General features: G+C 41.7%; 3 protein-coding genes and 1 pseudogene across 3 annotated transcripts; 2 read left to right on the forward strand and 2 right to left on the reverse strand.

The window, feature by feature from the left end:
* Positions 1-18671: 18671 nt before the first annotated feature.
* LOC135547412 (cholecystokinin receptor-like) lies at positions 18672-73751 on the reverse strand. Its single transcript, XM_064976416.1, has 5 exons — positions 73286-73751; positions 34624-34872; positions 29962-30226; positions 24140-24267; positions 18672-21580 (listed from the first exon to the last, which is right to left on the reverse strand). Exons 1-5 carry the CDS (start codon positions 73446-73448, stop codon positions 21024-21026), a joined length of 1362 nt encoding a protein of 453 aa, XP_064832488.1. The 5' UTR covers positions 73449-73751; the 3' UTR covers positions 18672-21023.
* A 6450-nt stretch (positions 73752-80201) lies between these two features.
* LOC135547415 (Na(+)/H(+) exchange regulatory cofactor NHE-RF3-like) lies at positions 80202-86657 on the forward strand. The gene is made up of 10 exons (XM_064976422.1): positions 80202-80411; positions 80731-80953; positions 81579-81715; positions 82802-82997; positions 83245-83441; positions 84085-84288; positions 85641-85935; positions 86060-86096; positions 86129-86249; positions 86419-86657. Exons 1-10 carry the CDS (start codon positions 80205-80207, stop codon positions 86473-86475), a joined length of 1674 nt encoding a protein of 557 aa, XP_064832494.1. The 5' UTR covers positions 80202-80204; the 3' UTR covers positions 86476-86657.
* LOC135546833 (Golgi pH regulator-like) lies at positions 86642-99979 on the reverse strand (annotated as a pseudogene).
* Positions 99980-104134: 4155 nt separating this feature from the next.
* Positions 104135-106454, forward strand: LOC135546955 (uncharacterized). Its single transcript, XM_064975511.1, has 4 exons — positions 104135-104357; positions 104444-104812; positions 105737-105916; positions 106138-106454. Exons 1-4 carry the CDS (start codon positions 104306-104308, stop codon positions 106212-106214), a joined length of 678 nt encoding a protein of 225 aa, XP_064831583.1. The 5' UTR covers positions 104135-104305; the 3' UTR covers positions 106215-106454.
* The last annotated feature ends 13380 nt before the right edge of the window (positions 106455-119834 follow it).

Consider the following 119834-nt stretch of genomic DNA (forward strand, 5'->3'; position numbering starts at 1 on the left):
ATTAAAACCTTTTCTTGCTTTGTCATTATGGGGTATTGTGTGATTGAATTTAATCAAGGTTGTAACATAACAAATGTGGAAAAAGTCAAGGGGTTAGAATACTATTTTCTCTTTTCACTAAGGATCTCTCCGAGTGCACTGTAACTACCTCAACTTCCTCATACTCCTGCACATCGACATGCTACTGGTACCCGGTGTACATAGTCAAGTTATCTTTTTATTATATTTCAGTTTTTCTCTCCACCTCATTGGGAAGGGCCCATAAGTCTGCTTTTCATTGTTAGTCTACATCTGTTGTTTACGCCGCATGTGACAAATATCATTTTTATATGATTTACTCTGACTGAGTAGGGTGCAAATTGTTTATTTTCTTTCACAGTCACTGTACTAGTTGAACAGAAACAGAACCTGTTATGTAATTCGACATTCATCCTGATGGGATTGAAGTCACCTTATGTCTCTCATGACCTTAACCTCAGTGATGTTTTTATTATTTTTATGGTGGATATTTCCCCTCTTGTACCCAGCCAAGGGTTCAAATGTCAAAATTAGACTAAATGCTAAATTACTGTATTAGAGCGACCATTTTTCAAAATAGCATGGTAATGTGTTCAAAATAATGTTGTTGCCATTTTCTGACCCTCCCAAAGCTTCACTTGACCATAATTGAATTGACACTTTCTGCTATCTGTTTTGGCAAATCACCAGACATACACAAATTAAACCTAATTGGAAAGACAGATTGAGAAGTGACCCATAATTGGTTGAAGAGGGAGTACATTGATTTGACTGACTAATCAGCCTCTCCATCACAACATCACTACAGATGACAGCAATGACCCCTGCGTCATCCCCCAGTGTCAGTCGCAATAAGTAAGTCACAGAGGTTATCAGAGAGTGATTATGAATTTACATGGAAAAGTAGCAGATAGTCTTCACAGTCACACAGTGAAGTTAGTTAACATAAATCACAAATTTACACAGATGAGAAGAATGAACCTGAGAATTAAATTAGTACTCCTGTTGCTGCTTAGGTTTCCTCTCGGCTATTTCCTCCATACACCATCACTCTCAATTACATTACATAGCGCTATGACAACAAAACATAATCAGAGTGTGGAAAATAACATTTGACCGTCTACACCCAGTTTGTTATTTATATAATAAAAAATATAAAAAATAATTTTAATCAGAACTAATGTTTTGTTGCTAAGGATTCCACGATGCGGTTAGCCATTACGGCTGGAAATGCAAGTTTGTGTTCCATTTTTTTGTGTGGATTCCGCGAGTGCTAGCTGGCTGTACTACAGACACCTGTCGTCATCGTGGGAAAGACTCATTGTTATCTTTTCATAAAACAACTGGTTGCAGTAAAGAGCCAACCTGTATACTAAGGAGATCCTGAGGGATATCGTTGAGTACCAACAGCTTTACGCTATGGAGGAACAACATACTACATCATGGAAAGATCTGACTACTTCACAAAATAACTTTAACCCCCCCCCCAAAAAAAAAACAACAACATTAATTTACAGACACGGACGATTTACTTACGGTTGAAGTAGAGACGAGTGCTCTGGGTGGAATCCATGCAACACTGGAAAAGTTGTGTGAGGAGGTAGCAGAGCTGAGGGGTTTGGAGTGAAATGCTCACGCTCCAAGGAGAAATTAAGGCACTCAGAGCCAAGGTAAAAATACACGATTCCAACATGAATTATCTACTCAGGGAAAACAGGGTGATGAAGAAGTCGCTACTAGACAAAGTCGTAGCATGCGTGAAAATCATTTTTTTCTGGGATTCCTGAGGACGCATCCAATAACCCAGAGAGCGCGATCAGAGAATTCATGCAATCCACCTTGAAACTTCCTATAGAGACTGTAATTTTAAAAAACAAACATTTTATTTCACCTTTATTTAACCAGGTAGGCCAGTTGAGCACAAGTTCTCATATACAAATGTGTCCTGGCCAAGATAAAGCAAAGAAGTGTGAAAATAGTCAATCAAAAATAACAACACAGAGTTACACATGGGATAAACAAACGTACAGTCAATAACACAATACAAAAATCTATGTACAGTGTGTGCAAATGTAGTAAGATTAGAGAGGTATGGCAATAAATAGGCCATGGTGGCAAAATAATTTAAATGTAGCATCAACACTTGAGTGACAGATGTGCAGATGATGATGTGCAAGTAGAGATACTGGGGTGCAAAAGAGCAACAAATAACAATAAAACAATATGGGGATGAGGTAGTTGGTTGGCTATTTATATATGGGCTGTGTACAGGTGCAGTGATCGGTAAGCTGCTCTGACAGCTGATGCTTAAAGTTAGTGAGGGAGATATAAGTATCCAGCTTCAGTGATTTTGCACTTCGTTCCAGTCATTGGCAGCAGAGAACTGGAAAGAAAGGCGGCCAAAGGAGGTGTTGGCTTTGGGGAGGACCAGTGAAATATACCTGCTGGAGTGCGTGTAAAATAGTAAATAATGGTTGCTTCTCAGAAAGGTTTGAATTGTCAAGAGGACTTAAACAAGGGTGTCCGCTGTCACCATATCTGTTCGTTATGGCCATCAAAATGCTAGCTATTAAAATCAGATCCAACAACAACATTAGAAGATTAGAGGCTTAAAAACAAAGGTGTCCATGTATGCCGATGACTCAAGTTTTATATTAAGTCCGCAAGCTAGATCCCTGCAATGTCTCATTGGAGATCTAGATAACTTTTCTGTACTCTCTGGACTACTGATAAGGGTACCATATTACATATTGGATCTTTAAAAAAAATACAACTTTTACATTACCCATCAGTTTATCTAAATGGGCTGATGGTGAAGTAGACATACTTGGCATTCACAAAATATATAAATAAGCTCTCCACAATGAATTGAAAACTTGTAGAAATAAACAAGATCCTGCAACCATAGAGAGGTAAATACCTGTCTATTTATGGTAAAATTGCCCTGATTAACTCCTTAGTCATATCTCAGTTTACTCACTTACTTATGGCATTATCTACTCCTGATGATTAGTTTTTCAAATCATATGAGCAAAAAAATATTTTGCTTTATCTTGGACTCTAAACCAGACAAAATAAAGCATGCCTATCTACATAATGAATATTAATTGGGTGTGTTGAGATTATTACATATAAAAGCACTAACCCTCTCTCTAAAAGCTACACATTCAAAAGTTTTACTTGAACCCTAAATGGTTCTCAAGTAGATTACTAAGAAAAGCTCATCCATTGTTTAAAAATTGCCTTTGTGCAGATTGCCATGTCTCATTTTCGATTAGTTGAAAATGCTACTTTTTTCAAAGTATCTCTCTTTTTCAAACAAGCATTGCAGAGCTGTATACAATTTCAATTTCATCCCCCTGAAAAGATAGAACAAATATTACAACAAATATTATGGCTGAACTCAAATGTGTTGGGTGATTAAATACCTTTATTTTGGAGGAAGATCTTTGAAAAGGGTATTTTGTTATTAAATGATATTGTAAATTGGAACGGTAGAGTTATGTCCTTCATGGTGTTATCAGAATTTTACGGGAAGGTCTGCGGAGTTATCAGAATTGTACAGCAAGGTCTGCTCAATCCAAGAGTACCACCAGTTGATTACAGCACTTCCCCAAAAATGGAGGAGGCTGGCGGCAGTGGGATGAGATAGGGAACTCGTCTGTCTGCCCAATATAAAGGATCAAAACTGGCGGAGGAATAAAGATGGCATAAATAGGAAAGTATGCCAGTTTCATTTGGGGCCCAGGATGTTGACAATTGTGCCATACAGATTGCAAAATAGTTTTTAATGTACCGACTCCATGGTACAGGATATATGAGTTGATATATAAAATAACGCAAGATTCAAGACTTTGTGCTTTTCAGCTAAATGTATTATATATCATTCTTGTCACCAACAAAATGTTGAATATTTGGGGCATAAAATCATCAACGTTTTGCAGATTTTGTTGTGAGGATACAGAATCAATAGACCATTTATTTTGGCATTGCCCTCAGGGAGCCTGGTTCTGGTCTCAGGTTCAGGAATGGCTGAAAATGCATATCTTTGATCTATAATTGACCCTATAAATAGTACTGTTAGGAGATCTGGAGAGACTGGGTCAGTCAATTACTAATATACTAATACTCTTAGTAAAAGTATTTATCTTCAACTCACAATCAGTGGATTCTATTTGAGTAGATAAATTGAAATTGTATGTTAAACATCACAGCATAGTTGAAAGATATGTGTTGCGTAGATACCCAAAGAGGGTGGCCAGCAGAGATAGATGTGATGGACTGAGGGAAGCTGAGGGTTGGAATGTGGAATTAGAGACAAGTGGGAGTGGAGTTGCTGTGCGGGAGATAGAATGATGGTCAAAGATAAAAGTTTTTTTTAAAGTCTAAATAAAACATGATAAAAAGTATGTTTGAATGACAATGAGTGACAGTGTTTTTACAACAAATGCTGTTTTGCCTGAGGCTGATGCCATGCAGTTGTTTGCACACATGAATATACACACTCATTCAAATAAACACATACAAGAACACACACATACATGTAATAGTGCCAGACATGCACACAAACACATACAGTTGGCATTGCTGTCATGATATTCGTTGTTCTTGATGTCTTTAGTTGTTTTTATTTTTGTTTGTTTAGTTTTTTTGCTGTTTTCTTCTGTCTTTTTCTTTTTTCTCTTTAGTTCATTCTCTTGTTTGTTGGTGCATTGGGGGGTTCTTGGGGGTGAGGAATGGAATTAATTGTATTTTTTTATAAAAAAGTATTCTTGGTGGGTGGGGGGACTGTGGGAGGGGTCTCGAATGGGGACAGCTACTGGGGACCTGTGGGGGAATCTCGTAGGGTTCGGGTTTACGTTTTTTTGGTCTGGTGGGAGATCTGTCAACGTGCCCTTGAGCAGGGAAATGACCCTGGATGCTTTTGTGTGTCGCTCTGAATGGGAGTCTGTTGGATGACTTGTGTGGTGTAGTTGTTGAGCGGCTTCACTGCAAGTATATTGTATGTTTCGGATTTTCAATCAAAATAAATAATAATAATAAAAATAAATAGAAAATACATTACATAACATACATAATAACATACATAATAACATACATAATAATGGGGCTCAGCTGGGTCAATTATATTACAGTAAGTACAGTAAGTATGTTTCAAGCCCTGAGTTACCACTGCAACTCTGATGAGTGTTTTCTTCTTCTGTTTATTCACTAACTCAGCCATTCATCATGCTAGGATCTATTGAGTTCACTTCCTTTAAATAATGACACCTTGCTTATGGGCTGTATCTATTCAGATACATTCTAAATCCCTCAGCAGACAAGTGGCGTAAACACAATAACTCAGTCAAGTCCTCTGTGAGGTTTCTGAGACTTGTAATTATGTACCTCGGGTGGCCGGTAGCCAAGTGGTTAGGGGGTGGGCCAGTAACCAAAAGGTTGTTAGATCAAATCCCCGAGCTGACAAGGTAAAAATCTATCGTTGTGTCCCTGAGCAAGGCAGTTAACCCACTGTTCCTCGACCGTCATTGTCAATAAGAATTGTTATTAACTGACTTGCCTAGTAAAATAAAGACCTAGTTAGAGAAAGGCCAATGAACTATTGCAAATCTATTCAAAATGTTGTATCAGGACTGCCCAAATGTGCCTAATTGGTTTATTCATACATTTTCAAGTTCATAATTATGCACTCTCCTCAAACAATAGCATGGTATTATTTCACTGTAATAGCTACTGTATATTGGACAGTGCAGTCCGATTAACAAGAATTTAAGCTTTCTGCCCATATCAGATATGTCTGTGTCCTGGGAATTTCTTATGTTTCTTACAACCTCATACTAATCACATTAGCCTATGTTAGCTCAACCTTCCCGAGGACGGGACACTGATCCTGTAGAGTTTTTAAACACCAACCCCTGCTAGACACCGTACTCAGTGGTGAAAAAAGTACCCAATTGTCATATATGAGTAAGAGTAAAGATAACTTAATAGAAAATGACTCAAGTAAAAGTCACCCAGTAAAATATTACTTGAGTAAAAGTCTAAAAGAATTTGGTTTAACATATACTGAAGTGTCAAAAGTAAATGTAATTGCTAAAATATACTTAAGTATCAAAAGTAAAAGTATAAATCACTTCAAATTCCTTATATTAAGAAAACCAGACGGCACCATGTTCTTGTTTTTTAAATGTATGGATAGGCAGCGGCACACTCCAACACTCAGACATAATCTACAAACGAAGCATTTGTGTTTAGTGTTTAGTCAGATCAAAGGCAGTAGAGATGATAAGAGATGTTCTCTTGATACGTGTGTGAATATGACCATTTTCCTGCCTTGCTAAGCTTTCATAATGTAACTAGTGCTTTTGGGTGTCAGGGAAAATGAATGGAGTAAAAAGTACATTATTTTCTTTAGGAATGTAGTGTAGTGAAAGTAAAAGTTGTCCAAAATATAAATAGTAAAGTACAGATACCCCCCAAAAAGACTTAAGTAGTACTTTAAAGTACTTTTACTTAAGTACTTTGCAAGACTGACAAATATAGCTAGGACCTGACTGGTAGTTTGGCAGGTAGAGTAGGGAACTATGGAACATTCAGGGATGTGATGGTGTGAGCTTGAATACTGTTGAAGCTCCACTAATAGAAAATGGTTTATGTGAAACCACACTTTCTACGCTGTTGTTGTCACGTTGTTCGTAATAATGATGGTCGGACCAAGGCGCAGCGTATGTTGATTTCCACATATTTGAATGAAAGTGAAACTAAGCAATGACAAAAACAAATAAACAATAAACTAACCACAAACCGTGACTACAGATATGCTATGTGCACAAACTCAAAACACATACATTCAAACAGTACCCCATAACCCACAGGTGGAAAAATGCAAATGAAGTATGATCCCCAATTAGAGACAACAATTACTAGCTGCCTCTAATTGGGAATCATACACAAACCCCAACAAAGAAAAGAAACCTAGAACCCCACTGTCACGCCCTGGTCGAAATATATTATGTTTATTCTTAATTTATTCGGTCAGGCCAGGGTGTGACATGGGTTATTGTGGTGTGTTTTTGTCTTGGGGTTTTGTGGGGTGTCTAGCATAGTCTATGGCTGCCTGAGGCGGTTCTCAATCAGAGTCAGGTGATTATCGTTGTCTCTGATTGGGAACCATATTTAGGCAGCCATATTCTTTGAGTGTTTCGTGGGTGATTGCTCCTGTCTCTGTGTTTAGTTTCACTAGATCGGCTGTATAGTTTTTTCACGTTTCCGTCTGTTGTTTTTGTACATTTCGGTATTTTCATGTCAATTCATTTTCCATCATTAAACATGAGTAACCACCACGCTGCATTTTGGTCCGCTCCTCCTTCAACAGAAGAAAGTCGTTCCACCCACATAGAAATAATAAACTAGACTAAAACCCCTAGTCACATCCTGACCTACTCTAGCATAGAAAATATAGGCTTTCTATGGTCAGGACGTGACAGTTGTTATTTAGTATAATATACATTTCTGTTTTAAGCATCTTAAATGATGCCATAGATTTCGTATTTGAAAAAGAGTAAACTTGAAGGCAAAAAAGCTCTGAGCATGATGTTAACAACAAACCTGGCATTCCAACTGATTATAGGCTACTAAAGCCAAAAATTGTGGAGAAAAAATAGCCACAGACATGTGCTTTGGTTACTGGCCAACAAATCTATGTCCTTATATTCCTCAGGTCAATTTTTGAGGTAATTTTATATTTAATTTGAAATGACTCATTAAAACATTTGATAATTATGGGCACAGGTCACAGAGAGCTCTGCCAGCGTGCAGAGTAGAATAGATTGCAAAATTATAGTTCACTGATTAGCATTGGTGGGTTGAATAGCTTGGTACAATCAAATCCATGTTTACAATTCCTGTTATAGAGCCTTCTATGCTGAGATCAGTGCCAATCTGCAGTGATGAGGTTCTGAGGACAGACAGATCTTTTGATGGCAGGTTGGGTGTGATGCATACAGGTCAGCTCAATTGGAACCTGAGGTTGTTTGGATAGTGTACTCATCCAGTTAGTCACACTGTGACGTCAGAATATGTTTCATCTTCATTTTTCCACTGAATCGAGTGTGTTTGCATGTGTGTGTGTCATGGAAAATTATGGACCAATCCCATCAGAACTACTCTCTCTAAAAGCTTTCAAACTGCTCCCTGGTCTGCGACTCATTACACACAGCTTCCTGCTCTTTGAGGGCTAGTTTGACAGAGCTTCGTAACACGCGCGTGTGCGCACACATACGTTATGACACTGCCCAATTACCGGCTAGGTGATGATGAAAGGTCTATGCTGTTGAGAGGTTGACCACTAAGTGGAAAGTTCTCCCTCCACTCACTCAATACAGACCGACCTGGACTTTCCTACAGAGAGAGACAGAGAGACGCTGAGAGAAAGTAGTTGGTAAAGGAAAGAGAGGGAGAGGGGAGAGGGGAAGAGACCGGAAGGGAGGGACAGATGGAGAGGGAGAGTAGAATAAAGAGACAGAGGGAGAGGATATGGACAGAGGGAGAGCTTAGTGCTGACTCCTTTCTCTACCAATTGCAGCATAAAAATAGTGAATGGAAAATGGAGGGAGTGTTTTGGAAAACGACATAAATATAGCCGAGAGTGTGTTTATTACAGGAGGTAGATGATAGAGTACAGAGCTGATGGGGCTAGATCACTAAAGATGATTATGAGTCCCCATCATGACATGGCCTGTCCTGTCCCACTCAACACACAGACACACAGACACACACACACACACACTACTCACACACACACACACTCTAGGAGCTATTAAAGATCATATGAGGGTTGTGCTATTAATGTCCTTTCATTTTGTCCTGACATATCCTAAAAGCCTGTACATTGTTACTTTGGGATAAAATTGTGGTAATAGTTTTGAATGTCTGACAATTACAGTACCAATAATTACTGTACCATTTGAAAAGACTATTAGGATGAATCTATTTTTGGACTGTTAGATAGTAGGAAAGTGGAAAGCAGTCCTCTACCTAGCCTAGTGCAGCATAACCTTCTCACACTAGGCACATGCGGAGACAAATGGCTGGGTAGACACAACGTGTTCTCCCTTTACCTTGCCTCACATGGCCAGTGTAATTGTGGGACCCTCCATTGTTCTTTACAGTGCTTTTCTAAATCTCAAAGTTATTTACATCGACTGCATCTACACCGCACCGCATGTAAACATGAACCCCAAGTAATAATTCAAGACTAGAAAAGGAACATTTTCTGAAGTAAAACTGCTTGCTTCAGCTGTCTGTAAGAGACAGACCTATGACTGTAATAATTGTTGCTGAAGCAAGCACATTAATTAAATGTGGCGCCAGTGGCTCAAAAGACAGCTTGCTAGTAGCAAATGTGTATTACAGTCTACAGTGCCTTGCGAAAGTATTCGGCCCCCTTGAACTTTGCGACCTTTTGCCACATTTCAGGCTTCAAACATAAAGATATAAAACTGTATTTTTTTGTGAAGAATCAACAACAAGTGGGACACAATCATGAAGTGGAACGACATTTATTGGATATTTCAAACTTTTTTAACAAATCAAAAACTGAAAAATGATTCAGCCCCCTTAAGTTAATACTTTGTAGCGCCACCTTTTGCTGCGATTACAGCTGTAAGTTGCTTGGGGTATGTCTCTATCAGTTTTGCACATCGAGAGAATGCAGCGTTAAAAGAAGGAACAGCGTTTAATGGGGAAATGGACCTGGGAGGAGATATTAGATGGAGCTGGATCCTGGACACAGCCGGGGGAGTATCGCCGTCCTATGGAGGAGTTAGAGGCAGCGAAAGCAGAACAGCGATACTACGAGGATAAATACCGGAGAATAGAGGAACAGCGACGATATGAAGGTACACGGCTAGCACAGAAGCCCGAGAGGTATCCCCAAGTAATGTTATGGGGGGCACACGAGGAGATTGCATGAGTCAGGTAGGAGACCTGAGCCAAGTCCACGTGCTTACCGTGGGGAGCGTGTAACTGGTCAGGCACTGTGTTATGCAGAGATTTGCACTGTGTCTCCAGTGCCCTATTCTAGCCTGGTGCGCTCTATTCCAGCTCCTCGCATTTGCCGGGCTAGAATGGGCATCCAGCCAGGACGTATTGAGCCAGCACTATGTTCTGGATCTCCAATGCGTCTCCACGGTCCAGTATGCCCTGTTCCTCCTCCCCGCACTCGACCTAAGGTGCATGTCACCAGCCCGGTACCAGCAGTGCCAGCACCACGCACTAGGCCTACAGTGCGCCTCGGCAGTTCAGTACGCCCTGTTCCTCCTCCCCACACTCGCCCTGAGGTGCGTGTCCCCAGCCCGGTACCACCAGTGCCGGCACCACGCACCAGGCCTACAGTACCCAGTCCGGAGCGTCCGGCCACGGGCCACAGTCCGGAGCGATGGGCCACAGTCCGGAACCTCCAACAACGGTCCCAGCCCGGGGTCTCCAGCGACGGTCCCCAGTCCAGAAAATCCGGTGATGATCCACACAGCGAGGGTCCCCAGCCAAGGGGCCTACAGCGAGGATCCGCAGTCCAGAGCCTCCGACGATGATCCACGGGTCAGTGCTACAAGAGCGGAATCAATGTAAAGGTCGGTGGCGTCCAGAACCAGAGTTGCCACCGAGGTTAGATGCCCACCCAGACCCTCCCATATAGGTTTAGGTTTGCGGCTGGAAGTCCGCACCTTTGCGGGGGGGGGGCTTTAGTTATGACTTTAGTTATAACCCTGACTTTAGTTATAATTATCTTTGTTTTTGTTATTATTTTGGTTAGGTCAGGGTGTGACGAGGGTGGTATTACACCCCAGTGGTAACGGATTACAAAATGTCTCACAATTACATGCATCGTCCCACAGTGCGGCTCAATGAAACATAACTCAGGCTTGTAACACAGCCACTGCAGCCGTGTGCACCACATCTGGAGCTCATTGTTTCATTTTGACGTTTCATTTGGCCGCCGTTGGTTCAACTCGCTAGGCGTTAAGTCTTATATTATTACCCTGCGATAATGTGTTCCGGCGGAGTACTGATAGGCAGGTTGATGTTTATTGGGATGTATCTTGTCAGAGCAGAGCTGAGCGATTTATACTAGATGGACCAACTGTCAACAAGTCAAAGTTGGCTATATATTGTAAAAATGTATGAAATCCAAAATGTGCTTTTTTGTTTTAATTTAAGGTTAGGGTTAAGCATAAGGTTAGCAGCGTGGTTAAGGCTAGGGGGGGGGGGGGGGGGTAGGAGGGATGTGGGGAAGAGGACTTTACAGTAGATATTCTGCCCCCCCAAAAAAATACTCCCCTTCCCTACCTTTATTGATGTGCGTCGATCATTCTCTTGCCTTATTCACATTTGCAGGCTCTTTCTCTCTGTCTCTCCCTAGGGGAAATTGAAAATAAGCCCCTTCAAATAGATTGGTATACAAATCAGCATGTGCTGTACATACAGTGAAACTTTTTATTTAGTTTTTTGTAGAGCCCAAAACATAGCTAGCATTTTTTCCTAGTTCGCTCATTTTCTCAAGGTCAAAACACTCATAATTGAGGTCGTACCATTCAGACAGACAGGAATGTCATGATTGCATGCGTGTATGTGTTTGTGTGAGAGAGAGAGAGAGAGAGAGAGAGAGAGAGAGAGAGAGGAGAGAGAGATGTCTGCAAGCATGCCTTTGTACACACATTGCCTTGCTGATATAGGATGTGATTTGTTCCAAAGTTGGATGTCAGAGGTTATGTTTTCTCTATCATTAATCTTGGACAACTTTGCTTCCTGTGATCATTATACCATTCCCTCCCTGACTTCAGACAGAAATGTGTTTTTGATGCTTTCCCTCCTCTCTCCTCTGCTCTCTCCCCCATCCCTCTATCCTCTCTTCTTCTCTGCCCTCAGTTCAGAGGGGTTGTTATTAGCTGGTCATTACTAGATGTTCCTTCGAGACGTAAATGGCTGTTGTTGTGGTTGTTGTTGTGTGTGAGATGGCTTTGGCTTCCAGGGTCAGACTACTGAGTTTAGAGTCAGAGGGCACACAGAGGTCCCTCCTTTTTGATTTGTAGAGAGTTTGATTGGGTGATTTGGAGGGATCCAAATGGGAGAGAAAAATACATTTCTCTTTCTGACTGTCTTTTGGAGACAGTTTTTCTGACTGATGTTGGGATGCACCGAGAAGACAAAACTATTAGTGACTGCGTAACATTAAAAAATATGTTTACAGCACTAACATTTTGGAAAGATTGATACATGTTAAATGCATTTTGAATTCAGCCTGTAACATAATAAAGTGGAATAAGTAAAGGGTATGAATACTTTCTGAAAGCACCGTATTACAGCTAACGTATACAGTTGAACTCCTCTATATTCCTCTGAAAGACACCATTTCACAGAGAGAGTACAAACAGCAACGTTAGTTACAGTACAGGCTACTATAACTTGACATAAGTAGTCCAGTGACTTCTCATCGCACTCAGCATGCAATATGACAATGGTACTATAACATGAGGGGTTGTTAGATGGTAGACTAAGGAAGTATAGTAGACAGTTGGCAAAGAGAGGCTTTATTTTAATTCAATAACATTACACGTGAAAGCAAAAGTAGTTCCAGCTGGATGTGACCAGTTTCAAATACATATTTAAAAACTGTAAATGCAGCAGAAGCAGTCTCTGCAGTCACTAACACTGTTTACACCAATAGAGAGAGAGAAATACATTTTTCTTAAATTGTACAGCTAATTTCCTGCAATTCTACACATTTTGCCATAACCTATACCATTAATACGATATCTGAGTGAGAGGGGAAATCATTGGGGGCCCCCTGGAGGTCTACAAGTTTAGATAGCTGGCTAGACTGATTTACCAATCTAAAAAAGGTTAGCTGATGGCCGTCAGGCTAAAAAATGTAATATTTTTTTTATAGTCACTAGACTGTCAGTGACTGACATAACAAGAAAAAAACTGCTGATGCACAACCAAGTTTCAAAATTCTATTCTACTATTACTATTCCACTATTACTATTCTCCATTACTATTCTACATTACTATTCTACTATTACTATTCTAATATTACTATTCTACTATTACAATTCTAATATTACTATTCTACATTACTATTCTACATTACTATTCTACTATTACTATTCTACTATTACTATTCTAATATTACTATTCTACATTACTATTCTACATTACTATTCTACTATTACTATTCTACATTACTATTCTACTATTACTGTTCTACATTACTATTCTACTATTACTGTTCTACATTACTATTCTACTATTACTATTCTACATTACTATTCTACTATTACTATTATTTTATTACTATTCTACTATTACTATTCTACTATTACTATTCTACATTACTATTCTACTATTACTATTCTACTATTACTATTCTACTATTACTATTCTACTATTACTATTCTACTATTACTATCCTACATTACTATTCTACATTATTATTCTACTACGACAGTAAGTTGAGATCCAGACAGATTTCCTAAAAATGTTTTAGGTCGAGGCCCCTAGAGGCCGGGGACCCTAAGCGATCGCTTATGTTGCTTACGCCTAGGGCCGGCCCTGCACGCACACATGCACACAGAAAAACACACATACATTTAGAACATCTGCAAAAGCCTACATGCAAACCAGACAAACCTCAAGTGGAGCGATAGCACATCTTCTGTGTCTCTGCCAAGTCAGAAACATCGGGCAGTAGCTGTAACAACAATCATAATAGCTATATATCAGTGCTGGCACAGGAGAGAGAGAGAGGCAGAGCAGGTTGGGCCTCTCCCAACAGAGAGCTGTGTAGCCTAAGCCAGAACGGAAAACGAGACACTCTGAAGCGCATGTAAACATCCAGGGCCCTTTACCGCTGCAGAGCAACACAAACACACGCACTGCAGCACAGCAGCAGAAAAACACAACCACGACCACATGTCTGGCCGTGAGAGTCACAGCGTCTCACTGGTATGAAACACGCTCATACAGAGCAGTCTACTTACACAGCAGTCATACACACATAGAGACACACAAGCATGCACACACAAACACACACAAACAGCCCCCACACATTCTATGGTGGAGTTCCCACATGCCTTCATCTACCCCTCGCAACTCAACAAAAAAATAAGTAATAGAAAAAAACTCCCCTCGAACTGAATGAGTCAGAAACCCCCCCCCCCCCCACACACACACATGCCCCCTACCTACACACAAAGACACACATACCCATCCACCCTTCCACCCACAAACACACACACGCACACACGTGCACACACACACAATCACACACACACACACACACACACAAACACACACTTAAGGCAATGGTGGCCTTGAGACTGTGACCAATGGAGTAGATCTAAATATGCCCCCTTCTTTCTTCTGCTCATCTCCTCCCCCTTCTCCTCATCTCCTCCCCCTTCTCCTCATCTCCCCCTCTTCTCCTCCCCCTCTTCTCCTCATCTCCCCCTTCTCCTCATCTCATCTCCTCCCCCTCATCTCCTCCCCCTCATCTCCTCCCCCTCTTCTCCTCATCACTCCCCCTCTTCTCCTCCCCCTCTTCTTCTCATCTCCTCCCCCTCTTCTTCTCATCTCCTCCCCCTCTTCTTCTCATCTCCTCCCCCTCTTCTTCTCATCTCCTCCCCCTCTTCTCCTCATCTCCTCCCCCTTCTCCTCATCTCCCCCTCTTCTTCTCATCTCCTCCCCCTCTTATCCTCATCTCCTCATCTCCTCCCCCTCTTCTCCTCATCTCCCCCTCTTCTTCTCATCTCCTCCCCCTCTTATCCTCATCTCCTCATCTCCTCCCCCTCTTATCCTCATCTCCCCCTCTTCTTCTCATCTCCTCCCCCTCTTATCCTCATCTTCTCCCCTTCTTCTCCTCCTCCAACACTTCATCCTCTTAGCCTTGCCTGCAGTACAGCAGTCCATTCAGACTCTTAGACATACCCACAATGTTACACTCTACCCTACATCACTGAGACTTTAGACAGACACCTCCCAAATAGAATATGCCCAAACGTGTTTGAACGATTGTAAATTCTATTCTATTCTCATATGCACACACATGGACATCTACAATTCCATATATATAGTATGGTGCATTGACAGCCATTGTGCATTGTGTTTCTCCCTCAAACTGTATGACAACCAAATGACTAAAGCTTCTCCACTGCAACCGAGGTGGGATAGACATTACTGACACTCCCCTGGGTTCAGTTTTCTGTCCTGTTGGCATTATAGATTTACACACACCCCAGTTTCAATCCAAATATGTTTTGTTTTCTCAGAAGGCCATTAACTATCCAAACATGGATTCAGAAAACAGGCAATTTCATTGTCATTCTGTGCCAGCATACGTTGATTGGGAGGTACAATGAATCATCCTTCACAAAGCCAAGGAATCACCCCGTAAAAGCAGCAATTAGTGTATCTGCCCCATTATACAAAGGGACAACTGAGATTAGAATCTGTAAAGCGTTCTAACATGTCTCTGAGGGAACTCCTCCTTTAAAATAACCCTGATGATGAATGACATTCTACAGTGGAGCAGTGGCATCTCTAGCTCTCATTGATACTGACATAGACAATTAGACAAATTAAACACAAAATAGATGTAATATCTGTAGATTAAAACAAGGCTGTGTGTGTGTGTGTGTGCGTGTGTACATGCAAATGACTTTCGGTGTCATTTTCATTTCCTTTGTTCACTACTGAAAATAATAAAGGGCAAATTGTTTGTGAATCTGTCAAATCCCTGTGACAGTGGGTCTGACCGGACATATCCTGTGTTTTTGGTGCACTTGTTGAATGCCACTGTGAGGACCAAATGAATTGCGTCTTTTTTTGTGTGTGTGTCAGACACTGACCTTTTCTAAGGATATTATTCTAATAGCTTTCCCATATGAAATCAAGTCCTGCGTTATCACTAACCTTTAGAGGAATTCTACTGTGTTTTCTTCCTATTCGCTTCCTCAGGCTGTTCAGTCTACAGCACTTTGGAAGAGTTTATAATGTGTATAATGATCGGAGTATGTGGACAGCTGCTCGTCGAACATCTCATTCCAAAATCATGGGCATTAATATGGAGTTGGTCCCCTCTTTGCTGCTATAACAGCCTCCACTCTTCTGGAACGGCTTTCCACTAGATGTTGGAACATTGCTGCAGGGACTTGCTTCGATTCAGCCATGAGAGCATTAGTGAGGTCGGGCGTTGATGTTGGGCAATTAGGCCTGCAGTCGGCATTCCAATTAATCCCAAAGGTGTTTGATGGGGTTGAGGTCAGGGCTCTGTTTAGGCCTGTCAAGTTTTTTCACACTGATCTCAACAAACCATTTCTGTATGGACCTCGCTTTGTGCACGGTGCTATTGTCATGCTGAAACAGGAAAGGACCTTTCCCAAACTTTTGCCAAAAAGTAGGAAGCACGGAATCGTCTAGAATGTAAGGTTATGCTGTAGCATTAAGATTGCCCTTCACTGGAACAAAGGGGCATAGCCCAAACCATGAAAAACAGCCCCAGACCATTATTCCTCCACCAAACCTTACAGTTGGCACTATGCATTGGGGCAGGTAGCATTCTCCAGGCATCCGCCAAACCCAGATTTGTCCATTGGAATGCCAGATGGTAAAGCATGATTCATCACTCCAGGAAGGCATTTCCACTGCTCCAGAGTCCAATGGCGGCCAGCTTTACACGACTCCAGCTGACGCTTGGCGTTGCGCATTTTGATCTTATGCTTGTGTGTGGCCATGGAAACCCATTTCATTAAGCTCCTGACGAAAAGTTATTTTGCTGAAATTGCATCCAGAGGCAGTTTGGAATTCGGTAGTGAGTGTTGCAACCGAGGACAGATGATTTTTACGTACTACACGCTTCAACATATGGCAGTCCTGATCTGTGAGCTTGTGTGGCCTACCACTTCGTGGCTGAGCCGTTGTTGCTCCTAGACGTTTCCACTACACAATAACAGCACTTGCAGTTGACCTGTGCAACTCTAGCAGGGAAAAAAATTGACAAACTGACTTGTTGGAAAGGTGGCATCCAATAATTGTGCCACATTAAAAGTCGCTGAGCTCTTCAGTAGGGGACATTTTACTGCCAATGTTTGTCTATTGAGATTGCATAGCTGTGTGCTCAATTGTACACACCTGTCAGCAAAGGTGTGGCTGAAATAGCACTAGTTTGAAGGGGTGTCCACATACCTTTGTTTATGTACTGCAGTGTATTTTGTTTTGCTATCTTTGTGACGGGGGATAATATAGAAAAAAATAAAGAAAGGAGACAGTGTGAGTGTGTGTAGCAAAGTCATAACACTGAACATTCTCTCTGCCACCATTGTAAAATCAGCATCTCTTATCTGACGTTAAGGAGGGCTTTCCATTCCTGGACTACCGCCCCAATGCATTAAGCATTCTGTAGGCATACGCCACCAGCAGAGGCATTAATATCTCATGTCTTTTGTGTGTGTGGGTGGGTGTGTGTGGGTGGGTGTGAGAGAGAGAGATCCCACTCATTTACCTCTTTTTCAATCTGTTCCACAGAATGACGCTACCACTGGGATAGAGAGTAAGTAAGTCTGTGTTATTTGCCTTTGTTCTCATAAAAACATAATGGAAGGAGCTAGAGAGGTCATTGTAGTAGTGCATTGCTTTATCTTCCTACAAGATGTAATGCAAAGATGCACTCACAAAATTAAATCAAAAACAAGATCACAGTGTATAAATCAGAGCCACATCCCGCCAAGTTACTTTACACCTTTGCCTGAATCTGGTGAATGTTCCTCTCTCTCCCCCGCACACTCTCTCATGCTCCCCGGGCTCTGCTCTTACATCTGGGGGACATCTGCTAAAAGTACATTCTCTCTCCAGCCTGTATGTCTGTCTGAAAACCCTCTCTGCTCACTACTCTGCTCTCTGCTCTCTCATTCTGTCCCTGCATACACACTCCAGGCTGAAGCCTTCCCCACGACTCTGACATCTATGCCACAGTTAGCAGATGAAAGGGGAACAGAGAGAAACGGATGAGGCAGAGAAGGTCAGTGGGCAGATCTGAGTGCCTCCGGTGCGCTGAGGATGAGTAGTAATTAGTCAACCGTGTCCATTTGAGTAAAGATTTGGGAAGGCTTTGAGTGTGACTCCTCTCCCCCTCTCTCCCTGGAGGGGACGATTTTTAACACAACACACTCTGTTTTTTTGCTGGAGGAGGAGGAGCTTGAGCATCAGATGGTTGTTATTCAACAGCGATAATGTTGAGCCAAGGTGAGGAGATACTGAATAATTGTTTTTCAAAGAAAACCTGTCCTATACCCTACACTCAGCCTCAGAGATGAAGGATGAAGGCCCCATGCCATCTAATCACTGTCTCTTGACCCAGTCCCCTAGATTAAGGCAAAGTTCTGTTTCTACATGGTCTACTCACAACACAATATCAACAATGGAGATTAAAACAAATCATGAGAGATTTTAGATTCCATACATACATTTGGGGCAGCCATACAGAACAGGCCCTTGTCAATTTGAAAACGTCAGCCTCCAAATAGTACAATCTACAACATGATGTCATTTTTACACAGCTGCATAAGCAGGTGATTTGGGCTAAATCGACACTGTAACAAATTGCCGTAGGCGGAGATAGAATCTCATTAACATACTGTATTTTGAGGCGTGTCCCATTGGTGAGAATGCTATATCTCACAGAATACAGTACCCTATCATATTTTTTGTCTAAAAACTTGCGTAAAAACTAGATAAACAAGAACATACACACTGTGTACAAAGCATTAGGAACACCTGCTCTTTCCATGACATAGACTGACCAGGTGAATCCAGTTGAAAGCTATGATCCCTTCTCAATGTCACTTGTTAAATCTACTTCAATCAGTGTAGATGAAGGCGAGCCAATTGAGACATGGATTGTGTAGGTGTTCCATTCAGAGGGTGAATGGGTACGACAAAAGATTTAAGTGCCTTTGAACGGAGTATGGTAGTAAGTGTCAGGTGCACCGGTTTGTGTGTGTCAAGAACGGCAATGTGGCTTGTTTTTTCACCCTCAACAGTTTCCCATGTGTATCAAGAATGGTCCACCACCCAAAGGACATCCAGCCAACTTGGCACAACAGTGGGAAGCATTGGAGTCAACATGGGCCAGCATCCCTGTGGAACGCTTTTGACACCTTGTAGAGTCCATGCCCCGCCGAATGGAGTCTGTTCCTAGGGCAAAAGGGGCTGCAACTCCATATTAATGTTTTGTACACTCAATGTATATGTTTTATTGTCACATATACACTGTAGATTCTAGAAATACAGCATGTTTCTGTAGGCAGGTGTTCCAGTAATATGCTGTAAACTGGTATTTTAGTAAAGGTCCTGTAAATCGACAGGCTTCTGTGCTGCCAGTATGTTACAGTATGAAGGACATGTTTGACAGTTTAGATGATGCTGAAGCCAATCAGTAATGTCTGTAGAATCTTTCCCCTGCTCAGCTGAGTAACTTTACGCACCCTGTTAGCAGCAACACAAACACACACACCAACAGTGCAGTGGATACATGGACAACATGGTGCTTTAGATGGCAACAGAGCACATACACTGTACACAACAGGTCAATGATATGCAACACAAGTTGTTGTGTCGTCAGTTTTCTGCAGACACCGAGCTGTTTTTGAAAAAGCAAGGATGCATCTCTAAAAGAGACAAAGGCAGTCTACCATGATTACAAATGAGCTGGATCCAGACTAACAGCCGAAATATACAGTAAAAGTACCTCGCTAATACCCCACATTACTTACTTTCATTATCGCTGCTGTCTTCGGTAAGGTTGGGTTGGTTTGGTCACAGTTGAGTCTGGCCTCCAATCCACATCCAATCCAGTCTGGCTAAGACCATGATGTAGCAACACCGTATTTACAATGTCCGTCATGAAATACATAGTCCACAGCACAGCAAACAGATGATACTCGAAGAAAGATCAGCATTTACAGGCACGCACTTATAGTCCACAACAGACTTTCTCATCATCAGGACATTGACAACACTAATAATAAGAACATCATCGGCATTGTAAAAACCCAAAGCAACGTGAAAATAAGTAGAAACTTTGCAAATGGTATTACTAATACCTGTTCCTCAAGCTACTGCACTGCAACCCCATAGCGTATCATTCAGGAATACACCCCCCTACCAACACATAACCCTTTAATTCCACCCTGATTTTAGTTCCAATCCTATATCAAGGGTTCAACAGTAAAAATTAATGCAAGCTGTCCCAGATGATAACGAAATAACTACATAGGCTACATACCATTAAATTAAACATTGTTTTCCATCACTTGGGATAAATGCTAATGAAAAACAGTGCTATTATATTTCCATTATTTTCTTTAGTTTTTCAACTATTGAAAGGTCATGAGTATTTTCCCTTTTTTTAAAGGACTACAGGTTTGATCTACCCATCAACATACAGTAGGTTAGTTTAACTAGATAATACATCTCTGAGCCAATTGATCTTGACATTAGCATTACAGTCACGGTCTTGTGTTGACTTCCCTATAGACTGTGGGTGCATCTCCCCTAGCCTTGGGCGGTATACCGGGGGAATTGTGAAATTCAGACGGTATGATTTTGAATACCATAAATATATAAATGCTACGCCACTGCTTATAACTATATGTTAAATAAGTCAATCCCCTCCTGGATCCTGCCCAAATTTGTAAAAAAATAAGAATTGTTTAAATGTTTTGTTGGTGTTGTTTTTTGGTTTTGAAAATAAATAGCCCCCCTTGTGTGCAATGCCGGTAATAACTTGTACCCCGGTATGGTACAGGAATGGTAGGAAGGTTTGAAAATCTGGATACCGCCCAAACCTAATCTCCCCCATACTTAATGACCACAGGTTAATGGTTTCCCCTATAGAAATGACTAAACCGATCACATAACCACATATCTCTCTGGTCTCCCCTGTCCCCCAGTCAGTCAGTGGTCCCTCCCTCAGCACGCCCCATAGTGCTGACTGTGGTGTAACTAAACTTGGACATGGACACCCCCAAAGCCATTGCGTCCTCCTCTCCATCCCGCAGCCCTTGGCGTCGGCAGGGAGGGCGACAGCAGCAGGCAAAGGTGGCAAGCAGAGACTTGCGGAAGCGAGTGTTCATGAAGCAGTAGATGATGGGGTTAACGCAGGCCGAGGTGTAGGACAGTAGGTGGATGAAGGAGATGGGGGCACCAGAGAGGGCACGGCGGGCAGAGGCTGGGTGGAAAGCCTTCCAGGTGTTGGCGCAGTATAGTGGCATCCAGCACAGGAAGAACAGAGCCACGATCACCACCAGCATCCGGATCACACGCTTCTTGGCTAGGAGCTTGGCCTCTGAGGAGTTGCTGCGGGCATGCTCCACTTTGGATGTGCTCGCAGTAGATGATGTCAGAGTGGACATCTCCATGGAGTGTGGACGCTTGGAGACCTGGACGTAGCAACCATCGCCATCGTCGCTGCCGCAAGACACGGTGCCGGTCAGGCCATTCTTTAGACCTGTGAAGGGGCGAGCAAAGAAGAGGTTAAGTCGAGGTTCAAAACTGTGGTGAGGGGTCAGATCAATTACGTTCCGTAACTAATCATTTCAGAAGTTCACAAAAGTCTATGATCCATTTAACACCCCATACATCTGAATTGAGGCAAAACGAGCCACACTCACGCACACGCACACGCACACACACACACACACACACACACACACACACACACACACACACACACACACACACACACACACACACACACACACACACACACACACATCCCCTGCTTATCTCTACTTTCCACCTGTACCAGGTTTCTTCTCTTCCGTGTCTGATAAGTGGCACAATTAAAGATCCCAGTGGAAATTGTTTCTTTGAATCATGCCTCTTAAAAACAGTCGCTCACCTTAATTGACACGGCGATGAATCATCAAAAAACCTGCGTCATCTTACATCTGAGGGCTAATGTGCCTTCGCATTCTCTCTTTCTCTATATCACAACTCCCCTTGTCCCTCACTCTCTCATATTGGACCGACAGATGGTGAAGACGAGGCATACTGCCATCAGCCAGTTTCATCCCAGCTATTTCACTTAGGTTAAACATGCTTAAATGGAACATCATTTCCTTTTTATGCACCTTTCCCTCTATGCGTATTCTGACCTTGAACAGGTACGAGATTAGCATACTATTCACCCACTAGTTCAAAGAAGTTAAGGTGTGGCAGAGGTGCGTCTATAGATACGCCATATTTTGACCTTGACTTAATTCCCTATTAATTCCACCACCTTTGCCCACAGTGAAAATATGAATAAGGTCAAGCAACCTGTTGGTTCCAAGTGGAACAACATCTATTTTTTTATTCTTTTATGATAAAAATAACACCGTTCTCCATGCACTGTAATTTACAAATTGATAGTAGCTATTGATAAGAGCGAGGTAAATGAGTAAGCCATTTGGATAAGGGGATTGTAAATATAAATTGCAATTGTTTTAATCTATTTTATCTTATGATCGCTGGAGACAAATGTGAAACCAGCTACATGGCAGCAGACTGAAGCATATCAACATATCACCTTTTCCACAGTGAAGTTTATGAAATGCTGGCCTTATAACTTGCAGATATGAAATGTGGAAACCCAAGCTATAGGCTTCTGTAGTCATGTGCAAATGCCAGTATAGTGCCAACCTACCGAGTTGATTTATGATTTCTAGAATATTTTAATTATATTATATAATTATATTCCCAGACTTTTCACTGTATTTTTTACATTTTGTATTATGTATTACGTTAAATATTAGCCACTATCGGTAGCCACCATCATTTATACCAACATACATTAATAACTGTCACTTTAGTGTTAGTTTCCTTACATTTTGCATCATCCCATTACATTGTTAGTTTACCTTTCTTTCCTCACATTTGTGTGGTTGTTCCTGAAGATTTCTAACAAAGGTTTACAAGTTGTGCAATAATTTGGAACATGTAACCTTTTTGAATCCTTTTGGAACGTAGACCACACGTAGCAGTTTAAACCCTGGAGCCTGGTATATGGTTCCCTATGACTGAGCAGTTGTCATCACAGTTCTATGGTTAGTGAGGATTATTAAGGTAGATATATAGGAATACTGGTCAACCCCTATTGTACACTTTAATCACTTTACAATATTTAATGGAAAGAAACAATTAAATATAGCTACTTTCAGGATATATATTATGTTCATCAACATATTTTGTGTGTAAAAGCTCTCTAAACATTTTTTTTAAATTCATAAATACTTTCCTAACGCTAAATAATATACAAGATCAGAGTATCTACCAATTGGTACTGAAAAGGAGACAAATGTGCATGTTTAGATGGTTTCTTTCATTGATCCCTATTCTGAACCCGTTTTCTCAATATATATTCTAGTTTGTCTTCTAGAAAATTCTAACGTGAGAATTCAAGTTAATGGAACACCATATTTAAAGGAATGGCTTTAGATACAGTAAATGTACTGAAAACTCTATTGAATGAAAACTCCTTGAGAAAATCAGTTGGACAGAAAGTGAGAGTTTTCAGCAGTTGAATTAAATTAATTCAGCGCGTGCCATGGAGCCCCACCTGCAAAGCCTGTTAGGCACCTGCATATAGTAAGTCTGAATACAAACTTCTAAGAAGTGCTTAAATCAAAACGTGTAAAAAAGGATTTGATTTTGTAAATCTGAATTGAGCCCTTTCATACTGACTAAAGAGTATTTTGCTCACACCTGCAACACATTACCATGATTGTACTGCTAATAAAATGTTTATTTTGTGTGACCATAATTAGGATTATCATGCTGATAAATCAGAGAGAGAGAGAGAGAGAGAGAGAGGGTGCACTCAAATCCAAGATAATCTGGATCATAATTAAAACATCTGGGAAGCTCTAATGGGCAGAAACTAGAAGATACACAATATGTTCAGTACTAAAATTCTAACATTTGTTGTTCATGCCAATTCCGCATTCTAATGTCTTCTCACTTACCCAGCTGCTGAAAGAAGTGAATACATGTGTGTATAATTAAATAGCAGTAATGAAGGACTCACTGGGGGATGATGTCTTCTGACCCAGCTCAAACTGGATTCCCCGGTACAGCTCTCTGGAGATAAGTCCATAGGCTACGATCATCACCACACCCGGAACAACAAAGAGCGTAAGCAGCAACATCATATTCCTGGGACACACACAGGAACTGGGATTAACAAGTCAGTTGTACCTTACCCCTCTAATGATTAAGGTTAGGACTTTTGGAGGATAAGCTGATCCTAGATCTGTGCCTGAGGACAGCTTCCACAAGGAGTACTGATATTTTATTTTTTATTTAACCTTTATTTAACTAGGCAAGTCAGTAAAGAACAAATTATTATTTTCAATGACGGCCTACCCGGCCAAACCCTAACCTGGACAATGCTGGGCCAATTGTGCACTGCCCCATGGGACACCCAATCACAGCCAGGTTGTGATACAGCTTGGAATCTAACCAGGGTCGGTAGTGATGCCTCTAGCAGTAAGATGCAATGCCATAGACCACTGTGCCACTCGGGAGCCCATGATAGATGCATAAAAGAAGAGGGCTTGCTCACGGGAGACTTCCAAAAAGAGGTTAGGTAGAGGAAGTTCTTGAATATCTATGCTGGGATACAACCGGTGGAGACATGACATAATGGTTACTACCAATGTTTCCTCTAAGCTGTGCGAGTGTGCGGGCTTGCAGCTCCCCTTGGACTGCCATGCAGAAGAAACATCAGCCCGTGCTGAGAAGCACGAGATTGAACTCCACTCATCTTTCTAGTTTTCCACTTTAGTTAAGACTGTCAATGTTTCCCTCTACTGTGGGAATTGTCAATATTAGCCACTTTCAATGCAACATACCAAAACAAAACGCAATTTGCAAGACTTAGTATGCAAATCTATCTATGCAAGAGATTTTATTGTAGGGAGAATGCACCAGAGTAGTATTCTATTGCATTGACAGGCACAACTCAGCCCGTACTCTACAGACCGGTGCAGTATAACCAATCAGAGCTGCAGTACCCCTATTTGCAAATAGACCATTGCTATATATGGTCTGTGCCATTCACTTTGAACTGGACTGTGTTTACAGCATGAGTGGTCATGAGTAGATGCACTTGTTGTGAGATCAAAGCGAGAGCTGCATGTAGCCATGTGTGCACATTTGTTCATATTCTTTGCTAGTAAGGGAGTTATGAGCCGAGTTATAGCTAATTTCTAGTCAGCAATGGGGAGTAGTTGCTTCCTACAAGAGCACAATACGTATCCATTTCTAGCCATCTTTGAACAGCCAGGTAAAAGGTGCAGGGTTATATTTTGAGGCAGGCTTGAATAAACTAAGTAGCCAATAGACAGAGGGTAGCATAATTTGTCTGATTCTCTGTAATAAATGTATGGGAATAATAATGAGCTTTATTTTGTAAAGGGGTTTCTTGCATCAAACAACACATTTTCATCATGACTAAACAGGTATTTGTCAAGCCCTACATATCTTTTCATAAAGTTTCATGGAATGTAGGCCAACCACACATTGGCTGCTGGTGTAGGCTGAATTATAGAACAGCTGTTTCCATAAGTGTTGTGGGATGCATTTTCACCATTGTTTTTGATGGTAGGCCATTCTGATAGGCCTACATTGTTATCAAATAGCCACAGTAGCCTACTTCGCCACTGTTATTGGTAACTTAAAGTAGGTACAGCCTCAGTGTTCACAATAAACGCATGCCAGAAGTTGCACAGAATGTTCACAATGTTCGAGTTTATGCTCAGTAGATCTGAAATTTGCTCAGTGCTGAAAAAAAATACAAGGAATATTGGTTACTACTCTAACACTATAGAAGACACCCCGATGTTGTTTCTTATACTATCCATTCCAACCAGTTGTCATCATGAAGGACAGAATATCTGGAAAGAGGAACTCAAAATACATTCGTAAGCGTAATGTCTTGATTGTGAATATTCTATATATTATAGTCTCTTCTCCAGAGGACACGTGGGAATAAAATAACTCACAGGTTACAACAGATAAAGTATTTTGTCTTGTATTAGTTCTCCTTATAAGAACAGCCAAGAATCACATCGACATAATAGCTCCTTCTCCTTGACTCTGACACAAGCAGGTGGCTTCTGGGAATAATTAAGTGCTTCACGCTAAAAGCCTTAAACGGGTACAATCAATACTAGTGACTAAATACAATTTCAGAATAGAAGTAATAGTGCCAAAACCAAGGCTACGTCTTCATAGAAACATTGATCTGGTGAATTGAGAATGGGAATTGTTAGAATTTAACTACCGCTCTGGGGAAAGTCACATGAATGATAGCCTTAATAGCTCATTGAAAAAATGTTGGGTTTTCCTTTGAAGAGTTACCACGGCCATTATAATTATATTCCTCAATCATAAGAGAGCCGGTAGCAGTTTAGAATAATTTGATTTGCATGCATTTTCCGTTGCAATAATTATTCTTATATTTGGTTCGTAGTGTTCTAGACTTTGTAACTCACAATTAAACCCTGAGTGGAAGAAAAGGTAAAGAGGACGCTTTGTACATTTGATTCATCTCAATAGTGGTTTCAAATGGATGTCTGACAACCGAGAGGTTGGAGAGGAACCCCAGAGAGCCCTGTGAATGACAGCACTGGATGTTAACACACAGTGGAAGACAGAACACACTTAACAAGTTAACATTTACATGTACGGTTGATTTAGGTCAGAGTTCCTCAGAGAGCGGGGATGAGGGATGAAGGATGAGGAGATGAGGAATGAAGGGTTGAGAGAGACAGACGGACGGACAAACAGATGGAGAAGGGATGAGGAGGCAATAGAAAGAGTGCCATGAAGAAGAGGGAGAAGAAGAATTAGAGGGTTAGAGAGATCGTAAGATGTGAAAGAGAGTAAGGGGTTGAGAGGTTAGCGAGGCCGAGAGCGGAGTTAGTACTGGTGGAGATACTGCATAAACCGTGAGACACTAGGCTACCCCTGAGCCTGCTTTGGAGGGAAAGACCCAAACAAAACAAAACTGTTGAGGTGTGTTTCTCTCTTAATGCTCTCTTACTGACTATAACAATGGCAGTCGGTGCCATTTAAGATGAGGGAGGATGTTCATTTTTTTAATGAGCATGGCCTTATTTCTATTACAGCATATTGGATGACTGTTATTCACATTCCATTCACCTAGTTCAATGTAACATCATTGATACTCAACTTTCCCATATACCCATCATGAGGTTACTAGAACCTAGCCTAGGAATGAAAGTTTACAGCATAGGTGCACACATGTCGAGAGAAAGATTTGAGGTGACAGACATTGACAGACAGTACTGACAGTGCTATACTGCCTTGCACACTCTTGCCTGCATATAGCTGATCTAGGCTGTAATAATTAGTCCAACAGTTGCAAATGATCATTTCTATTGAAAAAAATTCAGGTATGTTTATCCCCGTTTCGTTACGTTTGCTTTCATTTAAGAAACATTTTTCAACAGAATCTACGGAATGAATACACCCCTGATCAAACGCAAATAGTTCACTTTCATAGCCACAGAAACAGCCTGTTGTATTCCTTCTCGCATCTACGTGGTCTCCTCCTCTCACCTTTCCCTTTGCCTGTGGACATCAATTTACAAAACATCGGCTGTCTGTGACCAGGCAAAAAAAAAACTTTCCAAAATCAAACCTTCATATCATAACCGCTACAGACAGCCTACATTGTTGTCACCACATTGGCTAAAATAACATAGCTAATAGAACTAATGCATTAGTAAACCCGCTACAATCATGCAGTACAGTGTAGACCGTAAGTAGTTTAACAGTTACACGGAGGGCAATAATTTAGTCAAACCAAAAGCTTACCTGGAAGAGTTCCAGTGTGGAATAGTCATAGCCAGCTTGCTAACATAGCATCCATCTGGATGAGCTGGGTGTTTGAGTTGGCAAAACCGGCTAGCTGCATTTGCTAGCTAAGTAAGTGAAAGTGAATAAAAGGACAAAAAAGGTGACTAACCCCATTCTGTACAAAGGCTGCAATGAAAACTAATGGGACTGTAGCGACTGTGTTAACATCGAAATCTGGGGTGTGAACTACGTTTCTATTCAAGCATTGATTGATATGGTAATGTATCAATAGTATTGGAGAAAAGTTGAAAAAACTGACCCCTCCAACGCTGTACATTAAATTGTGACGTGTCATGACGTAATGTACAGCACGCATAAAGCAACTCATTCTGTGTCTTACAGCCTCACTCCACCAGGTGTAGTGCTTCTCTCACTGTTTAAAAATAAGAAAGGGACGGGGTAAGGAGCAGCGACAGCCGCTATTTACTTCTGAAGGTAACTTTAGCACCGCCCTAAAAAACAGACTCATATTCGACACAAACCTTCAAATAGGTATGTAATCTCTTTATAGTGTTTTATTTACATTTTAGAGGTGATAATGTGATAAGTTGGACAGATTGGGTGAAAAAAAGCTGTTTCCCCACCCAAAATATCTCTCCCTTTCACTATCACGCAATAGAGTTCGCTTCCTCACCCACCGTTTTTAAAAAGACCCGACGGAGCTCATTGCCTTCTTGAATCATGCAGAGATGGGCATCATGAAGGCCTCGTCATTGATTTTGTTGGAAAGGGGAGATATTGTGCTTTACAATGGTCTTGATATTACAGTTGATCTGGAAGAATTATGTTTTTTGGGCTTTAAAAAAAATAAGGTCAATTATACAGACCAGCGCAATGTACGTGAGTTAGTTAACAATAGTTCTCTCTCTCGCTCCTCATTCATTTTTGAATACATTAATTTGTTCAAAACTGTTCAACTATTGTCTTTCTCTCCCTTTGAGTCTACTACTTACCACAGTTTATGCACTGCAGTGCTAGCTAGCTGTAGCGTATGCTTTCATTACTAGATTCATTATATGATCCTTTGATTGGGTGGACAACATGTCAGTTCATGCTGCAAGAGGTCTGATAGGTTGGAGGATGACCTCCGGAAATTGGCAGAATTACTTTGTAAGTCTATGGAATGGGGTGAGAACCATGAGCCTCTTAGATTTTGTATTGAAGTCAATGTACCAAGAGGAGGACGGAAGCTAGCTGTCCTCTGGTTACACCATGGTGCTACCCTACAGAGTGCTGCTGAGGCTAACGTAGACCTTCATTGCAAAACAGTGTGATTTAATCAATTATTTGGTGACGTGAATACTTTTTTGTATAGTTTTATGTAAAAAGCATAACTTTTTAAATGCTTCACTATTTTTATTTTTATGAAATTCACTGCGGAGGATAGTCCTCCCCTTCCTCCACTGAGGAGCCTCCACTGGACTATAGTTGTTCTTTTCTGTAGACTGGAAAGCCTCAAGTGTCTTTTTCTCACAGGACTCCACTCCACCAATAATGGGTTATGGCAGTAGGCTACCAATATAAAATAATAATGAGAGAGCAGCAGTACGTCTTGTACTGTACACAGGCTGTGTCTAATACCTCCTCCAGAGGAGCCCTACAGTCATCCACAATGCACCTGGTGACCTGGGATGCACTTCTACTACAATGACAAATGAATGGCTTCTCTGGTGGGAAATGGTCAGCTGGAGATCAAGTTTAAATTATTTTGCTGTTGAGAGCATTTTAGTGATCGTTTTATATTCTACTGTGTATACAAACACAATATTTCTGTATCATCAATTCATAAGTGTAGGAAGATGTTCCTTTCTTTGTAAATACAGTTCCACCCAAACCCCATAAAATGAAGTATTAGGAAAACAGTAGTAAGCAAAAAGTAAGATGAGTATGAGTATGTACCCATCCACACACACCCACACTCCCCACCCAAACACACCCACACACACACACACAGACACTCACCAGGTCTGCTCCACCTCCCTGTGGGGCCAGATATGGCGACACATGCGTGCGATGGTGATGTTGTCCTTCAGGGTGACATGGACCAGGTGGCTGAACACCGGGTAGGGACTCATGATCATGAAGGACAGCAGCCAGGTGGCAGTAATCACCCGGTAGGCATGGGAACGGGTCTGCCACGCCCGTGACTTTAGCGGGTTGCAGATGGCGCTGTAGCGCTCAATTGCTATGGCAACCAGGCTGAAGGTGGAGATACTCACGGAAACACCTGTTGGAAAATAAAGACAAATAAACAAGATAAAACTAAATTTAAGAGTTTAGATTATATACAGTTGAAGTCGGATGTTTACATACACCTTAGCCAAATACTTTTAAACTCAGTTTTTCACAATTCCTGACATTTAATCCTAGTAAAAATTCCCTGTTTTAGGTCAGTTAGGATGACCACTTTATTTTAAGAATGTGAAACGTCAGAATAATAGTAGAGAGGGATTTATTTCAGCTTTTATTTCTTTTATCACATTCCCAGTGGGTCAGAAGTTCACATACACTCAATTAGCATTTGGTAGAATGGCCTTTAAATTGATTAACTTGGGTCAAATGTATCGGGAAGCCTTCCACAAGCTTCCCACAATAAATTGGGTGAATTTCGGGCCCATTCCTCCTGGCAGAGCTGGTGTAAATGAGTCAGGTTTGTATGCCTCCTTGCTCGCACATTATATATTTGATTGAGGTCAGGGCTTTGTGATGACCGCTCCAATACCTTGACTTTGTTGTCATTAATCCATTTCACCACGACTTTGGAAGTATGCTTGGGGTAATTGTCCAATTGGAAGACCCATTTTCAACCAAGCTTTAACTTCCTGACTGATGTCTTGAGACGTTGCTTAACAATATCCACATAATTTTACTTCCCTCATGATGCTATCTATTTTGTGAAGTTCCCCAGTGTCTCCTACAGCAAAGTAACCCCACAAGATGATGCTGCCACCCCCGTGCTTCACGGTTGGGATGGTGTTCTTCAGCTTGCAAGCCTCCCCCTTTTTCCTCCAAACATAGCGATGGTCATTATGGTCAAACCGTTCTATTTTTGTTTCATCAGACTAGAGGACATTTCTCCAAAAGTATGATCTTTGTCCCCATGTGCAGTTGCAAACCGTAGTCTGGCTTTTTTATGGCGGTTTTGGAGCAGTGGCTTCTTCCTTGCTGAACAGCCTTTCAGGTTCTGTCGATATAAGACTCGTTTTACTTTGGATATAGATAGTTTGTACTTGTTTCCTCCAGCATCTTCACAAGGTCCTTTACTGTTGTTCTGGGATTGATTTGCTGTCATGCCCTGACCTTCGATATCTCTGTTTTCTATATATTTTGGTTAGGTCAGGGTGTGACTAGGGTGGGTACTCTAAGTTTTGTATGTCTAGGTTTTTTTGTGTCTATGGGTTTTGAATGTCTAGGGGTTATGTATGTCTATGTTGGCCTGATATGGTTCCCAATCAGAGACAGCTGTTTATCGTTGTCTCTGATAGGGGATCATATTTCCGGCAGGCCTTTTTCCCACTTTCTGGTGTGGGATCTTGACTATGTGTAGTTGCCTGTCAGCACTCTATTGTATAGCTTCACGTTTAGTTTCTTATTTTGTCAGTTTGTTTGGTGTTCATTATTTTAATAAAGAGAATGTACGCATACAACACTGCGCCTTGGTCTCCTTCATATGACGAACGTGACAGAAGATCCCACCAAAAATGGACCAAGCAGCATGTTCAGGAGGAATGGAAATAGGAGGAGATTCTGGAGGGAAAACGTCCCTGGACGCAGGCCGGGGAGTATCGCCGACCTAAGGAGGAGATAAGAGGCAGCAAAAGCGGAACGGTGACGATACGAGGAGATAGCTCAACGGAGCAAGCATGAGAGGCAACCCCAAGAAAATTTAGGGGGGAGAGCAGTCGGCGGATCCGAGGAGCAAACCAGAGCAAGTCAAGGAGTCGGATGAGGAGCTCGACGCAAGATTCCGGGGAGAGGAGCTTTGAGAGCGCTGCAGAGCGGGCGTGCTGAGGTGCATGTCATCAGCCCGGTGTCGCCTGTACCGGTCCCACGCATCAGGTCTCCAGTGCGCATTCATAGCCCAGTGCGTCCTGTGCTAGCTTCCCGCACTTGCCGGGCTGGAGTGAGCATCCAGTCAGGAAGGGTGGTGCCTCCACTCCGCACTCGCCCTGAGGTGCGTGTTATCAGCCCGGTGCCACCTGTACCGGTCCCACGCATCAGGTCTCCCTTGCGCCGCCACAGTCCAGTATGTCCTGTGCCTCCTCTCCGCACTCGCCCTGAGGTGCGTGTCATCAGCCCGGTGACACCTATACCGGTCCCACGCATCAGGTCTCCATTGCGCCTCCACAGTCCAGTATGTCCTGTGCCTCCTCTCCGCACTCGCCCTGAGGTGCGTGTCATCTGCCCGGTGCCACCTGTACCGGTCCCAAGCATCAGACCTCCAGTGCGCCTCCACAGTCCAGAGCTTCCGGCGACAGTTTCCAGTCCAGAGCTTCCGGCGACAGTTCCCAGTCCAGAGCTTCCGGCGACAGTTTCCAGTCCAGAGCTTCCGGCGACAGTTCCCAGTCCAGAGCTTTCGGCGACAGATTCCAGTCCAGAGCTTCCAACGACGGTCCACAATCCGGAACCTCCAACAACGGTCCCCAGTCCGGAACCTCTAACGTCGGTCCACAGTCCGGAACCTCCTGCGATGGTCCACAGTCCGGGGCCTCCAGCGACGGTCCCTAGTTCGGGACCTCCAGCGGTGGTCCCCAGTCTTGGGTCTCCATCGATAGTCCCCAGTCTGGGACCTCCATCGACAAGCTGCAGTCCAGAGTCTTCAACGAAGAGCTGCAGTCCAGATACTCCAGTTGTGGTTCCCAGTTCTGAGCCTCCGGCGATGTTCCACGGTCTGGTTCCTCCGACAACGATCCACGGTCTGGTTCCACAGAAGCGAAGGGATCAGTGTAGGGAGCGGGGACTGCATCCAGTACCGGAGCCGCCACCGAGGGTAGATGCCCACCTGGACCCTCCCCTATAGGTTCAGGTTTGTGGCCGGGAGTCCGCACTTTGGGGGGGGGGGTACTGTCACGCCCTGACCTTAGATATCTCTGTTTTCTATATATTTTGGTTAGGTCAGGGTGTGACTGGGTGGGTACTCTAGGTTTTTGTACGTCTAGGGTTTTGAATGTCTAGGGGTTATGTATGTCTATGTTGGCCTGATATGGTTCCCAATCAGAGACAGCTGTTTATCGTTGTCTCTGATTGGGGATCATATTTCAGGCAGGCCTTTTTCCCACTTTCTGGTGTGGGATCTTGACTATGTGTAGTTGCCTGTCAGCACTCTATTGTATAGTTTCACGTTTCATTTGCTATTTTGTTAGTTTGTTCGGTGATCATTCTTTTAATAAAGAAAATGTACACATACGACGCTGCACATTGGTCTCCTTCATACGACGAACGTGACATTTGCACTTTTCGCACCAAAGTACGTTCATCTCTAGGAGACAGAATGCGTCTCCTTCCTGAGCGGTATGACGGCTGCGTGGTCCCATGGTGTTTATACTTGCATACTATTGTTTGTATAGATGAATGTGGTACCTTCAGGCATTTGGAAATTGCTCCCAAGGATGAACCAGAGGAGGTCTACAATTATTTTTCTGAGATCTTCCCTGACTTCTTTTGACTTTCCCATGATGTCAAGCAAAGAAGCACTGAGTTTGAAGGTAGGCCTTGAAATACATCCACAGGTACACCTCCAATTGATTTAAATTATGTCAATTAGCCTATCAGAAGCTTCTAAAGCCATGTCATCATTTTCTGGAATTTTCCAAGCTGTTTCAAGGCACAGTCAACTTAGGGTATGTAAACTTCTGACCCACTGGAATTGTGATACAGTGAATTATAAGTGAAATAATCTGTCTGTAAACAATTGTTGGAATAATTACTTTGTGTCAAGTCCTAACTGACTTGCCTAAACTAAAGTTCACTAACAAGAAATTTGTGGAGTGGTGGAAAAATGAGTTTTAATAACTCCAACCTAAGTGTATGTAAACTTCCGACTTCAGCTGTATGTAAGTGTATGTATGTACAGTTCAAGTCGGAAGTTTACATGCACTTCGGTTGGAGCCATTTAAACTCATATTTCAATCACTCCACAAATTTCTTGTTAATAAACTATAGCTCTCGCAAGTCGGTTAGGACATCTACTTTGTGGATGACACAAGTCATTTTTTCAGCAATTGTTTAAGTCGTAAAGTTCAAACTTTTCAAACCATCAGGGATCAGATTAAATGTGACCCTAACTGCAGCTTGTGAAACAGAGATCAGTATGCACAGTGGACTTCTAAATTAAGATGTGTTTTTAAGGTTGTATGGATGTGTTTGTAAAACATGATTGGGAGATTTGGCTAGATAGAGTGGGTCAGAAAGTTAGACAGATATCCATCCTGTCTGTATCACTCTTGTTGTTCTCTCTCCATACCTCCATCACTCTCTCTTCCCATACCTCCTCTCTCTATATATATCTCTCTCTCTCTCTCTCTCTCTCTCTCTCTCTCTCTCTCTCTCTCAATAACCCAATATTTTCTCCAGCCTCGATATCTCCCACACGCACCCTCAACATTTCCAGTCCCCCATTCTTACCCATGAGGTAAGCCACTATCTTGCACATGGTGGGCCCGAAGATGAAGTCCTCCAGGAGGTTGGGTATGAGGGTGAAGGGCATGCAGAAGATGGCCATCATCAGGTCGCTGACCGCCAGGGACAGCAGGAAGGAGTTGGTGACCGTCCTCATGCGCTTGTTGACCGTCAGGACCACAATGATTAGCAGGTTGCCAAACACACTGAGGAGGAAGATTACAGAGTAGAGCAGGATACGCAGCGAGTCCACCTCTGGAGGGAGGAGGAGATGGAGGAGAGAGGAGGATAAAAAAGAGAGAGATAGAGAGGGGTATAAAAGAGGGGGGAGCATGAGAGAGAGGGGTTGACAAACAGAGGTGGAGATAAAATAACATGTTAGATTCAAAACCTGATTGAAGCAATAAAATCCCACCATTCACAATCCAACACAGTATTTGTGTTGTGTTCTTCAGCCACAGGTGGTTAGATACATCTTTATAGAAGCCCATCGAGCGAGAAAGTGAGTGAGGACAGGAGCCCTGGTCCAGTTTAACAGATTAATCAGCACTGTTGAACATACAGCTCAATACAATCACCCTGTTTCACTGTGTTTCTATTGATTTCTACATCTAACTGGCTTCTGGGTGTACCATAGTGGTGGGAGGGTGTGTGTGTGTGTGTGTGTGTGTGTGTGTGTGTGTGTGTGTGTGTGTGTGTGTGTGTGTGTGTGTGTGTGTGTGTGTGTGTGTGTGTGTGTGTGTGTGTGTGGAAGGAAGGAAGGAAGGAAGGAAGGAAGGAAGGAAGGAAGGAAGGAAGGTAAATGAAAAAGAGAAATAATTCCAGTCCTTATTGACTACCTTAAAGGTACTTCTTCTGGTCTGGAAAGCAACTTCTACTTTTTCTCCATGGGACACCATTCACTTACAGACCATGGCCTAATGCACGCAATGAATTACACAATTACATTTCCAAAGGGGTCGGATAGTGAAAGTAATTGTGAAGAGAAGAATGTTTCCCATAATGATTAATTAAAAGGGATAAGAAATGTTAATTGGAGAGAAGTGCTGATAGTGTACAGTAAAACACTATTTGAATGTCACAGAGTATGTTATCATGTATGTCTCTGACACAAACTCACTGTGGGCCAGATCAGATCTAGGTCAGCACAACTCAAATATTAATGGGAATATAACATACTTACATACAGTGCCTTGCGAAAGTATTCGGCCCCCTTGAACTTTGCGACCTTTTGCCACATTTCAGGCTTCAAACATAAAGATATAAAACTGTATTTTTTGTGAAGAATCAACAACAAGTGGGACACAATCATAATCAAAATTATTCAGCCCCTTTACTTTCAGTGCAGCAAACTCTCTCCAGAAGTTCAGTGAGGATCTCTGAATGATCCATGTTGACCTAAATGACTAATGATGATAAATATAATCCACCTGTGTGTAATCAAGTCTCCGTATAAATGCACCTGCACTGTGATAGTCTCAGAGGTCCGTTAAAAGCGCAGAGAGCATCATGAAGAACAAGGAACACACCAGGCAGGTACGAGATACTGTTGTGAAGAAGTTTAAAGCCGGATTTGGATACAAAAAGATTTCCCAAGCTTTAAACATCCCAAGGAGCACTGTGCAAGCGATAATATTGAAATGGAAGGAGTATCAGACCACTGCAAATCTACCAAGACCTGGCCGTCCCTATAAACTTTCAGCTCATACAAGGAGAAGACTGATCAGAGATGCAGCCAAGAGGCCCATGATCACTCTGGATGAACTGCAGAGATCTACAGCTGAGGTGGGAGACTCTTTCCATAGGACAACAATCAGTCGTATATTGCACAAATCTGGCCTTTATGGAAGAGTGGCAAGAAGAAAGCCATTTCTTAAAGATATCCATAAAAAGTGTAGATTAAAGTTTGCCACAAGCCACCTGGGAGACACACCAAACATGTGGAAGAAGGTGCTCTGGTCAGATGAAACCAAAATTGAACTTTTTGGCAACAATGCAAAACTTTATGTTTTGCGTAAAAGCAACACAGCTCATCACAATGAACACACCATCCCCACTGTCAAACATGGTGGTGGCAGCATCATGGTTTGGGCCTGCTTTTCTTCAGCAGGGACAGGGAAGATGGTTAAAATAGATGGGAAGATGGATGGAGCCAAATACAGGACCATTCTGGAAGAAAACCTGATGGAGCCTGCAAAAGACCTGAGACTGGGACGGAGATTTGTCTTCCAACAAGACAATGATCCAAAACATAAAGCAAAATCTACAATGGAATGGTTCAAAAATAAACATATCCAGGTGTTAGAATGGCCAAGTCAAAGTCCAGACCTGAATCCAATCGAGAATCTGTGGAAAGAACTGAAAACTGCTGTTCACAAATGCTCTCCATCCAACCTCACTGAGCTTGAGCTGTTTTGCAAGGAGGAATGGGAAAAAATGTCAGTCTCTCAATGTGCAAAACTGATAGAGACAGACCCCAAGCGACTTACAGCTGTAATCGCAGCAAAAGGTAGCGCTACAAAGTATTAAATTAAGGGGGCTGAATAATTTTGCACGCCCAATTTTTCAGTTTTTGATTTGTTAAAAAAGTTTGAAATATCCAATAAATGTCGTTCCACTTCATGATTGTGTCCCACTTGTTGTTGATTCTTCACAAAAAATACAGTTTTATATCTTTATGTTTGAAGCCTGAAATGTGGCAAAAGGTTGCAAAGTTCATGGGGGCCAAATACTTTCGCAAGGCACTGTATCTATGTAGAGTTTATGCAACCTCCTTTTTCAAACAAATGTCCTACCTACTGTATCAATGCTTTCTCTACCTTTCTGTTCCACTCAGACATACTCCCCACTGGGCACACACTGGTTGAATCAACGTTGTTTCCACATCATTTTAATGAAATTAAGTTGAACCAATGTGGAATAGATGTTGAATTGACGTCATTGCCCAGTGAGTATCTCCCTCCCCTCCACTGACTCTGGCAAAGAGTCCATGTTCTCTCCTCTTAGTATTTGGGTGGTCAAATTATAGGAGAGTCAGCATGAGCTCTGAAGATTAGGATCCCCAGTGGGTTGTATCCTGTTAGTGCCCCATCTTCCTCTGTATAAAAAACCTCCAGTCCGTTCCACCATGTTGCTTTCACCTGCAAAATTATCAGACCAGTGTAGGGGAGTCAATGAGGGAGGGAATAGATCAAAGCTGAAGGTGCAACTGTTTGAAATGAAATGTAGCTCAGGTTTAGAAGAGAAAGAGAGAAAGAGAAAGAGAAAGAGGTGTTTGGTTAGTCAGGTTTTAGAAGATGCAGCGACAGCAGCCCCAGGGTATTTTGGGCTCCAATGGGTCATATCCTGTTGAAGTCCCGTCTCTCTGCCTGTCACTCAAATCTCAGCCTGCCACCCCACCCGTCCCCCGCTGACACATAGACCATCTAAGCACGCTCCAAGGCAGCCATGACCAAGGGATAAGAGCCGCTCTGTATGTTCAACTACAAACACTCACCCTCCGGGCCTGGCAGCCTCAGGCCTGCGTGTTTATTCATGTGTGTGTGGGTGGGTGTGTGCATGTTTGTGTAAACGTGGCTTGTGTGTGTTTGTTGGTTGTGGTGCTAGTGAGCTGACGCACTGGTATTGCAGATAGGGTTTGGATTTACTCTTATGCAAGACTGCACCCCAATCAACAAACTGTCTCTGCTGCTCACTCTGATTGTCTTTCACACATACAGTACACTCTAGCTCTCATTCTCTGCATGCTATTATATCACAGGTCTTTCCTCTCCTTCTTTATTGCTCTCTCTCTCTCGCTCTCTCTCTCTCTCTCTCTCTTTCTCTCTCTCTGCATGCTGGGAGTGATTGGTGCATGCTGGGAATTGTTTGAGTGAAGGAGTGCGTGTGTTGTGGAGTGTTAGATATTCACAACTTTCTTTCGGTTTGCTATTTCTTGGTGGCATTTTTTGGTTTTCTTCTGTGCATGATTAAGGTTATTATTTTTGTTGTGGTAGAATTAAGTATTTTGTTTTTCGTATTGAAATTACCCTGATTTTGGCGGGGATGGGAGCCCGAAAGGGGATGCCGTCCCTGTCACTTCGGCACGGTTTTAGGTGTGTTACTGAAGCTGCTGTCACGGTGGAGGAGTTTCTGGTCGCCGTAGGAGAGAAGGTTGGCTATGAGAATATTGTTTATGCATCCCGGATGTATAAAGCTGTGGTGGTATTTCTTAAAGAAGAGTGTCTGGTTGATCGTATGGTTGAGCATGGCGTACTTCTTAAAGGAATGTTTATTCAAGTTACGCCGCTTTTTTCTCCGTCAACAAGGGTAACGATTTCAAATGTACCACCGTTTATTCCAAATAAACTATTGGAGCGCGAGTTATTGCGCTTTGGGAAGCTCGCCAGTTCAATTACGGTTGTCCCGTTGGGTTGCAAACACCCGGCGTTGTAACAGGTAATGTCATTTCGGCAACAGGTGTTTATGTTTTTGGACTCACCGGAGCAGACTTTAGAGTTATCGTTTAAAATCAAGTATGACAATAGAATGTATATGGTTTATGCTAGTACGGGTAGTCAACGGTGTTTTGAGTGTGGGGATGTTGGTCATAAGCGACATGCTTGCCCGAAAAGGGAGAAAGCAGAGGGAGGGGCGCAGGTGGTCATCGTAACGCCTGGGCCCGCTGATGTAGGGAGAGGTAGAGTGAAGGGTGCCTTGATTAGGTATTATTTCGCTTCCCTCAAGGATATGGATCCTCCTAGTGCTTTTTTTTAACCTAGGACAGTTGACATTTCAATGTAAACAGATGGTCTGCCTTCGTCTCCCTGATGGGAAGGTGACCACGAATGATATTGAAATGCATCAACATGCTGTGGATTTCTACTCCTCCCTTTATAAGGCGGAGGATTGTGACTCTCTGTGTACTGAACAGTTGTTACATGGTCTTCCGCAATTGGGACCTGAGCGGAGAGTCGCATTAGACGCTGACATTACACAGCAGGTGCTGTCCACAGCAGTTATGCAGCTCTCAACAGGCCGAGCCCCTGGCATCGATGGTTTACCATCTGAGTTTTATAAGCACTTTTGGGGGTCTATTGGGGAGTATTTTTATGAAGTGCTGTGTGAATCTTTTCATGAGGGTTCTCTTCCTGTATCCTGTCAACGTGCGGTGCTTTCACTGTTGCCAAAAAAAGGGGGATTTGGCTCTCATAAAAAATTGGAGACCTGTTGCTTTGCTGTGCGCAGAATACAAAATTGTTTCTAAATGTCTCTCAAACAGGTTGAAAGAGTATCTGGGATTGTTGGTCCACAAGGACCAGTCCTACTGTGTACCTGATCGCTCTATTGTTGACAACTTGTTTCTGATAAGAGATATTTTAGACATTTGTAAACTGTCTGATGTAAATGTGGGTTTACTGTCGTTGGATCAGGAGAAGGCTTTTGATCGTGTGGACCACCAGTACTTGTTTAAAACAATGAAAGCCTTTGGGTTTGGGGATGTTTTTCTGTCTTGGGTGAATTTACTGTATGCTGGAGCCTCGTGTATGGTGAAGGTGGGTGGTGGTTTAAGTTGCCCCATCCCTGTCGAAAGGGGCATCAGGCAGGGATGCCCAATTTCAGGGCAGTTATATAGTCTGGCGATTGAACCAATGCTTTGTTTTTTAAGAGCGAAGCTTACTTGTTTCTCTGTGCCAGGTGTAATGAAGGGTCCCACGATAGCACTGTCTGCGTATGCAGATGACATGATAGTTTTTATTACAGGGGGTGAGGATGTTAAGGTTCTCTCAAACACTTTAAAGGTGTATGAGGGGGCCTCTTCAGCTAGAGTCAATTGGGGAAAGAGTGAAGCGCTGTGGGCAGGTCAGCTTCAGATGGGGTCCACTCCAAGGTTACCAGGGGGGCTTCAGTGGGGCAGACATGGGATGAAGACTTTGGGGGTTTTTCTAGGCTCCGATGTCTTTCAGAAAAAGAACTGGGAGGGTGTAGCGGAGAAAGTGTGTGCCAGACTGTCAAGGTGGAAATGGGTGTTGCCCCAGCTGTCTTATAGGGGACGGGTCCTGGTAGCTAATAATCTTGCTGCTTCTACCCTGTGGCACAGACTAATGATTTTGCAGCCACCAAAGGGTCTGATACAAGAGCTTCAGAGGACCCTTGTCAATTTCTTCTGGTCTGGACAACACTGGATTAAAGCTGCAGCCCTGTACCTGCCACTGCACGAGGGTGGGCAAGGCCTGGTGGACATTTCCTCTAGGAACACGGCTTTCCGGCATTTGGGGGCATTTGGGGGCATTTGAAGAGGACGTGGGGATGCTGCTTTCCTTCGATACCCCGGAGCTGGGGGAGTTCAAGGAGGTGGGAAAGAAGGCCATGTACAGAATATGTGTAAAGGTGTCCCATGCCTCTTCCCTGGAAGGGGTAAAATCGACGAGGTGGGCGGATGTGCTTGGTCCAGGTGCCTCTCCAAAAGGCTGTTGGCAATCATTATACAAACTGCCTATTGATAAGAGGACAGCTGACCTCCAATGGAGGATAATACATGGAGCTATAGCCACCAACATGCATCTGGTACACCTGGATCCTACTGTTGGAGGGGTGTCCATTCTGTGCTGAGTCTGAATCTCTGGCACATCTGTTTTTACTGTGTCCCAGGTTGGTTGGGATGATTGAACTGATCACTGATTTGTTCTCAATGTTGGGAGAGGTTTTCTCTTCCCAACTGTATATATTTGGGCCAAAGTACAGGTTCAGTCAAAAGGGTGTAGTTGTGTTGCTTAATTTTGTGTTAGGGGCAGCAAAATTAGCGATATGGAAGACCTGAAAGAACAGCATTCGGGGACAGGGGTCTGTGGATGTGTAAGCACCAGCTGTCAGAGCAGCTCCCAGATCACTGCACCTGTACATAGCCTATCTGTTAATAGCCCAACTACCTCATCCCCATACTGTATTTATTAATTAATCTTACTCCTTTGCACCCCATTATCTCTACTTGCACATTCATCTTCTGCACATCTATCACTCCTGTATTTAATTGGTATATTGTAATTACTTCGCCACCATGTCTATTTATTGCCTTACCTCCCTTATCTTACCTCATTTGCACACACTATATATAGACTGTTTCTACTGTATTATTGACTGTATGTTTGTTTATTACATGTGTAACTCTGTGTTGTTCTGTGTGTCGAAATTCTTTGCTTTATCTTGGCAAGGTCGCAGTTGTAAATGAGAACTTGTTCTCAACTAGCCTACCTAAATAAAACATTTAAAAAATTGGTCGCATTGCCTTTAAATTGTTTAACGTGGGTCAAACGTTTCGGGAAGTCTTCCACAAGCTTCCTAAAATAAGTTGGGTGAATTTTCGCCCATTCCTCCTGACAGAGATGGTGTAACTGAGTCATGTTTGTAGGCCTCCTTGCGCGCACACACTTTTTCAGTTCTGCCCACAAATATTCAATAGGATTGAGGTCAGGGTTTTGTGATGGCCACTCCAATACCTTTTTGTGGTCCTATTTTGTGGCCATTTTTACCACAACTTTGGAAGTATGCTTGGGGTCATTGTCCATTTGGAAGACCATTTTGCAACCAAGCTTTAAATTCCTGACTGATGTCTTGAGATGTTACTTCAATATATCCACATAATTTTCCTACCTCATGATGGCATCTACTTGTGAAGTGCACCAGTCCCTCCTGCAGCAAAGCACCCCCACAACATGATGCTGCCATCCCCGTGCTTCACGGTTGGGATGGTGTTCTTCGGCTTGCAAGCCTCCCCTTTTTCCTCCGAACATTACGATGGTCATTATGGTCAAACAGTTCTATTTTTGTTTCATCAGACCAGAGGACATTTCTCCAAAAAGTACGATCTTTGTCCCCATGTGCAGTTGCAAACCGTAGTCTGGCTTTTTTATATACTGTTGAAGTTGGAAGTTTACACACACTTCGGTTGGAGTCATTTAAACTTGTTTTTCAATGACTCCACAAATGTCTTGTTAACAAACTATAGTTTTGGCATGTCGGTTAGGACATCTACTTTATGCATGACACAAGTAATTATTGCAACAATTGTTTACAGACAGATTATTTCAAGTATAATTCACTGCATCACAATTCAAAAGGGTCAGAAGTTTATATTCACTAAGTTGACTGTGACTTTAAACAGCCTGGAAAATTCCAGAAAATTATATCATGGCTGTTGAAGCTTCTGATTGACTAATTGACATCATTTGAGTCAATTGGAGATGTACCTGTGGATGTATTTCAAGGCCTACCTTCAAACTCAGTGCCTCTTTGCTTGACATCATGGGAAAATCAAAAGAAATCAGCCAAGACCTCAGAATGTTTTGTTGTTGACAAGTCTGATTCATCCCTGGGAGCAATTTCCAAACGCCTGAATGTACCACGTTAATCTGTACAAACAATAATACACAAGCATAAACAGCATGGGACCACGCAGCCTTCATATCGCTCAGGAATGAGACACGCTCTATCTCCTAGAGATGTAACGTACTTTGGTGCGAAAAGTACGAATAAACCCCAGAACAACAGCAAAGGACCTTGTGAAGATGCTGGAGGAAACAGGTACAAAAATATTTATCCACAGTAAAACGAGTCCTATATCAACATAACCTGAATGGCTGCTTAGCAAGGAAGAAGCCACTGCTCCAGAACCGCCATAAAAACAAATCTGAAAAGGATGATGTTTTTAATCTTGCATTGTTTTATATATCAACTCATACATCCTGTACCATGGAATCGGTACATCAAAAATATCTTCCCAACTATTTTGCAATCTGTATGGCACAGTTGTCAACATCCTGGTCCTCAAATTAAACTGGTATGCGTTCCTGTTTATGATATTTTTATTCCTCCGCCAGTTTTGATCCTTTATATTGGGCTGACAGACGAGTTCCCTAACTCCTCCCATTGCCACCTGCCTCCTCCATTGTTTGGGTAATGCTATAATCAATTGGTTGTACTCTTGGATTATGCAGACCTTCCCGTAAAATTCTGATCACTCCATGAAGGACATAACTCTACCATTCCAATGTACAATATAATTTAAGAACCAAATACCCATTTCAAAGATCTTTCCCAAAAATACAGGTATTTTATCAACCAGCACATTTGAGTTCAAATCATCAGGAGTAGGCATAAGTGAGTAAACTGAGATTTGACTAAGGAGTTAATCAGGGCATTTTCTCCATAAATAGACAGGTATTTACCTCTCCATGGCTGCAGGATCTTGCCTATTTTTACAAGTTTTCTATTGAAATTCATTGTGGGGAGCATATTTATATATTTTGTGATATGAATACTGAGTATGTCTACTTCACAATCAGACCATTTTATAGGTTAACTGCAGGACAATGTAACATTTTTAAAGATCCAATATGTAATATTGTACACATCATAATTAGGTTTTAGTCCAGAGAGTACAGAAAAGTTATCTAGAGACATTGCAGGGATCTAGCTTTCATATTTAATATAAAACTTGAGTCATCAGCATACATAGACAACTTTGTTTTTAAGCCTTGGATTTCTAATATTCTAATGTTGTTATTGGATCTGTGTAACGACTTTCGTCTGGTGGAAGAGAAGCAGACCAAAATGCAGCGTGGTGGTTATTCATGTTCTTTAATAAATTAACTCGACATGAAATAACTAAACAAAACAATAAATGTGTGAAAACCTATACAGCCTATCTGGTGACACTAAACACAGACAGGAACAATCACCCACAAACACACAGTGAAACCCAGGCTACCAAAATATGGTTCCCAATCAGAGACAATGACTAACACCTGCCTCTGATTGAGAACCATATCTAGCCAGACATAGAAATAGACAAACAAGACATCCAACATAGAATGCCCACTCAGATCACACCCTGACCAACCAAAACATAGAAACATACAAAGTAAACTATGGTCAGGGTGTGACAATCTGATTTTAATAGCTAGCAGTTTGATGGCCATGCCGAATAGATATGGTGACATTTTATAAGAGAATCACCGAAATTGAAAATATCCAGGCATTTATAAATAATATCCAGACTTACTTTATCAAATGCCTTTTCAAAACCGCTATAAATACCAGGCCTGGCTTCTTAAATGTTTCATGATGTTCTATTATTTCTAGTAGTTCTCATATACTATCTCTGTTGTATTGCCCATATAACAAAACCTGTCATATCAGGATGAACAATACCTGATAAAACCCTTTTAACTGAGTGCTATGCATTTCGCTACTATTTTTGCATAACAACATTGAAGTGTAAGGGGCTACCAGTTTTTTTTAGATAGACTGGGTCTTTATATTTGCCATCTGGGTCTTGTTTTAATAATAGAGAAATCAGGACTTCCTGTTGAGTCCCTGACAGACTACCATTTCTATAGGAGTAGTTAAAACAATCTAACAATGGAGCTTTTCGTATATCAAAAAGGCTTGATATACCTCTACAGGTATTGTCACGATTTTCTTCCGTCGAAGGAGAGGAGGACCAAACTGCAGCGTAGTTCGTGTTCAACATGTTTAATGAAAGACGATAACGTGAACACTACACAAATACAAAATAACAAACATGGCAGAACCGAAACAGTCCTATCTGGTGCAGAGAACACAAAGACAGGAAACATTCACCCACAAAGTACCCACAGAATATGGCTGCCTAAATATTATTCCCAATCAGAGACAACGATAGACAGCTGCCTCTAATTGAGAACCAATCTAGGCAACCATAGGCATACAATATACCTAGAAAGGAGACAGCCCCATAAACATACAAAACCCCTAGACAAGATTAAAAACACATACATCACCCATGTCACACCCTGACCTAACCAAAATAACAAGGAAAAGAAAGAATACTAAGGTCAGGGTGTGACAGGTATGCCATCAAGCCCTGGGGTTTATCCAGGCTGGAAGGATTTTACAGCCTCTAAAAGTTATTCCTCTGTAATTTCACCTTCACACTGATCTTTCAGTACATTTGTTAATTTTCTATTTTTTTCTATTATTTGGAAAAAATTCCTTACTGTAATCTTCATTCAGTGGAAGAGGATGAGACAGAAAAGAGAACATCTGTGTCACGCCCTGACCTTAGATATCTCTGTTTTCTTTATATTTTGGTTAGGTCAGGGTGTGACTAGGGTGGATACGCTAGTTTTTGTATTGTCTAGGTTGTTTTGTATGTCTAGTGTTTTAAAAATAAGTTGTCCTCCAGTAAACTTTAATTACATTTCCAATATCCTCATCCACGTGGAAAACCTGTAAGAGTTTTGTGAATGCCAATTAGATGATGATCCGATCGCATTCTGTCTACTATTAATAAAACTATTTTAACATTTGATGCAAGAGAGAAAGAGACAACAAAGGTGTCAAGACGACTGGCTTGATTAAGTCTCCTCCATGTATATCTCACTAGGTCAATGTGTCCATAATATTTGTGATTTCCTTAAGGGCACGGTGATGATAGTTTTTAGAGTAATTACCTTTACGGTCCATTGAGATACTTAACTCTGTCTTATAGTGTCCTACCGTAATGATTTGATCATTTGTTGCCTGTAAATTCAATAATTTAGAAAAATGTTTTCAAAGAAGTATGGATCATCCTGATTTGGATCATATAGATTAATGAGCCAAATCTCTTTTGTGTCCAATTTCATTTTCAAAAAGATCCACCTTCCTTGCAAATCATTCCTGACTATTTGCACATTCAGAATGACAGTTTTGTTAATTAATATCATCACACTTTTTGAGTTCCTTTGTCCAGGACAGAAAATTATTTCACCGCCCCATTTCTTTTTCCACACAACTTAATCCAAGGATGTAGAGTGAGTTTCCTGTAAACATTATATGTTATATTCCTTTTGTTTTAGCCATGTAAAGACTGATCTTATTTTTTTATTTTCTGCTAAACCATTACAATTATAACTGGCTAGACTTATTTCACCCTGTACTATATCTAGATCTTGCTAAATTGACCATAATTAGTGCTTGTAAAGTTACTGGTATTATGATGGTCAAAACTAGTTTTCAAATGACTGATATTTAGAATCCAACAAATAAGTTCTAGCACTATTTGTTTTTTCCCTTGCCTGTTTGCCTGTGAGCCAATTCCAGATATGTTAAAAAATTGAGACAAGATACTATGTGTGTAGTAAATCTGAGTAGGTTGATGTGTATGATATTGGATGTGATTTAGTGAGAGTGTGTACGATGTCTGTATAAGAATAAGACTATAATAGGTGATGTTCAAATATATAACTCCGCCAATTTGCATGGTTGAGTGTCTATGTGTGTAACATGTAGTGCGTATAGCTTTAATATTCATGATGATCATTGTAGTCCATCGTGTCACCGTCATAATTGCATCATAATTACCTTTAAAATCATTGAAAAACACATCCCAGCATTTACAGAGCAATTGACGTTTCACATGATCATTAAAAAGACCCTGCATTACTCTAGAGACGGCTTCACAACAGGACAAATGTATTATGTATGATATGTTATTATTCCCCAATGCCCCCATTTTGATATCTTCCCCTTGCTTGTTGTAAACATACATAAACTTGTAGACAAAAACATAAAAATAGACAAACAATAAACATATTAAATTATAAAACAGTTCTCGACAATAGAGAGAGAAGGAGAGAAGAGAAAATAGAGAAAGAGAGAGTGAGAGAAGAGAGCTAGATCAGGTGTGTGTGCATATGTGGAAGTCTGTATGTGTAAGGCGAGCACGTAATTGAGTATGTGTGTGTTCATATCCACTTCATAGTGTTCAGATATTTTTAAAGTTCCCATAATTAATTTTTTTCGTAACCTGAAGTCCCTGTAGAATTTAGTAAGGCCATGGTGTCATGGCACTGTCTATGAATAGCTGTCCATTTATAAAGAGTTTGTCCACAATGAGAAAGGCAGGCTTACCCTTCTCCTTTTTTACCTTTGTACCGGATACAGTCTTTTATGACGTTAATTTATGTCCCTTAGAAATTGGTAATTGAGACCGAATTTGGTCCCTTTATGCTCCCCTCCCCTGCATTTGATCAGCTCCTTTCGTTGGCAGTGTGCAAATTAGGCGGTGATCGGTCGGGGACCTTTGCTCTTGTTGCTCCGAGCTCCAAGTCTGTGTACTCGGTGGAAAGCTACCTTGTTTACACAGAGTTTGTATATCTAGTAGAGACTACTTCATCACCCTGTTTTCCCTGAGTAGACAATCCTTGTTGGAATCGTGGATTTTTACCTTGGCTATGTGCCTTGTTTTCTCCTTGGAGAGTGAGAATTTCACTCTAGCTAAATTCCAAACTCCCCCTCAGCCCTGCTACCTACACACACAACTTTTCCAGTGTTGCATGGATTCCAGCCAGAGCACTAGCCTCTACTTCAACGGTAAGTAAATCGTCCGTGTCTGTAGATGAATCTGTTTTTCTTTTTTGGGGTTTAACCTCTGGTATGTGGGACGCTAGCGTCCCACCTGGCCAACATCCAGTTAGATTGCAGAGTGCCAAATTCAAATAAAGAAATACTCATTATAAAAATTCAGAAAACAAAACATACTTTACATAGGTTTAAAGACTAACTTCTTGTGAATCCAACCACGGTGTCAGATTTAAAAAATGCTTCACAGCGAAAGCATACCTTATGATTATTTGAGAACATAGCCCAGCAGACAAATCATTACAAACAGTAACCAGCCAAGTAGAAGCGTTACACAAGTCAGAAATAGAGATACAATTAATCCCTTACCTTTGATGATCTTCATATGGTTGCACTCAGAAGACATTCATTTACTCAATAAATGTTCCTTTTGTTCGATAAAGTCTCTTTATATCCAAAAACCTCTTTTTGTTCGCACATTTTCTTCAGTAATCCACAAGCTCAAACACAGTCAAAACAGGCAGACAAAAAAATTCAAATTGTATCCGTAAAGTTCATAGAAACATGTCAAACAATGTTTATATTCAAACCTCAGGTTGTTTTAAGCCTAAATAATCAATAATATTTCGGACAATAACGTTGTCAATACAAAAGGTAAACAAGAAAGGCACTCTCTCGGTCGCGTGCATGAAAAAGCTCTGTGACACGGCAGGGTCCACTCATTCAGATTGCTCTTACTCCCTCATTTTTCAGAATACAAGCATGAAACAATTTCTAAAAGACTATTGACATCTAGTGGAAGGCATAGGAACTGCAATTTGAGTCCTAAGTCAATGGATACTGTAATGGCATTGAATAGAAAACTACAAAACCAAATTAAAACTACTTCCTGAATGGATTCTTCTCAGATGTTTGCCTGCCAAATTAGTTCTGTTATACTCACAGACACTATTTTAACAGGTTTGGAAACTTTAGAGTGTTTGCTATCCACATCTACCAGTTATATGCATATCATATCTTCTGGGCCCGAGTAGCAGGCAGTTTAATTTGGGCATGCTTTTCATCCAAAATTCCGTATGCTGCCCCCTTTTTTATTTTATTTTTATTTCACCTTTATTTAACCAGGTAGGCTAGTTGAGAACAAGTTCTCATTTACATCTGCGTCCTGGCCAAGATAAAGCATAGCAGTGTGAACAGACAACAACACAGTTACACATGGAGTAAACAATAAACAAGTCAATAACCCTAGAGAAGTTAACGTTCTTTTGTGAGGTAGTCGGATCTTTCCATGATGGAGTATGTTGTTCCTCCATAGCGTAAAGCTGTTGGTACTCGAGCGTAACGCTGTTGGTATTCGTTGATTTCCCTCAGGATCTCCTTAGAATCCAGGTTGGCTCTTTACTGCAACCAGTTGTTTTACGAAACGATAACAATGAGTCTTTCCCATGACGATGACAGATGTCTGTAGTACAGCCAGCTATCACTCATGGATTCCACGCAAAAAAATGGAACACAAACTTGCAGTCCCAGCCGTAAAGGCTAACCGCGTCATGGAATCCTTAGCACCAAAACTTTCATTCTGATTAAAAATCTATTTAATGAAAAAAATGTTTATATACAACAAACCGAGTGTAGACAGTACAATGTTCTGTTGCGCGCTTTGATGAAGTATTAGTGGAGTTAATTATTTGAACCACAGTCGACAATTTTTTTTTTAATCAATTAGTATATTTGATTTTAACCATAATATTTGTTGTAATATTTTTATGGTGGGTTAACCTGAAATTGCAACCAACATTCTATGGCTTGTTTTAAAAATGGCGATATTTTGGAGAGTATTTCATATTCAAGGTAATCTGAATAAATGGAAAAAGACAATTCTTGAACATGCGGTGAGCCATTCTTACTAGTCTACTGAACAATCAGTTCCGATTTAAGTATAGCTTTTGTATGACTGAAGCCTTCAGTGAGAGGTCTAATGATTTAATATAAAAAAAATGTCTGCCCCCCCTCCCCAAATTAATTTCCATTATATAAATAAGCCTGTTTATTTTTGTCCGGTTTGCCATTCCAAATAAAACTGATTATTTTTGCTAATAGAATTTAAAAAAATAAGTCATTAAGTGTAGGCAGGGCCATAAGCAAATAGGTAAACTGGGTATGACTAAAGAGTTGATCAGGGTAATTTTTCCACAAAAGACAGGTATTTTCCCTTCCCATGGTAGCAAGATCTTATCCATTTTTGCTCTGTTTCTATTAAAATGTATTGTAGTGAGATAATTTCTTTCTTTCGGGAAATTAATACCAAGTATGTCCACTTCTTTATTGTTAAGTACATTTGTATTTTTTGTGATCCAATATGTAATATAGTAAGTACACTTATTATAATTTGGTTGTAATCCAGAGAGGTTAGACACATTATCTAGATCCTCTATGAGGCTATTGAGGGAACCAAGTTGTGGATTTAAAAGAAAACATGAATCATCAGCATATAATAACACCTTTGTTTTTAAGCCCTGGGTTTCTAGCCCCTTGATATAATTGTTGGATTTGATTTTAACTTCTTGGAACTCTAGGGGCGCAATTTCATTTTTGGATGAAAAACGTTCCCGTTTTAAACAAGATATTTTGTCACAAAAAGATGCTCGACTATGCATATAATTGCTACTGTTCGAAAGAAAACACTCTGACGTGTCCAGAAATACAAAGATCTTCTCTGTGCGTGCCCTTTAATGTGAGCTTCAGGCAAAACCAAGATGAGATGGCATCCAGGAAATGACAAGGATTTTTGAGGCTCTGTTTGTCATGATCTCCTTATATGGCTGTGAACGCAAGAGGAATGAATCAACCCTCTCTGTCGTTTCCCCAAGGTGTCTGCAGCATTGTGACGTATTTGTAGGCAGATCATTGAAAGATTGACCATAAGAGACCACATTTACCACGTGTCTGCCCGGTGTCCTGCGCTGAAATTGGTGCGCAAAAGTCACCTGCCAGTATTTTTCCAAGGAATACAGAGAGGAAAGCAAGCTTCCACGAACTGCATGTCAATGAAGAGATATGTGAAAAAACACCTTGAGGACTGATTCCAAACAACGTTTGCCATGTTTCGGTCGATATTATGTAGTTAATCCGGAAAAAGTTTTACGTTGTAGGTGACTGCATTTTCGGTTCGTTTCAGTAGCCAGGCGCAATGTAGAAAACGGAACGATTTCTCCTACACACAGACGCTTTCAGGAAACACTGCGCATTTGGCATGTGACTGAGAGTCTCCTCATTGAAAACATCAGAAGCTCTTCAAAGGTAAATGATTTTATTTATTTGGTTATCTGGCTTTTGTGAAAATGTTGCGTGCTACATGCTACACAAAATGCTATGCTAGCTTTGCATACTCTTACACAAATTAGTCCATTTCTATGGTTCAAAAGCATATTTTGAAAATCTGAGATGACAGTGTTGTTAAGAAAAGGCTAAGCTTGAGAGCAAACGCATTATTTTAATTTTATTTGCGATTTTCAGAAATCGTTAACGTTGCGTTATGCTAATGAGCCTGAGGCTTTAGTCACGATCCCGGATCCGGGATGGGGAGTTTCAAGAGGTTAATAGATAAAATTTTGATGGCTCTAATAAATAGATATGCCGATAGTGGACAACCTTGTTTAACTCCTCTTGACAGTTTAATACTTTCTGAGAAGTAGCCATTATTTATTATTTTACACCTGGAGTTACTATACATAACTTTAACCCATTTTACAAGAGTTTCTCCAAAATTGAAATATTCCAGGCATTTAAATATAAATTCCAGTCGTACTTTATAAAAAGCCTTTTCAACGTCAGCTATGAATACCAGGTCTGGTTTACCAGATTTTTCATAGTGTACTATTGTTTCCAGTACTAGACTTATATTATCTCCAATGTACTGATTAGGATGAATAATATCAGAGAATACCTTTTTTAATTCTATGCGCTGTGCATTTTGCTAGAGTTTTTGCATACAACACTGAAGTGTAAGTGGCCTCAATTTTTTTAATTGAACTGGATCTTTATATTTACCACCTGGGTCCTTTTTCAGTAATAGTGAAATCTGACCTTCTTGTTGAGTATCTGACAATCTACCATTTTGTAGGAGTGGTTAAAACATGCTAATAATTGTCCTCTGAGTACATACAAAAAAGGTTTGATATACCTCAACTGATATGCCATCCTTACAATTAAGGAGATGGAGGAAACAGAAATAAAAAAAACACATTATTAAACTACATGGGTGACTCATTTGTAACAAGTTTCAGTAAATTATTTCTGGTAGCACCACTTCTATGCATATCTATGTTGAAGAAAATAAACCGCTGCATTTGTCCCCATTTTCCATCCAGTTTGCTGTATTTTTTATAATATACTACCCTTGATATTTCTTGAATAGGTTCCTCCAGTTCTTTTAGATTTTGTCTCTAACTTTTTCGATGTCCCTGTCGTACAGTTTTTGCTTTCTATCTATAATGTTAATCCCTGTTATGGATACAAGTAGCCTGTGTGTGTATCCTGTGTGTGTGTTTCTTTTCTCTCCTCTCCTCACAGGTGAAAATCATAACTCCCCAATCAGTCACCAATCCAATCATCAATCAGAAGACACACCTCCTCCTGTTTCCTACCCAATCACAGTTCCTTTCCCTTGGTTTAACCTCTTGAAACTCTAGGGGCGCTATATCATTTTTGGATAAAAAGACGTGCCCGTTTTAAGCGCAATATTTTGTCACAAAAAGATGCTCGACTATGCATATAATTGATAGCTTTGGAAAGAAAACACTCTGACGTTTCCAGAACTGCAAAGATATTCTCTGTGCGTGCCCTAGAACGTGAGCTACAGGCAAAACCAAGATGAAACGGCATCCAGGAAATCAGCAGGATTTTTGAGGCTCCGTTTTCCATTGTCTTCTTATATGGCTGTGAATGCGAGAGGAATGAGCCTGCCCTTTCTGTCGTTTCCCCAAGGTGTCTGCAGCATTGTGACGTATTTGTAGGCATATCATTGGAAGATTGACCATAAGAGACCACATTTACCAGGTGTCCGCCCGGTGTCCTGCGCCGAAATTGGTGCGCAAACCTCAGCTGCAAGTATTTTTCTATGGAATTCAGAGAAGAAAGCAGGCTTCCACGAACGATATATCAATGAAGAGATATGTGAAAAAACACCTTGAGGATTGATTCCAAACAACGTTTGCCATGTTTCGGTCGATATTATGGAGTTAATTCGGAAAAAGTTTGACGTTGTTGGTGACTGAATTTTCGGTTCGTTTCGGTAGCCAAATGTGATGTACAAAACGGAGCGATTTCTCCTACACAAAGATTCTTTCAGGAAAAACTGAACATTTGCTATGTAACTGAGAGTCTCCTCATTGAAAACATCTGAAGCTCTTCAAAGGTAAATGATTTTATTTATTTGGTTATCTGGTTTTTGTGAAAATGTTGCGTGCTAAATGCTACTCAAAATGCTAAGCTAGCTTAGCATACTCTTACACAAATTAGTGAATTGCTATGGTTCAAAAGCATATTTTGAAAATCTGAGATGACAGTGTTGTTAAGAAAAGGCTAAGCTTGAGAGCAGGCGCATTATTTTCATTTTATTTGCGATTTTCAGAAATCGTTAACGTTACATTATGCTAATGAGCTTGAGGCTATAACTGTATACAGGTTTTTTTCATAGCCAAACGTGAACAAAACGGAGCGATTTGTCCTACACAAATAATATTTTTTTGAAAAACTGAACATTTGCTATCTAACTGAGAGTCTCCTCATTGAAAACATCTGAAGTTCTTCAAAGGTAAATGATTTTATTTGAATGATTTTCTTGTTTTTGTGAAAATGTTGCTGGCTGAATTCTAGGCTTATAGCTATGTTAGCAATCAATACTCTTACACAAATGCTTGTTTAGCTATGGTTGAAAAGCATATTTTGAAAATCTGAGATGACAGTGTTGTTAACAAAAGTCTAAGCTTGAGAGCAAATATATTTATTTCATTTCATTTGCGATTTTCATGAATAGTTAACGTTGCGTTATGCTAATGAGCTTGAGGCTATAAATAGAATCCCGGATCCGGGATTGCGCGACGCAACAGGTTAAAAACCCTGTCAGTTGTTTGCTCTAGAGCTCAATCTCTCTGTAAATGCCATGTCTGTAGGTCTCTGTGTTTCACGCTCTCTTTGTGTATTAACCGCTCTTTTGTTTGAGAACCTCCACAGCACGTTGTCCTCACCTGTGAGTATTGTTTTTGGTTATGGTGTTTGTTTGTTTGCTGGTGGGAAAAGGAGAAACCAAGACAAGTCGCCCATGGGCATACACTACCCGTAGGTAGACTTAGTTAAATACACTAGTTAGAACTGGGCGGACCACCCACTGTATTTTTGGTTAGTTTGTTAGCTGTTGTTAAAGTAGGCTAGTCTAGCTTAGGGGTGTTTTTGAATACTTTTTGTTTCTTTCCTTGGGTCCAGCTCAGCCCCTTTTCCTGCTCCCCCCATGTTACTGTGTGTTTTCAAATAAACCTTGAGTTTGATGGTAGATTTCAGTTGTCCTGGTTATTTCGTTCACACTTTTACTTTGTCACTATTATAATTTGCCTGAGTTATGTTACGGGTCTCCTTACCATCCCCCCCTAGACTGTCGGGCCAAAAGGGATTCGTAACAATCCCTCTATTTCATTTGTTAATATGAACTCTTTTTTTTTTACCTAAATTGCTTTTGATTTAAAGTTGCGTATTGAAATGCACTGCCTCCAAAGACATTTTTAAGTGTCCCATACAATAAGGGGACCTGCTGTACCTATGTTATGTTGGAAAAGTCAGTTATAAATCATTCTGTCCTGGTTAAAAACAAGTTGTCATCCAATAGGCTAATTCAATTTCCAATATCCTCGCCCACGTGGAAATTCTGTAAGAGTAAGGTATATGCCAATTATTTGATGGTCCGATCGCATTCTGTACCCAATTAAAATGTTTTAAACTTTTTGTACCAGCGAGAATGACATAAGAAAGTAGTCAAGATGACTAGCTCAATTGAGCCTCCACCATATCACTCGTCAGGATATTTAAGCCTCCATATATCCACTAGTTCCAATATATACATGATATCATTAAGTGCATGAGGGTGATAGTTTGTAATGTGAGTTCCTTTATGATCTATTTAGGTCTTCAAAACCATACTATAGTCTCCAAACAAAATAATAGATTATTGTATTGCTTGTAGGCTTGATCAATTATTATATATATATATTCACAGGTGGTGGATTATTATTATTATTTGGACCACATAGTCTAATGAGCCAAATGTGTTCATGGTCCAATAACATATTGAAAATAATCCATCTACCTTGCGGATTTGATTGGGTAATGTACAAATTTGGATCAAAATTCTTGTAAATTAATATCATCCCCCCTTTTGAAGTTCTTTCCCTTGGAGGAGTATATTACAATTGTTGAATGAGTTTCCTGTAAACAATATACATTATATTCCTTCTCTTTTAGTCAAGCAAACATGATCGTATTTTCTTATCTGCTAAGCCATTACAATTATAGCTGGCTATACTTATTTCGCCATTTACAATAATAAGATACAAGTTTCAATTCTATGTATCATAATATATGTTTGTAAGCTTACCATTAAAAAGTACCATTATGATTGAGTATCCATATAGCTGTACCATTTATATTTGCACTGCTACTGAGTAAACCTCCAATAGTTATCTACAATTCCACCCACTGAAACCAACCCCCATCCCCATATTGGATTGCCGTCCCAGTGACTGGTAGGCCACCCCTGTCCACCTGGATCCTAGGACCTTTGAGAGATTGGAGATTAACAGCAAAAAGCATTTCCAACGCCCTCACTTCGATTGTATACTGTTATTTAAAAGATATGTATATCTAAATGTATTTCCACAATTAACTAATAATATGTGTAATGTATGCAGTTAATATGAAGATTTACTATAACCAGGTCTGACATTCCAAAAATAAAACATTTTGGTTAGCAATTATTATTTAGGGAAAAAATAATTGTGATTCATCCTATACTGTCCCTATCATCATTACCCCTTAACGACGGATGTGGGATACATACACACCCCCCACCCTTCCCCCACAAACAACCACAAGCTCAGATGTTCAACAGTTGTTCCATCCACGAGTCCAACTCAAGAGAAGACTTAATATGCAAATGCGTGTACAGATATAGCTGTTTGAGAAGGCATGTAAGAATGGGGAGATTTGCTTAACCAAAGTCAAATCCTAGCTGACGGAGCTCAGATACACCTCTTTCCCCTAAAACACATACACACGCTGGTCCCCCGTTGTGACCATTTTCCCAAGCATCTCTGAGCAGTTAGACATGTTGAATAATTTGCCCCCTCTCTTAATGTTGGACTGTGACACTCCCCCCATGTGCTACTGCAGCTAGTGTTGCCAGAACTGGGTGGGGGTCTCCACCAAAATTCCCACCGGCTAGGTATAAGGCCGTCAAGGTTCTCATCAACATCTTTGAAAAATTCCCACCCAGGGGCTTTGGCTTTGTTGGACCAACCCTGCCAGGCAGGCTCAGACTATTAGTAGCTTGGTGGGTCTCTGACCGTGTTTATATTTTTGTCTTGGCTGCATATAGGCTACTTCCAGTAGGCTTATAAAACAGATAAGGACTTCTCCTTAGTGTGTGTCGCTCAGGTGGGTGTCTAGGGTACAGGGTTGGGGACCGCTCCATCATAAGACAATAAATAGACTATATTTGCATTTTTTTTTAATGTATATCCCATATCTGCACAAAATTGAAAACTCTCTCTGTCACAACCCATGCTGGCAGACACACATGGACTATGGCATATGCAACTATTTTCCTTTTCCACTCACTTAGCTCACCATACTTTTCCAATCACAAAAACACACACCCCATCTTCAATCACAACCACACTCCCCCCACATACACCCACACATACCTACATACAGTACTGTGCCTTCAATATCCTCTATTTGCTAGCCATGACTGGCTGAGATAATGGATGGGCTGGACATGCCGAGAGTTTGGATTGGTCTGCCATGTAGCATGCTTCTGTCTATAATGTGAGCTGTTCAGTATGTGTTCATAGTCCTTTCTACTGTGCCGTTTTTGAAAGATATAACATCAGACATTGTGAACAAAAAAGGTTTTGCTACTTTTCTCAACATTGATGCCCTGAATTTATCAGGCGCTATCAGTTGGAAAAAGTGATTGGATACTTAATGCACACGTCACGGTCAATGTGAACTGGAATGACTTGACACACTGCTGGCCAAACAAGATGTAGCAACAAACATAACAGAGTTAAATCGTTCCAGTCTGCTGTGAAGTGTTCATCCATGTATACTGGTAAGAGTCTAGCTACATTTTCAAATACACATTTCTAATTTTGTCAGGTGTTTTCATTGCAAGGTAAAGCGTACTGTTAGTTAGTTAGAAAATGTTTGCATGCTGGCTCTCTAACTAATGTTACGTCTATGATCTGTGAAGTAATATTCTAATCGGAAAATGATTTGCATTGTTAGTTATAGAATAATACTATCTAGCTAACATTGAACCTAGTTTGTTAGCTTTAGCTACCTGCAGATTCATACTACAGCTATGACAATGTTTGTATTGGTATTAGTATGATTTGGGATTATGCCAGTTCATTGTTTAGCTAGCTACAGTAGCTAGCTAGCTACGTCTAATCAAAAGACACCCACTTCGGTCGGAATATTACATGACCCATCAAGTTAGCCAGGTGTGTCTGGGGGTGAACACGGCCATCTATTGTATTTCATAAACATGTGTACATGTCTAGACATTAGTGAGCCATCCACTTAGCTAGATGTGGCTGGGGGGTGGTTATAGCATTTTCGTCAAATGACCCATCAGTTTAGACAAGGGTGTCGGGTAAGCATCATCTAATAAGTAAAGGAAATTCAGTAAATATGGCATATCTAGACAATTGTCTTTGCCACAAGGCCTCACGTGAATCCTTAAAACCTGTTGCGACTCTAGGGGCAGTATTTTCATTTTTGAAAAAAAAACGTTCCGGTTTTAAACGGGATATTTTGTCAGGTCAAAATGCTAGAATATGCATATAATTGACAGCTTTGGATAGAAAACACTAACGTTTCCAAAACTGTAAAGATATTGTCTGAGTATAACAGAACTGATGTTGCAGGCGAAAGCCTGAGAAAAATCCAATCCGGAAGTGCGTTTTTGTGACTGCAATTTCCCGGGCGATTTCTCAGCCAAACGTGAAGAACAAACGGAGCTATTTCGCCTACAAAAATAATATTTTGGGAAAAAATGAACTTTGGCTATCTACCTGGGAGTCTCGTGAGTGAAAACATCCGAAGTTCATCAAAGGTAAACGATTTCATTTGATTGCTTTTCTGATTTGTGACAAGGTTGCCTGCTGCTAGCAAGGCATAATGCTATGCTATGCTATCAATAAACTTACACAAATGCTTGTCTAGCTTTGGCTGTAAAGCATATTTTGAAAATCTGAGATGACAGGGTGATTAACAAAAGGCTAAGCTGTGTGTCTATATTTCATTTGTGATTTTCATGAATAGGAGTATTTTCTAGGGATATTTATGTCTGTTGCGTTATGCTAATTAGTGTCAGGCAATGATTACGCTCCCGCATGCGGGATGGTGAGTCAGTAGAGATGGGTGTGGCTAAGGCTTAAGAGGGTGTGACTGATGTTAAATAGGTGTAGACAAAGAAGAGCTCTCCTGTAGGTATACCAAAACATTCAAGGGTCATTTTCTCAAAAGTGGGGTTACAAATTCCTCAACTTTCAAAGCAGAATTAATTTCCTATTGTTCCTCCCTGCAGTGTATGATACTCTATTTTCTAGCTCTGAGTCTACTTTTATCCAATGTAAAAAACACAATTTCAAATTTTGCTACAGACCAAATCAAAGCATTCGGTCACATAAGGTCCCACAGTTGACAGTGCATGTCAGAGCAAAAACCAAGCTATGAGGTCAAAGGACTCCGCATAGCTCCGAGACAGGATTGTGTTGAGGCACAGATCTGGGGAAGGGTGCAAAAACATTTCTGCAGCATTGAAGGTCCCCAAGAACACGGTGGCCTCCATCATTCTTAAATGGAAGAAGTTTGGAAACACCAAGACTCTTCCTAGCGCTAGCTGCCCGGCCAAACTGAGCAATCGGGGGAGAAGGACCTTGGTCAGGAAGGTGCTCTGGAACCTGATGGTCACTCTTACAGTGCTCCAAGAGTTCCTCTGTGGAGATGAGATAATGTTCCAGAAGGACAACCATTTCTGCAGCACTTAACCAATTAGGCCTTTATGGTAAAGTGACCAGACGGAAGCCACTCCTCAGTAAAAGGCACATGACAGCCTGCTTGGAGCTTTCCAAAAGGCACCAAAAGGACTCAGACCATGAGAAACAAGATTCTCTGGTATGATGAAACCAAGATTGAACTCTTTGGCCTGAATGCCAAGCGTCGCGTCTGGATAAAACCTGGCACCATCCCTACAGTGAAGCACGGTGGTGGCAGCATCTGTCTGTGGGGATTTTCTTCAGTGACAGGGACTGGAAGACTAGTCAGGATCGAGTGAAAATGAACAAAGCAAAGTACATAGAAATCCTTGATGAAAACCTGCTCCAGAGTGCACAGCACCTTAGACTGGGGTGAAGGTTCACTTTCCAACAGGACAGCCACCCTAACCACACAGCCAAGACAATGCAGGAGTGGCTTCGGGACAAGTCTCTGAATGTCTTTGAGTGGCCCAGCCAGAGCCCGGAATTGAACCCGATCGAAGAGACTGGAGAGACCTGAAAAAAGCTGTGCAGGGAATCTCCCCATCCAACCTGACAGAGCTTGAGAGGATCTGCAGAGAAGAATGGGAGAAACTCCCCAAATACAGATGTACCAAGCCTCTAGCGTCCTAAGGCTCAAGGTGACCACAGGTAGCCTAGTGGTTAGAGTGTTGGACTAGTAACCAGAAGGTTGCTAGATCAAATCTCGGAGCTGACAAGATAAAAATCTATTGTTCTGCCCCTGAACAAGGCAGTTAACCCAGTGTTCCTCAGATGTCATTGTAAATCAGAATTTGTTCTTAACTGACTTGCCTAGTTAAATAAAATTAAAAACAAAGTAGTGAGGAAAGGGTGTAAATGTAATATTTCTGTTTTAATAGATTTTTGCTTTCTCATTATGGGGTGTGTCTATATTGATGAGTGGAAAAAAATTGGAAAAAATCAAGAGGTCTGAATACTTTCCGAATGCACTCTATAAATTATGTAAATATAAAGTTGAACACTAATTATTTTATAACATACACTATACCATTCAAGATAGGTCATCTAGTTTATTTCTTCATCAATTGTTGTATTCTCTTCCATGGATAGTATTGGGTGTTCCATTATTCGTCTCCTCTATGGGAACGTTGTATTATTTAGAATGGCCTTGGAGTAGTCTTGGTGTCTCAGAACAGTTGGTTATCAATGTACAGTTTGTTGACTACAAGGGCTACATGTTTCCCTTTTAGTCTATTCACTTTGAAGAGTGGGTTCCGCTATTTCCTTCGGGAACTGATCATCCATGCCTATTTTTGTGCCAGCGAGTCCTTTGCCCAGGCTTTTAACCATTTATTTTATCCTTAAAAAATACAAATATGGCAACGCTTGGGCATTCGTATCGATATCCTTTCTGTCCGAAATGGTGTACACCTTCGAGCTTGATTTATTTTGATGGTATCTGTGGTGCTTTAACCAGGATATCTTTCACCACACTCTGGATCTTCACCCAGCTTCTCTGTAATACCGGTAAGTACCAGATTTTCTCGCATAGATCTAGTCTGTATTTCAAGTAACGTCCATTTCAGTAGTATTGACTGTACCTTTTAGCTTGTTTGTTTCTTTCTCCATTGTCGCAGCTTTTTTGTCACTCATCTCGAGGCCTTCAACTCCTTTTATATCGTTACTGACTAGTTCAAGTATACACAATTTATTATTTATCGTCTTTAGCAAGGCGGTTTCTACACTTACCATTCCAGGTGGTGAAAAGCATAAATCGTCAGTGTCAGTCGAGGAGTCTGGTTTTCTTTCGGGAATTGGTTCTCCATGCTTACTCTCTGACATGTTTTGGTGTTGACTGCGTTGGTATTATTGGTCGAACAAATTCTCTAGCCTTATAATTTATTTTTTCTTGTTATCCAGATTGAAGCTTATTTCCCACGAATGTACGAGTATGTGGATTGAAGTGCTAATATTTACTCAGATTTACAGATATTGAATATTATGTTTTCATCTTGAGGCATTCTTATCCACTGTCTTCAGACCTGTTCTTTCCTACCCTCCTGTTCCTGGCTAAAGACATAATTTTACCTGATACTGAAAACCCAACAAGAATTTTAGGAAGAACTCCAGGAGGAGGTCTCTCTCTGTTTCATCAAACAGCTGTGTGCCCCTGATATCACACACTGAGGTTTTAAGAGGAACTATTCCACCTACTTTCTTTGATGACGGTGAAAGTAACTTCAGGAGCTTATGTGGTGCTGAGGAAGTTTGAATCCACCCACACACTCCTATTACACAACACATGTCCTAAAAGATGACAATATGCAATAACAAAAATATCTTCACACACATACACACACACTTTCTCTCTCACATTACACTGATGCTGTATCAGCTCTAACTTGGAAGCACCTCAGTGTTGGCTCAGAATGTGTTTGTGTTTAATTGGAGGTGCCTCCATTCTCATTAATAAGTTGAGCCTAAGTAGGGTGTGTGTGTTTATGCGTTTGGGTTTGTGGTGTTTATGTGTGCGTGTATTTATGTCTGTGCCTACATGCACACCACAATCAGGTAATGGAGAGGGAAGACAACTAAAATACACTCAGCCTCTCCTCTCTCTCACTCTCCCTCATTCTTTCTTTCTGTCTCCCTAATAAAATATGTTACACAGGTTTCAGCCTAATCGAAGCCAATTACTTTCCTGTTTGCTCAGTGGCTGTGCAGGGAACAGCCATAACTCCCTGACCACATTTACTTCTGTCATCCTGCTGTTTTGCACCAGGAGAGGAGAGGAGAAACCTCTCTCCTTAATCACCCCTGGTATACAACTTGGGGGGGTGGACGGAAACAGAGACATAGGTAGAAAATAAAAATCAATACAGCCCATTACAAACTCATCCTTATGTCACTGAGACAGAGGGCTTTGTTTTGACACAATGGTAAATCTTACCGTCGGCGGTGGTGCTATAGGTCCAGGGGAGTATCAGAATGTTTTTAGGAATTAGGAGCTCAATAGGTGGTGGTGGCATGAAAGGGCTGGGATCGATGAATAAAGACAATTGTAGGTGTGGCGAAGGCCTGGCCAATCAACACATTGCATGGCTTAATACTGCATGTGTCGCACCTCCTCAAATAAAAAATACTAGGCTCCCATAAATTGTATGTGTGAGGCACATTCTCAATAAGCCATATAGTTTAGCCTAGGACTGAATCATTTGAATATGTTTGGAGGAGCGCGTCTTTGGTTACCAGACAAGATTCCGATTAGGACTGCCACACTGGGCAAACTGTTGTTGTGTGGGGTTAAATGCCTTGCTCAAGGGCACAACGGCAGGCAATAGCATCTAGGATTTGATACCAGCAACCCTCTGATACCAGCAACCCTCCACTTCCCAACAGATTTCTTTTAACGTCTGATTGGGGATTTGAACTTTAAGCTGGCTCACCTCTCTAACTGATATGCTACCTGCCAACTACCTGCTGCCTACAAGAGGCGCTCTTTGGAAACGGTGATGAGGATACTTGGCTAATGCACTTGGCTCACCTCTCATTCCATGATCGTCATATGGACATGTAGCCTACATGGTGGGGGTTTTGCGCACATCCAACACCTTTTTTATGTTCATTTTACCTTTATTTAACCAGGAAGGGCTCAATGAGATTTGAAGTCTCTTTTTATCAAGAGCGTCCTGGCCAAGATAGGCAGCACCAAGTCATTACACAATTACAGACAGACAACATGAAAAACTACAAGTAATCTAGTTAAAACCATAGAATTCACAAGAGTATAACAAAATCATAAAACAGCTAATTAAAAACATTGACAGGTCAGGGAATCAGCCTCAAAATCATTCAACAGTGATTTAAAAACACAAATTGGGATAAGTTCTTCCAGTTTAAAAGTATTTTGTAAGGCGTTCCAAGCCGATGGCGCAGAGTACATAAACGCCCTTTTACCAAATTCAGTTCGGACATTTGGAACAGTTAGCAGGATGAAGTGGATGTCCGCTCACTGTTTTGCTGCTCCCAAACTCTATCTTTTAACGACTAAAAGTCTAAGTTGTTGAATTTTAGGACTCCTTTAGGTGTCCAATTAAAAAAATATAGATATATATTTGATAAAATATTGAATTTGGCCTTTACTACTATAGCCCAAAGAAACGCAATGATTAACACATTCATAAATGGCAAAAAAAAGACAATCAAAGAATAAATCCTAAGTAATAAGGTTTTGAAGTGTCTGTCCTATATCTAGGAGAAATATATTTCAGTTTTTGGACACATTTAACCCCTTATTTTTGTTGCCACAAATGCTTCCATTTGTTTGTATAGGCTACCTTCAAACAAGTCCTGTGACACTTGTGGGGGTTGTAGAGCAAAATGGAGAACACCATCGTGTTCGTGCTCCGTGAAGCGCAAGAAGTATGAATGCATTGACTTCTGCAGAGGCCATACCACAGTAAATGCTGTATGGCCACTCCAGATTTCGGATTGATCATGCAGAACCGCACTGCACAGATATCTTTCAGTGTGCTTAGCTTAAACAGTCAGCAGGGAACAGGGTAGCAGATAAACATGACACCAACTGAGTACTCAATTGTCATACTTGAGTAAAATTAAAGATACCTTAATAGAAAATGACTCAAGTAAAAGTGAAAGTTACCCAGTAAAATACTATACTCTAAAAATGAGGGGTTCAACAAGGGTTCTTCTAAGATCCTCAAAGATCTTAGAAGAACCTTAGGGTTCTTGGCACTGAAAACTGCCCCCAAAGGGTCCTTCTAAGAACTGCCCAACTGAAACATTTGTATTTGTATTTGAAAGGACAGCAGGGGCAGGCACTTAACTGAAAAATGTAAAGATCTTAATTTAAGGTAAGGTTGTTTTATGATGACACCATCTATCTTTTCAAATTTGTTCAAATCTTTCTAAAACAGAAAATGGACAAGTCAATGGATATCAATCAACAAATGGCTAAGAATGTGTAGGCTATAAGAATATATTGAAGGCCAGCTGTATTGGGAGCAGATGACTGAACTGCTCACTTTTGTATGTGTGCCTTCCAGTATATAGGATGATTAGGCATACAAAGGTATGTCTATTGGTATGTTATGTTATGCAGATCAGATTTACCATCCTCCTCCCCTATCTCTTTAATGAATATCCCATGGGCTAGGACATTATGGACAAGGTATTATTATGAAAACCATTATCAAAATAGTTTTTTTTTCATTCACATTTACCTACATAAACCAGGGTATGAATTCTGTCATGTGCATGTTTTGTTAATCATCTGTATAATTACTATAACTCCCAGCAGAGCCTCAAGTCCAATGGGTTTATCCTCTGGCATGTGGATGTTAATGTGTTGATGTTCTCTGTATCCATAGCCAGAATGATTTTGCAGTGCATGGAGATCAAACAGGTTTCCTGTTATATTCATCAGAGGTGGAGGGACGGTGAAATTTGTGAATCCATATTTGGATTTTTGAATACTGCTTTGCCACTAAAATCATAATAAACACTGACAACTAAAATATTGGGTTATTGTTTTGCATATTATTAGTATTATTTGTAGTAATAACAATAACAATAATACTAGGGGAGAGGGGGTAGTTCAAAAATTAGCCCCAAAGGGTTCTTCAACGGTTCGTAGCGGAACCATTAAAAGGAGTTCTTTGAATAACCCTTTTAAGGGGTTCCTCTAAGAACTTATAGGGGTTCCCCCACAGTTTTAATTTGAATAAACCCTAAAGGAATATTTTATTTTTAGAGTGTACTTGAGTAAAAGTCTAAAAGTATTTGCTTTTAAATATACTCAAGTATCAAAAGTAAATGTAATTGATCAAATATACTTAAGTATCAAAATTTGAAGTATACATCATTTTAAAGTCCTTATACTAAGCATCATTTTTTTGTTTTTTATTTATTTACAGATAGCCATGGGCATGCTCCAAACACTCAGACATAATTTAAAAACGAAGCATGTGTTTAATGAGTCCACCAGATAAGAGGCTGTAGGGATGACCAGGGATGTTCTTTTAAAAAGTGTGTGAATTACACCATTTTATTGTCCTGCTAAGCATTCCAAATGTAATGAGTACTTTTGGGTCTCAGGGAAAATGTATGGAGTAAAAAGTAGATCATTTTCTTTAGGAATGTAGTGAAGCAAAAGTATAAGTTGTCCAAAATATAAATAGTAAAGTAAAGCACAGATACCCAAGTATGTAAGTGCTTTACACCACTGTAACTTACACACACATACAGAACACACACACACATACCCAGAACATCTGCATGGTTCAAATAACATTAGCATTACTATGAAACATGTGGTTGAATATATTATGAATTTCAACAACACAACAACACTATTTTAAATTGGCTGTTTCTCGCCTAACATAAATTATACTGTATTACGGCTTTTTTCTGTGTTTTATGTGAGATGTCTTTCATGAAACACCTGATAATGTCACTATACTGCAGCTACTAAGGCTATAAAGGCTGTAAGGCTGGGAGTTCCTTTGTTTAGTTCCCAATTTGCTCTTTTCACCTTCATCACACTGTGCAAATGGAACGGAGTTAAGAGCATACTGTAAGTTCACTCCACAGCTATCTTGAAATGTAGTGGATGGAGCCATCCAATTAGTACCTTTTGGATGTCTCAAACTGTTGGAACGATGTCAAGGAAGGGCGGTCACATGTGTTAGCAAAGCAGAGGTTCCAAGTTCGAGCCAGGTATAAGACAAATCGGAGGGGATGTGGTACTCACTAAGCAAGCAACGTGACATCCGTAACAGTGGTGTCGTGACCCAGATGCGCAGTTGGGCTTAGCTGAAGAAAGGTTCTCCTCAGAGTGTAAGATACACAAATGTTATAGCTAATGGCTAATCTACCACAGTAAATGTAATATCTGTCTTTTCTAACCCAAAATGCTACTTAAATAGACCCGTTCAGCCAGTGAGGGAGATGGAGTGAACCCTTTGGTGTGTTCAGTAAAGACATGAAACCGTGTGTTATTAGTTTAAGCATACTATGTTTGTCTATTGTTGTGACTTAGATGAAGATCAGATCAAATTGGATGACCAATTTATGCAGAAATCCAGGTAATTCCAAAGGTTCACATACTTTTTCTTGCCACTGTATATCTACTGTATAAGCAGGGTACACTGTAACAGAAAACTGTCATTTTTTTGTTTTATCAACAGTAAAATACTGTGAAGCGATGATAGTGTAAATTATTGTGCATATTGTGGGCGGGGAAATAATTGCTATTTTGTGGTTATAGTGCCCCATCGATTTAAAATGTATAGGGAAAGAGTTGCAGCAAGCCTTAAAGCTTTAATGGTTGAGCATTTTGCCATGTCCTGTAGGTCTGTTTTTCCCCAGTACTCTATGCCAGGTTGGAGGCCTATTTTAAGGCCTCTTGAAGTGCAAGTGATGTAAAACACAAAATATTCCTTGATATGCTGTACTGTGTAAACACATTAACTAGAGGACAACCTGCTTGCACCTATCCCCTGTAATGTCAGTAAAATACTCTATTATATAATACAGTCATTTGTATGGAATTGTACTCTGTGTCACTACACAGTACTTGCTTTGATACTGTATTACGATTACAGTAGGTATACTGTAATATGAAATACAGTAACTTACTTGCGAATTAGCTGTCTATAAATTACTGTCAAATTCAGAGCATAACGCTACAAATTCACAGTGATGTGATAGACCACCTCCATTAGAGGAATACAACAGAACTTGAGCAATGTGTGTGAAAGAGAGGGGGTTGAGCAAGTGTGAGAAAGAGCTAGAGAGAGAAAGAGAGAAAGAGAGGGAGAGCTAGAGAGAGATAGAGCTAAAGAGGGAGAGAGAGAGAGCGAGAGAGAGAGAGAATCGTTGTGCAAGTGTGTGAGAGAGGGGGAAAAGGGGAGAATGGGACAGAAAATGGATGAGAGCAAGAAAGTATGAAAGAGAATGATGGAGTATGTGCAAGAGAAAAATAATGAGAAAGAAACCTGGAGGTAGTGTGCCAATATCTTACAGATACAAAGCCTGAGTCTCAAATGCCAGCCTATTCTTACACAATACACTACTTTTGACCAAGCTACTTTATGATGTCATAAGCATGATATGACAGGTGTCAACTGTCAAGTACTTTCATAAAAGATAATATCCATTATGAGCAGCTATAACACTGTGATATTGTATGTAGTGATGTACTGTGGCTAGTGAGAGAGATTGCCAGAAGACCTGTAGAGTTGCTGTGTGTTTCATTGCCGTGTTAGATGACTTGTCGGGGGTCACGTCTCTTGATATGATAGCCCATGCAGTCTACAGTCATGCACGATGGCAGGCTTTAGCTTAACACAAACCAGGGTCAACTACATTTCAACTCCATTGATTCACATGTTGAATTTAAATGTAATTGCTTGGCAACTGAAGTCAATTGATGTTGAAGTGATGGAATTTAAATGGAAACGATCCCAGTCCTGTGAAAAATAGTTTAACTCAGGAATGGCCGTCTATTTTACAATGAGTAGAGCGTTGACAGTGAAGCTGGTGTGGGTCTGAATCCGTTAGAGCTGATCCGATAGTCCTCTGGTCACGGAGGCTCGCCATGAAATCACTCAACCCTCTATGTGATTCAACCAGCTGCACTGTATGTCTGTCTGCATCAGTCTACTGCTTTATAAATACTTTGCATGGAGCAAAACACATAGGGACAGAGAGACAGTGATAGAAACAGAGGGACAGACTGAGAAATTGTTAAGGTGACTGAGTGACTAAAGATGATGGCAGCAGCTGTGATCACAGTGTGTGTGTGTGTGTGTGTGTGTGTGTGTGTGTGTGTGTGTGTGTGTGTGTGTGTGTGTGTGTGTGTGTGTGTGTGTGTGTGTGTGTGTGTGTGTGCGCGCGCGTGTGTATACGTGCATGCGAGTCTGATGTCTGTGTGGTCCAGTTGGAACTTGTGGCAGATCCCAAGGGGGATGCTAAATATATTCCCAGGTCACTCAAGATCTACTGCAAAATTTCACGTCGGTCCAGATTAGTGGATAGGGATGGCGGATGGGCGTAAGCCACGAGTTCCGGCTCTGAGGGTTGCATGTTCAAGGAGCACTTGTTTGTTAACTCTTAACTTCACCATTCGGAATTCATGCCTAAACTTAACCGTTGAGTTGTTTTTGTTTTAACCCTATCACAATCCTTAACCCTTGACCATTCAGAATGATTGCCTATAATTAACCTTCAACATTTGACTTTTATGGACAAACGTTGGATGCTGCAGTGAGACTGTGAGAGCTTGTTGAAATTTAGTGTTTGTTACATACAGGACAGTGAAGAGCACAAAACTCTCCCCTTTCCCTCCGCAGCCTCAGTTTGAACCAAATGCTGTTGTTGACAGAGAGCTGGTCCACACATCCACACATGCAGACAGACACACAAAGACCACTACAGAAAGGAACACAAGGTGTGCTATGGACCAGTATCCTACAGGCTGGTGTCAAGACTGAATACACTGAACAAAATGAAGGTCCTGAAATGGTTATTCCTCAGCTCTGACGGTTCCTTGGATAACTCTTGGCCGATAAAGAACCGTTGAGGTATGTGTGGGGTTCTTGACTTGGCATCTACGGTTCTTCAGAATTCTAAAAGGTTCTTGAAATGTATGGAAGCCTGTGTCCCTTTCATATCACACAGCAAATTGGCCAGAGTTAACTAGTGTTGATTTTTCAGTGTAAAATGTTAGTGTTGATCAAGAGTTAAATTAACACTGTAAAGAGTCAAGGGTGGCAGGTAGCCTAGCAGTTAAGAGCATTGGGCACGTAACAGAAAGGTCACTGGTTAAACCCCTGAGCCGAATAGGTGAAAAATCTGTTGATGTGCCCTTGAGCAAGGCACTTAGCCTTAATTGCTCCTGTAATTCGCTCTGGACAAGAGCAATGTAAATGTAGTGTAGCGATATCAGGGGTTGTGTTGGTGGATGGACGGTATGTGCCTGCGAGGTATCTGTGTTTTCTGGCTGCCAGGACCATGGACAGTAATGGGAAGTATTCCCCAGAGGCAGGGCCATGGACAGCTTAGGGGAAACTGCCAGACTGCAGCAGCACAGCCACACCTGTCTCCAGCTGTAATTAGAGACTAAACGGCAGACAGGTGAAACCAATCAGGGGCCTCTACTTAACTGCACCCTGGGTTTGCTTTCTTTGTATTTCCTTTGACCCCGGCAGGTGAACGAGGAAGAGGAGGAGGAGGAGGCGGCTATTGGAGAGACTGAACATACAGTGGAGCAGGAGGTTTACCGGAATAAAGGAACTGAAGATTTGAACAAGGAGTGAACCCCAAAGACCAAGAGTGGAGGCCCTTCCACTGATGGCGACTTATTTACTTTGTTTGAGTTTTGTATATCAGGAAACTTGCCCCTATCTGATTTAAAAACAACAACATGTTAACCCTTCCCGGGGACTGGTGGTGTGTGTTTTGTATGTGTAAACCCTTCCTTATCAAGATAAGGGTGCGAAAACCGTCACAGAAGTTACAGTAACACACATTGGTGTAAAAGAACCCCAGTGTTGCTGGTTAAGAATAGAGTTGAACCAAAACCATGCCAATCATTAACATATATTTTTTTCCCATAACTCTGTTTTGTACATTGATTAATTAATCTTATGCTACTGAAATATTAATAACAAATGTTTTTAAACAATTCCAATCCTGGACTTATTGCACCCATTACTGAAATGGTTGTTCCAGTTTAGATATTTAAGGTAGTATCAGATCTTAATCTTCCAAACCCCGGCAGTCATTCGGAATCCAATTCAAAATGTCAGATATGCCCACTCTGGCTGGATTCCAATAGGAATTACACTCTTTGCAAGCCACCATAATGTGATTTGCAGGCCAGATATGGCCAGTAAACTATTAGTTTCTAACCACTATATTAGGGTAAAGCTTTGTATTGCATTTTAAATACAACAAATTCATTTAGGATATTACTCTGTGAAGTCCTCAGGACTACACATTCACGAATGCAACAACCATGTCTCTATCAGTAGCAAACACAGTCATGGATGGTACTGGTAACTCTCAAATTTACTCCAAAGGTACCCTGGTAAATATGCAAATAATGCCTAAAACCCTGAAAGCAGGGCCATTCAAAACCAGTCATGGAGCGTCATTTATAAACCGTGCATAGGTACAAAATATACCCCAAAATGTGTGCCCACCAGTTTTCACGCAAAAGTTGGCATTCATTTTTTTTTAAGTAATTGATGTGAGAATGTGTTCACCTCCAGGCAAACTTTAGACTATGTGTATGCACATCTGCTAGTGGTTGAAATATTGTGTTGAAAGCTGGCAAGTAAATATTTTGTGCAAATGGTGAAAAGCTTATTCATAAAAAACAAAAATCAGGATAATATACTAACAAGAATGCCACCATTTGCCATTAGTGAGAAAAGTGAAGTCTAAAATAAATCGATATAGAAATTAGACACAAATATTATTCCTATTTGTTTTCATAACCATTGCAGAATGCAGTACGTTCCTCACATTTTTTGGCCTTGGTGAGTTAATATTCCCGAATGAGCCATAGAACAAATAACCATGTGCATCTCTCATTCAATTGTACCTTGTAGTCTAGTAAATAGATAGGTTTAATATATTTCAAGTTTTCCAATATCATAGGCAGTGCAGTTTACAATATCGGTATACAGTCGAATTACCAGTTGATATTTTACATTGAAGTAGGCCTATGTATCAAGTTGAAAGTTGTTATTGTCACGTGCACAAGTGCAGTGAAATGCCTTTATTACTTGCTCTTTCCCAACAATGCAGTAATGAATATCAATAATACTTTAAAAAAAGTAAAGTCGAACAAAAACAGTAATTCTGCAATTGCATTTTTTTTGTAGCCTCCCCTAGAATGTTTCAGAATTCGCGGGCAGTCCCTCATATTTAGTTTGGGGGGAAAGTTCATATACAACATTGTTGAATTCAAACGTTCTGCTGACAGGTCCACACCAATTTGCCATTGTTTACTCGTTCGGACACAGTCATTTTCCAGATAGAGCATAAAGTATTGCTAATACAGTAAAGAGACCGGTAGTTTATGTCAAATATTTGACATTATGTGTAGCCTACAGTATCGCGGTGCGTGCCTATTGCCTATTAAATCTCATAGACTATATCAAGGCAGGTCATATAAACCCAATAATCTATTGGTAAACTAAATATTGAAGAACAATTCATATTTTGCATTCCCTGTCCTAATAATTCCACTAATTCCAAATTATACAGGTGAATGGAGGCTCGTTCACGCGAGCACAGTTTTACAAATCCGATTTATAACGGGAAACATGCGTGCGCTAAGTTTTGTCTCAATATTTTGTACGTGGGCATTTTTGTATGGTTCTTCAAAGAACCATTCCATGTATGGTTCTTCAGAAACCATGCAGACAATGGTTCCCCTATGGCATCGCTTTCAAGAACCTTACTTGGGTACAACTTGCACTTTTATTTTTATGAGTGTAGATATAGACTATTTAGAGACAAACACATCTATTAACATTCTGCTACCCAAAACGAATTTCTGACTAATGTTCCCATCCCCCCTTATGATGTGACTCTATTCCATACCGGTTGGCGCGATGCACGATTCACTCCCGCTCCTGTATGACAACAAACCTCAGTCATGTCATGACGAAAATTGGTTTGTAATAATAATTGTTCTGTATCACCCCTCGCTATTTCCAGGTTAGTATAATTTATTTGATTACATTTTCTGACACCTGACACCAGCCCATTTCTCATTGGCAGTCAGGGTAGATTTTTATTATGGTGTGAGCATGTCAAAATCAATCACTGACAGAAGCAAATTAACGTAAGGGAATGCTGTCTTTGCCACATTTCACTGGATATCACATTTCTCTCCACATCAGTCCATGATTGATCTGAGAGACGGTCTCTCACACACACCCACGCACACACACACACACACACACACACAAACGCACGCACACACACACACACACACACACACACACACACACACACACACACACACACACACACACACACACACACACACACACACACACACACATACACACACACACACACACACACACAACTCTAGCTGTGAACAACAGCATGGGAAGGAGACACTTTGTTAGAAGTGGACAAATAGGTCTTCAGCTGAAACATTTAGTCAAAGTGCAATGCTGACCTTTTGGTATGAGGGTAAAGCCTCAGTCTTCTGACTACACTGGATCAATGGGAACTAGCTTAATTTATGGTCGAGAATGCAGTATTGATGTCTGTCAAAGGATGGGTAGTAGTCATGGTTTTTAAAGGGGGGGGGGGGGGGGTGTATTCCCAAGCGTGAGAATTTCTGAATAAGTGTGAATTGGTATGGTTTCTGGCATTGGGTTGGATTGTAGCTCGGCTGGATACATGAATGCGCTGTTGCTTTCTCTGCTGTCCCCATATTAATCATCTACATCACTGTATACACACATACGCGCGCGGGCACACCCAAACCACTTGTACACACACTGTATGACAAGTTATTGTAATTAATTTGTGATATACCTACGCATCTGCGCTAGGGTTGACTCGGTTGTCATACAATTCTTAGAAATAAATGGGACACTGATTACTACAATCAAAACATGATGTTCCAGCCCTTTAAAATGATATTAATTGGGAACCAATTATTATTACATCAATCATTTGATTTATTATTAAATTAAATTATAGAATATAATCATGGTGAAATGTTTACCAGTTGAGATTAACTTTGCTTAAAATAGGTTTTCTTGTCTCTGGTATTTGGATAATGAACGAAATATGAACGAATCGGTAGTTTGAGCGCCTATTGCTGTTGGAATGTAGGCTATGGTGAATTGGGTTTTGTGTCAGCTTCGTGAAAATGCATTGGCTTGGCGTATTTGGTCATTTCATTTAGGTTTTTGAATAAAAATAAATATAGGTGTCCGGCTCCTCACCTTTCTGTTTGACATGTTGCGGTTTGAGGACCACGTAAGCGTTTCCACAGGTGGTGATGTTTGTGAGTTCCAGGCTGGAGTTCGGCGTTCCATTTGACGCTGCGCCTTGCGCTTCCACACACTCCAAGAACACAGAGGTCTCGTTCAAGGTTTGTAAATCCATCTTGAGGTTTAAAGAGAAATGTCAAAAGTACTCATTATATTATTACTCGTGAGCATTTGCTGTGGTCATACGACTGTCCATAGAAACCCTAAAAACATGTGTAAGTAGCCTAAATCTTTCAAAAAAATACTCCAACCAAATTAAATGTTTGTCTGTAGATTTTTCTTATTTGTTTCCTAATAAACACATTCACGGTATCCTTGAAGTTGTCAGTTGCAGGTATGGGTTCATGAGTTGAGTGGATCTCTGCACTGCAGGAAGGCTGGGGACCCCGCCGTGCCGCTGCGCCTCGCCCGTTGGAGTGACTGCGGCTCGGACTGAGTGCAGAGTGCAGCGGTCGGGTAATATGGGGAAAGGCTGAGTGCATGGGGGGTGGGGGGAGCGCGGGATTGGTCGTTGGTTCTGTTTGCGGGTACGCTGTTGTGGGGCAATGGTCCTCTGGGGTAGAAAGTTATGAATGGCCAACTGAGTGCTCCAATGGCGCCCTCAAGTGGTGCGCAAATAACCCACATTGATTTTATAAGATTAGTATAATAACAATTGGAGTAGGCCTTCAAAATGAGAAAGCAGTTAGTAACGCTCATGTTGCAGGGACTCATTTATTACGATAGACTTCTACTTTATGACTTCAGGAGATCTATAGTCTATTATTATTGACGTATCTAATCATGTGTTTTTTAATGTATTTTTTACAGATGAGCCCTGAATTACATAAATTACTGAAAATACATACATCAACAAAACGCACAGGTGTTTTGTATTCCATAGATTAGAATGACAAAAACAAACCATTTTTGTATATGCTAAACCATATTATTCCATCACTTACAAATTTTCCACATTGAAGTAAGCAGGCAGAGATTAATGGGCCACTGGATTGGCTGTAACACCAGCTTTACTATAATCAAAGGACCTGTTGTACTGTAGCAGCTAGCTGCCTGCTGAGGCGTGGTATTGCTGTGAAGAGAAGGGACTATCACACAGGCCCTTGGTTGAGTGATGAGAATGCAAACTGCTCTCACTCAGAGAGAGAGATGACTGTCCGCTACTTCTCCAGGCCCCATAACCCAAACTATCCACAGCTTGAATTAGCCTGGTACTTCAATCTGCAGATCCAATTACCCACCTAAACAAGCCAATCAAAGTGCCAATCAAAGGAGGGAGAGAGAGAAAGGGAGAGAGACGGAGAGACAGAGAGAGAGAGAGAGACACGACTGCTACCCGCTGGAAGGAGTGTTATTCATCATGGTCTCTCTCTGGGATGACATGTTGATTACACCCGGACGGTATAACAGTAATGACTCCAAATGGTTTAACACTGATGTCGGTATCCACACCAGACCTGGGTTCAAATGGTTTGTTATTTAAATACTTATTTTCTGTGTACAGATATAGGATCTTAATTTGATCCAGTTTGGTACATCAGGGAAATAATCCTGCAGCAACAGGAAAGGCAATTTATTATGTGGATTGTAATTAATGGATATTTTTGTAGGGGTTGATACATTGTAATCTCCACTTTCAAATTTCAGCCTTATGAAAAAACTTTGGAAGCCTTTTTAAACATTTAAACAGTTTAAAATGTCCTGCATTGCAAGAACGTTCTCCTGCAACAGGGTGATAAAGCTAGGATCTTCTTCCTACATCCATATTTGAGTATTTTCAGATAATGTGGCTGGAATCTACTTTAATTGGAAGTATTTGATAGTATTTTCACATTATTTCCTATAAATAGCCTACTATTTGAACGTGTTTTCAGATACGTATTAAAACAATGATTTTCAAATACCTTTGTTAAATGCCTTTGAGTGTATTTTAGTATTTTCAAATACAGTACATCCCAATACATTTAAAGTATATTTCCAAATGTATTCCAATATTCAATTACTTATCTTTTCAAATAAAACATATCTGAATAGTTATTTAAAATTGAATGTGAAAGTAATTGAGATATTTAAAATAGTATTTGAACCATGCAGGTCCAATCCACATACTCACCTATTTACGAGCACACACGCACGCGCACACGCACAAGCACACGCACACGCACAAACAGAAATGAGTCAGACAGTAGTGTTTTCTCAAGCTGAAGAGGATCTCTGTCTCTCTCTCACACACTAAGTCTCATGGCCCTGCATGGCTCCTGTCCTATCCGATGCCCCTCACATCAATCTGTTCAAACACAGCTCCAGGCCCCTGGTGAGTACCTACCTGGATCGAGGGTCATCTCTCTATCTCTCTCCCTGGCTGAACAACGCTCCATCTTGCCTCTACTGTTTACCCCAGGGACACACACCTGCGTATGGGGCCTCATCTCTCACCCAGCATGTGTGTGTGTGTGTGTGTGTGTGTGTGTGTGTGTGTGTGTGTGTGTGTGTGTGTGTGTGTGTGTGTGTGTGTGTGTGTGTGTGTGTGTGTGCAGACACCAAATCACTTCAGATTTGACTAATGGTTGAGTGAATGCTGACCTCGGGCAGCCCTTGCCCATCAGACTCTCTGTCTCTGACCTAATCGACAACAAACACACACAATAACACACATATCTGTATATGACACACACAAACACACATGTACACACTTCTTGATTCCCACCCTCTCTCATCTCACTGTCTCATTGTCTTCAATCCCATACAACTACAACCAGTTCATAAATCTGGCTTGCAGTTGTCGTACAAAATGGGTTTCCCCTTGAGTGAATATTGATTTATTTTCTCTTCTGTCCTGACAGCAGGAGGTAGAGATCAGCTGGGGGAACCCTCTCAAACCTCTGTTACATGGACCCAGATTACCAGCATCAAGGTATGTATTGGTCCAGATCAGATTGTAACAGTCCCAGCAAATTCACATTTCAATCTTTAACCCTAAACTCAGTTGTCAAAGATTGTACTTTGTCATACTGATAACTAAGTTGAGATGCGTCTAGATATCATTGGACAAGCTGTGTGTGTCTGGCTTTATAGTGACCATCAGTGAGTAAAAGACAGACAGATATGAGTGGATTCATTACTTTTAAACTGTTCTAAGCTGTTCACAGAAACTGGAAGTTTCATCCAACCAGATTACACCATTTCGATTTTAGCAGACACTTGTATCCAGAGCAGATTTCTCACCTAGTCGCTTAGGGGATTCATACCAAGGGACCTTTTGGTTACTGGCCCAACACTCTTAATGGCTAGGCTATGTGACACTCTAGTAGTAGTACCAAACTGGCTCCCCTGACAATAAAACATTCTTCATAGATCAATCAACCATTACATCGAACATTGGCGCTGTACGAATACTCATACTATCGTACATTTTAAGTATGTGAAATTTCGGAAACAGTGCTCCGAATGAGTCATCTAATGCATGATTACGTTGATTCCCCAGCAAAGTCACCTATGATACAAGTCCATATTCTTTGAAATCACTTTGAAATTAGACCTTGAACAACATCTGGTGCCAATGGTTTCATGTTTGAATCCATCGATTGAAAGTTGTTTTTGAGATTTTTGTTTCAAAGCCTATCCAAAAACCCTAACCATTATCTTAACCATTTGGAGTTAATGCCTAATCTTAAGATTTCAGAGTTAATGCCTAAACTTAACCCTAACCTTAAACATTATTGCCTAAACTTAACCTTAAACAATTCAGAATTTGACATTTGGGACAACTTTGAAATTTGACATTTGAATGAATATCTAATTCTGACATGAGACTGTGCGAGCTTATTGTAGCCCCGCCATTCAGTCATTTTGGTAGTGTGTCAATATAATCTGATTATCAGCTGTTGTCAAACACGAGTCAGAAAAGATGAGTGAATTGTACTAGATCAAACACCGAAGTGAGTATGCAGTTTAAGAATGTAGTAAGCTAGTACGGTATTCGGATACACCCATTGGCTACAGAAGCATCGTGATATCGTGACTGTTCCTAGGCCATCATTGAAAATAAGAATTTGTTCTTAACTGACTTGCCTAGTAAAATAAAGGTGTAAAAAAAAAAAAATATGCCTATTGAAATTGAAAAGGAACGTGCCTCTCTTTATTCAATTGCGGATATATATTGAACAAACGTAAACACAACATGTAATAATTTCAACGATTTTACTGAGTTACAGTTCATATAAGGAAGTCAGTCAATTGAAATAAATGCATTAGGCCTTGATCTATGGATTTCACATGAATGGGCAGGGGCACAGCCATGGCTCGACCTGGGAGGGCGTAGGCCCACCCACTTTGGGAGCCAGGCTCAGCCAATCAAAAGTATTTTTCCCCACAAAAGTGCTTTATTACAGACAGAAATACTCCTCAGTTTCATCAGCTGTCCAGGTGTCTGGTCTCAGATGATCCCGCAGGTGAAGAAGCCGGATGTGGAGGTCCTGGACTGGCATGGTTACACGTGGTTGTGTGGTTGTGAGGCTGGTTGGACACTGCCAAATTCTCAGAAAATAAGTTGGAGGAGAACTATGGTGGAGAAATTAACAAATGTGGGCACAACATTTGAGAGAAATAAGCTTTTTGTGGAACATTTCTGGGATCTTTTATTTCAGCTCATGAAACATGGGACCAACACTTTACATGTTGCATTTATATTCAGTATAAATATGCAGAACAAACTATATTTTCAAGTTTCCTATTCGTACAAAATATTTTCAAAGATATTACATTTGGCCTCAGCCATTCATAAGATGGGTGTGACTCCCCTCATATTGGTGGCTTGGTTTGTTCTGATACACCTTATCTTCATTTACTTCCATCATCCATGGAGAGAAATCGTACAATAAGGAGGACTATACCACAGATAAAGTCCATTTCCATAATAAAACAGGCAATTCTTCCATCCTGGCAATATGCCCACAGTCAGCCAGTCTTCGCTCCCATTAACCCTGCATTATGTTGCCAAGCCTTGATCCTTGACATTGAAAGTAGCTTTCTCCACCATTTTCTGTCACCTTTGACCATCTGAACAGATGACTGGGTTGTGATTGGGATAGTGTTTTTTTAAAGGGTTACCTTGACTGGGCTGTTCAGACATTTAATTTTTTTTATGTTTTTTACCTTTATTTTACTAGGCAAGCCAGTTAAGAACTTAAGAACAAATTCTTATTTTCAATGACGGCCTAGGAACAGTGGGTCAACTGCCTTGTTCATTTTTACCTTGTCGGACATGCATCTCCACTCCTGCCATGAGACACTGTTAAATAGCTCAGCATTTAGGTCAACCTTTGGACTGTCAAAGTCCTTCAGAGAGAGAGAGAGAGGGGGAAGAGGGAGAGAGAGAAGACTCAGATAGAGATAACACCTGAGCATTAGGTGAGCTCCTCCTTCGGACTGGGAGTAGAGACAGGAGGAGGTGAGTGAATGTTCTACTGTTTCTCTAATTAATGCTGTATTTATTAACATGGTCAATTCTACAATTTGCTCATTATTTTGATATTGCATGTGCTGGTTATCTTATTTGTGGCAGGTGTTGGCAGGTGTTTTCTGTAAGAGTGTAATTGACATAGAGAAAGATCAGAGATATAGGAGCAGTGGATAGAGGGGTTCCATATAACGCTCTAGCGGTGAGACTTTAGGGTTAATATGTGACATCTACCCCCACACTTAAGTGAGGATTCAAACTCATGGGATATCATCCCTCTAAATAGCATCATGGTTCCACTCAAGGTTTCTTCCCAAATGTAGATGGAGTTTCCTTGCAATTGCCATCTTGGGCTAGCTTAAAGGAGTTGAGGACTCCATCTTCTTCCAGCAGACACTGCAATCTACAGTGGCTATGTTATGGTTGAAATGATACAACTTGACATATTACAGTGTTCACCATAATCTAACAGTTGGAAATAGATGAGCAAACTGTAGGACAGATAAATATCAGCACAGAGCCACACCCAGACTTACACTACACTTACACCTGAACACAGACACGTCCGTCACATCTTTCTTTCTCCCTGTGATAACAGTGTATTATACATTATAAGGATTCCTACGTTGACATTCTTTATCTGGGGGTCAAAGTTCACACATTCTAGTTAAAAGAGCCCTTCGCACCTTCAGCTGGCCCTGGCTGCCGTTAACCATTAACACCCTGCTCGCGGCCACGGAAAAGTTGGCATAGCAGGTTAACCTTCTTCTGGAGATGTCAGCAGTTGGCTAAACTATCCAAAACAAAGGTCTTCAAGAGTGTAGATCTTGATGTGTGTGTGATTGAGTTAGGGACTCGCCCGTAATGATTGTCAGAATACACCCCAGAGGTCTGTCAGTAAAGTATCAATCTGTGTAATCAATGACCACGGTCTTCAGCACAACCCCACACTGTTACATCTCTGTGTAAAATCGAGTATTTTTTGTCACTCTGTTCATATCTCTGTTCCTATATGACCAATCAGATTTATGTTGTGCAATTGTTCCACTCCACACCCAATTGACTTCCATTTATCTGAGGGTGTAGTTACCGTACAGTATTTACCTGTGAGCTGCTACAGAATAGCTACGTTTTACAGCACATTGTGTTATTGAGGTAATTTGGCAAGTCTGACAATGTGGGAGTTTAGGACATTGAAATTAGATCTAATCGGCTTTACCACTGCTACACACGGGAGGATTTGAGAGTGAAAAAAAAAACTGTTGGGAGTAGAAGGGAAGTTTGTGTGTATTAGCATTCTCACACTCTTGTCTGCATTGCATGATATGGCTGGGTAAAAATAGAGGGTGACTGTGTGCATCAGTATGTGGTGTGGCGTGTTGTGTTCTTACCCTGTGGTGTCTGTTGTAGGACATGGCTGGGTACAAGCCCAGGGTGATAGTTCTGAGTAAGAAGCCAGGTCATAGCTTTGGCTTCTTCCTGAGGGTGGAGAAAGGCGAGGACGGTCACCTGATCAGGAACCTTGAGATGGGCGGGCCGTCCGAGCTGGCGGGTTTGAAGGATGGAGACCGCATTCTCCGGGTCAACGGAACCTATGTGGATGAAATGGACCACTCACGGGTGAGGAGGGGATTGGAGCTGACAGGGCTAGTAGTTGTCCAATTACACATGAACCCCTAGCTTCTCCCACTGTTATTGTATTGAAATTCTACAGGTGTAAGCAACATAGTAATAGTAAGCTAATAGTAAGATTATAGTATGATAATAACCTTATCCTCTGGTATTGTTCACACCTATCAAATCTTGTAAAGTGCCTTGAGTAGGTACCCTTTTGGGTTTGGTAAATGTGGAATTACTAGATAACTCTAGAGCCATAGGTACTGCTGTAGCAACATACCATGCTTTGTCCCATCTCTTTGTGCTGTGTGCCCTGGGTTAGGTGGTGGACCTGGTGAAGGAGAGTGGTGCATCCGTCACCTTCCATGTTCTGGATGTGGCATCCTACAAGCAGGCCAAGACTGAGGGGGTGGATCTTTCTGACCCTCACCCCAAACCCACCCAGCCCACCATGAACGGAGTGGCAGGAGAGGCACCCAAACCTAAACTCTGCTACCTGGCCAAGTCCAGCGGGGGTTACGGCTTCTCTTTGCGCTCTGTCAAAGGTGAGAGGGGTGGGGCACACACACACACACACACACACACACACACACACACACACACACACACACACACACACACACACACACACACACACACACACACACACACACACACACACACACACACACACACACAGATGTAATCTCTTTGCTTATTTTTTTTTTTGATTGTGTGTGATACAGCTGATAGGACACATAGCAAGTCTTGTCATCTCTTTTCTGCTTGTTGATCAAGCAAGAAATAAACACATTATCATTGTCTCGCATAGCCAGAAGCATACCACTCTCCATCCCACTGCTAGCTTCCCTATGAACCTAAGCAGGGTTGGTCCTGGTCAGCCCCTGGATGAGAGACCAGATACTGCTGGAAGTTGTTTTGGAGGGCCAGTAGGAGGTACTATTTCCTTTGGTCTAAAAAATAAATTCCCCAGAGCAGTGATTGGGGACATTGCCCTGTGTAGGGTGCCATCTTTCGGATCGGTGTCCTGACTCTCCTTGGTCACTAAAATCGCATGGCACTTATCGTAAGAGTAGAGGTGTTATACTGTTCATCTTTTGCATATCCAATGATAATGATTTTATGATTCTGTTTTAAACTCCATTTTCTTTCCTCCATTTCCTGATCAAGGTGAGGTGGGCATGTTCATGGCAGAGGTAAACCCAGGGGGTGCGGCCGAGAAGGCAGGGGTCAAGGCCAACGACCGTCTGATAGAGGTCAACGGGGAGAATATGGAGAACGCCACTCATGACCAGATAGTAGAGAAGGTTAGGATTCACCCCATATTTACACTAGTCTGTGTTGAACTTTAAGTTCAATATCTGTCATGTTATTCTACAGCCTGTCAACACATCATGTTCAAATCAAATGTTATTTGACACATGCTTGGTAAACAACAGGGGTAAATTAACAGTTCTTATGGGCCCTTACCAATACACAGGGAAAAAAAGAGAAATAGAAAAATAATAACACATGGAAAAAAATACACAATGAGTAACATTAACGTGGCTATATACATGGGGGACAAGGACCGAGTCGATGTGCAGGGGTAATTGAGGTAGATATCTACATACAGGTAGGGATAAAGTGACTAGGCAACAGGGTATATAATAAAGAGTAACAACAGCGTGTGTGTTGAGTCAAAAGAGCTCGTGCAAAGGGTCAATGCAGATAGTCCAGGTAGCTATTGGTTAACCATTTAACTAACTATTTAGCAGCTTTATGGCTTGGGGATAGAAGCTGTTCAGGGTCCTGTTGGTTCCAGTCTTGGTGTATAAGTACCGCTTGCCGTGCGGTAGCAGAGAGAACATTCTGACTTGGGTGGCTGGAAGCTTTTTAGGGCCTTCTGTCACCGCCTGGTATAGAGATCTTGGATGGCAGGGAGCTCGGCCACAGCGATGTACTATGCCATACGTACTACCATCCGTAGCACCTTGCGGTCGAATGCCAAGCAGTTGCCATGCCAAGAAGTGATGCAGCCAGTCAAGATGCTCTCAGTGGTTTAGCTGTAGGCCATACCAAATCTTTTCAGCCTCCTGACAGGGAAGAGGCATTGTCATGCCCTCTTCATGACTCTGTTGGTGTGTGTGGACCATGGCAATACCTTAGTGATGTGGACTCACTCAGAATGCAAGAGTGGGGACAATGGTAATTCGGCAAATCATTTTTCCTGATTCCATCTTTGTTCTAAGGGCAGCTTTGCCTTGAGAGCAGAAACAAATGTGATTGGTCAAGTTAAGGAAAGATATGTCATAAGTCTTTATTCCACATAAGTCTACTCTTCACATTTCTATCTGATAATTATTTGACATTCCACCATCCTTAAAGAGCCCCTGTTGTGGCCTCTCTGTCAGGTCAAGGCATCAGGCAGCAGAATCATGTTTCTATTGGTGGACGAGGACACAGACAAGTTCTACAAGAACAAACGCATCAAGCTTGGTGCGGGGCTCGCCACAGTGAAGTTCCTCCCACTGAAGCCTCGCATTGTAGACCTGTTCAAAGGATCAGACGGCTATGGATACTTCCTAAAGGCTGAGCCGAACAAGACAGGTGTGTGTGCTTGTGTGGTGTGGGAATTTTGAAAACTTGGTTACACTTTACTTAAAGCCAACCAGTATAATGCATTAAGATGCGGTTATAATGACTTTTCGGAATGTATGAATCCCTTATAACAACACATCTACTAATAGCCACATTGGATTATTAATATTAGACTATTTATTCATCAACAGCAGTCATCAGTCTGCGTCATTTTACACAATAAGGACATGCACTGTAAATATCGTCCCACCTGCAGGCCATTTCATCAAGGACATTGACAGGGGCAGCCCAGCTGATAGGGCGGGACTAAAGGAGATGGACAGGCTGGTTGCCGTGGAGGGAGAGGAAGTGGACAGCTGCAGCCATGAGCAGGTGGTGGACAGGATCAGGCAATGTGGCAACAAGTGCTGCCTCCTGGTGGTCGATGAAGACACGGACACGCTCTACAAGATGGTGAGTCGTCAGGGAGAAATCTTTCCTGTTGGATTTAGGAAATAAATGAATGAAACGACAGTCAAAGGAGTTGGCTACAGCACATAGGTCTACAAATCTGGGGCAGTTTAAGTGCCTCAGAGCAGGAGTGCTGATCGAGCATCAGTTTTTCCTTTTGGATTATATTAAATGAGAGGGGGGAGCTGATCCTGATGAGCACTCAAACTTTTTGAATACTCAGTGAAAGTAACCTCCTTTTCCACTTTACTTCCAGATCATGTCACTTAATCTTTAATAATAATGATAATAACATTAAATTACATTTGTTGCGTGCTTTTCATTTTCAATCAAAAAGCTATTTCGAACAGGCTTCACAATTATATAATTGTATATATATGTAAAAGTATGTGTTATTTACTTCTGCCAGATGCATATTATAAAGATTTTGCACTTAAGTCCATTGTGCTACATTTGTACCCTTTGAAGACCATTCAAAACGCCTACAGAATTGCTTTTGTAATGAAAGGCTGAGGGGCAGTCATTTCCTGGTAACTATCATAGCATATATTACAGGCTCAGGAAGTGGCCAGAGAGACAGGGCAGTAAAAGAAGACTATAGTGGGGATTGAGATGTAGATCTGAGATTAATTGTAATATTCCACAGGGAGGCGTGTCTCCTCTTTTCTACTTGGAAGAGATGGGACTCCTCCTTCCAGCGAGCCCTCCACCCAGCTACCCAGAGTGCATCCCGGCCCTTGCCCCAACCACCACAGCGCTCCTCAAGCTGTGTAAGATGGAGAAGACCTCCGCTGGGTACGGCTTCCACCTCAACAGTATCCAGGGGGTCTGTGGTCTGTACATCAATGAGGTAAGTACAATGTAGAGCACCTACTATACCCAATGGGTAACGGATAAGATACTACATCCCAAATACATGCACTTAACAAGACTGTTCATCAGATATGGGAAAGATCAAGGGAACAAAGCACATAATAACCTCAATTTCATACACAACATGACCAAAAGTATGTGGACAGCTGCTCGTCGAAACATCTCATTACAAAATCGTGGGCATTAATATGGAGTTGGTCCCCCTTTTGCTGCTGAACAGCTTCCACTCTTCTGGGAAGGCTTTCCACTAGATGTTGGAATGTTGCTGCGGGGACTTGCTTCCATTAGTGAGGTCGGGCACTGATGTTGGGTGAATAGTCCTGGCTCACAGTCTGCGTTCCAACTCATCCCGAAGGTGTTTGATGGGGTTGAGGTCAGGGCGCTGTGCAGGCCAGTCAAGTTCTTCTACACCGATGTCGACAAACCATTTCTGTGTGGACCTCCCGTGCACAAAGCGAAACAATTCCAGACAAATTGTCATGCTGAAACATACTATTGCCACAAAGTTGGAAGCCCAGAATTGTTTAGAATGTCATTGTATGCTGTAGTGTTAAAGTTTCCCTTCAATGTATCTATGGGGCCTAGCCCGAACCATGAAAAACAGGCCCAGACCATTATTCCTCCTCTCCCAAACTTTACAGTTGGCACTATGCATTCGGACAGGTAGCGTTCTCCTGGCATCCGCCAAACTCAGATTGGTCCGTCGGACTGCCAGAATGTGAAGCATGAGACATCACTCCAGAGAACGCGTTTCAACTGCTCCAGAGTGCAATGGCGGCGAGCTTTACACCACTCCAGCCGACGCTTGGCATTGCGCATGGTGATCTTAGGCTTGTGTGCGGCTGCTCAGCCATGGAAACCAATTTCATGAAGCTCTCGACGAACAGTTCTTGTGCTGACGTTGCTGCCAGAGGCACTCGGCTGTCCCTTTTTGTGAGCTTGTGTGGCCTACCACTTCGCGGCTAAGCCGTTGTTGCTCCTAGTCGTTCCACTTCATAATAACAGCACTTACAGAAATTTGACGAATGGACGTGTTGGAAAGTTAGCACCGTGTGACGGTACCACGTTGAAAGTCACGGAGCTCTTCAGTAAGGTCATTCTACTCCCAATGTTTGTCTATGAAGATTGCATGGCTGTGTGCTCAATTTTATACACCTGTCAGCAAAGGGTGTGGCTGAAATAGCCGATTCCACTAATTTGAAGGGGTGTCCACATACTTTGTATATATTGTGTACCTCTGAAACACTCCGATCATTCAGCAACTGTCAACTGTTTACATTTCAAACCATTCCGAACTCAGCTCACCCCTTGCGGTGTTCTCTCCCTCAGGTGGTGAAGGGTGGAGCTGCAGACAGGGTGGGTATGGAGGACGATGACATTGTGGTGGAGGTGGACGGTGTAAACGTGGAGCAGAGCAGTCACCAGCAAGTGGTGGGGTTGATCCGTAACAGCGGCAGCTCACTGGTGCTCCTAGTGGCTGGGAAGCAGGCCTACGGCCACTTCAAAGCCAAAGGGGTGGCCATCACACCCCAGCTCCTCACCCCCGCACCCACAGCCAGGTCCCCATCCCCACCCCCCTCCCCCACAGCCAGGTCCCCATCCCCACCCCCCTCCCCACAGCCAGGTCCCCATCCCCACCCCCTCCCCCACAGCCAGGTCCCCATCCCCACCCCCTCCCCCACAGCCAGGTCCCCATCCCCACCCCCTCCCCCACAGCCAGGTCCCCATCCCCACCCCCTCCCCCACAGCCAGATCCCCATCCCCACCCCCTCCCCCCGCAGCCAGGTCCCCATCCCCACCCCCTCCCCAGCCCAAAGACACACACCAGCCCAGATAGACACGCCAGCCACTCTGGAGGAAGTCCGAGAGGAGGAGGAGGAGGAGGAGGAGGAGGAGGAAGCTAAGCCATACATCCCACTGCCCCAGACACGAGAGAGAGTGAGTGACATAACATAAATGTGCTCGAGTGCCTTGGTACCTTCTGAACTAGATTCAAATTACTCTGAATGTATAGACTAGAACCAAAGTATTCAGAAGCAAGTTAGTATCAATTGTATTTGCCTACAATTCTATTGCAGACAATTATTTGACTCTTTCTCTCCTTTAGACTCCATCTGTGTCTTCAGCAGCATCATCTTCCTCGAGTGTTGATGAGAGACTCTGAGAAGTCACCAATTAGAAACAACTTCCTGACTTTTTCTGTCTCCCGTCAACCTTTGTACCATGCAGGATAATGTGGATATCTTGGCATAAAAACTCTGATCAAACTAAATACATTCCAATGACAGTCTGTTTAAAGGTATGAATGCAATTGGTTTAAAATAGTAATAAATAGTTATGTATTTATTGATGTATAATTGCATTGATCAGTTAGATGCCACTGTTACCCAACAAACGTATGGATTCATATGATCTTATTACAAGCACCTGCAATGTAGAAAAATAACACTAGTAATACCAGTTCAATGTGTTATACTATAACAAAAACCATATAGCGACATCGGCCTGCACCTTAATCATAAAGCTGTCTTATAGATAGCATTTAAATGGTCATTTATTTTAGCAGATGCCAAATACCGCTCTCACAGAAACAATGTATCCAGTCCCAGATCTGTCTATAAGTCACTATTCACTTATTCTCTGCTTAACTGGTAAATTTATAGTGGCATTGCAGTACTTAAAAGAAAGGGAACAGAGTAACTAATAACCACATAAATTGGTTTATTCTGTAGCTTTCCCACCTGTGTGAAAGCACAGTAGAGTACAGTAGATATTCGCACACATTCACAACAAACAACCCTAGGTACATGTACAGACTGGACACCATGAATGATGCTAGCAAATAGCATCATGGGGACATTGGGGATACATTTCTTCTTTAATTTTGAGAATTCTGTTTATCAAAAATAGAGTGTAAACTTCAGGTAGTGATGGTCTTCACAACCCATTCATACAACAAAGCTAGTGTTGCAGTGAAGCTGGTCTGTACTGTATACGATGCAGTTCTCCTGTTGTCAGATTCATTTAAGGCTAGACAGAACCTGTGTCCAACGGCTCAACAGCACGATGACACATCCACATTGTTTTAGTCATCCCCCCCACGTTCACCCCAACATTAGTCCAGCTTTCCATGGCACCAATTCCCCTCCATTGAATCCCCCTGACACCAATGGTCCACATGGCCAAGCGTCGGCCCTACCTGATTCAGGAAACACAGGCAAAACGTCTTCTTCTCGCCACCACACAGACGGACCAGAAATTTAAAAAAGAGAATCTAAATCCCACAGACTCAAAGTTCAGTTCTGGACGCCAGCTGAGCTTCCAGGTAAAGGGTCAAGTTCAAAGTGGGGTCAGGGGGTCATGTGCTTCTCGGGAGCCTGTTTGTGGGCGAGGTAGAGGAAAAGGATGCTGGAGAGGGCACGGACGAGGAAGATGACGTCGAACCATCGGTGGTAGAAGTTGAACTGCAACTCGCCCAGCACCTCGGTCACGATAGAGTGATACTCTAGAGGCATGCTCATCCTCATGAGGAGAACGGACGAGACAAAGTACATCCCCTGAGAGAAACAAGAGAGAGACACGCAGGATGTCAGTTGTCTTTTGCACTAACTTATCTAAAGATTGAATAGACAACTGATTTGAGCTAGGACCAGCACTATGACATTAGAGGACTTGCTGCTGGAGATGGCATAGAAGAACTAGAGAGAAACAAGATCAGTGTTAGGATGCATCATAACATGCCTCGGTAGACTGACTACTTCCTGTCTGTAGTTGGCTTACCTTGGTGAGTGTGATGAGAAGGCCTCTAATAGAGGTGACGATGATGATGCCCACCAGGATGAAGGAGATGTGCTGAGACCAGAACTTTACCTGCCGAGGAGAGGATATGTAAGGAAAACTAGAGCAACAATAGAACACACCAATACAACTTACTATTTCCATTTGGAATTATCACATAAAAGTGAAGATTGAGTACAGAAGGACATTTTAATAAAATGACAACCATTACTTGAGGTGTGTGTCTGCATGAGCAGCAGAACTCACATCAAACTGAATGCCTAGGTAGTTAACAGTGACCTCAATCCCTCTAATCACTGGATAAGTCTTCCCAACACGGTCAAACACAATGTTAATGGTGGCCTGAGAGGGACAAAAAACAGGGTTACTACAGATATAGTTTTGGGGCCTGATGTGGATATGACAAACTGACTGTATGTGAAGTATAAGGTCATTCTATTTGAAAGCAAAAACAATATGGGTAGAATAACAAATGTTTTAACTTACAGACACAATGCATGTTACGAAATAGAGATCAAAAGACACTGAATATTCTCTAAACTGACAGATACCATACTCAAACTTGATTTTCTCAAATTCATCTGTTTCTAAGGCTGTTAAGCAAGTTAACCAGTGGCTAGTCGGGCCGAGATGAATCTAGGTCTCAGTCAGACTATGTCTGTAACTCTTACCATAAAGATTTTCCACACACAGTAGATGGAGAAGAAATAACCCAGAAAATTTCCCCTGGAATGTCTTGAAGTATTCAATCCACTCCTACAGTCCAGGAAAGAAAGAGTGAAGAGAGGGACAAAGACACATTATTACAATCAACCAAACGTACATAACAATAAGCTTAACACAAAACACAACACAACACTACACACACTACCAGTCAAAAGTTTGGACACCTACTCATTCAAGTGTTTTTCTTTATTTTTACGATGTTCTACATTATAGAATAATAGTGAAGACATCAAAACTATGAAGTAGCATATATGGAATCATGTAGTAACCAAAAAAAGTGTTCAACAAATCAAAATATAATCTATATTTTAGGTTCTACAAAGTAGCCACCCTTTTTCTAGCTGCGTGGACCTAACCGGAGGACAATGAGCCCCGCACACAACACAGACCTCAATGCAACAAACTAGTGTGAACCGGATAGAAGCAGAGAGGTGGCCTTTTGGGGTACTGGCAGGGTGAAACGTGTTCACCCTTCCCCAAGTTAAGTAGCCTGCACCTCTCTCATTTCATCCGCAGGCATTGACAATCCTCAAATTCTATTTAGCCATTGGATTGAAAGACAAGTCATTGTGAATTACAGCTATTTTTCTGGCTGAACACTCCCAGTGTCTCCCCCACTGGCTTTTGCTCCAAATACTTTGAATACCTTCACTATTGTGAATAGGCATTGTCCTCTAGAAGATCCCCAATAACACTACCCTTGCATCACCTTATCAAACTTTGTTGATTTTACCATTGAGTTGTGTGAATTTATTATCCATTATTGTTTGTTTTTGCTTTGGTATTACTATTTTGGTTTATTGTGAATGTGTTGTGGATCTGGCCTATGGCACCTTAGTGCAACAGTGTCATTTGCAGACAGAATCTTTGTATTTCACTCAGAACAACACCACCCAGGAAGCCTGCTGCAGCTCAAATAAGAGAGTGCCTGATGTGTGTGTGTGTGTGGACAATGGGGGGGGACATTCCACAGAACATTCCAAAAGGACTTTTAAACAGAACCTTTACCTTTTTCATCTGTTATTGTGTGGAATGCCCTTCGGCCAGGTGTTTGTTTGAATGGTCTACACAGTAGACTATACAGACTGTTCCTCAACAGTAGTTAGGGCTTTTATCAGGGTTCTACTGGACGATGGTCAAGCCCATGTTACGTGTGTGTGTGTTACCTTGGTAGCCTGCAAGTCCACTGATCATGCCCCAGAATCCTGTCTGTTTGTTCTGGTCCTCCCCTCGCTGGTACATCTGCCTCCGCGTCATGGCAATGCTGCACGGACAAAACACAAAACATATGACATACTATAACATACATACTATAACATACATACATAACATACTATATTTACTGGTGAATAAAAGGGTAGGTCATTTAGGAGTGACGAGTACTGTATGTGAGGTGTAGAGCAGTAGGTGTCTATGGGGAGTTAGAGAATGGGATTGTAGGTAATGTAGTTGTTTAATGCTGCTTTTGACTATACAGACTTAGTACACTAACCGTAGAAAGTAGGAAATGTAGGTGTAAGGGCAGTTGACACCAAAGCCGGACAGAAGAGCCATGAGAGTGACCCCTATGATACTAACACGACTGATCAGCTGCTCAATGGACAAGATACCTGAGGTACAGAGATTGAACATGATGTTACATTCTATGCCTATCACTGTTACAATCCAGTCCCTTCAGATCTACTAGAGGTGTGTATGAGTAGGGGCTACGGGTTGATTTGGAATAGGGCCTTACACACACAGCAGGGCTTGACATGAACTTTTTTAGCCACGAAAGTTCAAGTCACTTGTACCCCCCAAAAAAGGACTGTAACACCGTGGGCCAAAAAGGTGATGCATGATGCAAGGAACCACTTCACAAAATAACATGCATTATTATCCCTGGTCCTGACAATGGAAGGCTGCTGGTCTCTGATCCCATGTATTATAAAGTGTCTTCTACCATTGTGGCCTTGGGCAAGGCACTTAACCCCCCACAATGTAAAATACTGCACTGATAGTTTACTGTATAAAACACATGTGGTCCATCAACCTTCCATCTGGATAGCTACTGGGTGTGCAGACTTTTGAACCCACCCTGAACAAACACATCCTTCAGCTTATCAAGGTCCTGTTGAGCAGTTTATATTTTATATTCTGGTGTGTTGGAGCAGGGCTGGAACAAAAGCCTGCATACCCAGTAGCTTTCCTGCAATGTCCTGGAGGACGGTTGGCCACCCTGCAACATAAAATAATTCCCTCATTCAATGAACCAGGGATAAAATGGCTGAGGTGGGCGAGGTAGCTAGCTAAGACGTAGGTTAAAATAGTCTGTGTTCAGGGAAGATCCTGACAGCATAGGAGTTACTTGTCAATCAGACTATTCTAGGGATATTTTTGTAACATGGTCAGAATTACATGGCCAGTATTGAATAGAAGAGAATCCTAGTCAATAATGAGCGCTTGAGAGATAGTTTAACAACTGTAGAAAAAGAAAAATTCAAAAGTGCCGATGGAAAGTTATTTTAGGACATCGGACATGACAATACATGCTAATAGCTGGACATTAATACATGCTAATAGCTAAATAATTAACTAGCAAGATAGCCAATTCAAACATATTTTGAAGTTTGGCTGGTTATCTAGTTAGTAGGACTGGAAGATATTACCAAAATATAATATCACAGTATTAAAAAAATATATATTTTATAGTTTTAATAATAATGGTTATACATTTGCTTTATGAGTGGCGAGTGACCCTAGGGTGGCAACACATATATTCTAAGTGATTTCAATGGGACTTTCTCCATTTCTCCAATAAAAAATGTTTCATTTCTGCATTTCCTGCACTCGTTTGAGGTCATTTTCACACTGCAATATAGGGCTGCACTATATGGGCAAGCAATCTAGGCTTTATTTTCAACCAAATGTTGCAATTGCTATTTGACTAGCGATTTGGAGCAAAACACTTGGGTGAACTGTTGGAATAATGGAAATGGAATGGTTATTCTAATACTATAGTAGAATATAACAATGGGCAATTTGAACACAGTGTTGTTTGACATGACTACGAATGAAAATGCAAGGAGTATTGTGACAGGGTAGGAACACAGTGTTAAGTGTTTCCCAGGGGACCCTATAATCTTTGGCTACATTGAATGTTTTGTCTTAGCTACTTCATGTAGCTAACATATTCATGTTTTGATTATCCCTCTTTGATTTAGAAGAAAATGCCAAATAACAATGCCAAATAACAATGATTAGGTCTACGCCACCACTGGTATTATCAGGCTGTATTACAGGGTTCCCCAACTCGAGGCCCAAGGGCTGAATTTGGCCCCTGTAACGGCTTTCGTCTGGTGGAAGAGAAGCGGATCAAAATGCAGCGTGGTGGTTATTCATGTTCTTTAATAAATGAACTAGACATGAAATAACGAACAAAACAAAGAACGAACGTGAAAACCTATACAGCCTATCTGGTGAACACAGAGACAGGAACAATCACCCACGAAATACTCAAAGAATATGGCTGCCTAAATATGGTTCCCAATCAGAGACAACGATAAACACCTGCCTCTGATTGAGAACCACTCCAGACAGCCATAGACTATGCTAGATACCCCCACTAAGCCACACACCCAATACCTAACAAAACCCCAAGACAAAACACACCACAATAAACCCATGTCACACCCCGGCCTGACCAAATAAATAAAGACAAACACAATATATTTCGACCAGGGCGTGACAGCCCCCCAAGTTCTGAGCAAAAAAAAACAACGAAACGTATCATTGTAGGACATAAAAGACCGTAAAAACACCAGGGAATCAGCACCAGGGTGATCCATTTTTTTGTTACCCCTTTTTACATTTACATTACATTTAAGTCATTTAGCAGACGCTCTTATCCAGAGCGACTTACAAATTGGTGAATTCACCTTCTGACATCCAGTGGAACAGCCACTTTACAATAGTGCATCTAAATCATTTAAGGGGGGGTGAGAAGGATTACTTATCCTATCCTAGGTATTCCTTGAAGAGGTGGGGTTTCAGGTGTCTCCGGAAGGTGGTGATTGACTCCGCTGTCCTGGCGTCGTGAGGGAGTTTGTTCCACCATTGGGGGGCCAGAGCAGCGAACAGTTTTGACTGGGCTGAGCGGGAACTGTACTTCCTCAGTGGTAGGGAGGCGAGCAGGCCAGAGGTGGATGAACGCAGTGCCCTTGTTTGGGTGTAGGGCCTGATCAGAGCCTGGAGGTACTGCGGTGCCGTTCCCCTCACAGCTCCGTAGGCAAGCACCATGGTCTTGTAGCGGATGCGAGCTTCAACTGGAAGCCAGTGGAGAGAGCGGAGGAGCGGGGTGACGTGAGAGAACTTGGGAAGGTTGAACACCAGACGGGCTGCGGCGTTCTGGATGAGTTGTAGGGGTTTAATGGCACAGGCAGGGAGCCCAGCCAACAGCGAGTTGCAGTAATCCAGACGGGAGATGACAAGTGCCTGGATTAGGACCTGCGCCGCTTCCTGTGTGAGGCAGGGTCGTACTCTGCGGATGTTGTAGAGCATGAACCTACAGGAACGGGCCACCGCCATGATGTTAGTTGAGAACGACAGGGTGTTGTCCAGGATCACGCCAAGGTTCTTAGCGCTCTGGGAGGAGGACACAATGGAGTTGTCAACCGTGATGGCGAGATCATGGAACGGGCAGTCCTTCCCCGGGAGGAAGAGCAGCTCCGTCTTGCCGAGGTTCAGCTTGAGGTGGTGATCCGTCATCCACACTGATATGTCTGCCAGACATGCAGAGATGCGATTCACCACCTGGTCATCAGAAGGGGAAAGGAGAAGATTAATTGTGTGTCGTCTGCATAGCAATGATAGGAGAGACCATGTGAGGTTATGACAGAGCCAAGTGACTTGGTGTATAGCGAGAATAGGAGAGGGCCTAGAACAGAGCCCTGGGGGACACCAGTGGTGAGAGCGCGTGGCGAGGAGACAGATTCTCGCCACGCCACCTGGTAGGAGCGACCTGTCAGGTAGGACGCAATCCAAGCGTGGGCCGCGCCGGAGATGCCCAACTCGGAGAGGGTGGAGAGGAGGATCTGATGGTTCACAGTATCGAAGGCAGCCGATAGGTCTAGAAGGATGAGAGCAGAGGAGAGAGAGTTAGCTTTAGCAGTGCGGAGCGCCTCCGTGATACAGAGAAGAGCAGTCTCAGTTGAATGACTAGTCTTGAAACCTGACTGATTTGGATCAAGAAGGTCATTCTGAGAGAGGTAGCGGGAGAGCTGGCCAAGGACGGCACGTTCAAGAGTTTTGGAGAGAAAAGAAAGAAGGGATACTGGTCTGTAGTTGTTGACATCGGAGGGATCGAGTGTAGGTTTTTTCAGAAGGGGTGCAACTCTCGCTCTCTTGAAGACGGAAGGGACGTAGCCAGCGGTCAGGGATGAGTTGATAAAGCGAGGTGAGGTAAGGGAGAAGGTCTCCGGAAATGGTCTGGAGAAGAGAGGAGGGGATAGGGTCAAGCGGGCAGGTTGTTGGGCGGCCGGCCGTCACAAGAAGCGAGATTTCATCTGGAGAGAGAGGGGAGAAAGAGGTCAGAGCACAGGGTAGGGCAGTGTGAGCAGAACCAGCGGTGTCGTTTGACTTAGCAAACGAGGATCGGATGTCGTCGACCTTCTTTTCAAAATGGTTGACGAAGTCATCTGCAAAGAGGGAGGAGGGGGGGAGGGGGAGGAGGATTCAGGAGGGAGGAGAAGGTGGCAAAGAGCTTCCTAGGGTTAGAGGCAGATGCTTGGAATTTAGAGTGGTAGAAAGTGGCTTTAGCAGCAGAGACAGAGGAGGAAAATGTAGAGAGGAGGGAGTGAAAGGATGCCAGGTCCGCAGGGAGGCGAGTTTTCCTTCATTTCCGCTCGGCTGCCCGGAGCTCTGTTCTGTGAGCTCGCAATGAGTCGTCGAGCCACGGAGCGGGAGGGGAGGACCGAGCCGGCCTGGAGGATGGGGGACATAGAGAGTCAAAGGATGCAGAAAGGGAAGAGAGGAGGGTTGAGGAGGCAGAATCAGGAGATAGGTTGGAGAAGGTATGAGCAGAGGGAAGAGATGATAGGATGGAAGAGGAGAGAGTAGCGGGGGAGAGAGAGCGAAGGTTGGGACGGCGCGATACCATCCGAGTAGGGGCAGTGTGGGAAGTGTTGGATGAGAGCGAGAGGGAAAAGGATACAAGGTAGTGGTCGGAGACTTGGAGGGGAGTTGCAATGAGGTTAGTGGAAGAACAGCATCTAGTAAACTTCGTGGTATCCAATTGGTAGTTACAGTCTTGTCTCATCGCTGCAACTCCCGTACGGACTCGGGAGAGGTGAAGGTCGAGAGCCGTGCGTCCTCGGAAACACAACCCAACCAAGCCGCACTGCTTCTTGACACAACGCCCATTTAACCTGGAAGCCAGACGCACCAATGTGTCGGAGGAAACACCGTACACCTGGCGACCATGTCAGCATGCACTGCACCCGATACGCAGGACAGTGTTCCCAAAAGTAATCAAGGTTTGAAATTATTATGTTTTATTAAAATATTATATATCTGTTAAGGCTTCCAGCGGTCAATTTGCAGTCTACATGTTTTTTTGTTTTTTATTATGTTCTGGCCCCCCGACCATCCAGTCACGAATCTTGTTGATGATCCCTGCTGTATAGCTAGTTACGTTGCTCTGACTCAGGACGTTTAGATGCTAGCATTTGCGGCTAACACGATTTAGGCCCAACTTGCTAAGACAAACTAGCCATTTGCAGATGTAAGAAACACAAACTAATAGTGTGCTTATAGAACGCAAATGGATTTATATTAAAGAAGCAATGTGAAAACAGCATTGTCGTCATCAACATTGTTGCATGTGCTGCATTGACCTTTCAGACTGAACCCAAATGTCTCATGGTCGAGGAACAACAAACACGCTCTAGAAGTGACAGGGGGCGGGGCTAGAACTGTGTGGAAAGCGGCATGGAGAGAGAGAGAGGGAAGAGATGACTCAAGTAGCGGAGTAAACTACAGAATTGGACGTTACACACGGTGTATCACATTTAACAAACCAAACATTCAAATACCCTTATAGAAGGTAAAGTAAAAACCCAAACCGGTCCGTGCATCAATACTGGTATATAGTAAAAATATGCTATATTGCCCAGCCCTACTAGTTAGTCTGTGGTATATCATTACTTTACCTGCTGCTCAAATGTCTGTCTCTCTCTGGCACACACAGGTGATGCACACACAATTACCTTTCCAGGACTTTCATTGCTGACCATAAATGAGCTATAACTGGGCAAATAACTCATTAACTAGCAATGAATATCCACAAATGTGCACACATGGCTAGGCTTTCTTTGAGCTCAAAAACGCATCTCGCAACTGCATGATTGAAAGAGCATTCTTGGCTGTCAATGCAGGCCAACAATAATTATACTACGATGAGCTCTGTAGAGACTGGGAGGGCAGTGTGCAACACATTGCATCCGGAGGACAATGATTCAATTCTGATCAGAGTAGCCTAATTGTTTGATATTTAGATTTTAGCATATTTTTTTTTACTTGTCCTTCTGACAATTTAAATCCATATTCATGTTGTCCGACTATTTTTTGTACTTGTCCCGGGCAAGTGTTAATGTCGAGCCCTGCACAGCAGTGGGAGAGTGAGAATAGGGAGAGGGGGAAGGGTAGGCACTCACTGTGTTTGGGACTAAGGATGGGGAAAGGGTCCCCCAACTTCCAAAAGAAATACATGAAGGTAAACCAGATGACACAGGCAAAGAGCAGCTTCTGTCTCTGCACTAGACACAAACACACAATATACATTTCAGAGACTGCATGTAAGAATTAGAGGTTGACCGATTAATCGAAATGGCCAATTAATTAGGGCCGATTTAAAGTTTTCATCGGAAAACTTGAAAGGACTTGAAAGGAAAAGTTTTCATAGGAAATCGGTATTTTTGGACAACGATTTTGCCATTTAAAAAATAATAATTTTACACCTTTATTTAAAGGTGTAAGAGCATTGCGCTCTTTACTTAACTAGGCAAGTCAGTTAAGAACACATTCTTAATTTCAATGACGGCCTAGGAACGGTGGGTTAACTGCCTCGTTCAGAGGCAGAATGACAGATTTTCACTTTGTCAGCTCGGGGGATCCAATCTTGCAACCTTACAGTTAACTAGTCCTTGTGCACTCCACAAGGAGACTGCCTGTTACGCAAATGCTGTAAACCAAGGTAATTTGCTAGCTTGCATTAAACTTATCTTATAAAAAACAATCAATCAATCATAATCACTAGTTAACTACACATGGTTGATGATATTACTAGATATTATCTAGCGTGGCCTGCATTGCATATAATCTGACTGAGCATACAAGTATCTAGGTATCTGACTGAGCGGTGGTAGGCAGAAGCAGGCGCGTAAACATTCATTCAAACAGCACTTTAGTGCGTTTTGCCAGCAGCTCTTCGTTGTGCATCAAGCATTGTGCTGTTTATGACTTCAAGCCTATCAACTCCCGAGATGAGGCTGGTGTAACCGAAATGAAATGGCTAGCTAATTAGCGTGCGCTAATAGCGTTTCAAACTTCACTTGCTCTGAGCCTTGGAGTAGTTGTTTCCCTTGCTCTGCATGGGTAACGCTGCTTCGAGGGTGGCTGTTGTCGTTGTGTTCCTGGTTCGAGCCCAGGGAGGAGCGAGGGAGAGGGATGGAAGCTATACTGTTACACTGGCAATACTAAAGTGCCTATAAGAACATCCAATAGTCAAAGGTTAATGAAATACAAATGGGAAATACAGAGGGAAATAGTCCTATAATAACCTAAAACTTATTACCTGGGAATATTGAAGACTCATGTTAAAAGGAACCACCAGCTTTCATATGTTCTCATGTTCTGAGCAAGGAACTTAAACGTTAGCTTTTTTACATGGCACATATTGCACTTTTACTTTCTTCTCCAACACTTTGTTTTTGCATTATTTAAACCAAATTGAACATGTTTCATTATTTGAGGCTAAATTGATGCTTTGATGTATTATATTAAGTTAAAATAAGTGTTAATTCAGTGTTGTTGTAATTGTTATTGTTACAAATAAATAAATAAAAATCGTCTGATTAATCGGTATCGGCTTTTTTTGGTCCTCCAATAATAGGTATCGGTGTCGGCATTGAAAAATCATAATCGGTCAACCTCTACTAAGAATCCCCTACAAGAGAGCACCCATCATACACTGTAACATCAAACATGGAAGGATCAATTAATTTATGCTACAGCTGGACTAATATGGACAAAATGTCACTCACACAGACGAATGTTGCTGCCGACAAAGTAGCCAATATAAAAAGGCACTACGAAGATTAGAACCAGTAGAATCACATACAGGTTGAACTTCCAGTGGAAATACCTGGAACTGAGGGACTCAGATACAAGGACATATATGACACATCAGCTAGCCTATGTTAGCTCGTTGATGAGAGCAAAGTATAATACTGAATAAACTATTGTGCTAACCTAGTTTCTAAGGCACCCAGTATCTCAAAGATGATAAGCTCAAACATGGTGCAGGAGAAGGCAAATGTGATGGAGAACACCACCTGGACCACATACTGTCGTACCTGTTGACCGGAACATGACCACAGGGTTAGATTAGGCTGTAGGTGCGGTCACTACTGTCTAAGCACCCATGCTGATGTATCAGTCACTTTCTGTTTCATGCTGGTTCTCACAACTGGTCTTATAGGCAGTTCCAGGAACAGAATGACAGCAAGCCATTTAGCTACATAAATAAAGCCACGGCCAGTAGACTAGCTAAATATCCTTTTCCAAATGTTTTTTTTGTCACTGGCCTACACACCCCATAATGTCAAAGTGGAATTCTATTTATTGAAATTTTCACAAATTAATAAAAAATGAAAAGCATTCAACCTTATTTATTTTTGTGCCTAAATAAGTTCAGGAGTAAAATGTAGTTTAACAAGTCACATACGTTACATGGACTCATTATTTTTGCAATAAAAGTATTTAACATGATTTTTGATTGACTACCTCATCTCTGTACCCCACACATACAATTATCCGTAAGGTCCCTCAGTCGAGCAGTGAATTTCAAAAACATAAAGACAGGGAGGTTTTCCAATGCCTCGCAAAGGGCACCTATTGGTAGATGGGTAAAAAAAAAGCACACACTGAATATCCCTTTGGTCCTGAAAACAAAGTGTTATGTTTGGGGCAAATACTGAGTAGCAACCCCATATTTTCAAGCATAGTGGTGGCTGCATCATGATATGGGTATACTTGTAATAGTTAAGGACTGGGGAGTTTTTCAGGACAAAAAAGAAACAGCTAAGCACAGGCTAACCCCTAGACCAAAACTAGTCTCTGTCTGAAACTGGGAGATGAATTCAACTTTCAGCAGGACAGTAACCAAAAACACAAGGCCACATCTACACTAGTTACTTACCCCGAAGACAGTGAATGTTCCTGAGTGGCCAAGTTACAGTTTTGACTGAAATCTACTTGAAAACCTATGGAAAGACCTGAAAATGGTTGTCTAGCAATGATCAATAACCAATTTGTCAGAGTTTGTAGAATTTTTAAATGAAAAATGGCAAAATGTTGCACAATCCAGGTGTGGAAAGCTCTTAGAGACTTACACAGAAAGAGTCACAGCTGTAATCGCTGCCAAAGGTGCTTCAACAAAGTATTGACTCAGGGGTGTGAATACTTATGTAAATTAGTATCATTTAATTGTCGATACATTTGCAATAATGTCTAAAAACATATTTTCACAACTTTGTCATTATGGGGTAATATGTGTAGAAGGTGAGACAAATATATATTTAATACATTTTAAATTCAGGCTGTAATGCAAAACAAAATGGGGTATAAGTCAAGGGGTATGAATACTTTCTGAAGGCACTGTAGCAATAACGTTACTTGTGTAGCTAGTAACTAATATAACATACCTCATAGTCTTTGAACAGCTGCCGCTTGAAGAACAGCCACCCAAAGTCAAAGAACAGCACCTGGGAAGAGTTGGAAGATTTCCACGTTAGTTAACTTGCACCAGACAGTGTATGTGCAAACATCCTAATGTTAGTTCTTACCTGTGAGGTGAACATGATCACTGAATCCATAAGAAACAACATTTTGATCAGGAAACCACAGCCTAAAATCTATAGAATACTTCCAGTTCAAAGGTTCTAAATTCACTGCATTACAAATGTCAACGAACACGTAACAACGTGGTTATTTTGTTATTATTTGCATTGTGGAAACGCGTCCTTCACCTGTCACCTTGCTGAACTGAGGACTACGTCATCAGAATAAGTGGGAAAAGTCCGTTCCGTCTAAATAACGTGACGTACCAAAATGCGTTTGGACAGAGAGGAAGAGGCCAGGCGAGAGGTTTCACTCTTGCTAAAATCTGTCCAAAATAAGGCAAATTTGTTTCTATGGGTTTATTTTGGGACAACAACTCCCATTGCTAGGGCGGAGACATGAGCATTTCATAATTATATACAGATCTCTGCTTGAATGGTTTATTAAGTTTAAATGGATATTTAACCCAAATGACATCTTGGGCGTGTCCGAACGAATCACTTTTATTAAGTCGGTGACCATCGTTGGTCAAGGCTTTCAAAGTGTGTTGTAATATGGTTATAAAAATGATCAGACTTGGAACTAAATATTGACTGCATGAATTTTACAAAAATTATGTGATCAAAGGTCATGAGGTTTTTGATTAAGTCGCCAACTGCACCATGCAGCCATCACCTGCATTGTGGGTGGCACTATTGGTCAACCACACGAGGGTATTTTTGTTTGACCTACACAAACGTGGCTAAAGATGTGACTGAATCAGGAACCAACTTTTATTTTATTCTAAAGCAACAGGGGTTACAAATGAAAGTCATATTTGAGACATCTCTCTCATCAATTCATTATACACCTTATGTTTTCATTGTGTTATACTGTACGGTGTATATATACTGTAGGTGCGGCAGGTAGCCTAGTGGTTAGAGCGTTGGGACAGTAACCAAAAGGTTGCTAGATCGAGGTAAAAATCTGTCGTTCTGCCCCTGAACAAGGCAGATAACCCACTGTTCCTAGGCTGTCATTTTAAATAAGAATTGGTTCTTAACTGACTTTCCTAGTTAAATAAAACGTTTATTTGGACATTTATCCAGAAAAACGTATATCAACAATATCAGCTTTGTTGATAGACATGTTGAGCTGAGCCTTGCTGTTGGAAAACCACTTGTGTCCGACTTTCAGCTATCGCAGATGCACCTCCCCCGACTTTACTCGTCAACCTTCGTCTACAGCTTCATTAGGCTTACTGCCAAACCCACCCATTGATTTCCTTACCATGTAAGCAGTCTATGGATACAGTCAGGTCTCATAGTCAGACTAGACATAACATACTAAATGTAAATCCAGGACACTCAAATTAGTATGACATGCTACATTTGGTATGGTTACAGAAGACAGAAGGTTACTTAAGGCAAAAACAAAGATAGTGGGGTTGGTTGTGTAGCTCGAACATCTAAATCACAGACAACTTTAGTATTAGCAACTACTTACTACATTTTAGCTACTGTGCACTGCTTAGCATGTTAGCTAACTCCTAACCTTAACCCTAGCCTAGCTAATGTTAGCCAACTAGCTAACATTAGCCACAACAAATTGTAATTCATTACATAGAAGTTTTGCAAATTCGTATGAATTGCAAATCATACCATTTTGTACATATTGCAATTCGCAGCATACCATACAAATTGTAATTCGTAGCATATCATATGAAATGGATGATGGACATCCACAAATTAATACATACCATACGAAACATAACATATCAGACAAATGAGTGTCCCGGATTTATCCTTACTATGTTAAGTCTATCCCTGAGTCCAGGTTGATGGACAAGGTTTGAGAGCAATTCATGCTTTGGTTTAGTTTCACTGGCACTGTTCCCACATGCTAACATTTTAGCATTTGTGGCATAAATCCCATTCAAGTCACGGGACCGATATGAGCATTTTTCACGCATCATGTTCATAGCATCAATAAGTGACTCTGTTCAGCTTCACAATCAATTGTAGATACTTTCGGGTGATTTGGACATGACCATGACATGGGTAGACATACAATAGCATAGACCTACATTCCAAACTTTTTATAAATTCCACCCTATACCATACTTAGTTTGAACCCCGGGAAGTTTGGCGGGAGGGTCTACCTAGAGCTCTACCCTCCACTAAAAGATCTTAAAATCTTCCAAATCAGGATTGAGTTCAGTTAAATTGAAAGTTTTCTATGTTGTGGAATATTTTGTTTCCCAAAACGTTCTTGAACAGACTTTGAGGTACGTTTTCTCAATTTGATGGGTGTTATGGGGTGTCGCTTGAAGCAATGAGTGATGTATTTAACCCAACCCCTGCCCATTTTTCAACTGGTTGTTTAGTACAGTACCATTTCCGTTTAATTTAATGTTCTATTATGTTTTTTTCGTACTGAACATAGCCCAGGTTTGCCACTATACTATTATGATGGGAAACAGACAAGTGTTCAATGGCTACAAACAATTATTATTTAAATGATTTAGAGCAGGGGGGTCAAACATTCCATGGAGGACCTAGAAAACCAGGTGAAGGGAGTTCCTTACTAATCTGTGACTTTAATTCATCAATCAAGTACAGGGGAGGAGCAAAAACCTGCAGGCACTCGGCCCTCCATGGAATGACTTTGACACCAGGGGTGTATTCATTATGCCGATTCTGTTGCAAAACTTTTCTTCACAAATTTGTCTAATAGAAACTCTTGCAACTCTTTGGACTAATAATTACACTTGTAATTTAGAGTAAAGATTAGCCTACATGATTTGCAATAGTTTATGAAAAATATGGTTAGGCTTAATGATAATGACTAACAATAAGATTGATAGCCTATATGCATAATGATATGCACAAGGAGGGTGGTAGTTGCTAGGTTGGGCCTCTTCTGACTGGGCTTCAAACAAATGCTTCCAAAATAGAGTACCACAGTATGAGTCATAATACCCACAAAACCTAGCTGTCAAATAGGGAAGTGGTTCCAATTGTTTTTCCACTGTTCATTTTTCCCAAAGGGGATTTTAGAAATACTTAAAATAAGCGCTACGTTTTGTGTAGGCTTACCCTGCGGTATGGTTTTGATAACTGTGTAAATCTCTCTAGGACAAGGTGACTATCAATATATTTGCCTGTATTTACCCCACAAAAAATGAAATGCTAATTAGCTGCTAATGTGGCTATCATAAAGAACTACAAATGCCATGGTGATCTGGACGAGACTGCCGAATCGAGGCAAAGGTAAGAATCTCTGGATTTACTATCAACTGTTAGCTAAATGTAGTAATGAATACATTTGCTACATTTCTTTAAATGGTTTATTCTGTGAACTGTCTTGTGCAAGTTTTTAATTGGCACAATACCTGTTAGCAAAGGTGACAGCTAGAGATGATATGCAGGAGCTTGCAGGGATTTGTAGTTTTGCATGATCTCTACTTTGATACCGAATTAACGTTTTCGTATGTGAGAGTAAACAGAGCCCAATATATTGATAAAAGTCACCTTGTCCGAGAGATTTACATGGTTATCAAAACATCATGCCATGATAAGCCTACACAAAACACTGCCCTTATTTTAAGTGTTTTGAAAAATCCACTATGGGAAAAATCATTGGAACCATTGTTCGACTAGGTTTTATGGGAATTATGACACCTCCACTGTGGGGCTCTATGATCATGGAATAAAGCCCATAAATGTATGAATTATGTGAGCAGTGCTAACAATATACAGGTAATTATTACAAACATGTTCTGACATAAATTAATATTATTTGTGTATGTTGGTGCTTCGGTGATGTATGACAGGCTTCATACGTTTTTCACTTTAATATGTCATAGAGAGAGCAATGCAATCTAGCAGACACATATGGCAGGAACTTGCAAAACATTAAACCACTGGGTGCTGTATGTCAGTCAGAATGGACTTGGATGTAATAAATGATGCTTATCTGCAGAGATAACGGTTGTGTTCAGGTCATAGAGCCTACTCAATAGATCAACACACCTCCAACCACAACCTAACTATCACCTCTGACCCACGCTGGCAATGGCCTTCAGCCCTATACTGTGTAGGGTTCTAACTTCAGTAACCACATCCTTGTACACAGGAAGTGGAGACACTAGTATGCAATTTATGCTCTAGAGGCTCTGCAATTGGAGACTGTGTTGCTCTCTGTAGCCATGGCATTAGAGAAACAATTTTGTGGTTCAGCGATGTCGTTTTATGTCAAATAGAAATGGTAGCACTGAGGTGTGAGAGAAGAGCAAGAGAGAGATACAAGGGAAAGAGGGATACCTAGTCAGTTAGTGCATCGTCAAACAGTCCTACCTGACACAGATTTCATAGGATCAGCTTCTGGGACAAATGAAGCCCCATCATATCATCGTCTTCCTCACTCTCCAGCTTCTCTCCATAGGTAAGAAACATTTATTGATTGTCTTACGATGACCAATTTACTTTAAATTTCCGCTAAAATAAACATCTCCTCCTTCCTCCCTACAGAGGTCCCAGAGGTGTTGGCTGTGGCTGAGACAAGGACAGCCTTTGAGGGTCAGTCCATCATTTTGACCTTACCTAGTGAGCAGATTGAACCTCAAGGTCGGATTGAATGGAGATATAGCCAACCTGGAAAAAAAAAGCTGCTGTCTATAGTACAATTTTTCAAAGATGGTGACCACAAGACAACCATCTTTAACAACCGGATGCAGATCCAGAATAATGGATCTCTGAGTATCCAGGGTCTCCGTCAGGGAGATTCAGGGGATTACACCTGCAATGTGGTCTCCACAGGCAGAACCATCCAGACATACATTGTTACATTGAATGTGCGGGTGGACAGGGAATCACACCCAACTGTCAGTGTCATCTCAGGTAAGAGCAGTTTATTTGTATTTTCTGAGGCTATTTTTAGCTTCGAGTTATTTGTAGGAACAGACAGAAGCTCAGAATCTGAGTCCTAATTTCCTTCAGACCCCAATCTTCAGTATGATCTGGATGCTGTCTACCCCTTGAGTACTTTATAAATGATTTAAGTTCAAATGCTTTATTGCCAATTTAGGGTAAAACATTTAGTTTCATTGTGTTTGAGATTATACACAAAATACTGGGTGGTTTGGTTGACCCAACTGCTGTGTTGCAGGCATTGGGTCACTTAGTTAGGTAGTTTGCATTAAAGATGTGACCCAGTGTGTCAGATCAGAAGACTGGAGGCATAGTTTAGTAGGAGAGTAAATGTCGTTCATTCATGTTCATCTATTCTGTTCTATAGTTATCAAACATTAGCATTTTTTTGTAGCTTCAATGAGCCTTACAGAAGTGTATGAATTCCCCTAAAAGCCTATGTAAATCTCACTGTTGGGATACAATAAGGTAGTATGTTTATTACATATTCTAATAAGGTAATCTTACTATTCTAGACAAATGTGGAAAATGCACACAAAATAAGGGGAAATTTGAAAGTAAACTTTACATGATGAACAGGCATGACAAGGGTGGCCAATATGATCTACCTGAAAGCCTAACTCCTAACAAGCCACACATCCTGAAAATAACCTAAGGATTACTCTAAAAAGAGCCAGCTGCTAAGCCAACCCACTATGAGAGTTAAAAAATACCCAATTGATTGTTAAATTAACCCATGTTTGGGTAATCCCAACAACCCAACTGTCTGGGTCAAAATTTACCAGTGTGTGTTTTGTCCAATATTTACCCAGCGCTGGGTTACCAAATAATCCAAATTTAGTTGTTTTTAACCCTGCATGTTTTAGTGGCCTGAATTTATTCTTAGATTTTCAGATTCACAGAACATGACTGCAACCAACACTTCATCTAACACCCCAGATGTGCCAGTTGGTGGGGATACAGGGGTAGCACTGTGGATTATCATCACAGCGGGTGGATGCTCAGCGGTGTTTCTTACTAGTGTGCTGGCTGTGGTTGCATTTCAATGGAGAAAGAGGCAAAGATACAGCACAGGTAAACTATTTTGACAATCTTTTTGGGGAGAAAATTGAATCTCAATTTACAATGTTATTTTCAGTTATGTTGCATAATGATTACGTCCTAGAGCTTCACACGACCTTGTAACCTGACCAAAAAAAAACTAACTCTGGACCCTAGAATTAAATGTATTTAATGTAATGTAACTGATTTGGAGTGAGAGTAACTGATCTGATGTGAGATGATCCCTTCCACAGATGAACCGGTCTACAGTAACACCGCCTACATCAGACACCGGCACCGTCATGCCAGGGAAGCCTGCCAATCATGTTAACACTCCGGGAGTTACCAGAGCAATGACGGGTTCTAGCGCAGGAAGGGGGATGATAGGAGAAATGTCTTGAGTGATAAGGATGAGAGGGAAAGGAGAGAAAAAGATGTAGAGAAAATAAGAGCGGGATGCAATTCCAGCTTGATGGTGGAGAGCAAGACCAGGTGATAGGATGAGATCGGAGATGCATGAGAGGAACTTAATTAAATGTCGAGTTTCAATAAACAATTGAACTGACCTGCAGCGTCTTCTTAGTGTCTCATCAATATGCCTCAGTATGTAGAATGCAGCTAGGTGAAGTGAACATCTGCGCTCGCATACTCCCTTAAAATAACTTGGCTTGAAAAACTAGAAAGAAAAGAGTCAATATTACTGTTTGTCCGTCTTGAGACACTGTAGCCAAATCAGCAAGTACACTTCCTCAAAATAATCTGAATTAATCTAAGATAACTCAAGAAATCTGTAATTAATTTTGATGTTTGCAGAGGTCTTAGTCACACCCTTTTACATCTAAGATGTTTTCTGTAGTATATTTCAAGTGAAAAAAATTAGCATGAACATGGTCGTCTCTCATTGAATGATAACAAACACTTCATTGAAGGATCCCTACTGTTGACCAATCCCCAATGAAGGGGCGTAGACTTCAGCCACCTAACTCTGAACGCTGGCGACCACCAAAACAAACATAGGCACTTTTTTCATAACATGACCATCAACCCGGAAGCACTTGCTTCTGTCATGATGAAGTGCTTTGGGAGGCTAGTTAATAATACCATATCACCTCCACCTTACCTGACAACCTAGATGCACTACAATACCGCCCCAACAGATCCACGGACAACGCAATTCTGATTGCACTGCACACTGCTCTATCCCACCTGGACAAGAGAAATACAGTACCTATGTAAGAATGCTGTTCATCGTCTACAGCTCAGCCTTCAAAATCATAGTGCCCTCCTAGCTCATCACTAAGCTCAGGGCCCCAGGTTTGAACCCCTCCCTGTGCAACTGGGTCCTGGACTTCCTTACGGGCTGACCCCAACTGGTGATGGTCGGCAATAACCCTTCCACCACGCTGATCCTCAACATGGGTGCCCAACAGGGGTGTGTGCTAAATCCCCTCCTGTACTCCTTGTTCACTCATGATGGCGTGGCCACGCACGCCCCCATCTACATCGACGGGCCGCAGTGGAGAGGGTTAAAAGCTTCAAGTTCCTCGGTGTGCACATCACTGACTACCTGAAATGGTCCCTTCACACAGACAGTGTGGCGAAGGAGGTTGAAGAAATTTGTCTTGGCCCCTGAGAACCTCACAAAATTCTACAGAGGCACCATTGAGAGCATGCTGTCGGGCTGTATTATGGCCTGGTACAGCAATTGTATCATCCGCAACCTCCGGGCTCTCCAGAGTGTGGTGCTGTCAGCCCAACACATCCTCGGGGGCACACTGCCTGCCCTACAGCACCCAGTGTCACAGAAAGGCCCAGAGATGAAGACGTCAGCCACCCGAGCTATGGCCTGTTCACCATTAACCGGCCTTTGCCCAGTACTCTGCCTTGAACCTTAGTCACTGGTATTAGTTGGCTACCACCCGATACTCTACCCTGCACTTTAGAGACTGCTTTTCCCTATGTAAACGCGTCAAAAAAAGAAACATCCTCTCACTGTCAACTGCGTTTATTTTCAGCAAACTTAACATATGTAAATATTTGTATGAACATAAGATTCAACAACTGAGACACAAACTGAACAAGTGCCATAGACATGTGACGAACAGAAATTGAATAATGTGTCCCTGAACAAAAGGTGGGTCAAAATCAAAAGTAACAGTCAGTATCTGGTGTGGCCACCAGCTGCATTAAGTACTGCAGTGCATCTCCTCCTCATGGACAGATTTGCCAGTTATTGCTGTGAGATGTTACCCCACTCTTCCAACATGGCACCTGCAAGTTCCCAGACATTTCTGGGGGGAATGGCCCTAGCCCTCCCCCTCCAATCCAATAGGTCCCAGACATGCTCAATGGGATTGAGATCCGGGCTCTTCGCTGGCCATGGCAGAACACTGACATTCCTGTCTTGCAGGAAATCACTCTATAAATGACCCTATAAATGTGGAGGAGTGGTCCGATAGCCCCTCTCATACTATTAATATAACATAAGCATAATCAATTATTATAATACATCAAACATTTGGTGCAGCCCCTATCATTAACCCATCATTCCCCCTACACCTTCCATCATATTATTCTCCTCTGAAATCAAACAGATTTGGCAATCCTCCGGATCCATTTGATCCCAGGGATGGCCTGCTAAAGGTAGAAACAACTCATGAGGTTCCTGGAATGCTGGTGGGGGTGGGGTGTGTCTGTCTATACTCCCATTTCCTCCTGAGTCCTGGGAAGAACCACACGAGTTGAATAAACAATGGGATTAAGAGAAACCAGAACAGCACCAGCACGAGTTGTATGCACCAACACCATTACTCCAGCATGTTCAAGAGCAGTTACAGTCATGTTCTTACAAATATAAACTGTAGCCAAAATCATGAAAACCTCCTACAAGTATAGGAGTAAAAAATGAAAAAAGTCAACATAACTTCCCCCATTACATTTCCAAATGTAGCATTAAACCAGTCACCAATTTTGTCAAAAACAGATTTTTCAGATTTTGAACATCTAATGAGAGTTCGCTAAACCCTCGGATCATTAAATTCATATGAGCCTGTAGAGAGTAGGTAAAATTGTTTACCCACTTTCCCAGGACAGCCACACCCCAGGAGGGTATGACGAGCATACCAGAAATCTCACTCGGGTGTAGGACATGATCATAGGCTTCCTGGTTGTCTGGGATGAGTCGTTTGGCATGCTTCAGTTCCCCAGAGTTGGTTTTACCTGTCTCATTTGAAATAATTCTTATCATGTACATTTCTGTTCTACCCAAATAATAACATCCCCCTCATCCCGGAGGTAAAGTGAGATACCCCTTATCGCTGCATACCCACATCCATCCAAAAGGTGCTCTCATGCCTTCCTCTATCCTGGAAAGGTTTACACCTGTCGCTGTAAGTCACATTAAAATCCCCTTTAGTATAGTTTATCCTATCACTATACTCTTCTCTCAGTTGACCCATATATACACGATCTACCTACTTCCCTTTACCACATTAGGTACATTTGCTCCCTTCTTCTGACATCCCCAAATGTTCAATAGTCTTTTTAGCCAAGTACTTTATTATACAGAAAGCAACAGCAAAACAAAGTAGTCCTACCAGAAGTGGAACAATCATGGCAGACAGGAACATCATTACCTTACCCATCACGTTTCCAAATACACCATTAAACCAGTGTCTAATTTGGTCAAAGATGGTGTTGTCGTCACGCCCTGACCGTAGAGAACGTTTTATGTCTCTATTTTGGATTGGTCAGGGTGTGATTTGGGTGGGCAGTCTATGTTCTATGATTTTCTATTTCTATGTGTTTGGCCGGGTGTGGTTCTCAATCAGAGGCAGCTGTCTATCGTTGTCACTGATTGATAACCATACTTAGGTACCCTTTTCCCCCACCTGTTTTGTGGGAAGTTAACTTTGTCTTTGTCCAGGACACATAGCGTCACTTTTTGTTCTTTGTTTTTTCGGTGTCATTTTTGAATAAAGAGAAAATGTACGCTTACCATGCTGCACTTCGGTCCAGTCCTTCAGCCAGCCGTGACAGTTGTCAGCTTTTCCCAGAGTACAACTTAATTTAGCCAGGTCATCAATAATAGTGTTGTCAGAGGAGTCAGTAAGCAACATGACACAGTAATCCTCATCGTCTATTCCAAGGGCCCTGCAACCAATATATACTTGAGTGCCATTTTGTCTCTGGTCACGACTGCCTTCTATTGCTGCACATTTCGTGACAACTGGGTAAAACCCTGTACAGTCATATTAGTAAGGGCCTGCATGGAGTATGTCAAATTGTTAATCCCCTTACCCTTTACTACAACACCTGCACCTGGAAAGATTTCTAGGGCTGCCATCTCTACCTGAGACAGCACATGTCCATAAGCCTCATTAATTTGAGCCACTGATCTTTTAGCTCTGCCATTCGATCTGAAACTAATTTGCAAAGAACTGTTCAGCAGCTCAGAAGCAGGTAATGATGCTGCTGTTAGTTCAGTTTTCTCCAGATAACATCCTTTCCATCCCATGGGGAGGGAAATGTAGCCATTACACCCACAGATCCAGAGATGATCTGGAGGTGTCCCCATGCATTTGCCTATGTTTGACATATTTACCCGAGATATAAATTGTTTCCCAACAAGTACATCAAAATTATTGGTATCTGTTTTTAGGCCTGTGTAAGACAGGCAATTAGTGGTGTTTCCTACATCCACATTCCCTGAGTTGCAGATACATAACTCTTCATGTTCTGTGGCTGAACCCTCTGTTGGTTCTTATGGCCTTTGGTCTCAGCCCTTTGGTTGTGGTCTTCCCCTTTTTCTCCTCCGGCCCTTCTCATCAGTGGATGTCAGCCTCTTTCCACCTCTGTGTCCTCCAAGCAGGATGGTTGCCAATCTGGGAGAAGCCTGGAATGGGAGATGTGGTGCCATCCGGACCTGGGATTGGTTCTGCTGCTTTCCTAGTGTGAGAGTGGAGAACACTTACAACAGAAGCTAGTTCCTTCATTTACTCAAAATGGTCACACTATGTCTTAGTTATGTTTATCTGTCGGTCAGTCATAGGTCTCACCCCTGGGGTGTTCATTGGTCGTCTTGTTAACATCTCATAAGGTGTACACCCAATACCTTTGTTAAGGCTGCTGCACATTTTCATAAGGACAAGAGGTAATCCCTCTACCCATGTCATTCCTGTGGAATGGCTTAGTTTGGCAAGGGAGCCTTTCAGGGTCTGATTAGCCCTCTCAGTAACTCCCGTTACGCTGCGGTTGATAGATGGACACAAAGTTCTGGTCAACACCCATCATTTTGGCCACTTGGGTAACCACATCTCCTATGACATGGGTCCCATTGTCTGCAGACAAACCTCAGGCACTCCGAACCTGAGTATAATTTCCCTAACTAGCAATCTCTTTCTTTCTCTCTCTCGGAGGACCTGAGCCCTAGGACCATGCACCAGGACTACCTGACATGATGACTCCTTGCTGTCAACCAGTCCACCTGACCGTGCTGCTGCTCCAGTTTCAACTGTTCTGCCTTATTATTATTCGACCATGCTGGTCATTTATGAACATTTGAACATCTTGGCCATTTTCTGTTATAATCTCCACCCGGCACAGCCCGAAGAGGACTGGCCACCCCACATAGCCTGCTTTCCTCTCTAGGTTTCTTCCTAGGTTTTGGCCTTTCTAGGGAGTTTTTCCTAGCCACCGTGCGTCTACACCTGCATTGCTTGCTGTTTGGGGTTTTAGGCTGGGTTTCTGTACAGCACTTTGAGATATCAGCTGATGTACGAAGGGCTATATAAATAAATGTGATTTGATTTGATTTGAATTTTGCACCTGTTCGGCAATAACAGTTGGTAGTGGGATAGTTCCACCCACCTGGTAAACCTGTCAATTATCACCAGGCAGTATCTCTTTCTTTCTTTTCGCTCGACCATGTCTATGAAATCCATAGCAATCCATGAGCCAATCGGCAAATATTAAAGATCATGGTTGATGGTAAACAGGACATGGCAGACGAAAGATGTAGCCATAAGCCAGACCTAGGACAGAGAGCACACCCTCTCTCCCTCCAGACTTTGAGTGATTGAGAATATCAGCCTGCTGCTGTTTCTCAAGATCAGTAGCTTCAGATGACACAAACAACTATAAATAGAATGCATGTGTGTGACAACAGGAAGCAGCCAATCTGGCTGTCTCATCACCCATGATGTTACCAATTCTAGCATAATCACACCAACACATGTGTGCCTCAACCTTAACAATATCCAATGTGTTAGGTTTTCAAATAGCTTCAATCAACTGTTCAACATAAGGTCTCTTTTTAATAGGTGTGCCTGTGGTATTAGTAAACCCTCTTGCTTTCCAAATCCCACTAGCATATGCTAAATCTGAGTAGAAAGTAAGGGGCTTCCCTTCCCCCAATTCACATGCTGTGGTCAGAGCTAATAAATCTGCCTATTGCGCTGATAAATGGTCTGGTAGGGGCCGTATAACCTCAAAATCATCCTCCACATATACAACAGCTAATCCTACATGTTTCTTCCCTGTGCTTTGATCTATATAAGCAGAACCATCAACGAACAGCACCATGTCAGAGTCAAGCAGAGGTTCATCATACAAGTCTTTGTCCAGTACACATTCATAGGCTGTCCCGATGTCCCTGTTATTGTTACTGATGATTTGCTCAGAGAAGTCCAAACAACTTGTCCAGGTTTGCCTAAACAGGAACAGTGAGCTCTAATGTCTGTTAGAAATGGTAGGTCATATCCATTAACATTAAAAGTAACCATTGGCTCTTCTCCTCCATCATTGAATTCATACTGGGGACACTGGAGCAGGGGAGTCGGGCGCCTTCATTGTTGATTCTGAGGGAAATATGAACTGTTGGTGTTCTGATTTCCCATTGGCCATGGTTGTCCTCTATCATTAACTTGTCCTCCTTGTCCATAGGTAGCCCCTGGGGGCATTTCCAGCTCCGGGTGAGTGGAACTACGGCTGAGTTTCCTCTTCCTCTGCCAGACCCAAAGTCTCCTCTGCCCCTGTTGTAACCTCTTCCATTTCCCCCACACTGCAAGCTCACATGCCCCAACTGCCCACAGGTCCAGCATTGAGTGTTGTTCCATTCACGAAGGGCTCTGGCGGGCCCACCTCCTCTCCCAGTCCATGTTTGTGGGTCACCATAATGTTGTGTGGTGAAAAGCACATACCCTGCAGGCACCAGGTTCATAGGTGTGACTGATGTGAATGTGGGGGAGCTGAAGGCTGGGATTGTGGTGAGCCTGTAGAAACAACTTTAGCAGCCATCATATTGCGAGTAAAATCACCACTTTCTTTCTCGATCTGTGCAAGCTGGGCCTTCTCCAGTGCAGTGTCTAGTCGTCCTCATGTCACACTCCACAATCTCCCTCTGGTATTGTCTTTACCATATCCGTGGCTTGTCTGACCTCCTCTTTTAGCTTTTTACTTTCATCCACATCATCTGTGTCCATTGTCTCTTAAATCTTATCAGCAATTAGCACTTGCAGATCTTCTATCAACGTCCTCTTCTCTTTTCATAATGTATACAACTTATCATTTTCCAGTCTTCTTTCTTCTCTTTCTTTCTTCCCTTTCTCTCTGGTCTCTGAATAGGTCACCAATGGATGGTGACACATTGTACTTTTATTTTACTTCTTTAGTAGTTAGTTTGTTTTCTACAGGCTTCTATATGTCTAGGGTCTTCCACTCCTTTTTGTGGATTGAATTGTGCCTCCTTTTTCTTCCAGCATCATCATTCCCATCACAGTTTCTCATACAAGGGCACTTCACTTCATCTCCTTATCCATTCTTCTTTTAATTAATACAAATTAATTACTTAAAAATCGTACAATGTGATTTTCTGGATTTTTGTTTTAGATTCCGTCTCTCACAGTTGAAGTGTACCTATGATATACAATTACAGACCTCTACATGCTTTGTAAGTAGGAAAACCTGCAACATTGGCAGTGTATCAAATACTTGTTCTCCCCACTGTATATATTGTTAATCTGTAGTCTAGGACTCTATAAATGTAGAGGAGGAGGGTCCCATAGCCCCTCCCTTTCTATTAATACAACAAAAGCATAATCAATTATTATAATAAACCAAACATTTGGTGCAGCCCCTTTCATGACCCCAATTTGACCCCATCACTTACAACAGACCTACAAGCCCTCAGTCCAGCCTCTCTCAGCCTATTGTCTGGGTAGCCTAGGCAGGGTAGCCTAGTGGTTAGAGCGTTGGACTAGTAACTGGAAGGTTGCAAGTTCAAATCCCCAAGCTGACAAGGTACAAATCTGTCGTTCTGACCCTGAACAAGGCAGTTAACCCACTGTTCCTAGGCCGTTGTTGAAAATAAGAATTTTTTCTTAACTGACTTGCCTAGTGAAATAAAGGTCAAATAAAAAATAAAATTGTGGACAGTCTGAACACTGATGGAGGGATTGTGCGTTCCTGGTGTAACACGGGCAGTGTGTTGTTGCCATACTGTACCTGTCCCGGGGTGTGATGTTTGGTAACCACAACTCTATTCTCCTGATTCCTGCTTACAAGCAAAAATTAAAGCAGGAAGCACCAGCACTCGGTCAATAAAAAAGTGGTCAGACGAGGCAGATGCTAAATTACAGGACTGTTTTGCTATCACAGACTGGAACATGTTCCGGGATTCTTCTGATGGCATTGAGGAGTACACCACATCAGTCACTGGCTTTATCAATAAGTGCATTGAGGACGTCGTCCCCACAGTGACTGACACTTTCAAGGTGCAGGACTCTAACCCAGAAGCTTACAAGAAATCCTGCTGTGCCATCAAACAGGCAAAACTTCAATACAGGGCTAAGATTGAATCATACTACACCGGCTCTGATGCTCGTCTTATGTGGCAGGGCTTGCAAACTATTACAGACTACAAAGGAAAGCATGAGCTGCCCAGTGACACAAGCCTACCAGACGAGCTAAATCACTTCTATGCTCGCTTCGAGGCAAGCAACACTGGGGCATACATGAGAGCATCAGCTGTTCCGGACGACAGTGTAATCACGCTCTCCGTAGCCGACGTGAGTAAGACCTTTAACTTCTTATGGTCGTGTCCCACCTCGACAACTCCCGGTGAAATTGCAGAGCGTCAAATTCAAATTAAATTACTATAAATATTTAACTTTCATGAAATCACAAGTGCAATACATCAAAATAAAGCTTAACTTGTTGTTAATCCAACCGCCGTGTCAGATTTCAAAAAGGCTTTGCGGCGATAGCAAAACCATGCAATTATCTGAGGACAGCGCTCAGCACACAAAACATTACAAACAGTTAGCAGCCAAGTAGATTAGTCACAAAAGTCAGAAATAGCAATAACATTAATAACTTACCTTTGATGATCTTCGTATGGTTGCACTCAGAAGACTCCCAGTTACACAATAAATGTTTGTTTTGTTCGATAAAGTCTCTCTTTATATCCAAAAACCTTCATTTTGTTGGTGCGTTTTGTTCAGTAATCCAATGGCTCAAATGCGGTCACGAGGCAGACGAAAATTCCAAATAGTATCCGTAAAGTTCGTAGAAACATGTCAAACGATGTTTATAATCAATCCTCATATTGTTTTTAGCCTAAATAACCGGACAATAGTGTCTTCAATATAAAAGAAGATTGCAAAGATTGCGCACCAAACAGGTTGGGGACTTTCCACTGGCCTCTCATTGAAACTGCCCAATCTCCCTAATTTTTCAGAAAATAGGCCTGAAACAATGTCTAAAGACTGTTCACAGCTAGTGGAAGCCATAGGGAACTGAATCTGGATAAACACCCATTTCAAAATAATAGCACTTCTTGGATGGATTTCCCTTAGGTTTTCGGCAACTGGATCCTGGACTTCCTGACGGGCCGCCCCCAGGTGGTGAGGGTGGGTAGCAACACATCTGCCACGCTGATCGCCAACACAGGAGCTCCACAGGGGTGCATGCTCAGTCCCCTGCTGTACTCCTTGTTCACCCACAACTGCATGGCCAGGCACAACTCCAACACCATCATTAAGTTTGCAGATGACACAACAGTGGTAGGCCTGATCACCAACAACGATGAGACAGCCTATAGTGAGGAGATCAGAGACCTGGCCGGGTGGGGCCAGGAAAAGGAGGACCAAGCAAGCCCACATTCTCATCAACGGGGCTGTAGTGGAGCAGGTTGAGAGATTCAAGTTCCTTGGTGTCCACATCAACAACAAACTACAATGGTCCAAACACACCAAGACAGTCGTGAAGAGGGCACGACAAAGCCTATTCCCCCTCAGGAAACTAAAAAGATTTGGCATGGGACCTGAGATCCTCAAAGGTTTCTACACCTGCCACATCGAGAGCATCACTGCCTGGTATGGCAATTGCTCGGCCTCTGAACACAAGGCACTACAGAGGGTAGTGCGTACGGCCCAGTACATCACTGCGGCTAAGCTGCCTGCCATCCAGGACTTCTACACCAGGCGGTGTCCGAGGAAGGCTCTAAAAATTGTCAAAGACCCCAGACAGATTCCAACCACCCCAGTCATAGACTGTTCTCTCTACTATCGCATGGCAAGCGGTACCGGAGCGCCAAGTCTTCTCAACAGTTTTTACCCCCAAGCCATAAGACTCCTGAACAGGTAATCAAATAGCTACCCGGACTACTTGCATTGTGTGCCCCCCCCCCTCTTTTTACGCTGCTGCTATTCTCTGTTTATAGTATTTGCATAGTCACTTTAACTATACATTCATGTACATTCTACCTCAATTGGGCCGACCAACCAGTGGTCCTGCACATTGGCTAACCGGGCTATCTGCATTGTGTCCCGTCACCCACCACCCGCCAACCCCTCTTTTACACTACTGCTACTCTCTGTTCATCATATATGCATAGTCACTTTAACCATATCTACATGCTACCTCAATCAGCCTGACTAATCGGTGTCTGTATGTAGCCTCGCTATTTTTATAGCTTCGCTACTGTATATAGCCTGTATTTTTACTGTTGTTTTATTTCTTTAGTTACGTATTGTTCACCTGACACCTTTTTTGCACTATTAGTTAGAGCCTGTAATTTAGCATTTCACTGTTGTATTCGGCGCACGTTACAAATGAACTTTGATTGTTACAATGATTGTTGTTCCGATCCTGCGAGGACGATCAGCTATCCATCCTGTCTTCCTGTAGCGCTGTCTTAGGCGTCTCACAGTACGGACATTGCTATTTCAGCCACATTGGTTGCTGAAAGGTGTTTAAAATTGAGAAAACAGCCATGCAATCTCCATAGACAAACATTGGCAGTAGGATGGCTGGTACTGGAGCTCAGTGACTTTCAATGTGGCAAATGTCTGTCCTAATAGAGCTGCCCTGTTATTGTGAGGTGGAAACGTCTAGGAGCAACAACGACTCAGCTGTGAAGTGGTAGGCCACACAAGCTCCCAGAACGGGACCACGGAGTGCTGAAGTACGTAAAAATGGTCTGTCCTTGGGTTGCAACACACTACCGAGTTCCAAACGGGCTCTGGAAGCAATGTCATTACAAGAACTGTTCGTCGGGAGCTTCATGAAATGGGTTTCCATGGCCGAGCAGAAGCACACAAGCATAAGATCACCATGCTCAATGCCAATCGTCGGCTGGAGTGGTGTAAAGCTAGCTACCATTGGACTCTGGAGCAGTGGAAACGTGTTCTCTGGAGTGTTGAATCACGCTTCACCATCTGGCATTCCAATGGACAAATCTGTGTTTGGCAGATGCCAGGAGAACGCTACCCAACCCAATGCATTGTGCCAACTGATAAGTTTGGTGTAGGAGGAATAATGGTCTGGAGCTGTTTTTTTATGGTTCGGGCTAGGCCCCTTTGTTCCAGTGAAGGGACATTTTAACACTACAGCATACAATGACATTCTAGGCAATTCTGTGGTTCCAACTTTGTGGCAACAGTTTGGGGAAGGCCCCTTCCTGTTTCAGACCATTTCTTTCAGCATTGCAATGCCCCTGTGCACAAAGCGAGGTCCATACAGAAATGGTTTGTTGAGATTGTTGTGGGTGAATATGACTGGCCTGCACAAAGCCCTGACCTCAACCCCATCGAACACCTTTGGGATGAATTGGAACGCTGACTGCGAGCCAGGCCTAATTGCCCAACATCAGTGTCGGACCTCACAAATGCTCTTGTGGCTGAATGGAAGCAAATCTCCATAGCAATGTTCCAATATCTAGTGGAAAGTCTTCTCAGAAAAGTGGAGGCTGTTATAGCAGCAAAGGATGGACCAACTCCATATTAATGCCCATGATTTTGGAATGAGGTGTTCGACGAGCAGGTGTCCACATACTTTTGGTAATGTAGTGTGTATTTAAACGAAATCAAACAAGATCCTATAAGATACCAAGAGTATCTTAAGAAACAAAAAAAAGATACCTCAAGAGAAAATAAATTGGTGTGTTGAGAGACTGATTGGAAAGTGGTGTGTTGTGAAATATGATATTGACCCTTTACCCTGGTATTATACAAGATGTTGAAAAACCATGAGTCGTGAGGGAGCCAACCGATTATTTTGGCCAATGAGAGAGGACATTGTATGGTACAGTACCAACCAGAAAATGTGATTGGGCTTGTCTCTGAGCCTCATCCAGTGATAAAATGGCATGTGATGCTTGATGGCGACGTCTGGGAGGAAATTTGGTCTCTCGTTAAGAAATGTCTTTCTTCTTGCCACTCTTCCATAAAGGCCAGATTTGTGCAATAGAGTGATCGGACCCCTTTTTGCAAATTTTTGCCTAAAGTGACATACCCAAATCTAACTGCCTGTAGCTCAGGACCTGAAGCAAGGATACATGTATGCATATTCTTGATAGAATTTGAAAGGAAACACTTTGTTGAAGTTTGTGGAAATGTGAAATGAATGTAGGAGAATATAACACATTAGATCAGGTAAAAGATAATACAAAGAAAAAGTTTGGGCACAATTTAGATTTTGGCCACTACATGGCAGCAGTGTATGTGCAAAGTTTTAGAGTGATCCAATGAACTATTGCATTTCTGTTCAAAATGTTGTGTCAAGACTGCCCAAATGTACCTAATTGGTTTATTAATACATTTTCAAGTTCATAACTGTGCACTCTCCTCAAAAAATAGCATGGTATTTCACTGTAATAGCTACTGTAAATTGGACAGTGCAGTTAGATTAACAAGAATTTAAGCATTCTGCCCATATCAGTTATGTCTATGTCCGGAGGGCAAAACCTCATCTTAAGTGAGCACACACCTGTCTCATGTCTCTGAATCAATAGACTGCAGCCAGTGACCAATAATTTGTTTAATGTCAACCAGTGTTTCCAACCTTGTATTTATGCTTAATGCATTGAATCCCAAATTGTTATAAAATATTATTTAAGTTCTTGAGGCATGTGACCTTTTAGTTTTTTGAGTTTTTTTTATGGTCTGTCCCATATCTTCAATAAAATTACTGTGACAAAATATTTAATGGTATTTTTCATCAGTTGTATATGATATGTAATTTCCACCACACTCTGTCATTACCACAATACTAAGTCAATTACAACTGATATTGATGATTTTTCCCATATGTGAACCTTTATACTGTATGCATGTACTTAATATTTTATATTTTAGGAATAATCTTAACATTTTGATTTGGTAAATACATGTTTCTGAGTATCATCAAGGCATATGTAGACATGACAATGATGAATACATATAATTAAAACTTCAAAATAGTAAAAAAAAAAAAAATAAAAAAAAAATATATATATATATATACGTTTCAATAGGTTTTATTTTCAAAAACATTTTACGTACAAAAGTGTCCATATTTGCAAAATCAACGTTATATTGTTTGGACTGATTTTACCTTATTTTCTACTAACAGGAAATCAGGATGGCAGACATTTTAATGGTTGACTGACAGGCTACCCAGACTGCGTCTAATA

The sequence above is a fragment of the Oncorhynchus masou genome, chromosome 10 (genome assembly GCF_036934945.1).
Source record: "Oncorhynchus masou masou isolate Uvic2021 chromosome 10, UVic_Omas_1.1, whole genome shotgun sequence".
Lineage (NCBI taxonomy): Eukaryota > Metazoa > Chordata > Actinopteri > Salmoniformes > Salmonidae > Oncorhynchus > Oncorhynchus masou.

Coding starts and splice junctions, on each gene's coding strand:
- LOC135547415 (XM_064976422.1), top strand. CDS start 80,205: ATGGCTGGGTACAAGCCCAGGGTGATAGTTCTGAGTAAGAAGCCAGGT. Junction 80,954..81,578: donor CTCTTTGCGCTCTGTCAAAG/GTGAGAGGGGTG, acceptor TTCCTGATCAAG/GTGAGGTGGGCATGTTCATG. Junction 86,097..86,128: donor CCCCCTCCCCCCGCAGCCAG/GTCCCCATCCCC, acceptor CCCAGCCCAAAG/ACACACACCAGCCCAGATAG.
- LOC135547412 (XM_064976416.1), bottom strand. CDS start 73,448: ATGGATTTACAAACCTTGAACGAGACCTCTGTGTTCTTGGAGTGTGTG. Junction 30,227..34,623: donor GATAGTGGCTTACCTCATGG/GTAAGAATGGGG, acceptor ATTTTCCAACAG/GTGTTTCCGTGAGTATCTCC. Junction 24,268..29,961: donor AGGGAGGTGGAGCAGACCTG/GTGAGTGTCTGT, acceptor TGTGTGTCCCAG/GAATATGATGTTGCTGCTTA.
- LOC135546955 (XM_064975511.1), top strand. CDS start 104,306: ATGAAGCCCCATCATATCATCGTCTTCCTCACTCTCCAGCTTCTCTCC. Junction 104,813..105,736: donor AACTGTCAGTGTCATCTCAG/GTAAGAGCAGTT, acceptor TTAGATTTTCAG/ATTCACAGAACATGACTGCA. Junction 105,917..106,137: donor GAGGCAAAGATACAGCACAG/GTAAACTATTTT, acceptor TCCCTTCCACAG/ATGAACCGGTCTACAGTAAC.